Below are 138,806 nucleotides of genomic sequence, written 5' to 3'. Positions count from 1 at the left end.
TGTCAACTCTCTCTCTCCATTCAGGACATGAAATGGAGAGAGAGAGAGAGAGAGAGAGTGAGAAGGAGTGCATAGACTGTGGAGGGACACACAGATCATATTGAGTCCCTCTGACCCGGAGGAGGCTCTATTCTAGTGAAAAGGCTTTGCTCCGTGTATGAACAACTAGGAACATCATCTCACTAACCAAGACTGGCATTCGCTCAATCACCCATGAATAGCATTTTGCGAGGGCATTTTTCGAAAGCAGCTCAAATATAAACTCAAATTCTGAATTTGTGCATGCGTCCTCAAAGGCAACAGATATGGGAGTTGAGGAAAATGATGGAAAATAAGAAGAAAGGAAGAAGAAGAGGAGAAATGACTGGGCGGTGCGCACCACCCGTTTCCCCCTCCATTTTGATGGGCGGGGAGTTTCTAGCATGTCTCAACAGAGAGAGGAGCAGTACAGATGGAGAAAGAGGAGGGGCTAACTCACTGTGTGCATAGACAATGGAAGACCTCGTGTATAACCTCTGGGGTCTCTTCTGTACGGCACACACAGTCCGCCCGTACAGTAGGGCCATTCTAAATCCACCCGGCTCATCTCCAAAAGCACTGGGCCGTCTGCCCTGTTTGTAACGGCCAGGCAGATTCCATGCTGAATGTTCTCTTTAAGGCATAACAGCAGAGTCCTTAGCTTCAGCGCATTAGTGTTAAGAGCACCACAGCCAATTCTCTGATCACTCTTCCAAATAGACCCTCAACGACCCACACACAGTGTTCTCACTGGCCTGTGTGTGTGTGTGTGTGTGTGTGAGAGAATGTGTGTGTGTGAGAGAGAGTGTGTGTGTGTGTGTGTGGACTGTGTGAGGATTAAATCTCTCTTCCTCTCTACCACTCTTTCTCTCTCTCTTTCTTTCCTCACAAATTAAGGCTTCGTGTATATATAACACGGTGAACAGACAAAATGGCCGATACAAATATATATTTTTAATGACGATTTATAACAGGAGTTAGAGCCTGTAAAATGTAATATCTCTTCAACAATATTCCATTGCTTTGTTTGGGTAAACTTTCTCTTGTGTTCTGGGATTTGTTTTGGTCCTTGACCATCGATTTGCCCTTCCACAACACACAGTCCTGACACACAAACACACAAAGGAACACATAATAACTGAGGTATAGCTGAGCTATAACTGAGAAATATCTGAGATATAACTGAGAAATATCTGAGATATAACTGAGATATAACTGAGATATGACTGAGATATAAATTAGCTATAACTGAGAAATATCTGAGCTATAACTGAAATATATCTGAGCTATAACTGAGATATACCAGATATGACTGAGCTATAACTGAGCTATAACTGAGGTGTAACTGAGATATAACTGAGGTGTAACTGAGATATAACTGAGCTATAACTGAGGTGTAACTGAGATATAACTGAGATATAACTGAGGTGTAACTGAGATATAACTGAGATATAACTGAGATATGACTGAGGTGTAACTGAGCTAATATAATAGATATAATATATAATAATATAATATATCCCATGAGATTAACTGAGATATAACTGAGCTTTAACAGATGTCCAATAGCTGAGCTATAACTGAGCTATAACTGAGAGTATAATATGAGATATAACTGAGATATAACTTTATAACTGAGATATAACTGAGATATAACTGAGATATATCAGATACCCACGACGATATAACTGAGCGTGTAACTGAGATCTAACGACTAACTGAGATATAACAGATATAACTGAGGAACCTAGCTATAACTGAGGTGTAACTGAGATATAACAGATATGACTGAGATATAACTGAGCTATAACTGAGGTGTAACTGAGATATAACTGAGATATAACTGAGATATAACATATATGACTGAGCTATAACTGAGATATAACTGAGATATAACTGAGATATAACTGAGATATAACTGAGATATAACTGAGATATAACTGAGATATAACTGAGATATGACTGAGGTATAACTGAGCTATAACTGAGGTGTAACTGAGATATAACTGAGATATAACAGATATGACTGAGATATAACTGAGCTATAACTGAGGTGTAACTGAGATATAACTGAGATATAACTGAGATATAACAGATATAACTGAGCTATAACTGAGATATAACTGAGCTATAACAGATATCACTGAGATATAACTGAGATATAACTGAGATATAACTGAGATATAACTGAGGTGTAACTGAGATATAACTGAGATATAACTGAGCTATAACTGAGGTGTAACTGAGATATGACTGAGCTATAACTGAGCTATAACTGAGGTGTAACTGAGATATAACAGATATGACTGAGCTATGAGCTATAACTGAGGTGTAACTGAGATATAACTGAGCTATAACTGAGGTGTAACTGAGATATAACTGAGATATAACTGAGCTATAACAGATATCACTGAGCTATAACTGAGCTATAACTGAGGTGTAACTGAGATATAACTGAGCTATAACTGAGATATAACTGAGCTATAACAGATATATCTGAGATATAACTGAGATATAACTGAGATATAACTGAGATATAACAGATATAACTGAGCTATAACTGAGATATAACTGAGATATAACAGATATAACTGAGCTATAACTGAGGTGTAACTGAGATATAACTGAGATATAACAGATATAACTGAGCTATAACTGAGATATAACAGATATGACTGAGCTATAACTGAGCTATAACTGAGGTGTAACTGAGATATAACTGAGATATAACTGAGCTATAACAGATATGACTGAGCTATAACTGAGCTATAACTGAGGTGTAACTGAGATATATCTGAGATATAACTGAGATATGACTGAGAAATATCTGAGATATAATTGAGATATAACTGAGATATGACTGAGATATAACTGAGATATACCTGAGATATAACTGAGATATAACTGAGATATAACTGAGATATAACTGAGCTATAACTGAGATATAACTGAGGTGTAACTGAGATATATCTGAACTATAACTGAGATATAACTGAGCGATAACAGATATATCTGAGATATAACTGACAAATATCTGAGATATAACTGAGATATAACTTAGATATAACTGCGATATATCTGAGCGATAACTGAGATATATCTGAGATATAACTGAGAAATATCTGAGCTATAACTGAAATATATCTAAGCTATAACTGAGATATAGCTGAGATATAACTAAGCTATAACTGAGATATAACTGAGATATAACTGAGCTATAACAGATATATCTGAGATATAACTGAGATATAACTGAGCTATAACTGAGATATATCTGAGAAATATCTGAGCTATAACTGAGATGACTGAGATATAACTGAGATATAACTGTGATATATCTGAGCTATAACTGAGATATAACTGAGATATATCTGAGAAATATCTGAGCTATAACTGAGATGACTGAGATATAACTGAGATATGACTGAGATATAACTAAGCTATAACTGAGCTATAACATATATAACTGAGCTATAACATATATAACTGAGCTATAACTGAAATATAACTGAGATATAACTGAGATATAACTGAGATATAACTGAGATATAACTGAGATATAACTGAGAAATAACTAAGCTATAACTGAGATATAACTGAGATATAACTGAGATATAACTGAGCTATAACAGATATATCTGAGATATAACTGAGATATAAATGAGCTATAACTGAGATATATCTGAGAAATATCTGAGCTATAACTGAGATGACTGAGATATAACTGAGATATGACTGAGATATAACTAAGCTATAACTGAGCTATAACAGATATAACTGAAATATAACTGAGATATAATTGAGATATAACTGAGCTATAACTGAGATATAACTGAGATATAACTGAGAAATAACTGAGTTATAACTGAGAAATAACTGAGAAATAACTGAGATATAACTGAGATATAACTGAGAAATAACTGAGATATAACTGAGAAATAACTGAGATATAACTGAGATATAACTGAGAAATAACTGAGAAATAACTGAGATATAACTGAGAAATAACTGAGATATAACTGAGAAATAACTGAGATATAACTGAGAAATAACTGAGTTGCAGCATGTGTATTATCTTCTCCAGTTACACATCTCACTTCCGGTGGCTGGAGTGTTTTGAGTTGAGGTACAGTAGCTATATAATACACTAGTCCAATCTTATGGATGGGGTAAGGTGGTGTGTGTATGCGTGTGTATGTGTATGTGGGTGGTTGTGCATGGGAATGGGTGGGTATGCAAATGTGTGTGCTTGCGTGTGTGCGTTCCAGGCTCATGAGATTTGGTGCAATAGTGTAATGATGATATGCAATGAGACCGGGTTTGGGTGTCTTCGAAGATATACAATAATACGTTATAGGTATGATATATAAGTATAATAATATGTTTGCACTGACAGCATTAACGCAGGTTTTAATAGGGGGAGTGAGAATAAGACAAAATAAAATATGGATTCCAGGGGTTTACAGACACTCGTTTGTATTTTTAACCATTTGTTTAGAACTTTTGATTTGACGTTTAAAGGGTGAAGTTACTGGTGGAAGTGACCGTTCATATTTATTGTTCTTTGATTTTTCTTTTTAGGCTCACTTGCTTTCCCCCAGTGAGAGATGGAAAGTGGTAATGTTTTGGATTGATTATTTATTATTAAGTGCTCTCACTGTTTCAGTTGTATTCACTTGGAAGTCTGTACATTCTAATTTGTATCATTTTTTTTTCTTCACTTAAAGAAATGTCCGTTTTTGGGGGGCGGCCAGAGCTGTTGTAAATACAGAGGTGTGTTGGACGCTGTTGCAATGCATACTGCTAATTGGACATTAGAGAAACCATCAGTCTCAGCACTGGTACCTGAGCCCACAGCCCTGCTACCCCCTCTAATACACAGGAACACATCACTTTGAGTGGGTCTCTCACACACACGCGCACACACACACACACACACACGCACACACATTCTACATGAATGGAATAATAGTATGTTATTCATTTCTTTATTTGAAAAATCAAATGTATTTCTTATTCTCAGTCTCAGACATCCATATCATAGTGTGATACTCCTAAACAAAATATATATACATTTTTACTGAATAGACTGATGATAAGATTACATCGAGGTCAACTGATGCTGAACATGTGTTTGAAATTATTTATCTTGCAAAAGATATTTAACAATGACAATATCAAGCAAACTAATATGTTTCATTTAAGTGAATCGCTTGTTGTAAATTAGCTATAAAGACAAGACAATTAATTAAAATAAGCTTTCTGGAAGAAAAAAATTGTGTCCTGGCACCATTTTGTTTTTGCAGAGACTATTTCATGTTGTGTTTTGGGAACAAGCCAGGAACTAACCATGCAGGTAAGGTTGGTCCTCAGCCTGGGAGGAGGAAAATGACCAGAACATTTTGTCCTTTAGGGGGCACTCGTATACCATTATTGTAGAGTACTTCTCCACAGTCTCCAGTTTCACCTACTGCAATCTTTTATTTTGGCTCTCCTTCCTTTTGTTGTGGTGTGTTTTTGTGTGTTTCTTGTTTTCCCAAAAGTATTGTTTTTTGTTTTTCTCTTTCATTTTTTCTCTGTCTCTCCATGTTCCCCACCCCCACCCCCTTCTCTCTCTCTCTCACTCACTCCTCACTCTGCTGACACCTAGGGGACCACCCTTTTCCCTTTAGGAAATCACACAACAAAGATGCTTCCTCTGTGAGCCTGAGATTTAGAGGTGTGTGTGTATGTGTGTGTGTGTGTGTGTGTGTGTGTGTGTGTGTGTGTGTGTGTGTGTGTGTGTGTGTGTGTGTGTGTGTGTGTGTGTGTGTGTGTGTGTGTGTGTGTGTGTGTGTGTGTGTGTGTGTGTGTTCAGTGAAGACAGAAGGCATGGCACTAAATTGTGTGAGAGGATGAGGTGAGCCCCCCCCCCCCTCCTCCTCTACCCGCTTACAATGTCAAGCACTTTGAGCATTGGAAAATCACTATATAACCAGACCCACTTACAATGTCAAGCACTTTTGGCATTGGAAAATCACTATATAACCAGTCCATTAGGTGTGTGTGTGTGTTGCCTGTGTAGCTGCGGGTGTGACTAATAGGGCATGAGAAGAGAGAATCACACCATATTGTCTCCCCAAGTGTGATTAGGATCAGTCTGAGAGGCCAGTTACCATAGGCATAACTAACACACTACAAATCTGCCCATTTGATATGCAGGGGACACTTCACAAAACCAGTAATAAGTACCTGTTCCTACAGTCTTTTAGTTTCACTCTCTGTGGTGAATTCTAGCTATTCAGCTTCTTCCTTTGTGTGTGTGTGTGTGTGTGTGTGTGTGTGTGTGTGTGTGTGTGTGTGTGTGTGTGTGTGTGTGTGTGTGTGTGTGTGTGTGTGTGTGTGTGTGTGTGTGTGTGTGTGTGTGTGTGTGTGTGTGTGTGTGTGTGCTGCAGGCGTGCGGCCTGGCAGGATCCTTCATTTGCGCTCTGTGCTGATGTTCCACCTTACACTCGTGGTGTGTACAGTCTTTGTGTCATCCACACGTTTCTCACCGTGGCTCAGGACTTTGGGTCACAAGCATTCCATTACCGTTTCACTCATGAGCTCATTATCTCTGGTCAGAACTGGGTCAGCTCTAGGGTTAGCTGTTATCCCAATAAGATTTGAAATCCCAGCACTACAGACATATGTCTCTGTTGAATGGATTACATAAGGTTGTAGAACAACACCATTATCATCATCCTTTAACAGTCATACCTGGGTTGTCTCCCTGTAAGTAACCAGGTGTATGGCTCGGCAGTCACTGAACTAGGGATATAGGCATGAGGTATTGGATTATGGAGCCGATTTGAAAGAGTGCTGGTGTTTGGATATATGGGTTTGGTTTGGGGTGGGCTGTTTTTACGATGTGAGGGGCTAAAGGTAAGGGAGGGGTTGAAGTGGGGGGGGGGGGGGGGCTAAACATGTGACCATGCCCATGAGCCATGAAAGCAGTTCTTTCACAGCTCTCTCTCCCCTCCCTCTCACACACACACACACTCTCCCTCTCGCTTTCCCTCATGCCCATCTCTCATCCTCTCCCTCACTCTCACTTCCTGTGTCTCCTGTGTCCTTATCCTCTCCTCCTCCTCTCTCATCCCCAACTCCCCCCCCCTCCCTGCCCCTCTCTTTTGCATAATGAATTATTTTGTGTCTGCGTTATTATTTAAATCCTGCATTCCACAGCACAACTTAGCACCCTCCCCGCGCCTTTCTACCCTCCGTGGTTACCATGGCAACCCCCTACTTTCATGTTGTTTCCATTTCGATATCCCAATTAAAGATGGGTGACGTGAAGTGATCACGGTGGGAGGAAAGGGGCTGAGGAAGACTGCAGCTGAGCGGCTTTGGGGGTAATTGCGGTGACTGTGCAGTTGTAAATCGGTCATCGGTATTATGGATGGGAAGGCTAAATGTTGTGTTTGCGTATCAGAAGCAGAGAAAAGCCATTGGGTCATTGCTACCTCACACCTGCTCCACTGTCTGGGGGGGATAGAGGATGGAAGGGTTTTGGTCCGAGATGTAACAGTAGCATCAGATGTCCTGTAGCCTGCTCATAGCCCCCCTCCACCCCTCCCCCCCTTTCACACACACTGACGCCGAACCACCGCCGACTTCACACCACTGTGGCACCGTGTGAGTCTCAGCTCTTCACGCGGTGTGTTTCTTTCATTCGTTTTTTTCTTCTTTCTTTCTGGTTCCCACTGTTCTCACCTCCGCCATGTCTCTGTCTCAGCCCAGAGAGGGAAGCCCCGGAAGTATCGCCCAACACCCTCAGAGCTGTTAGCATATGTGTAAAGGAACATGGGGTTTATGGCCCGCTGCGGACGCGTACCGTCTCTGAGAAACTTGCTGATCCAGCCTTGTTCCCACCCACGTCTGGCTTTAATTCACATCGACAGAGTGAAAGACAGTGTTGTAGACTGCTGCTGTAGTATTGTGTAGTGTATGAATGGATCGTGTCCAGGAGTGTGTGTGCCACAGGATAGAGCCTTGGATTAAGCCCAGTTAGACCTGACCCCATTTAACCTTCATCTGACCCAGTTACCCATGGACCAGACTTTTTTGGGGCCACCTTGGGCTCAAAAACCTCTCACTGCAACACACCTACGCCACCTGCACAATGGGTGTACGGGTATGGTTTTGGTATTGGCTGTGTGTCTTCTGTGCATTCTGCTCATATTCTGAATCTGTGACATATAAGTGTCGGTCAAAGGGATCTGTTCGTGCAAATAGCTCAATTCAACACCCTTGATTATAATTCCCTTGTTATTTTAAACGGATTATCACATTCAGCAATGTAGGATACATGAATTTATGTTACAGCAGTTTCTGTGGAGGAGAAGGAGATTTACGTCGCCTAGTATCTCGAGTAGAAATGCTTACCTGATGTTTGTTTTTTTATGTTTTTTTTACCTTTATTTAACTAGGCAAGTCAGTTGGGAACAAATTCTTATTTACAATGACGGCCTAACAAAAGGCAAAAGGCCTCCTGCGGGGACGGGGGCTGGGAGTAAAAATTAAATACAAATATTGGACAAGATGCACATCATGACAAGAGAGACCCCACAACACTACATAAAGAGAGACCTAAGACAACATAGCCTGGCAGCAACACATGAAAACACAGCATGGTGATGTGAGCATAGTATGCGCTAAATGTGGGGTGTGAAAAAGATTTGTAGGCCATTAAGTCACACACACCCTAAAGAAATGAATAAAACATCACTTAGGTCTAACACCAGAAATGTCGGTTTTCTGACTTGCGGACTATACCATAATATAAGTATATCATAGAATATCATTATAAAATGTACTGTATATCGTAATAAGCATTATTTTTAATTCTCAACGCGTTCTTGTTCTCAGCTGAGAGTGACAGACTTTCACTGCTACTAATTGTTTTCCACCGGTTTTCCAGATCATTTACGTAAGAAAAGGACAAACCGCTCCTTCACTTTCACGAAGTCACTGCCGAGGAAATAACAGGCCAATACACAAAGTGGGCCCCTGCGACCCTGAATTGAGAGTGCATTTATTTGCATGGGAATGACATGAAACCAGACACAAGTCTGCTGGTTTCTTCTCCAAATAGATTGTAGTAAGTAGCCTACATATATTGTATGCTTGCAGAGAAGACTGGGATGAAATTTAAGACCATAAAATAGAACAGTGTAATATGATCTCCACATCCCAAAAACCTATAGGCTATTTCAATGTGTGTATCATGAATGAGACACGATAACACTTTGGTATGAGCAATATCACTCCCGTTATTTAGGCTACAGAAACTCTCAACAAGATACAAGATACAAGATCGCAAAAAAATATCACAAAAGTAGGGGTCGAGTGAATACATACATTGATTTGCATATTCCTATTTGACTGACAGCTCAAATTGACCTATGATTGGCCGAAAATATGTGCGTGAAGGCGGGGCGTATGCAGTCAGTGGAGGTTAGTGCTTTTCGACTCTGATTGCGTGTGGTGAAACATCCCCAGTGAGACGACTGCGACTGGACGGCGGATAAGTCCATAACTTTTTGTTTTCTGTTTATTATTACCTGAAAGTGATTTATCGTTAAAAAAATATATTAATATTTAAACTCTCTAATTTGTCAATCATTCCACATCACTGGAAACGTACAGGCAGTGGCAACGAGACACGCAGTTGTTCCCGACCAATCGACTACATTTTTTTAGGAAAAAAAAAATTCATACAATTATTGTTCTGGTCGTTTGGAAAGAAAATAGGCTACCGAAACGTACAAAACGCAGCAGTAACATTATTTTAGTTCATGTTGAGAATTGAGGGGGGATTCAAGTGCTTTAATTGCGGAGTCGAGACATCGAATTGAGAGGACATTTGGGAGAAGTAGAGGGCTGGCGGACAAAGAGTGGACCGAATACATCCCAAGGATACGATAAGTTTCACATACATGCGTCCCCTTTCTGAACATGACAGAGAAGACAAAGGACAACGGTGCTATATAATTGTATAGCCAAGCTATACAATATTCTATAGCACTATAAAGCAAAGTTTTCCCTCATATGAAAGTTGATATTTGATTGACTATGCTCGATTTTTAAAGAAACTGGTGTTTGATTTTTTTTATCGACTTATTCCATGAGATATTGACTTGGGAACCGTCCGTCAAAAAGCAAGGTTTTCCTTGAAATGCTGTGACCACATTTTTGAATTACTCGTTTCCAGTGAAACTGGTGTTTGAACTGTGATCCGTGTCAGATGTGGTCGGTGTTGCGGCCAATGGGTACACGGTCCAGCTGACGGTGCCACGGAATTCCCAGTTACACGTTGTTGTTTTTTTTGACCAACACAACCGAAGGAGTTCGTTTATATTACGGATAATCTGTATGCCATTATGAATTTCATATCCAGGCGCATTGCCCCACTTTGGCTGGTCCTGCTGGAATGTGTGCTTCTGTCGACAGCAGAGGAAGGTAGGTTGGATTACCTCCTGTACAATGTTCTCAAATATAACAAGGCTGTTTCATGTTCTGTCATCATGCTTATTATCGACAAAACAATGCACAGTGGGGTTATTAGGCTACCTAATAATGGGTTATTGAAAATATGATTAAGGCCCATTTTGCCTTCAGACTGTGGTTACATTGTAACAACAGCACCGTTACATTGTAACAGCCGCACATGGCAATGTAACATGCTAGTTGACAATTATCGTGAAGAGGTTAATCAATCCTACACTCCTACGTGAACTATGTTTACTGTACATTATGTTGTCTTTGTATAGAGAATCATCACCCTCCACTATCTAACTATTGCAATGAGACTTTTCCCGTTAATGAAGATTAACTTGACTGGCCTGCACAAGAGCCTATGCAAATGTCTGTACATAGGCACTTTAAAAACAGCCCAAGACAACATAAATACCTGGATTCATTTAAGATATGAAGTTGATAATGAATTAGCTGTGTGTGTGTGTGTGTGTGTGTGGATTTAGTGTGTCTTTATGTATGTGTTCTGGAAAGGTGTGGAACGGCATAGAAATGGTCTTTGTGGAAACATACACTACATGGCTAAAAGTATGTGGACACCAGCTTGTCGAACGTCTCCTTGCAAAATCATGTCTATTAATATGGAGTTGGTCCCCCATTGCTGCTATAACAACCTCCACTCTACTAGATGTTGGAACATTGCTGCGGTGGCTTACTGCGATTCAGCCACGAGCATTAGTGAGGTCGGGCACTGATGTTAAGCAATTAGGCCTGGCTCGAAGCCGGCATTCCAATTCATCCCAAAGGTGTTCGATTGGGGTCGAGGTCAGGGCTCTGTACAGGCCAGTCAAGTTCTTCCACACCGATCTCAACACACCATTTCTGTATGGACCTCGCTTTGTGCACAGGGACATTGTCATGCTGACACAGGAAAGGGCCTTCCCCAAACTGTTGCCACAAAGTTGGAAGCACAGAATCGTCATCGTTAGAATGTCATTGTATGCTGTAGCGTTAAGATTTCCCTTCACTGGAGCTAAGGGGCCTAGCCTAAACCATGAAAAACAGCCTCAGTCCATTATTCTTCCTCCACCAAACTTTACAGTTGGCACTATGCATTCGGGCAGGTAGAGTTCTCCTGGCATCCACCAAACCCAGATTTGTCAGTCGGACTGCCAGATAGTGAAGCATGATTCATCACTCCAGAGAAGGTGTTTTCACTGCACCGGAGTCCAATGGCGACAAGCTTTAAGCCACTCTAGTTGATGCTTGGCATTAAGCATGGTGATCTTAGGCTTGTGTGGGGCTGCTCAGCCATGGAAACCCAGTTAAAGCTCCCAACAAACAGTTATTGTGCCGACATTGCTTCCAGAGGCAGTTTGGAACTCTGTTGTGAGTGTTGCAATCGAGGACAGATGGTTTTTACACGCTTCAGCACTCAGCTTCCCCGTTCTGTGAGCTTGTGTGGCCTACCACTTCGCGGCTGTGCCGTTGTTGCTCCAAGGTGTTTCCACTTCATAATAACAGCTTTCACAGCTGACCACGGCAGAAATTTTACAAACTGACTTTGTTGGAAAGTTGCCACCCTATGACAGTTCCACATTGAAAGTCACGAAGCTCTTCAGCTATCACCATTCTACTGCCAATTGTTTCCTATGGAGGTTGCATGGCTGTGCGCTCGATTTTATTCACCTGTCGACAACGGGTGTGACTGAATTACCCGGGTCCACTCGTTTGAAGTGGCGTCCACATACTTTTGGCCACACGATGTACCAGCCTCTAGACCGCATCCACCCAGACCATTGCTACGGTGTCTCACTACCAATCAACCCTGAACGGCATGGCTCGGATTAGTTCCACATTACATGCTGAAATGGAGACACCTGGTCCCTGCTATCTACAAACAATTAACCTGGCGCTGTTTGACAGGCATGGATAACACCCGAGCACGGCTATGGCGTAACAGGTGACTTGAGGGATTAGTTGGGTATGCCTACTACAACTTCATTGTAATTAGCCGCAGCAACGGCAAAATCAATTCACGATTGTGTTTTAGTTGATTCATTGAAGTTTAAGCACCATTCTTCAAGGTTTTTGCCCTCAGTCGGTGTCTGAACTATTACGATTCACTCTACGTCCTGGCCTGTATGCTACTCTGTAGGCCTGCTTCACTTCCATTGAGAAGGGTTTTTGAGGATCTAGGCCTAGACTGTATCGTTTTCATGTCATGAACCCACCTCCAACATCTGTTCACTAATTCCCCTTTTCAACTCCCAACAGATGGAGCAGAAAGAGAAGCAGCGCTGGGAGTTAGGTTGAATGTGACCTCTCCCTTATCGTTTAAAAACTCCACTTAAACACCTTGTTTACTTTTTCAAATCATATTCGCACGGCATTGGACGGTCTTTGAAGTGTTACCTCCATGTGGTGGCTGCAGGACTGTGAAGGTATTAAAAAGGGCAATGCTGGTGATGATTAATTTGGCCAAGTTAAGCTTGGTGTCCGTGGGGGGTAGATTGGATTCTGTCCACAGGGTAAGATCCTCAAAAGGGCCCCAAACCCTCTGAGATTAGACTGTGTGTGCGTGTGTGTGTGTGTGCGTGTGTGTGTGTGTGTGTGTGTGAGAGAGAGTGTGTGCGTGCGCGTGTGTGGGTGTGTGCGTGTGTGTGTGTATGCGTGGGTGTGTGTGTGTATGCGTGGGTGTGTGCGTGTGTGTGTGTGAATGATTAAACTAAGGCTGATCCCTGTGCATATTGTATATTAGATATTTAGTGGTCTTTGTCGGGAAGAGTTTGAAGAAAAAATTCACTCCCACCCCAGTGAGCCGGTGAGCCTTCACAATCAGCCTCCAAGATGAACTAACCCCCCAAAAGACACCACTCTGAAGGCCCATCCTCTCTCTGTTGCATTCTCATTTCCTCCACCTACGCTTCATTCTCTCTCTCTCTCCCTTACTCTTTCTCATACTTTGAATAGAGTGCCGTGTTGAGTGACATTGTGCTTCACAACCCATAAACCCAATGTCTAAAACCAGCAAACGCTAAAATAATGTTTTTATTCCGAATGCAAGAGGCCCGAGGTGAAAGAGTTAGGGCCTCGCCCCCCTGCACTCTTTTATTTTGTTACTCTTTCCGTTGACTCTCTCTCTCTCTGCTATGTGAGCGAGGCAGTGCAGTCTGGACTTACCACTGTCTGCCCCGCCGCGGAAATGCGGATTTCTTCCCCCGAAATCCTATTAAATGGAACTGATTTTTATAAGAAAGGGATTTGCATTTAAAGCAATCCTGCCCCCTCACTGACACCCTCAGCCCATCATCCTCTGTGGTTTAATCCCACGATTAGCCCCTTGAAGAGTTAAACAGGCATCCGAGTCGTGCAGCTGTAATGTACAGGCTAGTTTCCCTCTACTCTTCAGCAGCTCTTTCGCTCACTCTCTCTCTCTCTCTCTCTCTCTCTCTCTCTCTCTCTCTCTCTCTCTCTCTCTCTCTCGTGGCCTGGTGAAGTTGCCTCCGCTGGCTGGGCTCGGCCTAGACAGATGGGTTACTGAGTGGGTCTGGGTTGGCTTATCAAGAATACTTAAGTCACAAATGAGATGCGATGCATATGGAAATATGACAGGTGGACGGTACTCCGGGTTGATGAGGGGATAGAAAAAGCCCCCCAGTTCACCACCACCAGCCCCCAATCCATGCATCAACGTCAGTGGCACGCTGACAGACAGGCAAGGAGCGGGGCAGGTGACCCACGTCTGCACCTCCACCCACACACCACTCACTGTGAGAGGGGACACAATGGGGACGACTAGAGAGGGGACCGGCAGCAGAGGACAGGGAATGAGGCCACAGCCTTTCAAATAAGACAGGGACAGAGAATGACACTTATGGAGAGAGTAATTTCTGCCAGTGGCTGAGAGGGAGAGACTGCTATCAAGTCGAGTAGAAATGAGAAAGGGCTGACGAGAAAGCGAGAGGGTGTGTGTCTGTGTTGAGTGTGTGTCGTAGGTGATAATCAGAAGCACCTGGCTGGGAGACAGAGGGACTTCCCGTGCCTGTGTGCTCGCTGTGATTCCCCCGAGCCCCAGAATATCTGTCCTATATACAGTAACAACACTGAGGCTCAGCAGGCAGCAGGCTTCCAGTCCCACCACACAGCTCCTCAGACATAGAGAGAGAGAGAGAGTACACAACGTGTTCACACTGGTTTCACCAGTTCAACCATCGTCATACGAGATATCTCTGTCTTATTTCCCTCTTTGGAACCTACAAAATCTGTTCCAAAGCCCCTCCCCTTCAATTCCACCATGTCTTAAGCCTTTAAGAGCAAAGAACAGTGGAAGGAAGATTTTGAGCTGTACCCCCTCAATGTGTCTGGCTTTCCTTGGCTGCTGAAATGGAGAAAGAGGGGGATGAGTCAGAATGAAAGAGGAGACCCATGCAGGGCGAGTATTCTCTTGTATCTGGGCTTGGACGTGCCAATCTTTGGATGGCTGATGTAGCCAAAGTCTGTGCTGCCATTCAGAGTGACTGTCCTCCAGCTTCAAGCTGTTCACCTCCCACCGCGGATTAGTCACTGAGAGCCTGTGTGTGTTTGCGCGTGTGTGGTGTGTCTGCCTGTTTCACGTCACAAGGACCATATCCAGTTGTAACAGTCTGTAATGGTTTTTCCGTCACCAACGGGGGACCCCAAAAGCTCGATATGTTAAAGAATGCAGACGTTGGAGAGAGCCCCCCCCCCCCCCGACACTAAACGTTGGTCATATTCTTTTTCGCAGTCGAATGCGTGTGCTTTTTTTTTGCGTCGGAGCACATTTGAGTGCGTCTGTGGAAGTATGTGTGAGAGAAGTTGACCTTTTGTTTTGGTATTTTTCCCAGTGTTCAGTGGGAGGGAGACTCTCTCAGTGTGACTGACATGGAGATGCATGCAAACACATTTTCTGTCCAGAGATAATTATATGGATGCGACTTGAGTCGTGGGATGGGGGGAGAGTAGTGGGCGGAACGGCAGAAGACTGAACGACAGAATTACAAAGACAGAAAGAACCACGAAAACACAACAGACAGTAAACATGCTGAAAGTGCACGGAGGTTATACAGGATTTGAAAACGGATCTGTACCAGAGCCAAAGTGTGTGCTTCCTTCAACACATGGTGATAGTTTGCGAACTATCTTTATAAACTCTTTGTAAATTCTTATGAACGTAGAGTTATCGCCGTCACACTTGTTACCGTTGAGTCCCTATCAGTTATTAAACAGGTACAATTACAAATGAACACAACTCCTTTTAATTGGAGGTTGACTCTATCCCAAACCCTTTGTTCTAAACACACAGTGACACAGACACGGGTTTAGTTGAGATGCCGATAAAACCCATGCCAACTAACTGCCCCATTGTTACTTGATCTTGTAGCGAGCTGTTCCACAGTGGTTCTCTTTTTCTCTCTAAGGGATGGAGGTGAAGACTCAACAAGTTTTTTTGTTCCTCTCCAGCTCTACTTACTTAGGCTTTTATGGAGTTTAATCTCACCCATAGCTCAGTGTCTTTTGTTAGCCAGGGAGGGAGATGTGGGAAGTCAACCGGACTCTTTCAGATTTCAGATCCCCCCCCCCCCTTTGGTGTGAGATGAGCTGAAGAACTCCAAATCAAACCAGGGAGAGACAAACCCAGAACATTACTACTGCCAAACAATCTCCGCAATTAGCTAGCTGAAGAAACGTGACAGAAATGTTGTGGTAATATTTCCCTACATTCTGGAGACAACTACCGCAGTCTGTTGCGTGGAAATGCTGCTGTCTCTACTTCTATATCTACTGCCGTGGCAAAAGGAATTTCAGCCACCGTATTTTACACCAACAATTCAGAGGATTGAGTCAATTGGAGCCTGCACATTTCGGAGCCAAAATTAATACCAGACTCGGAGGGTAGGTTTAAGACACTTAATCCCCACTGCTATGGTCAGCCATTTTGGTTCCCAACTGTGTTATTTAACTCTGGCTGCATACTCAAACATACCCACACAGAAAAGTGACCCTGTCCAGTTCTAATAGCCAGTAGCCTGCTCCCGACAGTCACTGGATCGGGTTGTGGCCTGGGAGGGAAGGAGAGCACAGGGACACTAGTATCTTCCTGCCTGGACCAGCCTGTTTGGCATGCATCCCTGAAGAGGATTACATCCAACTAGGAGTCTGACATTAACACCCTCATTCTCACTTTCTTTCCTCACTCCGTTCTCTTACGCTCTCTCTCCCTCTCTCCCTCTCCCCCTCTCTCTCCCTCACTCTCTATATATACAGTGCCTTGCGAAAGTATTCGGTCCCCTTGAACTTTGCGACCTTTTGCCATATTTCAGGCTTCAAACATAAAGATATAAAACTGTATTTTTTTGTGAAGAGTCAAAAACAAGTGGGACACAATTATGAAGTGGAACGACATTTATTGGATATTTCAAACTTTTTTAACAAATCAAAAACTGAAAAATTGGGCTTGCAAAATTATTCAGCCCCTTTACTTTCAGTGCAGCAAACTCTCTCCAGAAGTTCAGTGAGGATCTCTGAATGATCCAATGTTGACCTAAATGACTAATGATGATAAATACAATCCACCTGTGTGTAATCAAGTCTCCATATAAATGCACCTGCACTGTGATAGTCTCAGAGGTCCGTTAAAAGCGCAGAGAGCATCATGAAGAACAAGGAACACACCAGGCAGGTCCGAGATACTGTTGTGAAGAAGTTTAAAGCCAGATTTGGATACAAAAAGATTTCCCAAGCTTTAAACATCCCAAGGAGCACTGTGCAAGCGATAATATTGAAATGGAAGGAGTATCAGACCACTGCAAATCTACCAAGACCTGGCCGTCCCTCTAAACTTTCAGCTCATACAAGGAGAAGACTGATCAGAGATGCAGCCAAGAGGCCCATGTTCACTCTGGATGAACTGCAGAGATCTACAGCTGAGGTGGGAGACTCTGTCCATAGGACAACAATCAGTCGTATATTGCACAAATCTGGCATTTATGGAAGAGTGGCAAGAAGAAAGCCATTTCTTAAAGATATCCATAAAAAGTGTCGTTTAAAGTTTGCCACACGCCACCTGGGAGACACACCAAACATGTGGAAGAAGGTGCTCTGGTCAGATGAAACCAAAATTGAACTTTTTGGCAACAGTGCAAAACGTTATGTTTGGCGTAAAAGCAACACAGCTCATTACCCTGAACACACCATCTCCACTGTCAAACATGGTGGTGGCAGCATCATGGTTTGGGCCTGCTTTTCTTCAGCAGGGACAGGGAAGATGGTTAAAATTGATGGGAAGATGGATGGAGCCAAATACAGGACCATTCTGGAAGAATGCAAAAGACCTGAGACTGGGACGGAGATTTGTCTTCCAACAAGACAATGATCCAAAACATAAAGCAAAATCTACAATGGAATGGTTCAAAAATAAACATATCCAGGTGTTAGAATGACCAAGTCAAAGTCCAGACCTGAATCCAATCGAGATTCTGTGGAAAGAACTGAAAACTGCTGTTCACAAATGCTCTCCATCCAACCTCACTGAGCTCGAGCTGTTTTGCAAGGAGGAATGGAAAAAATTTCAGTCTCTCGATGTGCAAAACTGATAGAGACATACCCCAAGCGACTTACAGCTGTAATCGCAGCAAAAGGTGGCGCTACAAAGTATTAACTTAAGGGGGCTGAATAATTTTGCACGCCCAATTTTTCAGTTTTTGATTTGTTAAAAAAGTTTGAAATATCCAATAAATGTCGTTCCACTTCATGATTGTGTCCCACTTGTTGATTCTTCACAAAAAAATACAGTTTTATATCTTTATGTTTGAAGCCTGAAATGTGGCAAAAGGTCGCAAAGTTCAAGGGGGCCGAATACTTTCGCAAGGCACTGTATATATATTTACAGTATATACACTGAGTGTACAAAACATTAGGTACATCGCCCTAACATTGAGCTGAACTCCCCTTTCCCCATCAGATCAGCCTCAATTTGTCAGGGTATGGACTTTACAATGTGTCAAAGCATTCAACAGGGATGCTGGCCCATGTTGACTCCAATGCTTCCCACAGTTGTGTCCTTTGGGTGGTGGACCATTCTTGATAGACACAGGAAACTGTTGAGTGTGAAAAACCCAGCAGCGTTGCAGTTCTTGACACGGTCAAACCGGTGTGCCTGGCACCTACTACCATACCCGGTTAAAGGGACTTAAATCTTTTGTCTTGCCTGTTCACCCTCTGAATGGCACACATACACAATCCATGTCTCAATTGTCTCAAGGCTTAAAAATCCTTCTTTAACTGGTTTCCTCCCCTTCATCTACGCTCATCGAAGAGGTTTAACAGATGACATCAATAAGGGATCATAGCTGTCACCTGGATTCACCTGGTGAGTTTGTCATGGAAAAGGTGTTCCTAATGTTTTGTTCACTCAGTGACATAGATGCACCTCTCTCTCAAACACACACAGGTCCATGCGCTATCATAACGGGGCCCTTATTATAAAGAGCGGAGAGTGAAGAGGGCCTCTCACTCCAGTAGGTCTGCTGAATGCAGTGTGAGGATATCAGTGGCCAGTCCATCACTCCTCAGTTCCCTCCAGACCAGGAGAGAAGCAGGAAACAGGGAGGAGGGGAGTGGGATTAGAAGAGAGGGGGAGACTTAATCTCACAGGCTCAACTCCATGTCAAACACACAAACACACACACTCTAAGAACTGTCGGTCTGCACAAACACACACACTCATGCTCACATGCACATGAATAATGGAAGGCGGTGTCTTAGTGGCAAAATGCCCTGATAAGCTTCCACTAGTCTCTTTTCTTCTCTCCCTTTCTCCCTTCATCTGTTTCTATCTCTCTCTCCCTCCCAGCTGTCCCATAACTGCTTACCCCAGGTCAGCCCTGTCCAACACTCTTCCTCCCACCCTTCTCCCCACCCTTCTTCCCACCCTTCTCCCCACCCTTCTCCCCACCCTTCTCCCCGCCCTTCTCCCAGCTCTTCTCCCCGCCCCTCTCCCCACTCTTCTCCCCGCCCTTCTCCCCGCTCTTCTCCCCGCCCTTCTCCCCACCCCTTTCTCCACTCTTCTCCCCACCCTTCTCCCCGCCCTTCTCCCCACTCTTCTCCCCCCGCCCTTCTCCCCACCCTTCTCCCCGCCCTTCTCCCCACTCTTCTCCCCATCCTTCTCCCCACCCTTCTCCCCACTCTTCTCCCCGCCCCTTCTCCCCCCACTCTTCTCCCCGCCCTTCTCCCCATCCTTCTCCCCGCCCCACCCTTCTCCCCCGCCCCTTCTCCCCGCCCCCTTCTCCCCACTCTTCTCCCCGCCCCCCACCCTCTCCCCACTCTTCTCCCCGCCCTTCTCCCCACTCTTCTCCCCACCCTTCTCCCCACTCTTCTCTCCGCTCGCCCTCTGTTTTTCTTGCTCTTTCCCTCTCTCCCCTCCGCATGTTCTCCCATCCTACCCTAACCTGAGTCTCTGTTCTCTCCCTCTCCTTCTCAGCTACCCTCCCCCTTTTGCTGTTCCTCTTCCCTTCTCTCTTTCCTACTCTATCTCTCCCTCTCTAGGCGTGTAGGGGGTAATTGGCACTCTGAGTTTCCTTAATTAAAGCGGGGGTCTAATTGTAGTCGATGCAGGGCAAAGGCTCACAGGCCTATAATTTCCCTATCACACTCCAGAGCCACTGGAGGGGAAAGAGAGGGAGGAAAACGCAAGCGAGCGGAAGGGCAAGTAGCGGAGAGGTAGAGAAGAAAGTGAAGAAGTCGGTCTGTGATTAGAGAGAGGGTTTGTGTACCAACTCAATGGAGTCATGCTATCATATTCAAGGTCACTTATGTAAAGAGCAGAGGCATTTGGGTTTATTCACCTGCTATGTGGAGTGGATGGGGTCAGAGCCTACGGGGACAGAGCTGGTAGTAGGAATCCTATACTACTGTACCACCAGGCCCTGCTCTCTGGGGTGGTGTAAGGCCAGGATGAAGGATGGCACCAGCTTATATGGAACACTCTTAGGCAGGGGTCTAAGACCTGCTGGTCTTCAAAAAGCAGCAGGCTGCCTGACTGAGTGTGTGTGTGTGTGTGTGTGTGTGTGTGTGTGTGTGTGTGTGTGTGTGTGTGTGTGTGTGTGTGTGTGTGTGTGTGTGTGTGTGTGTGCGTGTGCGTGTATGTGTGTTCAGTCAGCCCCATCTCAATGATAACCTCCATTTACTGTTGGGTGGCCTGTACTCTCTTGGACATGGTTTTTCTAAAAGGGCCTCCCGAGTGGCACAGCTGTCTAAGGCTCTGCATCATAGTGCTTGAGGCGTCATTACAGACCCACGTTTGATCCCAGGCTGTGTCACAGCCTGCTGTAGTCGGGAGACAACATGATACGGTGTACAATTGGCCCAGTTTCGTCTGGGTTAGGGGAGGGTTTGGACAACCGGGATGCCCTTGTCCCATTGCGCTCTAGCCACTCCCTGTGGCTGGCCGGGCACTTGCAAGCTGACTGCAGTCGCCGGTTGTACGGTGTTTCCCCCGACACATTGGTGCGCTGGCTTCTGGGTTAAGCGATTGATTCGGAGGTTCGGAGATTCAGAGGACGCACGGAGGACGCATGGCTCTCAACCTTTGCCTCTCCTGAGTCTATACGGGAGTTGCAGTGATGGGACAAGACTGTAACTACCAATTGGAAATTGCAGAGAAAAATGGGTTCAAATAAAATAAGTACAAAAGGGCTCTTCAACTGTCCCCATAGGGGAACCCTTTTGGGTTCCATTTAGAATCCTCTATAGAAAGGGTTCTACATGGAACCCAAAAGGGTCCTATCTGCAACCAAAACGTGTTCTTCAAAGTAGGGCTGACCCCATTTAGTTGACTGGTCGATAGGCTGTTGGTCGACCAAGATTTTTTTAAGGCAAGCAGTGGCAAATATATATTAAAAATGTATGGCACGTGAGACACCTGTCTGATTCACCCCTGTCTCAGTGGACTAACCCATTGCAGAGGCCACGGGGGTGGCAGACCAGCATCCCCAGTAGTACATTTATCATTAATTCCCATCATTTCTAATCTACAATGTTTGTTCGATTACGGTCATTTCTGTTAATACATTCAATATATTATTATTTCAGTCCTCCTGTTGTCATTGTCAGAGTGGACACATTGTTTGCAGAGCGCACAACCTATGCTACACTTGTGAGAAAATATAAAAAAAAGTTGTGGTTTAGAGGTAGGCCTAGGCTACCTGGCCTCCGTGCAAATGTAGGCTTATTTGCCCATTTGGGGATCTGATAGTATTTCTGATTGTCTTAACTCACCATCACTATGGAGCTTCTCACAGTCATTTTTTTTCTCGCCTCAAACAGCAAGTAAACAAAGTCTGTTTTTACCTCCATTGAGAATGACAATAGTTCCTCAACATAGCCTACTTGACAGTTTTTTCCCAGCTCTCTCCCTTTCCATAACCAGTCAGCATGAAAGGGGGAAAATATGTCATGCTCTGATCCGGGTGAATCGTCGTAAAATAGGCCTACCTGATTCCTTCTTATCCCTTGCGCAAATAGTCTACAGCTGTGTCTGTTTGTCTGGAGCTCGCTGGCGCAGGAAACTGAGGGCCCGGAATATTTATACAATGTTGCAAGTTTGCTAGCATGATTGGGCCTGATCAAGTTAGAAGTTGATACAATGTTTTAAGTTTCTTGCAGACAGGCCATGCATATCCAATGTGATTTATTTGTTTTTTTTTATCAAGATATTTTCTTCCTGCAGGCTGCAATGTTTTTATTTGTTGGTTTATGTTGGCAATGGCAATAGAAGTCGTTTTTAGATTTGTATAATTTTCATTTCGATACAATGTTGATGAACCACATGACATTGATTTTGAGACATGTAGACTTTATTATAAATGAAATGAAACTGTTCCACTAAAATGAGCATATGAAAATCTAAACTGTCACGCCGATCAGTAGAAATGGTACGATAACTTGGCACTCCAAATGGAAAAGGTTGCCGACTGCTGGTGTAGCCTATTCCCGTCAACTTTAGGAGTGTAATGGCAGAATCTGCAAAGGTCAGCAGTAGCAGGCAGCGGGAGGAGGAAGGTCGGAACAGGTTTACTCCTTCTGATTGGGCTATATTGATCTCTGGCTCCCTCTTTAGTCATTTGTGAGTCTTCATTTGTAATCGCAGTGCTTAAAGCATCAGACAAGCTCAGTAGCCTACATGTAGTTGATTATATTCAAACATAGGGTTGTGTCTACAGTACATGAACTCTCGGTCGACTAAGATTTTTGTTTTGTCGGGGACAGCCCTACTTCAAGGGGTTCTCCTATGGGGACAGCCAAAGAACCATTTGAGGTTCTAGATAGCACCTTTTTTTCTAAGAGTGTACTCTGTCATATAGCGCGGTACTACATGTCTGTGCATGCATACACAATGAGTAGACATAACATTAGGAACACCTTCCTAATATTGAGTTGCACCCCCATTTTGCCCTCAGAACAGCCTCAGTTTGTCAGGGCATGGACCACACGGTGTCGAAAGCTTTCCACAGGAATCCTGGCCCATGTTGACTCCAATGCTTCACACATTTGTGTCAAGTTGGCTGGATATCCTTTGGGTGGTGGACCATTCTTGATACATACGGGAAACTGTTGAGCGTGAAAAAAACAGCAACGTTGCAGTTCTTGATACACTCAAACCGGTGCACCTGGCACCACTACCATACCCTGTTCAAAGGCACTTAAATATTTTGTCTTACCCATTCACCCTCTGAATGGCACACATACACAATCCATGTCTCAAAGCTTAAACATCCTTCTTTAACCCATCTCCTCCCCTTCATCTACACTGATTTGAAGTGGATTTAACAAATTACATCAATACTGGATCATAGCTTTCACCTGGATTCACCTGGTCAGTCTATCATGGAAAGAGCAGGTGTTCCTAATGTTTTGTCCACTCAGAGTCGAAAAACACTCAGACAGACACATGCATGCTGTCTCATAAAACATAATGATAGTTCAGTGGTAAACAGTGATTACACACCTCATACTCACCACACACCCTCCTCATACTCACACGGCTGGCGTAACCGGCTGTGCCTGGAGGGGTCTGACAGTTGTGTTTCCGCTGCTCCTTATGATTGATCCTTATAGGACATCAGTAGGAGCAGGTTAGGAATGGCTCAGTGTGTGTGTGTGCGCGTGACTCGCATTTTATAGGGGCACACCGGTTACCACTATGAAGTCGTTGTGTAATTTGGTTTCCTGTGAACTTGAGGCAGAACACACAATGGGGAAACACCGGGTGAGATTGTGTTTTCTTCAACCCTTCAATCTCCATCTCACCACCCTGCCTTCCCATTCCTCCATTTCCACCTCACCACCATGCCTTCCCATTCCTCTATTTCCATCTCACCACCATGCCTTTCCATTTCCATCTCACCACCATGCCTTCCCATTCCTCCATTTCCACCTCACCACCATGCCTTCCCATTCCTCCATTTCCATCTCACCACCATGCCTTCTCATTCCTCCATTTCCACCTCACCACCATGCCTTCCCATTCCTCCATCTCCACCTCACCACCATGCCTTCCCATTCCTCCATTTCCATCTCACCACCATGCCTTCCCATTCCTCCATTTCCACCTCACCACCATGCCTTCCCATTCCTCCATCTCCACCTCACCACCATGCCTTCCCATTCCTCCATTTCCATCTCACCACCATGCCTTCCCATTCCTCCATTTCCACCTCACCACCATGCCTTCCCATTCCTCCATCTCCACCTCACCACCATGCCTTCCCATTCCTCCATCTCCACCTCACCACCCTGCCTTCCCATTCCTCCATCTCCATCTCACCACCATGCCTTCCCATTCCTCCATTTCCATCTCACCACCATGCCTTCCCATTCCTCCATTTCCACCTCACCACCATGCCTTCCCATTCCTCCATTTCCACCTCACCACCATGCCTTCCATTCCTCCATCTCCACCTCACCACCATGCCTTCCCATTCCTCCATTTCCACCTCACCACCATGCCTTCCCATTCCTCCATTTCATTCACCACCATGCCTTCCCATTCCTCTATTTCCATCTCACCACCATGCCTTCCCATTCCTCCATTTCCACCTCACCACCATGCCTTCCCATTCCTCCATCTCCACCTCACCACCATGCCTTCCCATTCCTCCATCTCCACCTCACCACCCTGCCTTCCCATTCCTCCATCTCCACCTCACCACCCTGCCTTCCCATTCCTCCATCTCCACCTCACCACCATGCCTTCCCATTCCTCCATTTCCACCTCACCACCATGCCTTCCCATTCCTCCATCTCCACCTCACCACCATGCCTTCCCATTCCTCCATCTCCACCTCACCACCATGCCTTCCCATTCCTCCATCTCCACCTCCACCACCATGCCTTCCCATTCCTCCATCTCCACCTCACCACCATGCCTTCCCATTCCTCCATCCCACCTCACCACCATGCCTTCCCATTCCTCCATCTCCACCTCACCACCCTGCCTTCCCATTCCTCCATCTCCACCTCACCACCATGCCTTCCCATTCCTCCATCTCCACCTCACCACCCTGCCTTCCCATTCCTCCATCTCCATCTCACCACCATGCCTTCCTCCTCCACCCCATGCCTTCCCATTCCTCCATCTCCACCTCACCACCATGCCCTCCCATTCCTCCATCTCCACCCCACCATGCCTTCCCATTCCTCCATCTCCACCTCACCACCATGCCTTCCCATTCCTCCATCTCCACCTCACCACCCTGCCTTCCCATTCCCATCTCCATTCCCATCCCATCTCCACCTCACCACCCTGCCTTCCCATTCCTCCATCTCCACCTCACCACCCTGCCTTCCCATTCCTCCATCTCCACCTCACCACCCCGCCTTCCCATTCCTCCATCTCCACCTCACCACCCTGCCTTCCCATTCCTCCATCTCCACCTCACCACCCTGCCTTCCCATTCCTCCATCTCCACCTCACCACCCTGCCTTCCCATTCCTCCATCTCCACCTCACCACCCTGCCTTCCCATTCCTCCATCTCCACCTCACCACCCTGCCTTCCCATTCCTCCATCTCCACCTCACCACCCTGCCTTCCCATTCCTCCATCTCCACCTCCACCCTGCCTTCCCATTCCTCCATCTCCACCACCACCCTGCCTTCCCATTCCTCCATCTCCACCTCACCACCCTGCCTTCCCATTCCTCCATCTCCACCTCACCACCCTGCCTTCCCATTCCTCCATCTCCACCTCACCACCCTGCCCCATCCCATTCCTCCATCTCCACCTCACCACCCTGCCTTCCCATTCCTCCATCTCACCACCCTGCCTTCCCATTCCTCCACCTCACCACCCTGCCTTCCCATTCCTCCATCTCCACCTCACCACCCTGCCTTCCCATTCCTCCATCTCCACCTCACCACCCTGCCTTCCCATTCCTCCATCTCCACCTCACCACCCTGCCTTCCCATTCCTCCATCTCCACCTCACCACCCTGCCTTCCCATTCCTCCATCTCCACCTCACCACCTCCATTGGATTTACACTTGTTCCACTCCTGTCTGAAGCTGAGAGCGACCCTGCTCCCCCTTAACCCCTCATCTCCCTCTCTCCTTGCCCCCTGGGTGTCGATTCCTTAATTCCGGCTGTTGGACTGTGCTTATCAGCCCTCTGCAGCCTGCTACTACCTGGGAAGGATGGGAGAGAGAGAGTGGTAAAGATACGGAGGGGAAACAGGAGGGGGAGAGAGAGGGAGATGTCAGGGCTCTCAGGGACTGTCAATGGAGATGGAGAGAGTGAGCGATATGGATAGAGAGAGAGGGAGAAGTGTTTGGCTTGTCAGAGACAGGGGGGGGGGGCTGTTAAAGGGTGCATTGTATCAAATGTGCCTCAGTGTAAATGACAGTCTGTCAAACCTGCAGGTTTCATATCAGCCTATCAGAATTATTGATGGCATGGCGCTGTTCTGTTCTAAACACAGCTGACCCAGAAAACACAAGTGATAGAAAACTTTCATTCTGTCTTTCCAGAAGCAGACTGTGCCAGAGAGTAGGGTGCACTAAGATAGATAGAAATAATTCCCTCACGAGGCAGAGGGAGGGTGGGGTGAGAGAGAGACGGAACGGAAGACAGAAGAGAGAGAAGTTAGTATCTGTGCACACTGAGGACGTGTATTAATAGATCAAAGGAAGCCTGGTAGTGGGGAGATGATGTGGGCACGGCTGGGGATGGTCATGTGACCATCTTACCTGCAGACAGCCTGACCCCTTAGAAGGACCCCTGCAAGGAAACCCCTTAGGGACGGACAGACTCTAGAAACACACCACTGAGATTCTGATGGAAGGAAACCTCGTTCCATCAATAAGTCATGGGCGGACCACAATGCAGCAAAGAGCCAATCTACCGAGGGACGTCTGGGGGGGGGGCATTTTCGCAGGAAAAGAAATCATTTCAGCTCCGCTTGCCTGTGACATTTCTGCATTGTTCCAGTTCCGGGCCCCAGTCCGTATTGAATTACTCAATCATAGCAGAACAGTTATTGGCTGTTAGGGACCTGGCAGTCTGCCTACACTCCAGGAGATTACGCAGAATTAATTCATTTGTAACCACGGCTGGAGGGGTGTTGTTGTGCCGTAGGTGTATGAGCAAGACCAGTGTGTGTGTGTTTGTTGTGTGCGCGTGCATCCATGTGTCTATTGAGTTGCACATGTGCATTTCGAATATCCCCTTGTTCCCACAGCCAGTCCATATGTCCCCACCCTCCTGCCCCTGAGAATAGAGAGGTTTCTCAGCAGGTTGTTTTTTTAGCTAGAAACAAGGGGGGGGGGGGGGGCTTAGGACAGACCTGTATGGCACACTGACCGCAAACATGGAGGACAGGGAGGGAGGGAGGGAGGGAGGGAGGGAGGGAGGGAGGGTGGGCTAAACAGAGCTAAAAGGCGAGGAAGAGAGCAGGGTCTATTTGGCTCAGGACTCAGTTGCTCCCTCTCTCTGTAGTGAATATATTTATCAACCCCCTCTCCCTCCCTCTTTACATTGAAGCGGAGCGTTTAGCGAGAGCCAGTTGAATGACACAGTTCTACTGCCTCAGTCAGTTGATCACGGTGAGCACAGGGAAAGTGTGTCTGTCCGTGTATCTCTGTGACGGCTGTTGAAGTGTGTGTAGTGTCCTCCCCTGTGGTGTGTCCTCACATCTCTCGTGTCCGTCTTCACAGAGGTCCTGATGAACACCAGGACCGAGACTTCAGATCTCAGATGGACCATCTACTCCCGTGACAACCCTCTGGTGCGTATACGGATCCCCAAACGTATTCTCTCTCTCTCTCTCTCTCTCTCTCTCTCTCTCTCTCTCTCTCTCTCTCTCTCTCTCTCTCTCTGTAGAAATAGGTCCATCTGATACTGGATCCTACCTTTGAACTCACTTTATTCCTCATAAGTTTAGGATCTGTATGCCAACTGTATAACAATGTGTCATTGATGGGCTCGTCTCAGTGGGAGGAGGTGAGTGGTCTGGACGAGGAGAACAACAGTGTGAGGACCAATCAGATCTGCCAGACGGACGGCTTGTCCAGCCATTGGCTGCGCAGCGGGCTGATCCAGCGGCGGGGAGCGTCCCAGGTGTACGTGGAGCTGCGCTTCACCATGATCGAGTGTTCGTCCAGTGTCACACACCACCGCAGCTGCAAGGAGACCTTCAACCTTTACTACTACCAGGCCGACTCTGACGAGGCTACACCCACTCACCCATCATGGATGGAGAACCCCTATACTAAGGTACACCTTAGGTACACCCTCACTCTATTCCAGTGTCTGCCTGCCTGCCAGCTGGAAATCTTAGTGTGTGTGTGTGTGTGTGTGTGTGTGTGTGTGTGTGTGTGTGTGTGTGTGTGTGTGTGTGTGTGTGTGTGTGTACCGTAGGTTACCTGCCCCTCCCATCTGAAGCATAGGTTACTGTAGCCTACTGACAACATTACAAGCATGATTCACAAATTGGGGAGAGATGTTGAAAGGAATGGATGAACTTTTTCAAGGCCAGTTAAGGATATTAGAGTTATCATGTTTCACATTGGATTTATGAATTGTGTTTAATTCTAGCGCTGCTCTGAAAACACAAGCTTGTTAGCTCTGGTCCACCGTTAAACCAACTCGGAAGTTCAAAGACACTCAAAGTTCCTGCATAGAAGCCGCTCTCCCGTAGATATAATTCTGTGGGGCCTGATTCAGATCAGGCATGTCATGACAAGATGTCCGCCGCTGCAAGGCAAGCTTCCCCTATCGTCTCTCCTCACCCGCAAAATATGTCAGTTGCATCTCACGCCCTACATTGTGACTGGCAGCACAGTTTGTGTGTTTGCACTTTTGTTATGATTAAATTGTGTTGTTACGGCGGTATACAATTAGCTCTTAGCGACTTTCCTATACAGATGAAATCGCTTACCCGCTCAATAGCCAGTTACTCTGTCTGCGCTTATTGGGGAAGTCATTTAATGTCGAGCTCGATAAAATGAAAAACGATTTCAAAGGTTTAAAAAGGAAAGGGATATTAAACTGTACTTTTGGGTGTCGAACCGATTCAGAACTTTATTTTTCTGGTCGGGAAACAGTGCAAAAACAAAGGCGGTTCTGTTCAGAACGAAACGTTTTGGAAAACAGTTTCGGTTCCACACACAGCTGCTCTACACACACCGACATACCCAGATATACACGCTTGTTATGGACGGAATCCACTGGAATGTGAGTCGGCTGTTGGATACCATGTAGAGATATTACTTCCTGTGTTTGTTTTGACCGCCTGCCTCTCCCTCCTGTCATCCTGTAGGTGGACACAGTGGCAGCAGACTTCCTGTTGAGGAAGGGCGGGGAGCGTAAGTTCAATGTGAAGACCCTGCGGCTGGGGCCTCTGTCTAAGAGGGGCTTCTACCTGGCCTTCCAGGCCCAGGGAGCCTGCATGGCCCTGCTGTCTGTCAGGGTGTTCTTCAAGAAGTGTCCCGCCTTGGTCAGCTCCCTGTCCTCCTTCCCTGAGACCGTGCCCCGTACCCTGGTGCAGGAGGCCCAGGGGGTGTGTGTGGACAACGCCGCCCAGCAGGGGCCCCGGCCACGCCCTCCCAAACTCTTCTGTGGAGAGGACGGCCAGTGGGTGGGCCAGCCCACTACCTCCTGTGGCTGTCTGTCCGGATATGAGCCCGCTGATGGACACAGCCGCTGCTCAGGTGAGGGGGGGGGGGGGGGGGCAAGGGGAGTATGCCGTCTCATCAGTTTAGGTGGAAATCTATTCTGTCTGTCTTTTCACACTCACACAGAGTTGATGCCTAAACAATGATACAATGGAGAAGTGGCCGGGTGGGGGTTGGAGGGCGGGGGACAAGGGAGAAGAGGCTTACTGAAGCAGTATTAACCGGGAGTGTTGTGGTGGGGCAGGTTAAAGCCTGGGGGACTGAGGGAGGTCAGGGGGAGCAGGGAAAAAGGTTAGAGGTGAGGGCGGTGTCACAGGGCTGGGCGGCTGAGGGTGGCGCTTAGGACATGTCAGGACTGGCTGTCAGACAGACCCAGTGAATCAGCCATGAATGGAGGGGAAGAGAGGAGGGAGGGGAAGAGAGGAGGGAGGGAAGAGAGGAGGGAGGGAAGAGAGGAGGGAGGGAAGAGAGAAATGAGGGGAAGAGAGGGGGGAGGGAAAGGGAGGAGGGAGGGGAAGAGAGGAGGGAGGGAAAGAGAGGAGGGAGGGGAAGAGAGGAGGGAGGGAAGAGGAGGGAGGGAATAGAGAAAGGAGGGGAAGAGAGGGGGGGGAGGGAAGAAGAGGGAGGGGACGAGAGGAGGGAGGGAAGAGGAGGAGGGAAGAGAGGCGGGGAGGGAAGGAGAAAGGAGGGGAAGAGAGGAGGGAGGGGAAGAGAGGAGGGAGGGAAGAGGAGGAGGGAAAGAGAGAAAGGGAGGGAAGAGGAGGGAGGGAAGAGGAGGGAGGGAAGAGAGGCGGAGGGAAGAGAGAAAGGAGGGGAAGAGAGGGAGGGAGGAGGGAAGAGAGGAGGGAGGGAAGAGAGGAGGGAGGGAAGAGGAGGGAGGGAAGAGAGGAGGGAGGGGAAGAGAGGAGGGAGGGAAGAGAGGAGGGAGGGGAAGAGAGTAGGGAGGGAAGAGAGAAAGGAGGGGAAGAGAGAAAGGAGGGAGAGAGAGGAGGGAGGGAATAGAGAAAGGAGGGGAAGAGAGGGGGAGGGAAGAAGAGGGAGGGGACGAGAGGGAGGAGGGAAGAGGAGGGAGGGGAAGAGAGGCGGGAGGGAAGAGAGAAAGGAGGGGAAGAGAGGAGGGAGGGGAAGAGAGGAGGGAGGGAAGAGGAGGGAGGGAAAGAGAGGAGGGAGGGAAGAGGAGGGAGGGGACGAGAGGAGGGAGGGAAGAGGAGGGAGGGGAAGAGAGGCGGGAGGGAAGAGAGAAAGGAGGGGAAGAGAGGAGGGAGGGGAAGAGAGGAGGGAGGGGAAGAGAGGAGGGAGGGAAGAGGAGGGAGGGGAAGAGAGGAGGGAGGGAAGAGAGGAGGGGAAGAGAGGGGGGAGGGAAGAGAGGAGGGAGGGAAGAGGAGGGAGGGAAGAGAGAAAGGAGGGGAAGAGAGGAGGGAGGTTGCAGGTAAAGAATCTTCCATTACCGGTACATGGAAGCCAACCTGACAACAGAGAGAAGCAGGGAGTATTCTCTCTGGGGAGGGACAACTCTCCTAATGAGTCAAATTATCCATGTACACACACACACACACACACACACACACACACACACACACACACACACACATTCACAGGTGGAGAGAGACAGATGGACAGAAATGCGGATAGTGTATAATGAAAAGCCAAATGTTTTACTCAAGCCTCTTGTTTGAAGAGAAGAAAAAAGTATGAAAATGTGTGCACTCACTACTGTAAGTCCCTCTGGATAAGAGTGTCTCCTGAATGACTCAACTGTAATGTTCTGATGTTCTATCGTACGTTTCAGTGGTTAGATACAGTCTTTTGCTGCTCTGACAGGGAGTTGCTCATGAGCCAAAACAGCCACACTCAGCAGGTCATTACAGGCACTCCGCATCATTGCAGATGACTGAAAATGTTGGAGAAGAGCTCGTACAGACAGTAATAGAGCTCTGCCAAGCTAACGCCAGCACGCACACTGGTACGCACACACACACAGTGCAGGACACTCCTCTTCCTCATGTCCACACCATCACACAGATACAATGCCACAGGCAGGCGGTGGGTAGCCTCTGTCTAGCTAATTGCTGTGCTCTTATTTCCTTCTTTCAGTGTGTGTGTCAGTATGTGTCTATGTGCCTGTGTGTCTGTGTGTGAAATGGGCCTCCACCCCTGTCTCCCACTCCCCCCTGGAGAAATGTAAAGGGAAGGTCACAATAGGGTCACATTCCACACTCTGTGCTTTAAGAAGAATGGGAACACTCTCTCTTCATCTCTCTCTCTCTCTCTCTCTCTCTCTCTCTCTCTCTCTCTCTCTCTCTCTCTCTCTCACACACACTTTGTCTCTCCCACATGCTACTGGCTCAGTAGCACTTGTCTGCACAATGACATTAGCATACACACACAGCCAAGTATATACAGTGGGGCAAAAAAGTATTTAGTCAGCCACCAATTGTGCAAGTTCTCCCACTTAAAAAGATGAGAGAGGCCTGTAATGAGAAAAATCCAGAAAATCACATTGTAGGATTTTTTATGAATTTACTTGCAAATTATAGTGGAAAATAAGTATTTGGTCAATACCAAAAGTTTATCTCAATACTTTGTTATATACCCTTTGTTGGTAATGACAGAGGTCTTCACAAGGTTTTCACACACTGTTGATGGTATTTTGGCCCATTCCTCCATGCAGATCTCCTCTAGAGTAGTGATGTTTTGGGGCTGTTGCTGGGCAACACAGACTTTCAACTCCCTCCAAAGATTTTCTATGGGGTTGAGATCTGGAGACTGGCTAGGCCACTCCAGGACCTTGAAATGCTTCTTACAAAGCCACTCCTTCGTTGCTCGGGCGGTGTGTTTGGGATCATTGTCATGCTGAAAGACCCAGCCACGTTTCATCTTCAATGCCCTTGCTGATGGAAGGAGGTTTTCACTCAAAGTCCCACGATACATGGCCCCATTCATTCTTTCCTTTACACGGATCAGTCGTCCTGGTCCCTTTGCAGAAAAACAGCCCCAAAGCATGATGTTTCCACCCCCATGCTTCACAGTAGGTATAGTGTTCTTTGGATGCAACTCAGCATTCTTTTTCCTCCAAACACGACGAGTTGAGTTTTTACCAAAAAGTTCTATTTTGGTTTCATCTGACCATATGACATTCTACCAATCTTCTTCTGGATCATCCAAATGCTCTCTAGCAAACTTCAGACGGGCCTGGACACGTCTGGCACTGCAGGATTTGAGTCCCTGGCGGCGTAGTGTGTTACTGATGGTAGACTTTGTTACTTTGGTCCCAGCTCTCTGCAGGTCATTCACTAGGTCCCCCCGTGTGGTTCTGGGATTTTTGCTCACCGTTCTTGTGATCATTTTGACCCCACAGGATGAGATCTTGTGTGGAGCCCCAGATCGAGGGAGATTATCAGTGGTCTTGTATGTCTTCCATTTTCTAATAATTGCTCCCACAGTTGATTTCTTCAAACCAAGCTGCTTACCTATTGCAGATTCAGTCTTCCCAGCCTGGTGCAGGTCTACAATTTTGTTTCTGGTGTCCTTTGACAGCTCTTTAGTCTTGGCCATAGTGGAGTTTGGAGTGTGACTGTTTGAGGTTGTGGACAGGTGTCTTTTATACCGATAACAAGTTCAAACAGGTGCCAATAATACAGGTAACGAGTGGAGGACAGAGGGGCCTCTTAAAGTAGAAGTTACAGGTCTGTGAGAGCCAGAAATCTTGCTTGTTTGTAGGTGACCAAATACTTATTTTCCACCACAATTTGCTAATAAATTCATTAAAAATCCTACAATGTGATTTTCTGGATTTTTTTTGTGTACCTATGATGAAAATTACAGGCCTCTCATCTTTTTAAGTGGGAGAACTTGCACAATTGGTGGCTGACTAAATACTTTTTTGCCCCACTGTAATTTAGCAGACAGTGTTTAACTAACTTCTGTTGCTGTCTTCTCGTTTTAATGTTGAAGGTTGTACTCTTATTTCGCATCCCTCCCCACCAAAGAGGAAAGTGTGTCATTAAAGGCAGTGTGTGTGGGTTGATGTATGGAGAGTGTGCCGTCGGTGGTGGTGGTGGTGGTGGTGGGGGGGTCATAAAGCTCTTTAAGTCGCCCGGTTGGAGCCTATCTGTTAGCTATAAAACCCTCTCATCCTACCAGCAGCCAGCCAGTTAGAGGGTATTTACCAACAGCACTCTGATGCCTTATCTCTGACTCCTGTCTCTCTCTCTTTCTCTGCCTCCTTCTTTCTCTGTCTCCTTCTCTGTCTCCTTCTTTCTCTGTCTCCTTTCTCATTCTCCTTTCTCTGTCTCCTTTCTCTGTCTCCATCTTTCTCTGTCTCCTTTCTCTGTCTCCTTCTCTCTGTCTCCTTTCTCTGTCTCCCTCTTTCTCTGTCTCCCTCTTTCAGCACTCTGATGCCTTATCTCTGACTCCTGTCTCTCTCTCTTTCTCTGCCTCCTTCTTTCTCTGTCTCCTTTCTCTGTCTCCTTCTTTCTCTGTCTCCTTTCTCTTTCTCCTTTCTCTGTCTCCTTTCTCTGTCTCCTTCTTTCTCTGTCTCCTTTCTCTGTCTCCTTTCTTTTTCTTCTTTCTCTGTCTCCTTTCTCTTTCTCCTTTCTCTTTCTCCTTTCTCTGTCTCCTTCTTTCTCTGTCTCCTTTCTCTGTCTCCTCCTTTCTCTGTCTCCTTCTCTCTCTGTCTCCTTTCTCTGTCTCCCTCTTTCTCTGTCTCCCTCTTTCTCTGTCTCTTTCTCTGTCTCTCTCCCTCTTTCTCTTTCAGTCTCTTTCTCTCTCCCTCTTTCTCTGTCTCTCTCCCTCTTTCTGTCTCTTTCTTTCTCTGTCTCTTTCTCTGTCTCTTTCTGTCTCTCTCTTTATCTGCCTTTCCCTGTCTCTCTCTCCCTCTTTCTCTGTCTCTCTCTTTCTCTGTCTCTCTCTTTCTCTGTCTCTCTTTCTCTGCCTCTCTCTGTATCCCTCTTTCTCTGCCTCCGTCTCTCTCTTTCTCTGCCTCTCCTTCTCTCTGCCTCTCTCCCTCTTTCTCTGTCTCTCTGTCTCTCTTTCTCTGCCTCTCTCCGGCTCTCTCTTTCTCTGCCTCTCTCCGTCTCCCTCTTTCTCTGCCTCTCCGTCTCCCTCTTTCTCTGCCTCTCCGTCTCCCTCTTTCTCTGCCTCTCCGTCTCCTCTTTCTCTGCCTTCCGTCTCCTCTTTTCTCTGCCTCTCTCTGTCTCCCTCTTTCTCTGCCTCTCTCTGTCTCCCTCTTTCTCTGCCTCTCCGTCTCCCTCTTTCTCTGCCTCTCTCTGTCTCCCTCTTTCTCTGCCTCTCTCCGTCTCCCTCTTTCTCTGCCTCTCCGTCTCCCTCTTTCTCTGCCTCTCCGTCTCCCTCTTTCTCTGCCTCTCTGTCTCCCTCTTACTCTGCCTCTCTCCGTCTCCCTCTTTCTCTGCCTCTCCGTCTCCCTCTTTCTCTGCCTCTCCGTCTCCCTCTTTCTCTGCCTCTCCGTCTCTCTCTTTCTCTGCCTCTCTGTCTCCCTCTTACTCTGCCTCTCTCTGTCTCCCTCTTTCTCTGCCTCTCTCCGTCTCTCTCTTTCTCTGCCTCTCTCTGTCTCCCTCTTTCTCTGCCTCTCTCTGTCTTTCTCTGTCTTTGTCGGTCTCTGTTTCTCTCGGTCTCTGCCTCTGTGCGGCTTCGATGCTCCCTGGCGTCTCGTCACTGAGGTCGAGTCTGTTAGGGGAACTCTGACCCTCAGAGCAGCTCCACCTTCTGTCAAAAATGCCTTTTACTAAGATGCATTGTAGAGTCTGCTCAGTAACACTGTAAGGATTCTATTGTGATTCTTTGGAGATACTTATGTGTTGTGTCCGGTACCTGTTTGCACATGTTTTTAAGGCATGCGTTTCTATAGTACATGTGCTACTATTCAAAGGCCCTCTTCACACACAATAGAGAGAGAGAGAGGGTGAAAGTTACACCGTGTACACGGATAACAAAGAGAAAGTCTATTTATACTGTCTGGGAAAGGAAGGCCAGGGCCACTTGAATTGTAATGATGTCATCTTACTCAGCGATTAGGTTTGACGCGGGGCTTTTATGTAGCTTCCTGCCTGGCTGAGTTAGCACCTTAACTGTTTAGCCTCTCTATTTGGTTAATGATAACTCGGCTCCAGGGAGTCGGAGACTGTTAGACAACCCGGCTTTGTATTAATCCTGTGAACAGTGTTTCCCCTATAGTCATTTGGCAGCGGCGGGCCGCGGCTGCTCAAACTTTGCCGCCACTCCAAGAAATATGATATATATATGATGAAATATGATATATATATGATGAAATATGATATATATATGATGAAATATGATATATATGATGAAATATGATATATATGATGAAATATGATATATATATGATGAAATATGATATATATGATGGAATATGGTTGTTTAAAAATAGAAATATTTTTGTGGAGGGTAAAACGTTGTCAGTGTAATCTTAAATGACTAAAAACAGGCATAAGTATGTAGAAAATATAAAGGAGGTATATATTTTTTAATAAGATCATCTTTGAGAACGAATAATCACCTATGGATACTCAACAGTCAGAGAGAATCTCACATTTAAAAAATGTCATGGCATTGATTTTGTCATAACGTTTGAGTCACCCAGATAGCATAAGAACACGGCATAAGCTACAAGCAAAATGTTTAGAAATACACAAAATTTGCTTTTAAAACTGCAGATTTTCTCTCAGAAACTCTGAACTACCCATTAAACATAGACACTGTACAAGTGGAACAACAACCCAAAACTAGCTCTACCTAACTGCTGATGACTTGCATAACCGTGTTATTCGATACAATAAAATACAGTACGATAAAACCCAACTTTATTGTTCCTCATGGGGAAATGCAATTAGTCGACAACAACTTAAACTTCAGTCATTTTCCTAAGTAGAGCAACGGCAGTTTGTTAGAAGTCTTTATCCATGGATGATGTGTGTATGTGATGTGATTCGTTGTCATACTGAGGGGGTGTTATGACTAATGTTTTAGGAGTCTGTTATTATTACCCAGTACTTCACAGGGGCTCACATAGCTCAAATTAGACCTTCAATATCTGCAAATGAATACATATGATCCCCAGCTATGTATTTGATTAATTTCTGTAGCCGTTTATTTAAACAGAAAGTGAACAGAGCAGATATTACAATAACACACGCACACGCACACACACACACACACACACACCCACACACTTGCTGTGCCGGATCCCCCTCGCTGAATGAGCCCGGTGTGTCAGGGAGCGAGCCTGATTTATGGGCTGTTTACACTGAAGCCGGGTGTCCCGCCTGAGTCGAAGGATCAGACGAGAGGCGAGCGCATTCACATCCATTTCATTGTGTTTATGTATCTTGGCGGTGATTAATGAGCGTTCCTGTACTGTTTGTCTTTTTTTAACATGCTTTTTGGCTCCCAACCCGACCTGCTATGATGGGACGCTATATGCTGCCTGCGGTGTTGGTTTCTGATGTCACGGTTTGTGGCAACGTTCATGGCCGTACTAACTTTCCTTCTCCCCTCTCGCTCACCCTCGTCCTCTCAGCCTGTCCTGTGGGTCAGTTTAGGTCCGCCTCGGGGGGCCAGTGCCAGGCCTGTCCAGGGTTTAGCCATGCTATGGTGACGGGCTCACCTGTGTGTCAGTGTCGTCCAGGATACCTCCGCGCTGACTCGGACACCCCAGACACCCCCTGCACCAGTAAGTAAACACATTATTACACCAGTGGAGGTGTGATAATAATAATAATGGCTGGAACGGAGCAAATGGATTCAAACACCTGGAAACCACATGTTTGATGTATTGTTTTACCTTTATTTAACTAGGCAAGTCAGTTAAGAACAAATTATTATTTACAATGGCAGCCTTGGAACAGTGGGTAGCTGGGTAGCTGCCTTGTTCAGGAGCAGAACGACAGATGTTTTACCTTGTCAGCTCGAGGAATCGATCTATCAACATTTTGGTTACTGGCCCAACGCTCTAACCACTAGGCTACCCTGCCACCCCATACATACTCTAACCACTAGGCTACCCTGCCGCCCCATACATACTCTAACCACTAGGCTACCCTGCCGCCCCATACATACTCTAACCACTAGGCTACCCTGCCGCCCCATAACATACTCTAACCACCACTAGGCTACCCTGCCGCCCCATACATACTCTAACCACTAGGCTACCCTGCCGCCCCATACATACTCTAACCACTAGGCTACCCTGCCGCCCCATACATACTCTAACCACTAGGCTACCCTGCCACCCCATACATACTCTAACCACTAGGCTACCCTGCCGCCCCATACATACTCTAACCACTAGGCTACCCTGCCGCCCCATACATACTCTAACCACTAGGCTACCCTGCCGCCCCATACTCTAACCACTAGGCTACCCTGCCATACTCTAACCACTAGGCTACCCTGCCGCCCCATACATACTCTAACCACTAGGCTACCCTGCCGCCCCATACATACTCTAACCACTAGGCTACCCTGCCACCCCATACATACTCCACCCTCTATTTACTCTCCCCGGATACTCGGTCTCTGCGCTATTTTCTCTCACTTTCAACTTGTGTTTCTCTTGTTGCCCTCCCTCCTTTGTTGTCCCTCGCCCCTCTCCTATTTCTCTTCTCTGGTGTTGTGCTCAGCCCCTCTCACCTGTTCTGTGGCCTTTTGTCCCAGGGCTGAGAGTATTGAGATGCGGTTCCTTTGTAACGGGTGTAGAGCGGGGCGGAGCCTGGATGTCACTCCCAGGACGGGAAGCGTTGATGGGTCGTGAGGGACACCTCAGTGTGGATTCAGGAATTTCAATTCAGCCACATGTGATGTGTGAATTGTAGGCCTTTTGAATTGGGCACGCTCACTCAGAATGGCCACGAAAGGAGTTCGCAAGGAACAGCAGTCTGAAACTCGTCTGAAGACTGAAACCCGTCCATGACAAACAGAATTCCCCGTAGACTCTGCTAGCCTATGAAATCACAGCTTAAATGACAGCTAAGCGTCAGTATAGAGACAAAGTAGAATCTCAATTCAACGGCTCAGACACAAGAGGTATGTGGCAGGGTCTACAGTCAATCACGGATTACAAAAAGAAATCCAGCCCAGTCACAGACCAGGATGTCTTGCTCCCAGGCAGACTAAATAACTTTTTTGCCCGCTTTGAGGACAATACAGTGCCACTGACACGGCCTGCAACGTAAACATGCGGACTCTCCTTCACTGCAGCCGAGGTGAGTAAAACATTTAAACGTGTTAACCCTTGCAAGGCTGCAGGCCCAGACAGCATCCCCAGCCGCGCCCTCAGAGCATGCGCAGAACAGCTGGCTGGTGTGTTTACGGACATATTCAATCAATCCCTATCCCAGTCTGCTGTTCCCACATGCTTCAAGAGGGCCACCATTGTTCCTGTTCCCAAGAGAGCTAAGGTAACTGAGCTAAACGACTACCGCCCCGTAGCACTCACTTCCGTCATCATGAAGTGCTTTGAGAGACTAGTCAAGGACCATATCACCTCCACCCTACCTGACACCCTAGACCCACTCCAATTTGTTTACTGCCCAAATAGGTCCACAGATGATGCAATCTCAACCACACTGCACACTGCCCTAACCCAACTGGACAAGAGGAATACCTATGTGAGAATGCTGTTCATCGATTACAGCTCGGCATTTAACACCATAGTACCCTCCAAGCTCGTCATCAAGCTCGAGACCCTGGGTCTCGAACCCGCCCTGTGCAACTGGGTACTGGACTTCCTGACGCGCCGCCCCCAGGTGGTGAGGGTAGGCAACAACATCTCCACCCCGCTGATCCTCAACACTGGGGCCCCACAAGGGTGCGTTCTGAGCCCTCTCCTGTACTCCCTGTTCACCCACGACTGCGTGGCCACGCACGCCTCCAACTCAATCATCAAGTTTGCGGACGACACAACAGTGGTAGGCTTGGTTACCAACAACGACGAGACGGCCTACAGGTGAGGTGAGGGCCCTCGGAGTGTGGTGTCAGGAAAATAACCTCACACTCAACGTCAACAAAACTAAGGAGATGATTGTGGACTTCAGGAAACAGCAGAGGGAACACCCCCCTATCCACATCAATGGAACAGTAGTGGAGAGGGTAGTAAGTTTTAAGCTCCTCGGCATACACATCACAGAGAAACTGAATTGGTCCACCCACACAGACAGCATCGTGAAGAAGGCGCAGCAGCGCCTCTTCAACCTCAGGAGGCTGAAGAAATTTGGCTTGTCACCAAAAGCACTCACAAACTTCTACAGATGCACAATCGACAGCATCCTGGCGGGCTGTATCACCGCCTGGTACGGCAACTGCTCCGCCCACAACCGTAAGGCTCTCCAGAGGGTAGTGAGGTCTGCACAACGCATCACCGGGGGCAAGCTACCTGCCCTCCAGGACACCTACACCACCAGATGTTACAGGAAGGCCATAAAGATCATCAAGGACAACAACCACCCGAGCCACTGCCTGTTCACCCCGCTATCATCCAGAAGGCGAGGTCAGTACAGGTGCATCAAAGCTGGGACCGAGAGACTGAAAACAGCTTCTATCTCAAGGCCATCAGGCTGTTAAACAGCCACCACTAACATTGAGTGGCTGCTGCAAACACACTGACTCAACTCCAGCCACTTTAATAATGGGAATTGATGGGAAATGATGTAAAATATATCACTAGCCACTTTAAACAATGCTTCCTAATATAATGTTTACATACCCTACATTATTCATCTCATATGTATACGTATATACTGTGCTCTATATCATCTACTGCATCTTTATGTAATACATGTATCACTAGCCACTTTAACTTTGCCACTTTGTTTACATACTCATCCCATATGTATATACTGTACTCGATACCATCTACTGTATCTTGCCTATGCTGCTTTGTACCATCACTCATTCATATATCTTCATGTACATATTCTTTATTGTGTGTGACATATATGTGAAAAATAAAATTTGATTTGATTTGAGCTCTCCCTAATTAAATCAGACAGTTGATTTATTTGACCACTCCAGATGTTTTGACTAATCACAAGCCGTTTTTTCCCCTCATCCTAGATGTTGACGTAAATTAAGCCTAAATTACAGTAGGCCGTTGTGATGGTACACAAATGCCTCCTACTTGAGGCCACCCAAACCTCCCAGAGAGCATTATGGCGGATTTTACTAAGCACTACTATCACAGAAGCTGTAAATGGCCTAGCCACTGTCTCAATGACAAGGCACAGTCTCCTTAGCAGGAGCAGGAACTAATTCACACTGGCTGAGTGGCATTGCAATTGTGTTTCGCTTGGTTGGCAGCAATCACAATCCCCCTACTACAATCTTCAGCTGCTGATCATTATCATTTAAAATGTGGACGTGTGTAATTGGAGCACCAATTCAATTCTGCATCACAATGTTGTTTCCTGCTGTGCCCCTCAGCCTCTTGTCCCTGGTGGCTCCTCCAAACGCTAGCTGGAAATGTATCTGGAACATGACGAGTAGCATGCAAGCGATTTAATTGATAATGCAAATCTGAAACAGAGGAACTCTAATATGGCACAATGGGCCAGTAAAGTGCCTTCAAATGGAAAATGTATTAGTACTTTTGTCTGATGAAATATTTGTGATATCCTGATGTGGTGGTGTGTGACCCTCTCCTCTCCCCCCTGTCCTCCAGGACCCCCCTCTGCCCCGCGAAGCATCGTCACCCAGATTAACGACACCACGGTGACCCTAGAGTGGAGCGAGCCCCAGGACAGTGGTGGCCGGACTGACCTGAGCTACTCTGTGGAGTGTTCTCTGTGTGGGGCTCCCTGGGGCCCCTGCTCTCCCTGCGGGGACAGTGTCAGCTACCGGCCCTCTCAGCGTGGCCTGCTGGGCCGCAGGGTGGTGGTCTGGGGCCTCATGCCTCACACTACATACACCTTCTCTATCCAGGCCCTCAACGGGGTAACCCCGACCAACGGCAAGGGGGCACCCAGCGACAGTGTCAACATCACAACCAGTCACGACGGTGAGAGAGATAGAGACACAGAGAGGACGAGAGAAGGGTTGGTGGTTGGGGTCGTATAGTTAGAAGAGGAAGATTGAATGTTGTTTTGTCTTTTAATGCCGTTTCTTTGTGTTGGTCTGAGTGCAGTTCCAGTTCTGGTGTCTGTGATCAGGAAGAGTATCTCTACAGAGAGCAGTCTGACTCTCCACTGGTCAGTTCCAGCCCAGCTGCACTACACCATCCTGCAGTACCAGCTACGTTACTGTGAGACGGTGAGGATGACCAGACGCTCTGTCCTCCCACTGTTAAATACTCTAGCTCTGACTCACCTTAGGTCTTAGGGAGTTGACCGTTACATCTGTGTACATCATGCTGACCTCCCTCCCACTGGCCCAACCTGGCGCTCTTATCTGCTTTTGTTCTCCCACCATCCCGCTCTCTCTCCGTCCCTCTCTCTCTCTCTCCGTCCCTCTCTCTCTCTCCGTCCCTCTCTCTCTCTCTCTGTCCCTCTCTCTCCATCCCTCTCTCTCTCCGTCCCTCTCTCTCTCCGTCCCTCTCTCTCTCCGTCCCTCTCACTCTCTCCATCCCGCTCTCTCTCCGTCCCTCTCTCTCTCTCCGTCCTGCAGGAGCGTCGAGGTGAGGAGCAGGAGCAATTGTGTAGCTACAGGGAGAGTGACAGTAACCAGGTGGTGCTGAGTGATCTCCGAAGGGCCACTCAGTATGAGGTGCAGGTCCGGGCTCGCACCATGGCCGGCTACGGCAGCTTCAGCCCAGCAGCCTCCTTCCGCACCATGCCTGACGGTAAGGAAAAGCCCAGGCTTCACTCTTTCAGGGAGGCCTATCCATATCCAGGCTCACAAAGTATTCTGGGGGTTTTCACTATTTTTTGTGTGTTCTTTCCACCTTCTTGTTAATTTGCCAGATCACATTAGTTCATTAGTTACAACATTAGTTCATTAGTTACGACATTAGTTTAGTTACGACATTTGTTCATTAGTTAAGACATTAGTTAATTGGTTATGACATTAGTTCATTAGTTAAGACATTAGTTACGACATTAGTTCATTAGTTACGACATTAGTGTATTGGTTACGACATTAGTTCATTGGTTATTAGTTCACTAGTTACGACATTAGTTAATTAGGTAAGACATTAGTTTTAGTTACAACCTTTTTTTTCTTTGCGTCTCAGACATAAGTATATTAGTTATGACATTCGTTCATTAGTTAAGACATTAGTTCATTAGTTAAGACATTAGTTCATTAGTTATGACATTAGTTCATTAGTTATGACATTAGTTCATTAGTTACGTCATTAGTTCATTAGTTACGACATTCGGGAAATGAGTTACGACATTCGTTACGACATTCATTAGTTATGACATTCGTTCATTAGTTACAACATTCGTTCATTAGTTACAACATTAGTTCATTAGTTACGACATTAAGTCATTAGTTAAGACATTAGTTAATTGGTTATGACATTAGTTCATTAGTTATGACATTAGTTACGACATTAGTTCATTAGTTATGACATTAGTTACGACATTAGTTCATTAGTTACGACATTCGTTCATGAGGTAAGACATTAGTTTTAGTTACAACCTTTTTTTCTTTGCGTCTCAGGGCATGACTCTCCTTCCCAGCTTCTGGTGACCGGTGTCCTTATCGCCATGGGGATGCTGCTGCTTGTCACTGTCATCACTGTGGCTGTCTTCTGCATACGGTGAGAACCAGGGAGAGAGGGAGGATGGGGGGGCGGGGAGAGAGAGCGGATACTGTCATGTGAATTGTACATAAAGGGAAAAGCTCAAATAGAAATATGGGTCTTAACATTTGCCATGCTTTTGTCTTTTTGCAACCGGTACCAATCTTATCACGCTTAGATTATGACTGTTACCTTCATACACTATGTCACATTTGAGCGAAACTCTCAAAGAGCCAAATCATTTCTCTTTGTGACTTTGTGCTTACGGGGCTAGAAGTTATTCCGCTCATTAAAACACTTTCCCTTGGCTTCATTGTTTCAGCAAATAGCTCCACATGCCCTCTGAAGAAAGGTTCTGGGAACATAGGGAACTAGAGAGTGAGAAAGAGAAAGGGAGAGTGGGAAAGGTAGAGAGAGAGGGGGGGGTGGGGTGGAGAGAAGGGGTGAGAGAGAGTGGGAAAGGTAGGAGAGAGGGGGGGGTGGGGTGGAGAGAAGGGGTGAGAGAGAGTGGGAAAGGTAGAGAGAGAGGGGGGGGTGGGGTGGAGAGAAGGGGTGAGAGAGAGCGGGAAAGGTGAAGAGAGAGGGCTAGAGGGGGAGAAAGAAAGAGAGGGGTGGAAGGAAGGGGTGAGAGAGCAGGAAAGGTAAAGGGAGAGAGGGGTAGAGAGAGGTAGAGAGAGGGGTGGAGAGTTGGGGGTAGACAGGATGCAGCAGTCCCAACCCTGTCTCCACAGGACAGGAGAACAATAGCTCTGACCTTGGGGCACACACTACACACACTACACACACTACACACACTACACACACATGCAGAGTTGTGCACACACATCCACACACATTGTTCATTTGCACATACACTAAGAAGTACACAGTGTGCACACCCTCATTCACACACACACACTCACAGTTGTCGGCCTGGTTCCACCGCCAGATGAGGGTGGAACAGTATTGCTATTTTGGGCCTGAGAGAGAGAGAGAGAGAGAGAGAGGGAGGGAGGGAGAGAGAGAGAGGGAGAGAGAGAGAGGGAGAGAGAGAGGGAGAGAGAGAGGGAGGGAGAGAGAGAGAGGGAGAGAGAGAGGGAGAGAGAGAGACAGAGAGAGAGAGAGAGAGAGAGAGAGGGGCATGGGTCCAGTAGCTACAGGGCTGTACAGTCCTACTGGGATGGGCCTGGGCCAAAGGAAGTCTCACTAATGGAGCCCTCCATCACAGCAGTCCCAGACACAGAGCAGAGTGGCTCCTGAATGCGCAGAACAGTAGAGGGCCCAGGGTCAAGGCATTACTTCATCTACCAGTCATGTATTGTTTCTGAGACCGAGAGAGAGACTCAATGAGCTTGTTTGTGACACTAAGAAACCCTCACAGAGAGACCAGAGGTGTTACGTCACTGGACTAGCTCTCTCTCTCTCTCTCTCTCTCTCTCTCTCTGACCCCTTGCCCCTTTTCCCTCGTCCCCCCTCTCCCTCCTTCCTCTCCCACACACTGTTCTTCTCGGTAGTAGACACAGCAGAATGAAGGACCCAGAGCTGAGTGACAAAAACGGCCAGTACCTCCTGGGCCAAGGTGAGTACACATACACATACACACACACACACACACATACATACATACACATACACACACATACACACACACGTAGATAGAAATACTGCATACAGCTATTTTCAAAGTCATGTTTTTCATGTTTTAGTCTGTCTGCTACTTTGGCTGTTCCGTCGTTTAACCTACCCTCCCTCTACTCCTCTCCTCACCTCAGGAGTCAAGGTCTATATTGACCCCTTCACTTACGAGGACCCTAACGAGGCCATACGGGAGTTTGCCAAGGAGATCGATGTTTCCTTTGTCAAGATCGAGGAGGTCATTGGTGCCGGTTGGACTCTCTTATCTCTTTGTTTTTCATGATGTATCGCTGCCTGTAAACAGACTGGTTGGTATGGTGCTACAGTATCATGTTTGTACTAACGGGTATTTCCCTGGCTCGTCTCTAGGGGAGTTTGGGGAGGTGTGTCGGGGAAGACTGAAGGTTCCAGGGAAGAAGGAGAACTATGTGGCCATCAAGACACTGAAGGGCGGCTACACAGACAAGCAGAGGCGGGACTTCCTGTCGGAGGCTAGCATCATGGGCCAGTTCCAGCACCCCAACATCATCCACCTGGAGGGCATCATCACGGCTTCCTGTCCCGTCATGATCCTCACTGAGTTCATGGAGAACGGAGCGCTCGACTCCTTCCTTAGGGTCAGTCTATCTATTGTCCTGTCACTTCGTCTCTCCGAGAGTCCTTCACACACACACACCCACGCACACACACACACACGCACACACGCACGCACGCACGCACGCGCGCACGCACACACACACACACACACACACACAACTTGACCGTGACCCCACTCTCCGCGGGTGTCTCAGGGGGAGTTGGGACATGAATGTACATTTTAGTCATTTAGCAGACACTCTTATCTAGAGCCACTTACAGTTAGTGCATTCATCTGAAGATAGCTAGTTGGGACAACCACATATCACAGTCATGGTCATTTCATATGTCCTCAATAAAGTAGATGTCAGCAAACTCAGAGCTAGTAAGGGGGGAAAACTCCAGTGGGAGTGTTACTTCGCAATACATTTTTTTTTTGGGGGGGGTAAAAATACACACAGGACAAGTATAATCCCCCCCCCCACCAAATTATTATTATTATTACACACAAACACACACAAATGCAAATGCACAAACCTCTTCTCCTACAATTCAAACATTCCCATCTCTCTCTCTCTCTGTAGTTGAACGATGGTCAGTTCACTCCCATCCAGCTGGTGGGCATGCTGCGTGGCATCGCGTCGGGCATGAAGTACCTGTCTGAGATGAGCTACGTCCACAGAGACCTGGCCGCCCGCAACATCCTGGTCAACAGCAACCTGGTGTGTAAGGTGTCTGACTTCGGCCTGTCCCGTTTCCTCCAGGAGAACTCCTCAGACCCCACCTACACCAGCTCTCTGGTGAGACTTCCTGTTCTTCCTCCACACCAATCCCATAGTGCATCTGGTTATTGTGTGTGGTTGTTGACCCCCCCCCCCCCCCCGTCCTCTCTCCAATCAGGGTGGTAAGATCCCCATCCGCTGGACCGCCCCAGAAGCCATCGCCTTCAGGAAGTTCACCTCAGCCTCCGACGCCTGGAGCTACGGCATCGTCATGTGGGAGGTCATGTCGTTCGGAGAGCGGCCCTACTGGGACATGAGCAACCAGGACGTGATCAATGCCATAGAGCAGGACTACCGCCTACCGCCGCCCCCTGACTGCCCCGCCCACCTCCACCAGCTGATGCTGGACTGCTGGCAGAAGGAGCGCTCGGCCCGCCCCCGTTTCGCCGCCATCGTCAGCGCCCTGGACAAGCTGATCCGCAACCCCGCCTCGCTGAAGATTGTGGCCCAGGAGGGTGCAGGGTGAGTGGGCACAGATCTCTAGGCAAAAGGCTGGGTGTGGAGGGTGTGTGGAGAGTCCGAGAAGGCCAGTGTGGGTTTGAACACAGCCTGTGGTAAAGACAAGGAGGTGACTGTCTCACCAGATGGAGAGTATATATTGTCTCTTAAAAGAGCCCAGTCTTTATTCCATTGCTTCATTCCTAGAATACAGTCCTGTCTGTCAGAGTCAGTCTGCATTAACCTCCTACTGTCCCTCCTCCTCTGTCCTGCTGTGACCTGTCACACTCTAACTGTGCCCATTCTCTCCGCCTATCCAACCCCGAATACTAACCTGTCGCTCACAGCTTGGGCCACACCCCCTTCCCCTCCAACAGCCATTGTTGTTCCCTGCCACTCATGCAGCCTTAGATCCCGCCCCCATTCTGTGGAAATGCATGTCCCTCAAGGCTACATGCCTGTGAGGCCCCTGGTATGCTAGTGACAGAGAGAGTGTGTGTCCCCTGTCCACAGGCCGTCCCACCCCCTGCTGGACCAGCGGGCCCCCCCAGCCCCCTCAGCGTGTGGCTCCGTAGGGGAGTGGCTGAGGGCCATCAAGATGGAGCGCTACGAGGACAGCTTCCTCCAGGCAGGATTCACCTCTGTAGAGCTACTGGCCCAGATCACTGCTGAGTAAGTTCACAGTTCACACCTGCAACAATGTGTCTCTCTTTGACTTTCAAACCTCTTGAAGTTGAGTCACACTCTACGACCATAGCTCTATGTCTCGGTCCGCCTATCTGTCAGTCACTCAGTATGTCTGTCTGTCGGGCTGCCTGTCTGTCAGGCCTTCTGTCTGTCTGTTTATCTAACAGTATGTCCTTCTCCTCAGAGACCTGCTGCGTCTGGGGGTGACCCTGGCTGGACACCAGAGGAAGATCCTGTCCAGCATCCAGACTCTGACCATGACCAAGAGCCCTGGCACCATACGCTTCTAACCCCGGCACAATTGACCTTGACCCCCGACCTCTGACCCAACACAGACACCAGCACGCACACAGCACATCGCACACCCATGGATCCAGCCAGCACCCTGCTACAACCACACAGTCCCTGACCCTGGCACCATTCTTAGACGTGAAGTCCATCAGTGACTGGGCGTAGTGACAGCACCTCAAGTTGAACTAATTCTAGATGACCTTCCCTACAACCTGACCAACCTGTCCTTGCTGATCAGTCAAGTGATCAGTCAGGCCTGGTGCTGAGGACTGGTAAGGAGGCAGCTGTGCTCTCTATCCTTGATGCAGTGAAAATAATAGAAGAGGTAAAAGCTTTAGGCAAAACATCTTTGTGAGGACCCATTACACTTCTTTGCTTATCTGAAGTTACGGGTTTTACGCGCCCAACCAAACTTCTGGGAGAGGGTGATCGTCCCCTTTTGATAGGCTTGCTGGAGCCTCTCAAACTGCCTCTCTGGCCAGTTCACCCTCACTCCGCCTCCACTGCGTCACTGCTTGAATGTTTACCTGTGGTCCTAAACAAACTGGTGATACCATTGGAGGAACAGGTCAGTGCCGACGCCAAACCCAAGGACTAAAGTTGATTTATTGGTGTGTTTCGCCAGTGGCAGACTAGGTTACTGCAACATGGACTAATATGACATTATATGATATTATACGATATTATACGACGGTGTGGAGGGATGCCACCTGTTTCAGCGGACCCAGAAAACGTGTGTTTGGACTCTTTTTCGAATCGGCCTCACTTTTTCCCCTGGTTTCAAAATGGCCTTGGCTTTCCTCGGGTGTTATGGGTAATGTAGGCGTTTGGACCAGAACAGACTGTAGTCATACAAGCCTTCGTTTCCTTATCTTCTTCAGTGACAATGTGTGACCCTCCTGGGTCAGTCGTGTGGGAGGAGGACTGAGACATATCAGCACTTTTATATATTGAACAGACAGAAGTTGGGTTTTTAGTCAGTTCTCTGTCTCTCCAACTCCTAGCTCCTGTCAGCAGCTACATTACTTCCTGTGTTTCTCTTGGAGTATGGCTGGCTGGCATTTCCACTTCCTGTTGCTGCTGGACTGGGCAGATCACTTCCACACACTCAGACTGAAGGAGGTCCCTGACCATTTTAACTTGGGACTTTGACCAGGAAAAATACCAGTCTGGCCTCTCATTATTTGGTTGATATTATAGGTGGTCAGTTTTTCGTCTTGCTTGAGTGCCATTGGATCTTCTATGTGGACTGATGTCAAAATGCCTGTTCTATAAAGCAGAAAGCCCTTCCTGGGTTATGTAGTTCGATCTGCCATACAGAAGTCTCTTCAGACGCCACCATTTTCACATGTTTGGGGAGATTGTGTGGTTCCTTGTTAACTAAAGCATTGTGGGAAATGTGGTCTTCACATTGAGGATCTGTTATGAAAACGGGAACCCCTTTTTTATAAAGTTTCCATTGAAAATCATGTATAGATATGTGTGATTTGATTCGCCCCATCCTTTCTGTGTGTAACCTGTACTCCGTCACAATAAAGACACACACCGGTGTTTATCATCGAGACTCCTCATTTAGCGGCGAACTGAGCTTGTAATAACGACACATTGCTCACGCTCCCTCGAGAGGTCTGAAAACGCACACACGTGAATGCAAACACACGCACGCGTACAGGAGGAAAAACACATGTAAGTGCGTGCACACTCATGCATTCTAAGTGAAGCATCCCAAAAACAGAGTGCATCCACCACCTACAGTATAATATCCATATACTCCTGTAATTGTTTTAAGGTGATCCGTTTCCTTGGCAGCTTTTTTTTCAAACATTCCTCCCCGCAGATACTGTGACCTTCTCCACGGTGAAGGAGTGAAGGGGGGGGGGGGTTGTGGTTCGGGAATTGAGCTTACACCCCTCCTCACCCTCACCACTTTCAGCTTAGCTCCCTCGTGGACATTCCTCTCTCCTTTTTTTTTTTGAAAGGGGACAGCCCAAACCACTGAGAGCTCTCAGCCTGTCCTTGACTCTGTTCTCTGACACTTAGATGGGTGTTCTCCCCTCTGTTCCTCAGCTTTCAGTCCACTGGAGTAGTGCTCTCACCCTGCCCCTGCTACTACAGCCCCAGAGCCACAGCCTCAAAGCAGTCAGAACAGCCCGGAGAAAGCTCACCACAGGCTGTCTCAACTCTTACTCTGGGTGTCTGTTTTTTCAATGCTTTCAAGCTAATGTATGTGTTTTGATTATCTGTGTTATTGATGAGTCATTGCCAGGTCCCATGACCCTAATGTGCCCTACGCTCGGCTGTTTCAGAGGAAGTCTGTCACAGAGATAAACAATGAGAGGATGACCCCTCCGAACTCTGACCCTTCCTTCGATGTAAAACAATAAATGCCCTCTCCAACCACACCAGCACACTTAATATAGGGTCTTTCTGCTGAAATCTGCCATTAAGTCCTGCTCTTAATTCTCCACAATAATACAATAAGTGCAGTGTCCCAGTTTGTAATGGTTTAATAATTTGATGTTTTCAACACAGGCAGTCCTGGGCTGTGTGTGTGCATATGGGTGAGTGTGTCTGTGTGAGTGGGTGGGTGTGAGAGATGGGTATTGAGCTAGCTCTGATTTCTAGTGTTGACAGTGTCTTTGTGACCTTTAACCCCTATCTGAATGCCCATCCATTAGGGCCTTTGTTGAGGAGATAAGAGACTGGGCCAATCAGGTTTCAGCACTAAAGTAATTGTGTCGTTCCCCTTGCATTCCTGTGTGCACTCAAGTGTGGAGCCAGGGTGGTGGAGGCCCGAGCAGAAAGACAGGTGTGTAAGTTTGAGTGTGAGAAAGAGAATCTGTGTATGTGGTGGGGTTGTTGAGAACTGTGTCTGCTTACTTTCGTTCCATATAGACTCCTTCTTACTGCCAGGTGCAGGTCATGGAGAGTGTTTCTTGGGATTGAGGACTAAAGTTACAATATTTTGCTTATTTATCAATTTAATTATCAGTGTGTCCATCCATCTCTCTGTCAACCAGTCTGTCTGCTTTTTTGTGTCCACAACGCCACTGGCCAGCCTCTCCATCTGTGTCTGTCTTTACTCAAGCTTCAATGTGTGTTTGTATAGTCATCACTCACATACCTCTCATCCCCTTATCTGTCAATCTGTCTGAACTTCCTCTATCTATCGTTCCATCTGTCCACACATCCACACCATCCATCTCATCCCCTGTCCCTTTCTCTCTCCCTTATTGGATGATCTCCCCTAACCATGTAATGAGGAATTGAGGAGGCTGGGGTGTACCCCCCCCCGTGCTGAAACTCAAGCCCCAGGCTTCTAGGTCTCTCGGGCCACCTCTGGGTAAGGATACCAACAGGCTCAGAGGCAGTTTCTATCTACAAGCCATCAGACTGCTGAACACTTAAACTGGACTGACCACCTGCACTGAATCTCTGCACCTTAGCATTTATGTACTCACACACACACACCAACACCAACACTAACACTAACACACGCATATACACTGATGCTACACACACATCACAACTCCTGTTATTATTGCTAAATACTGCACAATTTAGCACCACAATCCCCTCTTCCCCAAAACATGTATAAATATTGGACTATAACTTGTGCCCTCCTGTATTATACTTATGCTAAAATGTTTATTCTACCGAGCCATTTACTTTACGTTCGTATTCTTATCTTGTATTATTTCTTATTGTTGTTGCGTTGTCGAGAAGGAACCTGCAAGTAAGCCTTTGGTTGGACGATGTATACCAGTGGTTCCCAACCAGGGGTACTAGGAGCTATCCTCAGGGGGTACATGAGAAGACTCATGAGACCATAGTCCTACTGCTAAAATGCACATGCGGGGGTAAATCAGGGGTATTCTAGGCAGAGAGCAGAACAGGGGTGGAAAAAGTACCCAATTGTCATACATGAGTACAAGTAAAGCTACTTTAATAGAAAAGTGAAAGTCACCCAGTAAAAAAGTCTAAAAGTATCTGGTTTTACATATCAAAAGTAGAAATGTATATCATTTCAAATTATTAATTTACGGATAGCCAGGGGCACACTCTCACACTCAGACATCATGTGCAAACAAAGCATTTGTGTTTAGTGAGTCCACCAGATCAGAGGCAGTAGGGATGAGCAGGGATGTTCTCTTGATAAGTGTGTGAATTAGACCCTTTTCCTGTCCTGCTAAGCATTCAAAATGTAAGGAGTCGTTTTAGGTGTCAGGGGAAATGAATGGAGTAAAAAAGTAAATTATTTGCTTAAGGAATGTAGTCAAGTAAAAGTAAAAGTTGTCCAAAATATACATAGTAAAGCAAAGTACAGATACCCCAAAAACCTACTTGAGTAGTACCCTAAAGTATTTAGTACTTTACACCACCGCCACTGGTGTGTACTATGTGTATCTTGTATATAAAACTTGAAACTTGAAGAGCGAGTGGAAGAACACTAGAGTTATTCCAAGAAGCCACTAAAAAGAGAAAGAATGACTTTAAGGTGAGAGGAGTGATGTGTTGTATTTTATGTCTGTGTGTCTGTAGTGGGGGGGGGGGGATGTTGAAATGTGCTCATTATCTTTAGCTGAGTGCTGACCTCTCATAGCTTTCTTATCGAGGTGAGTTCTGTTTTAAGGATTAGCTTGGCCAGGGCCCCACTACTGCTCTTAATTCTCACCAAATTGTCAGGCAAGGGGATTTCTTCACTCTAATTTAAAATCCCTTCTCCGCCATTTAATTCCACTGTATGACTGACAACTCCAACTGAACTGCCTGATCCCAGGACAGCATTTCACACGGCTCTGCACAGCCATCTTATACAACTCCAACTGAACTGCCTGATCCCAGGACAGCATTTCACACGGCTCTGCACAGCCATCTTATACAACTCCAGCAACTGTCTGATCCCAGGACAGCATTATACACAGCCATCTTATACAACTCCAGCTGAACTGCCTGATCCCAGGACAGCATTTCACACGGCTCTGCACAGCCATCTTATACAACTCCAACTGAACTGCCTGATCCCAGGACAGCATTTCACACGGCTCTGCACAGCCATCTTATACAACTCCAACTGAACTGTCTGATCCCAGGACATCATTTCACACCTCCTTCGGAGAGAACGTCTGACCTCCAAATGATCTTAGCTCCTATATTTGACCTTCTTCAAAGGCGGATGTTGGGAGGGACAGAAGTTGGTCACATCCTTGCACTATACCACTACCAACATGAGGAGATTCTGAAGGCGTTGCAGCAAGGCACTATTGTCCTTAGGTTTCTGACCAGGACGCATGCGAGATTGGGAGATTGCATACTTTGCAGGGGAGTTAAATGTACGTTACGTTTTCAAAATGTTTACCTAAGCTTGGGTTTGAATGCTTTGAACCCGGCTCCAACCAGAGCGGTGTCCCAGTCAGCCTTGCACTTAACCTCTTGCTGAGGCCCCAGCTTAATCTCCCGTCTTAAACCCAACCCCGCCTCACCTCTGACCCCCCCACAAGCATAAATCCTTTTCGCCAATCTCCCTTGGTTTCTCTGCTTTTTCTTCTGCTGTTCTCTCCTCCAGTAAGCTCGGTTCTTTACGTGGTCTGAATGTCCTTCACCCCAACAGGATCTTGATCTGGTCCTTGTCCTATCCTGGTTAACTCTATCCTATCTGGGTTTGGGATCTTTATTACTGTGGTCTGGTCTCTAGACCACTTCATCCATAAATAACTGTTATTTGTCCTCAAGCAGGTCTGGGTGTCTGGTTCTTCGGAGAATTGCCCAATCGATGACCGATTCGACCAGACGATTGTGTCAGAATTAGTAGAACGATGAGACCCATCAGCATTCAGTCTAGTTTCTGCTGTCATGCGACATGATTGTGTTCTGTCCAAGTCATCATTTCTAGGTCTTTCCCCTGTTTCAGACAGTTGACTGACCTGGAGAACACCGAAATTAGTCCAAATAAGCCAACTGAAAAGAGCTATTGTGAGTGATTTATACAGCTGATATGACCCATTTACAGTGAGTTTGTAGCTGAATGGGATCTTCCCACCTGGGCTTAGATTCCCGCCCCAACTCCCCTCCCCCCTCCAATACCTCTCGCCTGAGCCCCCCTCACCTCCTTTTCCCTTCAGGCCCGTGTGGATGATTTACAGCCCCTCGTAATCACTCATTAGATGGAAAACACATGCTCACTCATGCTCAATACTGACCTGTTCTACAAACCGCCAGCATGCTTTAAGGAAACTCCCATTGTGACGGTCTGCAGGGCACTCAAGAGTTTGTGTGTGTGTGTGTTTTCTTTCTTTGAGTCTCTGTATCATTGTTTACAATGTACATACTTAGAACCTTGAGGACAGAGCATATGGTTTTGATTTATCCGGCATCTGGTGGCAATATGCATGTTTTGTTGTGTATGTCTGTGCTTGTGTGCGCTTGCGTACGTGTGTGTGTTGTTGGCTAGGTTACCCATGAATTCCTCCTGGAGATCAGTGGACAAAGTAAAAGAAACCTGTCTGGGGTAGGCTACTGGAGTAGTTCAGTCTGCAACGAAACGCAGCCAAACATACTCAATATAAGTAGTGTGTCCTCTCAAATTACAACGTAGTCATTTCAATACATTTCAGTAACTACCGGTTCATAAGATTCGTTATGACATTCTGAAAAGTTGATTTGTTATGTTTGGGGAGCTTTTGAGGATAATGGACGGTGCTGTTACACAAAATGGCTGCAGCAAATCATCCAGTGGAGGCCTCGGTAAAATGGAGGGCAACTACCTCCTCCTTTCTCTGTTTATTTCCCCATTACAGACAGAATATGCATTCACATTGTAGTGTATAATGAGAACCTCACCAGACCGCTGTGCGTGTGTGTGTGCGTGCGTGTGTGTGTGTGCGTGCGTGTGATCAGACAGAAATGTGTATGTAACAGAGAACAGAGCCTACCCTCTCCTTGAACCCCTGGTCCTGCTCTCTGCTGGTAATGAAAGGCAGGTTTCTCCGCTCACCTCTGTAACTAGCACCCGACCCCTCCCCCAAGGCCCTTCTCTACTAGTGGTAAACATGCAGAGGGTATGATGAGGGTAGTTAGCAGGTCACGTGCGCCTGAGAGGGTGATACAGGGGGACTGTTTCGGTCCATTTGGGCTCATTTTGAGGAACCCCTATCTGTGCTAGGGACTAGGTGCTAGGGGCTAGGTGCTAGGGGCCTGGTTGCACTGACATGTAGGCAAGAATTGAAGTTAGCTTAGTTGTTTTTTTATGAAGTGACATTAAGTCCCTGCTCTGACGGAGGTACCTGGAGCACTGTGGTCTCTGCTGACAAGAGTTTCTCCCGTTCTCCATCACTCATTTCCCTTGAGCTTTGGGAAATTAGAGGCTCATTCATCAAACACGCTGTCACAATATTATTCTACCAATTATCCTTGGCTTTTTCCTCACTTCTTCTACATTCCCAGACCTCTGCCTTCTCCCAACATTACCCCAAAACACAATTTGAATGACTACCATAACTGACAGTAATAACTGTGTGTTCATTTCTCTAATTGAGCCTCTTATTCCATTAAGGACCTCAACTCCCCAAGGATGCAGTGTGTGTGTGTGTGTGTGTGTGTGTGTGTGTGTGTGTGTGTGTGTGTGTGTGTGTGTGTGTGTGTGTGTGTGTGTGTGTGTGTGTGTGTGTGTGTGTGTGTGTGTGTGTTTGCGTGCGTGTTTCTCTTTTCCTCTTTTTGCCTCTGTTTCACACTGCAAACCTCACCCAACATTCACAAATGACACAGGCCCAGGTCTGTTCTCTGTCATGTTATGTTTCTCACTGGTTTGGATACAACCACGTACAGGCCCACGTCTGTTCATCTGTTCTCTGTCATGTTATGTTTCTCACTGGTTTGGATACAACCACGTACAGGCCCACGTCTGTTCATCTGTTCTCTGTCATGTTATGTTTCTCACTGGTTTGGATACAACCACGTACAGGCCCACGTCTGTTCTCTGTCATGTTATGTTTCTCACTGGTTTGGATACAACCACGTACAGGCCCACGTCTGTTCTCTGTCATGTTATGTTTCTCACTGGTTTGGATACAACCACGTACAGGCCCACGTCTGTTCTCTGTCATGTTATGTTTCTCACTGGTTTGGATACAACCACGTACAGGCCCACGTCTGTTCTCTGTCATGTTATGTTTCTCACTGGTTTGGATACAACCACGTACAGGCCCACGTCTGTTCTCTGTCATGTTATGTTTCTCACTGCTTTGGATACAACCACGTACAGGCCCACGTCTGTTCTCTGTCATGTTATGTTTCTCACTGGTTTGGATACAACCACGTACAGGCCCACGTCTGTTCTCTGTCATGTTATGTTTCTCACTGGTTTGGATACAACCACGTACAGGCCCACGTCTGTTCTCTGTCATGTTATGTTTCTCACTGGTTTGGATACAACCACGTACAGGCCCACGTCTGTTCTCTGTCATGTTATGTTTCTCACTGGTTTGGATACAACCACGTACAGGCCCACGTCTGTTCTCTGTCATGTTATGTTTCTCACTGGTTTGGATACAACCACGTACAGGCCCACGTCTGTTCTCTGTCATGTTATGTTTCTCACTGGTTTGGATACAACCACGTGGCCCACGTTGTTCTCTGTCATGTTATGTTTCTCACTGGTTTGGATACAACCACGTACAGGCCCACGTCTGTTCTCTGTCATGTTATGTTTCTCACTGGTTTGGATACAACACTGGTTTCTCTGTCATGTTATGTTTCTCACTGGTTTGGATACAACACGTACAGGCCCACGTCTGTTCTCTGTCATGTTATGTTTCTCACTGGTTTGGATACAACCACGTACAGGCCCACGTCTGTTCTCTGTCATGTTATGTTTCTCACTGGTTTGGATACAACCACGTTTCTGTTCTCTGTCATGTTATGTTTCTCACTGGTTTGGATACAACCACGTACAGGCCCACGTCTGTTCTCTGTCATGTTATGTTTGTCACTGGTTTGGATACAACCACGTACAGGCCCACGTCTGTTCTCTGTCATGTTATGTTTCTCACTGGTTTGGATACAACCATGTACAGGCCCACGTCTGTTCTCTGTCATGTTTTGTTTCTCACTGGTTTGGATACAACCACGTACAGGCCCACGTCTGTTCTCTGTCATGTTTGGTTTCTCACTGGTTTGGATACAACCACGTACAGGCCCACGTCTGTTCTCTGTCATGTTATGTTTCTCACTGGGTTGGATACAACCACGTACAGGCCCACGTCTGTTCTCTGTCATGTTATGTTTGTCACTGGTTTGGATACAACCACGTACAGGCCCACGTCTGTTCTCTGTCATGTTATGTTTCTCACTGGGTTGGATACAACCACGTACAGGCCCACGTCTGTTCTCTGTCATGTTATGTTTGTCACTGGTTTGGATACAACCACGTACAGGCGCTACACAGCCGACCCGGACCGAGCGACGGACCATCATATACGGCCCATTTCCAAACTTGAGCCGCGCAAAAGCACGCCGAACTACGTAGAAAACGACGCTCTGTTTGGGTAAAAGCGTGTAGCGACCTTTACACTGTTGGCCATTCAGTGGCGTGGAGGGTGTTCAGCTTCATCCCTACCACCTCATTCTTTTACCATACACACGCCACCTCACACCACTACACCCCCGCAAATCCCCCTCTCACTCACTCACAACTGACATATTTTCTAAGCTGTCTACTCCACAGCCAACACAGACTATAATTATTCTTATATTGAAAACAAATATTACTCTAATTGTGTCATGCAAGTCTTTATGTTTCGGTCTTGCAACAATATTTCCCCCTGTCATTCACTAACTGAAATCCCCTTTAGAGTTCAAGCTTTTTCAAGCCCCCCCCCCGGCTACCTGTAGCAGGTATTAAGATGGATTATAGACCCCCTGCCAGTCACACACTCGCCTCACCCCTGCAGGGTGAGGAACTGCTTTATAATGACAGGGGTTTCTCTGTATAATTCTACACAGATATTTATTCACCTCTGTCTGTGTGTCTGTAGACAGATAAGACATTCCAAGTAGCCCTTTGAAGTAATTGTTGTCTTTAAGCATGAGATTGATTGTACACACAACTGACCAAAAAACAGAGCTCCTTCTGAAAAATATGGACTTTCATAAGTCTTTGTTTGTTGAAGGTGTAGAAAAGAACTAAGACTTGTCTTTTCTGCCTGTCGATTCTCCGCCGGATTGAACCCAGTGAATTAGCTAGAGCTGCAGAGAGCCCTTTTCTCCAGGTCTTTAGCAAACAAAGGTCACATGCACAACTGGACACACTGCAGCATCTGCCCCGCGGTTAAAAATAGATGTGCGTTTCTGAACCTGGTCACTTGGAAGATGACAAGGAAATGTACAGGGAAGCGTTTTAAGCGGCCGGGTGGTTTGAGAGGCCCAAGGTTCCATAATGATGCATGGCCTTGCTTCTTGACCATCTGACCACTGGTCCAGAAGAGCCTTCTCAGATAAATGAAGACTGATAAAGACTGTCTGTCTCCACGTTGAAACCAATCTATAACAATCTACACCGCTGTGGTGGATGATGAGCAGCAAGAGCCAAGAAGCATGACGGAGCCAGGAATTAGTATCTGGGGGTGGTGGTAATACAGGGGACTAATTGTGTGGAACCAGAGTGGTGGAACCACCGTACTCATCTCCCCCTGACAGAACATAAGAGTCCTCTTCACACAACCTGTCTTCCTAAATGGCCCGAGGGACCAAATACACCCACTGACTGGAGTGTTGCTCATCTGTGGGGCCTCTCACACCCAGGCTGAGGTGGACGGGTACAATCACACGACATAGAGAACCTTTTGTTTTATACGGACTCAAATGCTTTGCTTCAACTAATGTGTGCTATGTGACGGGGCTGTATTCCAGTAGACAAGGGTAGAGTTGAGCTCATTGTCCTGAATTGTTTGATCTCAATTTTAGAGCGCTGACCGCACCACAACCTCTCGTTAACGGACATCTGACCACCAGTTTTTCAACCTTGTTTGAGTATTAAATGTTTCAATGTGTTTCCTGCTCTCTGAGTTTTGATGTCAGGTTGGAAAATGTAGTGAGTGATTGTGTCGATCACAGTTTCCAGACCCATTGCCCATGACTGGTTTTGGCAAAGCAGTATGTAATCACAAACTCATTCTAATGTCCCAACTCTTAACCATTAGGGAAACCGATTGTTTGGAATACGAAGCCATTGCAATGTACATGAGCAATTCTGAGCTTGAATTTTGCTCAATGTTTGGTCTCTGGGTCTGTATACGAGTGTCTATTTGTGGTAGTGCTTTCATCCTTAGATTTAGCCAGTCTCATTTCTAAGTTTAGCTTTTGTTCCTGTTTCAAATGTAGACTCGGGTAATTGCTGATTTGCTCATTTGCATGTATAATTAGCATCTTCTCAACAAAGGACCAGCTCCCTAATTAGCGCTGATCAATTATGAATGAAATCTCCATCACAACCAATCCCCCACTGGCTATCTGGGATTCTGTGTCTACAGTTTTTCTCCCAGGATGTGATGTGAATCTTTATTGGGGATCTTACCAGCATGCAGTTTACAGAAATAAACACACTCCCTGAAGTACTGGAGCTTAGACTCCCAGCATGTTGAAATCCATCAATTATTGCTGCTTCTGAGTTATTAGGATTTAGGGAGAGACTCAGATTTTGCGATATCAGAAAGGATACGAGTGTGGAGGGGAATATAGAAAAGATAAGAGTCCTGGGTGGGAATACTGAAACCAAACAATCAGGCAATAGTTTGTAATGGCGGCGCATTTAATGTGACGAAATAGAAGCACCACAACTCAGATGAAGAGTAGGAAATGAGACGGAGACTGATAGATAGACGCTTAAGTCTGTTTGAGTGTAAACAGGGTTGTGGTCTGTGGTCAGAGAGTCTTTGTGTTCCTCTCCTTGAACCGCATCCTGAGTAGAGCGAAAGGGACAAACAACAACACAACTGCTGCGCCTGTGGTTACGGTGATGAATCAACAAATCTGCACTGACCATAACAACACCTTCTCTTACAGCTAAACATTTCCTAATTTCAGCCTAATTTCTTTCTTTCTCTCTCTACCTCTCTCTCTCTTGCTCTCTCTCGCTCTCTCTGACAGAAGAGAGAGCCTCCTCCCTGTTCTCTCAGGTTTACTCTGTATTCCTGCCCTCCTGCCTTAAAGCAACAATAAGCCCAAGGCAGCGGGGAGCCTGAGAATTGGTTCAATAAAAAAAAACAAGCAGAAGCAGAGGAAGAGAGCATTATGGGTTTGATGTGGCTCGGTCACAAAAATACAGTTGTAGAAGCCACGCTTTCATACATTCATGCATTCATGCTTTGCAAATACACAATTAGATACAAATCCAATATAAAGAGCACAACAGATCTCATTGGTTTCCTTTCCCATCATCTCTGTGGACTTCACTTTGCTTCATGAACATAGTAGAAACATTCCTCAGCGGAAATCTGACTTACAGCTGTAAAGACTAGCAAAGAACCTGGGAGGCAAGATATGGTATGACCTTCCTGACCCAAGTTTACAGTGCCCTCTGGAGTTTTCTTTAGACCTACAGACAGCCGGACATGAACCCATATTATGCTATAGCTATTGGTTGCAGTCTCAGAGAGGTTTTTCAGTGCTACTGTGTGTGTGTGTGTGTGTGTGTGTGTGTGTGTGTGTGTTTGCGTGTTTGTGTGTGTGTGTTTGCGTGTGTGTGTGTGTGTTTGCGTGTGTGTGTGTTTGCGTGTGTGCGTGTGTGTTTGTGTTTGCGTGTGTGTGTGTTTGCGTGTGTGTTTGCGTGTGTGTGTGTGTGTTTGCGTGTGGCTTGTGGTTAGGGACTCTTCACCCTGTTTCATTGTATTAATTTCTGCTATGTTGCAGGGTATAAATAATACCTGTATGTTCATCCTGGCAGTGTAAATGGTAGGAAAGGGTGATAACTAGTCAGTTGTACAACTGAATGCCTTCAACTGAAATGTTCTGCATTTAACCCAACCCCTCTGAATCAGAGCGGTGCAGGGGGCTGCCATTAAAAAAACATACACGTCTTAGGTGCCCGGGGAACAGTGGGTTAACTGCCTTTCTCAGGGGCAGAACGAAAGATGTTTACCTTGTCAGCTCAGGGATTCGATCCAGCAACCTTTCGGTTACTGAAGGAGTGGGGTCAGAGGAATCCATCTACAGATACAGTTGAAGTCGGAAGTTTACATACACTTAGGTTGGAGTCATTAAAACTAGTTTTTCAACCACTCCACAAATGTCTTGTTAACAAACTATAGTTTGGCAAGTCGGTTAGGACATCTACTTTGTGCATGACACAAAGTCAATTGTTTACAGACAGATTATTTCACTTATAATTCACTGTATCACAATTCCAGTGTGTGAGAAGTTAACCTACACTAAGGTTACTGTGCCTTTAAACAGCTTGGAAAATTCCAGAAAATGATGTCATGGCTTTAGAAGCTTCTGATAGGCTAATTGACATAATTTGAGTTAATTGGAGGTTTATCTGTGGATGTATTTCAAGGCCTACCTTCAAACTCAGTGCCTCTTTGCTTGACATGATGGGAAAATCAAAAGAAATCAGCCAAGACCTCAAAAAAATAATTGTAGACCTCCACAAGTTTGGTTCATCCTTGGGAGCAATTTCCAAACTCTTGAGGGTACCACGTTCATCTGTACAAACAATAGTGCGCAAGCATAAACACCATGGGATGACACAGCCGTCATACCACTCAGGAAGGAGACACGTTCTGTCTCCTAAAGATGAGCGTACATTGGTGCTGTTGCGCAGCAACTCACTGCCTTCCTGAAGACAAACAATGTATACGAAATGCTTCAGTCTGGTTTTAGACCCCATCATAGCACTGAGACGGCACTTGTGAAGGTGGTAAATTACCTTTTAATGGCATCAGACCGAGGCTCTGCATCTGTCCTCGTGCTCCTACACCTTAGTGCTGCTTTTGATACCATTGATCTTCTGTTGAATCTGACAATTGATCTTGATGGTTGTACAGTCGTCTCAAATGAAACTGTGAAAGACCTGATCTTCTGGAAACTGTTACTCTGGACCCTGATCTCTCTTTTGACGAACATATCAAGATTGTTTCAAGGGCAGCTTTTTTCCATCTGTGTAACATTGCAAAGATCAGACATTTTCTGTCCAAAATTGATGCAGAAAGATTTATCCATGTTTTTGTTACTTCTAGGTTCGACTACTGCAATGCTCTACTTTCTGGCTACCCGGATAAGGCACTAAATAAACTTCAGTTAGTGCAAAATACGGCTGCTAGAATCCTGACTTGAACCATAGAATTTGATCATATCACTCCAGTTCTAGCCTCCCTACACTGGCTTCCTGTTAAGGCAAGGGCTGATTTCAAGGTTTTACTGCTAAACTACAAAGCATTACATGGGCCTGCTCCTACCTATCTTTCCGATTTGGTCCTGCCGTACATACCTACACGTACGCTACGGTCACAAGACGCAGGCCTCCTAATTGTCCCTAGAATTTCTAATCAAATAGCTGGAGGCAGGGCTTTCTCCTATAGAGCTCCATTTTTATGGAATGGTCTGCCTACCCATGTCAGAGACGCAGACTCGGTCTCAACCTTTAAGTCTTTATTGAAGACTCATGTCTTCGGCAGGTCCTATGATTGAGTGTAGTCTGGCCTAGGAGTGTGAAGGTGAACGGAAAGGCACTGGATCAATGAAATGCCCTTGCTGTCTCTGCCTAGCTGGTTCCCCTCTCTCCACTGGGATTCCCTGCCTCTAATCCTATTACAGGGGCCCGAGTTACTGGCTTACTGGTGCTTTTCTATACCGTCCCTAGGAGGGGTGCGTCACTTGAGTGGGTTGAGTCACTGACGTGGTCTTCCTGTCTGGGTTGGCGCCCCCCCCTTGGGTTGTGCCGTGGCGGAGATCTTTGTGGGCTATACTCGGCCTTGTCTCAGGATGGTAAGTTGGTGGTTGAAGATATCCTTCTACTGGTGTGGGGCTGTGCTTTGGAAAAGTGGGTGGGGTTATATCCTGCCCATTTGGCCCTGTCCGGGGGTATCATCGGATGGGGCCACAGTGTCTCCTGACCCCTCCTGTCTCAGCCTCCCGTATTTATGCTGCAGTAGTTTATGCGTCGGGGGGCTAGGGTCAGTCTGTTATATCTGGAGTATTTCTCCAGTGTCCTGTGTGAATTTAAGTATGCTCTCTCTAATTATCTCTTTCTTTCTATCTCTCTGGGGACCTGAGCCCTAGGACCATGCCTCAGGACGACCTGGCATGATGACTCCTTGCTGTCCCCAGTCCACCTGGCCGTGCTGCTGTTCCAGTTTCAACTGTACTGCCTCGTGAAGCACGGGGGTGGCAGCATCATGTTGTGGGGGTGCTTTGCTGCAGGAGGGACTGGTCCACTTCACAAAAGAGATGGCATCATGAGGTAGGAAAATTATGTGGATACTGTATATTGAAGCAACATCTCAAGACATCAGTCAGGAAGTTGAAGCTTGGTCGCAAATGGGTCTTCCAAATGAACAATGACCCCAAGCATACTTCCAAAGTTGTGGTAAAATGGTAAGATTGGTGGGCAGAACTGAAAAAGCGTGTGCGAGCAAGGAGGCCTACAAACCTGACTCAGTTACACCAGCTCTGTCAGGGGGAATGGGCCAAAATTCACCCAACTTATTGTGGGAAGCTTGTGGAAGGCTACCCAACACGTTTGACCCAAGTTAAACAATTAAAAAGCAATGCCAATTAAATACTAATTGAGTGTATGTGAACTTCTGACCCACTGGGAATGTGATGAAAGAAATAAAAGCTGAAATAATATAATATTATTCTGACATTTCACATTCTTAAAAATAAAGTGGGGATCCTAACTGACCTTAGACAGGGCATTTTTACTAGGATTAAATGTCAGGAATTGTGAAAAACGGAGTTTAAATGTATTTGGCTACGGTAAACTTCCAACTTCAACTGTATCTACCTTTGAACACTATCTAGGTCAGGGTGATTGCTCTGCCTGGAAACCATGGAAATACAAGACCAACACATTTTTGTCAGTGGGACCATCTCTCATTCACTCCATTCAATGCTCACCTTTCTAATCTATATCTCTACCACCTCTGCTACCCATTTCCTCCCCCTACTGTACTTTTCCTGTAAGCAACTGGTTGCCTCTTGTAAACCCTAACTTGGCAGGGCATCCTATTGGATCCATTTGGAAAGTCATTAGTGTTGCCTTAAGTCATTAGTGTTGCCTTAATTCAAAAGATTCTAAGCCATTGGGGGGGGGGGGGGTCTAAGCTGACATATGGAATTGTTTTAAGATTATATATAAAATAAAAAACATTTGATCAAATTTCACATTTACTACTATAGCCCATAGAAATGCATTGAATAACATATTCATAAATGGCAAAAAGACAGTGAGAAAATCATAAGGAATAATGTTTTGAAGTGTCTGTCATATATCTAGGTTACATAAGAAAGCACAAGAAATATAAATGTTGTACACATATTTAACTCCTTTATTTGGGTAGGCACAAAACTACCTCCATACTTCCATTCACGTTTTTACTGGGTACCGGTTACCCTCAGACAGGTTCCGTGGTTCTTGTGGGGGTTGTAGAGCACAACCGAGAACACCATCTTGTTCTTGAGAATCTCCCCTTTCTACAGTGGGGTCAGCTTAGTTTGTAGCCCGAACGCTACAAACGGAAGCTGGCACATCGACCGTACGGTTCACACAGGACAGATGTTTTTCGTGAGAAGAACGATTTTCACTAGATATCTCTAGCTTAAACTGAATGATTATGACGGGGATTTTTGTATTATTTTAATCAGGTCTGTTTATGGAAACTTGACGAGAGAGGGCGTGGTGCTGCTTCATCCTGGAGTGGATTGTTATTAAGTGTCCAAGCTGACCCTACCACACAATAAAGGTCACAGCGCTCTGATACGGCCAGGAGAGAGGAAGAGGAGACTTTCCATTTTCACTGGCTGATTCTTTTGGCCACACTTCCTCACCTACATGAAGTGACTAAACAGTGTATTAGTCAGACACATTACAGACATTATTACAGGCATCGTGACCGTAAACAACAACAGGATGCCCAACAGTAATGACGCTATGCTACTCCGACAGTCGATACCATTCCCTGTGCTAGGGGCTATCAACAGTGTGGTCTGTGGTATACCACTGAAATACAGATTACATGGGCCAGGTTTCTGTCTTTCTGGAACTTTGGTTTTCCGAACCATCAAATGTGTTGTACGCTATTTATTAACAGACCTTGATGGACTGACTACATGTACTTCTCATTTCAAAAATGAGATATCCCTTTTTCTGAATATTCCATCATACATGATAGTCTGAGCTGTGTTAATAGCCTACTACAACACAGTTGCCTGAACCAAATGAATTATTTGTGTGTATAATAGCCTAGCTCATTGATTCCTAACCCTAAATTATGTGTGTATAATAGCCTAGCTCATTAATTCCTAACCCTAATCCTAAACCTAACCCTAAATTATGTGTATGTATAATAGCCTAGCTCATTGATTCCTAACCCTAAATTATGTGTGTATAATAGCCTAGCTAATTAATTCCTAACCCTAATCCTAAATTATGTGTGTATAATAACCTAGCTCATTAATTCCTAACCCTAATCCTAACCCTAAATTATGTGTGTGTATAATAGCCTAGCACATTAATTCCTAACACTAACCCTAAATGATGTGTGTATAATAACCTAGCTCATTAATTCCTAACCCTAACCCTAAATTATGTGTGTATAATAACCTAGCTCATTAATTCCTAACCCTAATCCTAACCCTAAATTATGTGTGTGTATAATAGCCTAGCTCATTAATTCCTACTGGATAGCCTTAAAACAAAACTATTGTATAACTATTGAACAATAACATGAGAAAGTCATCAAAATGAAAAGCCCTCATGCATATTTAGAAGACTTTTGCCAATGAGTTTTGCAGTCCAAAAGCAATTTACAGACTAATGTGACATGTTTAACCTACTCAACTAATGTCTCCTGCCCAGTGGTGGAAAAAGTACCCAATTGTCATGCTTGAGTAAAAGTAAAGAAACCTTAATAGAAAATGACTCAAGTAAAAGTGAAAGTCACCCAGTAAAATACTATTAAAAGTCTAAAAGTATTTGATTTAAAATATACTTAAGTATCAAAAGTAAAAGTGTAAATAATGTCAAATTACTTATATTAAGCAAACCAGGCGAGATGGCACAATGCTTTCTTTTTTTATAGCCTGGGGGACACTCCAACACTCAGACATCATTCACAAACCAAGCATTTGTGTTTAGTGAGTCCGCCAGGTCAGTAGGGTTGACCAGGTTTTGTTTTCTTGATAAGTGCAGTGGATTGGACCATTTTCCTAACCTGCTAAGCATTCAAAATACTTTTGGTTGCCAGGGAAAATGTATGGAGTAAAAAGTACATTATTTTCTTTAGGGATGTAGTGAAGTAAAAGTAGTCAAAAAAATATAAATAGGAAAGTAAAGTACAGATACCACCAAAAAACACTACTTAAGTAGTACTTTAAAGCATTTTTACATAAGTACTTTACACCACTGCTCCTGCCCCCACGCCTTCTACGCCTGGTCCCAGGCGGGTCGGGCTGAGGAGCTGCGTTTTCTGGGCATTTTGATGATCGGTAGTTCACGCTATGTCGATTAAGTGGTAAGTAGGTGATAGGTTAGGTTAGGTTAGGTTAGGTTAGGTTAGGTTAGGTTAGGTTAGGTTAGGTTAGGGTAGGGTAGGGTAGGGTAGGGTAGGTAGGTAGGAAGGAAGGAAGGAAGGAAGGAAGGAAGGAAGGAAGGAAGGAAGGAAGGAAGGAAGGAAGGACGGACGGACGGACTGGAGCCTGATTGGATATCTCAGAGCTTCTGCTCTTTTCTATCCATGCATGTCATCTCATGGCATGAGAGGAGGAGGCAATGCAGATAGGGGGAAGGAGGAGGGAGTGGTTAACTCCAGGCTTGTGATTGCGTGGCTGGCGCAGTTTTTATAGTTTCGCGCGAGTGACGTCATGAATCATTTACATGACGAAATCATCTGTGCTTGACTTGGGCAGGAGCTCACCGGAGCTGAGTACCGGCACCTCAAATGTTCCAGAACCATTGACCACAATGTACCAGAGTCACTAATGAATTAACCACAAGAGGTCCCTGTTGGCTCATATACCAGTCTTCCAAGGGTTACAAACTGAGAAAGTCGAATTTAACAGAGGGAAATGTACAACGATTATGTACACTGTAGTACTGTATAACATTTAGTTTGATTATTTAATATCTATATATTTTCAATCATGGAATTCAAACATCACATCAGTGCACCTTTCAGTATTGAAGTAGGCTTCTGGTCAATTTTGTGATATTTGGTAACATTTCTGTACCTGGGATACTACCACATGAACGCTGAGAGGAAAATACTGTCTGCTTAATACTTGCAGACATTTTACATTGATACGAGTTCATAAAATACGAGGTAACACAAACCAGCATGCTGGGTAATAGATACTGAGGGTATGGATTGTAGGGTTCTGGAGGGAAATGGTTTTGTGTTAGATCATCACTCAGTGCCAAGGAAAGTGGTGTGAGGCTTGAGGACGAGTCCAGCAGATTTCCTGGGAATGCAGAGTTCCAGAGTGGATTCTGGCTCCAGGTAATGGACACCTGTGGGAGAAACACCAGGAACATCGGCACTGGTTATAGTAGTGCAGTAATTGTGTTCCATATTATAAGTCCTTCATTTGAATGTCGTTTGCAACACACACTGGTTGGGGTGGGGGAGACTCACCGGCTGTGTAGCAGGTGTTTTGGGCCACAGTGATGTTGCTGGGCATGCTCTGTAGGCACGTCATCAAGCTGGTCTCGATATCATGTAGACGCTTCTTGATCACATGACCCATAGTTCATGCGGTGTCTATACAGCACCTGAACACAAACAAAGTGATGGTATAGAGGGGATCTTGATATTCTCTCAGGAGATGACAATATGTCTATGTTTCAATAGGCTACCTGACTGTAGATGAACTAAGTCCCTTCAGTTACCACGGTGACCATTTCTCAAAAGACCTGCCGACCCTCACCTAGAATCGGTCCTAAAGCCTATTCCACCAGAGACCTGCAGCCCCTCCCCTAGACTCTGTCCTAAATCCCATTTCACCAGAGATCTGCAGCCCCTCTCCTAGACTCTGTCCTAAAGCCCATTTCACCAGAGATCTGCAGCCCCTCTCCTAGACTCTGTCCTAAAGCCCAATTCACCAGAGACCTGCAGCCCCTCCCCTAGACTCTGTCCTAAAGCCCATTCCACCAGAGACATGCAGCCCCTCCCCTAGATTCGGTCCTAAAGCCCAATTCACCAGAGACCTGCAGCCCCTCCCCCAGACTCTGTCCTAAAGCCCATTCCACCGGAGACATGCAGCCCCTCCCCTAGATTCGGTCCTAAAGCCCAATTCACCAGAGATCTACAGCCCCTCCCCTAGACTCTGTCCTAAAGCCCATTTCACCAGAGACCTGCAGCCCCTCCCCCAGACTCTGTCCTAAAGCCCAATTCACCAGAGACCTGCAGCCCCTCCCCTAGACTCTGCCCTAAAGCCCAATTCACCAGAGACCTGCAGCCCCTCCCCTAGACTCTGTCCTAAAGCCCAATTCACCAGAGACCTGCAGCCCCTCCCCTAGACTCTGTCCTAAAGCCCAATTCACCAGAGACCTGCAGCCCCTCCCCTAGACTCTGTCCTAAAGCCCAATTCACCAGAGACCTGCAGCCCCTCCCCTAGACTCTGTCCTAAAGCCCATTTCACCAGAGTGTAATCATCTTCATCTGAGATAACAAACACAAACATGAAGTGTACGTGTGTGTTAGAGACAATAGAATGTCGGAAAGTATTGTAGTCAGTGCCAACATACTGAGTGTGTGTGTGTGTGTGTGTGTGTGTGTGTGTGTGTGTGTGTGTGTGTGTGTGTGTGTGTGTGTGTGTGTGTGTGTGTGTGTGTGTGTGTGTGTGTGTGTGTGTGTGTGTTACAAGAGTCTGACCAGTGCACCGCTCCCTCCTTCCTCTAATTCCATCCCATTTGGTAGGTCTGTGAGAGTCAGATATCTGTACCAAATGCCAGATGTGATGTCAGATGTGAACCTCAGAGGAATCCGATGGTTCAGATATGTGGTGAACAATCAACTAGCCTAATTGTCATCCTTTTTTCCCCAGACATCAACTCCATTGAAAAGAGTGGTGGATAATGGGCCTTGTTTTTTTAAGCATTAGGCTAATAATAAGCATGTTGAATGATTTCTTAGTTCAAAATCAGAAATAGCCTAGTGAGTATAGCCTAAGAGTATTTATTGACTTCTCAAAAACCCACTTTACAAATCAAGCAGAGTTTTACAGTTGTGTTTTCTTTTTCCCATAGCCGATAACCTATGGAGGAGGCCTAAATGTGTGCACTCACCTACCCCGCAGCGTGAGATATCATCCGCAGATCATTTCTCTAGGCCCCCGCACACCAAACTGGTCCACTGACGCAGCTCCCGCAGTTCGATCTGCATCTCCCTGATGCGGTTGGACTGCAGGACCATCATGCAGCCAAGAACCCCGACACCGTGTACAGGAGATATGTGCCATGAACATTTACTGTACAACTGTTTGTCTTTACATCACACGGGCGATCGCAACTGCTGCAGGGATGAGGGGTTGGCGTCCCTTGTCAATGAAGGCTTTGTAAGGGCTGTAATGGTCCTGTTATATGTTAGGCTACCTTCATTTTCTGAATGTCATCATGACAGAATGGGCTCGAGGAATTATTGATCCCGTCATTTGGGAAACAATGACTCATGGATTCTATAATTACAAAATAACTTATATCAAGACTTGGAGGACGTGTGAAAAAAAAGTGATAGACTACAGTGGGCCTATAAAATGCCCTTCGGACAATGCTACATTGAAGTCTAAAGCAAAGTTTCATGCCCATTTTTAAATGAAATGTGCATAATACAATTTGTTTTGAGAAAGACAGTGACCAAGACAGGCAAGTTGCTGATAAAAACAACTGATTTTAATAACTGAACACAGTTCAGTGGGTTTGCAGCTCTATACATTATAATAAATGGATTTATATGCTTGGCTTTCGAGGGAAATGGCTTACCGCACAGCATATTCCCCTTGAAAGCCGAACATAAATAAAGAAATAAATGTCTAGTCAGGTTGTCTGGGTTTGACAGAACAAGGTCAAAGTCCTTTAAGAGATGGACTCAGTCGAAGGCTGAGGCCGCTAGTCTCCCACTTCACTACCTCAAAAACTGCCTCGCCAGCCTTTCGAGAACTGAAAGCCTTCTCAAACAAGAGGAATGGTCTCGCTGTCAAAACAGCAGTGAAGTGAGCAGCCAAGGCAAATCATTTCGTGTTTGTTTTCTCTAATATATTTCCTCATATAAAGCTCCCCAGTTCAAGACCATACTAGTCACACAAGGAATGTAAATGAAAATGTTAAGTTTTCTGTATTTATTTCCTCATTGCCTGGCTACCCGGTATAAAATTAACTGTCCAAGTGTTGTAATTTGTTTTTAAGCTGTAAAATCTGAACAAATGTAATGTAACAACACAAAACATTTCCCTCAAACTCTTAATCTGATCAATACAAACTATTTCCCCTTTATACAATGTGAACTGCTTTGGATAAATATATTAAAAATACAATTACTACTCTGCAGTGTGCCCATTGCCCCAGAATTCATTATGGGACAGACAAGGGCCATGCCATCCCCCCTTGGCTTGTCGATCAGCAGTTGCCAGGACAAAATGACATCATCGTACTCCCGCCAGGAGCAAGTTGGGATGCTTGTTCAAGTCCTCCAAAGAGACTCTGCAAAGACATCACAGTAGAATAAGGGATATTCACACTTGCTGATCAATAGAGCTCTGTCTCCTGCAGAGGTCTCCAATGTGCTGCATCGCTGCTGCCACTCTGGCTTGCACCACCTGGCTGCCCTTTTGCTGCTCCCCTGTCCTCCCCTTCTTCTTCCGGCCCATCAGTTCAGCTGGAGGGTAGTTTCCCAAGACCCAGCCTTCCTCCTTATGTTACCTCCCTATCCTGCTGGAGGTGCTTCTGCCATGACCACGCCAACCTTCTGTGCACGCAATGAACAACAAACAAACGCTTTACCTCAATCATAGGAGGTTGTACCAATTAAACATAAGGCAGCCCCAGTGAAACGCATGTCTCGGCTACTAAGTCATAGGCTTATCGTCTGTGGTTTACTCACTAGGCCTTCAGGTTTGTTTTAGTACCTCAGGCATCTGAAAAGGGCTGTCGGATGTGGCGGGCTCAGGAGACACTTCTTCATTAATGAAACAACAGATACAGACCTCTGTCAGTAAGAGTGCATTTGACTGGAGCATTTACAAACATTGATTGCATACTGTATGTGTTTATAATAGAGTGAGGTTGTTGGTGGTGAGTCATCTTGGCTGACATAGAATTCTGTGGCAGAAATCTTCTCTGCTCTGTGACAGGGAGCTAAACTGTGGGGGAGGAGGTCTGGGCTCAGTCTCAATCTCGGAACTCTGAAGTGGAACAACCTTGGACCTCCGGAGGGTGTGGAAAACACTTGAACATTGTCGAGCAACAACACAATGTAAGCTTCTTATTATCTGAAATAATGGCTTATCTTTTGAAATTATACATCCTGAGTTCTTGCAACTTAAGCAACTCACTTGGCAAAGGAGAGGAATCAAAGTGCCCTCTTCAAAGATGAAAGTTACAGACCGCACAAACATCATACCCCCCCAAAATGCTAACCTCCCCTGTTATTGTAATGGTGAGAGGTTAGCTTGTCTTGGGGGTAGGATATTTGTGCGTCTGTAACTTTCTCACTCATCATTATTCACGATTCATTCAAGACTGTCCGTAATCATGGTAGAAGTGTTTAGAAACATATTCTATTCTTATTTACAAAAAGTGCTGTAATATTTAAACGGTTCATCTGATATGGATGAAAATTCCCTCAAATTAAAGCTGACAGTCTGCACTCTTAGTCATTGTATCATTTCAAATCCAAAGTGCTGGAGTAAAGAGCCAAAACAACAACAAAATGTGTCACTGTCCCAATACCCCTGTATATGCCATTTAATTAGCAGGCGCTTTTATCCAAAGTGCCAACAGAGAGTTCATGCATTTTCCTATGTGACCCCAGTGGGAATCGAACCCACAACTCTGGTGTTGCTTGGGCCATGCTCTTACTAACTGAGCCACACAAGACCACTACACAAATAAGTACAATACAATACTGTAAAATAAAATACAAGATTACAATACAGGTAGAAAGTGTATGATTGCCATGCCTAGAAACATGCCATCCTCCTCCAGGCCATGGATAAGGTATGCAATGACATGACATCAGTCCAGACTTACAGTGGGGCAAAAAAGTATTTAGTCAGCCACCAATTGTGCAAGTTCTCCCACTTAAAAATATGAGAGAGGTCTGTAATTTATCATAGGTACACTTCAACTATGACAGACAAAATGAGGGGAAAAAATCCAGAAAATCACATTGTAGAATTTTTAATGAATTTATTTGCAAATTATGGTGGAAAATAAGTATTTGGTCACCTACAAACAAGCAAGATTTCTGGCTCTCACAGACTTGTAACTTCTTCTTTAAGAGGCTCCTCTGTCCTCCACTCGTTACCTGTATTAATGGCACCTGTTTGAACTTGTTATCAGTATAAAAGACACCTGTCCACAACCTCAAACAGTCACACTCCAAACTCCACTATGGCCAAGACCAAAGAGCTGTCAAAGGACACCAGAAACAAAATTGTAGACCTGCACCAGGCTGGGAAGACTGAATCTGCAATAGGTAAGCAGCTTGGTTCGAAGAAATCAACTGTGGGAACAATTATTAGGAAATGGAAGACATACAAGACCACTGATAATCTCCCTCGATCTGGTGCTTCATGTAAGATCACACCCCGTGGGGTCAAAATGATCACAAGAACGGTGAGCAAAAATCCCAGAACCACACGGGGGGACCTAGTGAATGACCTGCAGAGAGCTGGGACCAAATTAACAAAGCCTACCATCAGTAACACACTAAGCCGCCAGGGACTCAAATCCTGCAGTGCCAGACATGTCCCCCTGCTTAAGCCAGTACATGTCCAGGCCCGTCTGAAGTTTGCTAGAGAGCATTTGGATGATCCAGAAGAAGATTGGGAGAATGTCATATGGTCAGATGAAACCAAAATAGAACTTTTTGGTAAAAACTCAACTCGTCGTGTTTGGAGGAACAAGAATTCTGAGTTGCATCCAAAGAACACCATACCTACTGTGAAGCATGGGGTGGAAACATCATGCTTTGGGGCTGTTTTTCCGCAAAGGGACCAGGATGACTGATCCGTGTAAAGGAAAGAATGAATGGGGCCATGTATCATGAGATTTTGAGTGAAAACCTCCTTCCATCAGCAAGGGGATTGAAGATGAAACATGGCTGGGTCTTTCAGCATGAAAATAATCCCAAACACACCACCCGGGCAACGAAGGAGTGGCTTCGTAAGAAGCATTTCAAGGTCCTGGAGTGGCCAAGCCAGTCTCCAGATCTCAACCCCATAGAAAGTCTTTGGAGGGAGTTGAAAGTCTGTGTTGCCCAGCAACAGCCCCAAAACATCACTGCTCTAGGGGAGATCTGCATGGAGGAATGGGCAAAAATACCAGAAACAGTGTGTGAAAACCTTGTGAAGACTTACAGAAAACGTTTGACTTCTGTCATTGCCAACAAAGGGTATATAACAAAGTATTGAGATTTTCATTATTGACCAAATACTTAATTTTCCACCATAATTTGCAAATAACTTAATTAAAAATCCTACAATGTGATTTTCTGGAGAAAAAAAATCTAATTTTGTCTGTCATAGTTGAAGTGTACCTATGATGAAAATTACAGGCCTCTCTCATATTTTTAAGTGGGAGAACTTGCACAATTGGTGGCTGACTAAATACTTTTTTGCCCCACTGTATGTCAGGCTTGGATTCAAAATGCCAAAAGATTTTTCCCCAGGCGCATGAACAAAGAGGACATTTGTCAATGAGAACCTATGGCCAAAAGCTCAAGGCAGACTTGATGCAAACTAGTGCCTGCTAAACGTTGTTTGCTTCATTCATTTAATTTGTTTCATTTGATTTCCTTACACCTATGTTGTAATTATATCTGATCAATATGTGTTTTTTAAATCAATAACCACGTTTCCATCCACAGTTTGTATGCTTGTAAAGTCATACCGTATATATAAAAATAGCCGTGATGGAAACAGGTAGTTTCGGTACAATTTAATAAAATGCCGATGATTAGTTTGTTCGACGTGGTGGGATATTTTTGTGTCGGTAACATTTATGCTATAAATGGTGGTGGAAAAGCCTTTATTCTCAAATATTGATATAATAACCATCATATCGAAGTAAACTTGGGAGTCACGCTATGATATGTGTGTTTCTCCCACTATAAATGATGATTCACGTGGTGGTGAAAGTGAAAGGATATTGACGCTCCTTTCCAATAAATAAAGATAATCTTATTCTGGTGACATGATCGATGCTTGACAATATAATTATGTAGACTCGCCTACCTCACTATCTGTGAGCTATTGGTTAGAGCGCAAGAGCCAAGACAAGAATAAGCACATTTGCTATTTAATGCATCAATTTGTGGCAAAACTATCCGTAGAGTTGAAAATGCGATTTTTATTCAGTACATGAAAATTGAAGCAGAAAAATACATTTTGCACTACATAGGCTACGTCACGCACTGACTTTTATCCGCAAAAGTACGTTAAGGAAACACCACTGACGGGCAAATTAGCATATTTTCTTTACATGTGTTTTTTAATATTCGCATGAAAATCTGTCACCAATTGGATGAAAACCTAGCTATGGACTATGAAAGATGTCTTCAATGGTCACACATGGAAATGTGCTATTTTTTTGTGTGCAAGTGTATGCCTAATGTGAACACAATGTAACCTTTCAGACACAGCTACCTTTCCTTTTATGTTTGTCTGATCTGCAATGTTCTTCTGACAAATTTTAGGTTAAATGGCAAAACATGCCATATTTGGACTGAATAAACTAGTTCCATTCCAGATGAATGCCCTTGTAGTCTGCTGGGGCGCTTTCTCTCAAGTCTCTCTTTTTTTTTACTCTAACATGTACACACACACTTGCCTCCAGTATATTACAGTCCTTACTCATTTACTGACTCACTCTTTCTCAAACATGCTCCAAGGTCAATTCTCAGTCTACTGATCCACTATCACCAAGAGAGTTCTCTGCCCAACTGTACTGTGTTAATCTGTACAGTCAAGAGTTTTATCCCATATAAGAAATATTTTTCCTGTTATCCTTCATAGAATATCGTGTGAAGTTCCACTTAATTTCCAGGAAATAATATCCGACAGGGAACAGACATGAGAACACAAATGTATTCATGTTTCAGTATTTTTTTATTACAACCAGATTTTACTTTATAAAAACGACACCGGACTAGGTTTAAAGCTTATGGGGGGGTCTGCACAGCAACTTCCCTCTGCTCCTTGTCTAGGTGTTGGAGAATTTGGGCAGCTGGTGTCCCAAAACAACCCGTCTCTCCAGGCCCTCCTCTGTGATGGCTGCCAGACGGGCCACTCCTCCACTAGAACCATCCCGCTCCATGGCAAGCGCCAGGGCTGTACGGAGAGGGATGTTAACAACACAGCCTGTGTCCCAACACACCACATGTTCAACTATGAAGTGTTTTTCCAATTCAGTGGTCATGATTCATGAGTGAAAAGAGATTAGAAAAGCAGTAGCTGAAGGGATTTGAAACAACCAAATGACATTGTGAAGAGAAGAGGTGGGTTACAGGGGCTGCTGTGTGTGCAGGCATTTGTTCAAGCACAACTGACTCAAATGAATCAACTCGTCGTGTAAATCAGGGTGTTCGATTTAAAACACCACTAGTAGGCATATTTCAATCAGCTTTGTTACTGCAGGGCTTGAACAAAAGCCTGCACACACTGCGGCTCTCCAGGACCAGAATTAGCCCCCACTATTGATCATTTTTAGCAGCTCCTCTTATCCAGAGACTTACAGTAGTGAGTCATTTAGCAGCTCCTCTTATCCAGACTTACAGTAGTGAGTCATTTAGCAGCGCCACTTATCCAGAGCGACTTGCAGTAGTGAGTCATTTAGCAGCGCCACTTATCCAGAGACTTGCAGTAGTGAGTCATTTAGCAGCACCACTTATCCAGAGCGACTTGCAGTAGTGAGTCATTTAGCAGCGCCACTTATCCAGAGCGACTTGCAGTAGTGAGTGCATACTTTAATATTTTTGTTGTACTGGTTCCTCGCGGGAATCGAACCCACAACCCTGGCGCTGCATGCTCTACCAACTGAACTACACGGGACTGTCAAACACTGGCCTTACTCACCCTGGGTACAGAAGTGAAGGCACTCTTCCTTGGTCATTCCAGGCTTGTAGTTAGAATCCATGAAGCCATAGATGTAGGAGCTACCAGAACCCCCTACTGACACTGGTTGCCTCACTAGCATCCCTCCCATTGGGACTGTGTACACCTGGGGAAGAGGGAAGGGTCACACAACAATTCTTTGAAACAGTAGGGGAAAGTGGTTAGGGTATATGATCCAAATACAGATGCTGGGAACTCACCTGTCCACCCCTTCTTTTGTCCCAGCCAGCCACAATGATGCCAGCCATCAGCTCCTCTCTGTATCTGTAGCACATCTGCTGGAAGAGGTTGGCTGCCGTTTGCACAAGTGGAGGCTCATCCAGCTCAATACTGCAGCAGGTCCAGAGAAGTTATATTTAATGGTGAATAAATGTAGAATCAGACACGCTTGAGACAATATTTTTGAGTGGTATCGAGAGACACACTATTGCTGTGTGCTGAGGAGTTATTTTAGTGTAGAGGTATTTGTCAATGTTGAAGTAACCAATTATTTTAAAAAATGAAAACATTTTTTTTTAAGTCATACAACCTAGGCCCTACGGTGTTACCTGTGAAAGCCCAGCTGGTAGGTGACTGCATCAGCAACAGCCTGTGTGTCAGCTGCAGACCCAGAGCGGCAGCAGAAGATGTGGTCGTGAATGGGAGTCAACTTGTCAGTAACTCGATTGGCAATGTAAGCGCTACAAACAGATGCAAAAGAGAAGGATTGTGACTTTTAGGCTGTATTTTTTTTTTTTTACCTTTATTTTACTAGGCAAGTCAGTTAAGAACAAATTCTTATTTTCAATGACAGCCTAGGAACAGTGGGTTAACTGCCTGTTCAGGGGCAGAACAACAGATTTGTACCTTGTCAGCTCGGGGATTCGAACTTGCAACCTTTCAGTTACTAGTCCAACGCTCTAACCACTAGGCTACCCTGCCGCCCCCTGTAAAGGCACATTACGATTTTTTTTGTGGAAAAGAGGCCAACTTATTAATCAGTTAGCTAGTATTGATATTACCTAGATCAGGAAGCCAGCAAGAGACCAACATTTAGCTGCTTGATATAAAGTAACTCACCCTGTTGTTGTTCGGGAGTCAGCACCAACCACAACCCCTCCATCAAACTCCACTGCCATTATGGTTGTCTGCAAATAGACACGAAGAATCAGCACTCTATCGCTTTATTTAGGGGGAAATAATCTCAGTGACATTAGCTATGTAGAAGAGAACAATGTCTAACTGGCTAGCAACTTCATGATCTAGCATTGCCTGGAAACCAGACGTTGAATTGACATGTAATTCCTCTTTCCTGTGGATGCATTGTCTCACATTCCTACCACACCGACAACCGGCAAAGTACGTTAACATGCCATTGTATTCAACCTTCTGGCTTGTTGAGGTCGTGAGCTCAAACTTCCCGGATTCAAACGCTAATTTCTTCCCGACAATGCAATTCAACGTCGGGTTTCCAGGCAAGATCTGTAAAATGCTGTGACTAGCTAACTAACTTTACATAGACGAGCGCTTCTGCGGTCTCATTGTTATCTAAGCTAGCTAGCTAGCCACGTAAACGGCCTGGTGTTCAGCTTGGGCAACTCACTTAAACATAAGTAAGATGAACGGTGCTATATTCAATTTCCTCACCCCAGTGCTAACTTCTTCTTGTGCCCATTCTGGTACAAAATCATGTGTACTAAAAGCATTTTCTGAACGGCCCGCTGACATGTACGCAGCCATCTTGAACAGCTAAATAAATGCTCTTCTTTGCTGGTGGACAGGTTTAGTTTAACATATTCTGTTGTGCTAAATATCGCCACCTTCTGAATTGCATGAGTAACGTTACGTAAACTCCAGGGGTGGGGGTTCTAGGTGATAGACACTGATAGATAATGATTGGACTATCTATGACAAGGTCAAATGCCAGACTTACTAGAAGTATTATTTAAGTCTTTAATAACATGATAAGAAGGGAATTGTCAAAACAATATTCTCAGTAAGAATATTTCAAACATTGAAGCACTCTTTGGTATTGGATCTGCTTTAAGTTATTCCTTAGGGGGAGGTTGAATTTTGCTCCAGTACCTTTGCTATTGATTGGGTTGGTGGTTAAAAACATGTAGTGGGATTAATGTGGGACCAGGGAAAAGCTTTGCAACAAATCAAATCAAATGTTATTGTCCACGTCCACAGATTTGCAGATGTTATCGCATATATATATTCCAGACTCAGACATTGCTCATTCTGATATTTCTTTCTTTTTACCTTTCCAATTATCTGCGTATTGTTTTGTATTGCTAGGTATTACTGCACTGTTGGCACTAGAAACACAAGCATTTCGCTGTATATACAGTACCAATCAAAAGTTTGGACACACCCTTTCTTTATTTTTACTATTTATACATTGCAGAAAAGTAGTGAAGACATCAAAACTATGAAATAACACACATGGAATAATGTTGTAGACAAAAAAGTGTTAAACAAATCGAAATATATTTTAGATTTGAAATTCTTCAAAGTAGCCACCCTTTGCCTTGATGACAGCTTTGCACACTCTTGGCATTCTCTCAACCAGCTTCACCTGGAATGATTTTCCAACAGTCTTGAAGGAGTTCCCACATATTCTGAGCACTTGTTGGCTGCCTTTCCTTCTCTCTGCGGTCATCCCAAACCATCTCAATTGGGTTGAGGTCGGTTGATTGTGGAGGCCAGGTCCTCTTATGGCAGGACTCCATTACTCTCCTTCTTGGTCAAATAGCCCTTACACAGCCTGGAGATGTGTTGGGTCATTGTCCTTTTGAAAAACAAATGATAGTCCCACTAAGCGCAACCAGATGGGATGGCATATCACTGCAGAATGCTGGTTAAGTGTGCCTTGAATTCTAAATTAATTACTGACAGTGTCACCAGCAAAGCACCCCCACACCATCACATTTCCTCATCCATGCTTCATGGTGGTAACCACATATTCGGAGATCATCCGTTCACCTACTCCATTCACCGTCTCACAAAGACACGGCTGATGAGAAAAGAATAAGGCAAAAGGTGGCTATTTGAAGAATCTAAAATCTAAAATATATTTTGATTTGTTTAACACTTTTTTGTCGACAACATCATTCCATATGTGTTATTTCATAGTTTTGATGTCTTCACTATTGTTCTACAATGTAGAAAATAGTAAAAAATTAAGAATAACCATTGAATGAGTAGATGTGTCCAAACTTTTGACTGGTACTATATATATATATATATATATATATATATATATATATATAATGGTGAGTATAGACAGTATATTAATAGAAAAGGTGTGTACAGCAGTAGTTATAAAGGATGAGCCAATAATAGAAAACAGTATATGCATATAAAAGAGGGCAAAACAGTATGTAAACATTTTTAAAGTGATCAGTGTTCAATGACTGTAGATAGGGAAAAGCAGTCTCGATAAGGTGCAGGGTCGAGTACCGGGTGGTAGCCAGCTAGTATCGGTGACTAAGGTTCAGGGCAGGGTACTGGGCGGAGGTCGGCTAGTGGTAACTGTTTTACAGTCTGATGGCCTGGAGATAGAAGCTCAGTCTCTCTGTCCCAGCTGTGATGCACCTCTACTGTCTCCTCCTAGATGGTAGCGGGGTGAACAGGCCTTGGCTCGGATGGCTGAGGTCCTTGATGATCTTCTTGGCCTTCCTGTGACACAGAGGTCTGTTGATGTCCTGGAGGGCAGGCAGTGTGCCCCTGATGATGCGTTGGGCTGACCACACCACCCTCTGTAGAGCCCTGCGGTTGTGGGCGGTGCAATTGCCATACCAGGTGGTGATGCAGCCCGTCAGGATGCTCTCAAGGGTGCACCTGTAGAAGTTTGTGAGGGTCTTAGAGGCCAAGCTGAATTTCTTCATCATCCTGAGGTTGTGTCTGTGTGAAGGGACCATTTCAGGTCGTCAGTGATGTGCACACGGAGGAACTTGAAGCTTTTCACCCTCTCTACTGTGACCCCGTCGATGTGGATGGGGGCTGCTTTCCCCGCTGTCTCCTGTAGTCCACGATCAGCTCCTACGTTTTGTTGAGTGAGCTTCAGTAGGGATAGTGTGTAGATGGGGAATACTATAATAGAAAATCTGACTGCAGAAGATAAAGTGACCAATAGTGTTCTGACTATTTATTCTGACCATTCATTTTTTAATATATTTTTTTGAATACATTACTTTTACTTTTATCAGAAAAATAATAGTTGTGTTTGCAAAACGAAAATGTGTCAGTTGTCCACACCGACTGACCTCTTCCTCTGTGTAAATGCCTTGAGGCATAGGTCAAGACAGGAAGACAGGCCCTGAATAAAATTATGTTTTAGGTCAAACTCATATGAAACATCACCTGAAATGTACTGAACTGCACTCCTGGAGGTACTGGAGGAGAATAAAGGCCACCCATGTAATGCGTACACCCTGACTCTCCCGCACTCTTGGTAACCATGGTTTCCCAAACTATAAGGTGCCTAGCTATTGGAGAATCTTGGGGTCTGTCATTTTCAATCTCTTTCAAAGAGAGAGATTGGCCTTAGCCAGCTGCCAGTGGGATTTTAGAGAAGTGCTTAGAGAAGATTAATCTCAGATAATCGCCACTCCTAGAAGACACTGCAGCATAAACCAGGAGTAACACAGCATAAACCAGGAGTAACACAGCATAGACCAGGAGTAACACAGCATAGACCAGGAGTAACACAGCATAGACCAGGAGTAACACAGCATAAACCAGGAGTAACACAGCATAGACCAGGAGTAACACAGCATAAACCAGGAGTAACACAGCATAGACCAGGAGTAACACAGCATAAACCAGGAGTAACACAGCATAGACCAGGAGTAACACAGCATAGAAATAGTCCCTACTGCCGCCTCCACAAGAAAAACTGATGAAAGTAGACCTACTGATAAATTCACTACAACGACTGAATGGGTTCTTGGAGAGTCAATGAGCTTTCAGGGAATCCATGAGTTTATCTACACCGATGTCCGCTCATTCATTCACGCATCCAAAAGCTGTCAACAGTCAGACCTCCCGTTGTATTCAATCAGAGTTCCAGATTCCTTATGACCATGACTACTTCAAGATTCAACTTTGACAATCAATTGCTGTGTCACCATATAGGTGGAGAATGGATTTTTCAAACCGCATGCACATTAGGAGTAAACACGTTTTCTTTAGTTTAGAATAGCAGTTAGCTGTGGAAATTTGTTCTGTAAAACTTGAGCGTTCTGCGAGAGCTCCGGACTAGGGATCCACAAATGTCTCTTAGGACAGTGGGCGGGGGGGTTGTAGCCTTGACAGGCTGATTGAGATGAGTCAAATTTGGTTAAGGCCCCATTCTTCGAGACCTAGCGGTCCTACTTTGTGTTGCTCTGAATATTCATGAGTTGCACGCCTTTTTCTCTTTCTACTTCTTTACATTTGTCTCTTACTTTTATCCTCTTCCTCTTTTCTCTCACTCAATCCCAAATAGTCTCTGGGAGATGGACAGACAGAGGAGCCCACTTCATTACATAGCAGATGCGCCCAGATGTTCCTGTCCTATACTGTCCTACTTAAGCAGTGAGAGATGGAGTGGTAGCCCATAAGAAGCTTTTCTCCAATGAGGAGAGGAGATGTTCTCTCATAGAGCTCTCCTAAAGGGATCGTGTGAAAAACCAGAGCGGGCTGGGGATCAGCCAGCACACTAGTCCAGCAGCTGCCAATAACACTCACCGCTGGTCAGACGCCTGTGCCAGCTACTGGCTGGAAGCCACCCTTTCGCTCTAGAAGCCAATGGAAGCCGGAGAGCATGAACCTCGGTTGTTATAACACATCTGCTATTCACGAGGTGGATAATATCTGAAATGATTTTGGAATCAATTGACTGTTTTTTTACACTAGTGAAAGAGTCTGAGGTTGTCAATGCCCCAGGAAAAGGTCAGAGAACAGATCTCTAGACTCCTTGGCTGAGCTGCTATTGACATGGCTGTAATCTCCAGAGCTGGGGAGATAAAGATTTGACCTCAAAATGGGACTACAGCTGATTGATGTGTAAGTAGAGGGGTTTGGTCTCCCTGTCTCCTGGTCCTCTCTTATTTTGCTTCATCTGGGTCTCCTGCTAATCTGGGCAACTATAAACTGGTGGGTCTTCAACATAAATCCCTCTCTGTCCCTCATCTGAGAGGGAGATAAAGATTCAGATGTCTGTTCCTGTCCATCTTCAGCAAAATAAGCAATGCTCATCAGTCCATCTCTCTTGGATCTGTTTTCCCAGTGTTTGGATGTTGTTGTCACTTTAGGATTTATTTAGCTGGATTCTGGATTGTTACGTACGCCTCTTGGAGGAGGGAATGCAACACCCTGCTACATCTCAACTCCCCGTGGAGCGAAAGACATCAAAAAAGAGAAGTCAAGACTTGTTGACGTTTCACAGGTGTTTTGAATAAGCGGGACCAGTGAATCCTTTTTTTTGATTGATTCTGTCTTCAATCATATCCTACTTGTCTAAACCTTGCATGTGAAGGATCAGATCTGTAACAGTGACACTGGTTTACGTACAAACGTTTTGTTGTTATTCTTTGCATTAATAGCACATCTGTATCATCAAGGATTCAGTCTCCAGTCTACTTTTTGGTCACATAAATGCAAAAGAAAGAGGACTTGCAAGGCAACAAGTAAGAAAGTCAGATTTGCTAAGTCAATTTCACCTCAGTCAAAATACTTTTATCAGTCATGCTTGCTGGAGGCAGAGGTGGCGGTGGCAAGGGTGGGAAGTTTTCAGTGGAGGACCTGTATGGCATCAGCAAGAAGCCCAAATCTTCGTCATCCGCTGGGGGCACAACAGCCAAGAGAGGGTCCAGGAGAGCCCAGCAGAGGAGTGAGTCAGAGATGGCCACCCAGATCCTGGAGGCCGCCCACAGGCTGGTGGAGAAACGCAGACTGGAACTGTACCTCAGAGAATGTGCAATCTCCCTGACTGACTGTGAGGCTGAACGCAGTGCCATGATATACAGGTGAGTGAGAGGGAGGGAGGGAGGGAGAGAGAGAGAGAGAGAGAGAGAGAGAGAGAGAGAGTTAAAGAAAGAAAGAAAGAAAGAAAGAAAGAAAGAAAGAAAGAAAGAAAGAAAGAAAGAAAGAAAGAAAGAAAGAAAGAAAGAAAGAAAGAAAGAAAGAAAGAAAGAAAGAAAGAAAGAAAGAGTGTAGCCCCACTCCCACTGCATTGAGTGATACATAGTCAAATGTTTAATGGTACAAAACATAGTCATATCCTTTTAACACCTTGTATGTCCTGTCCTGATTTAGGAGTGCACTTTCTCAGATTCAATCACTCCGTTAACTATGAGAATAGATTTCTTTAGAAATGTGTTTTAAATCTGATGTCCTAGTGTAGTGGAAGCTTTCTGATTTCACACACACATAATCAAATGAATTCTGAGAAAGATGGGATGGGATTGTGTTCTTATAAGAGAGAGGAGGGCATAGGGTGTAGGTTGAGACAAATCAAAACATTAGGCTTTGGGAGAGAGACAGAGAGGGGCACAGTCTGACCTCATTACTCCTGCCATCTGTGTTTAATCCACTGGCTGTTTTAAAATGACATTTTGGGCATGGAGTTGTCACTTTGAATGGCCTATTGTTGGTGTGTGTGTTGTTTTTCTATTCCAGAACCCAGGTGTTTATCATCACTAGGAGATTATTTGTATGACCTAAAAGATGGTGATAGATGAGCTGCTTTTGAAAAATGGTCACCTTGCAGTTACACATTTTCCCCACTAGAGACCAACAGAATGCCGGCGTGTCCTGCACAACAGGATTTTACACACAGATGGTGTAAAATATGGTAGTATGCAGAATATTTCTGGCTGTAAAATTGTATGTTTGTGCATGACAGTCTAATCATGTTAGTAGGATGAGAGCCGCCTGTCACATTTTCTGTCATCCTCTTTTTAGCCAACAACTACCAATTTCTAGCCTATTATACCCTCAACTTGACAGGGTCCATTGAAAACTGCGGGCAAGTGAGCCTTACTGGTTAGTCGTGATTTAACAGCCATTCAAATGTATTGTAATGAAACAGGCAGGGAGCAGGTCTCGAACCCTTACATTACTCCCTCCTTTCAAAAAGCGCGTCCTCGCGCTATCTTGCGAGTCTACGTTTTACAGGAGCGCGCTCACCGGACAAGCACACGCACTGTCGTGTATGCAAGGTCCGATCACTTCTGACACCCATGTAATGAAACAGGCAGAGAGCAGGTCTCGAACCCTCGACATTCTAGGCCGAGGTCCGGCGCGCTATCGATACACAAATTTCAGTTTTAGTAGTAGGCCTACAGTCACCGGAAAAGTTTGGGAACACTGATTGGGTTGGAGAAAATACCCAATTGTCATACTTTAGTAAAAGTACAAATACCTTAAGAGAAAATGAATTAAATAATAGTGAAAGTCACCCAGTAAATAACTACTTTAGTAAATGTCTAAAATTATATATTTTAAATATTCTTAAGTATCAAAAGTAAATTTAATTACTTAAATATACTTAAGTGTTAGAAGTAAAATTCTAAACCATTTTACATTCCTTATATTAAACAAACCAGATGTCATAATTTTCTTGTTTTTTAAATTGGATAGCCAGGGGCACACTCCAACTCTCACACATAATTTAAAAACGAAGCATGTGTTTATTTAGTGAGTCCGACAGATCAGAGGCAGTAGGGATGACCAGGGATGTTCTCTTGATACGTGTGTGAATTAGACCCTTTTCATGTCCTGCTAAGCATTCAAAATGTAACGAGTACTTCTGGGTGTCATGGAAAATGTTGGGAGTAAAAAGTACATACATGTAAAAAATATAAATAGTCAAGTAAAGTACAGATACCCCCAAAAAACTATTAAAGTATAATTTTCAAGTAGTTTTACTTAAGTACTTTACACAACTGAATACACTTTGCTACTCATTCAAAAAAAGTGTTGACAGTGCTGACAAGAACTCACTCATAAAAACAGCAGCTTTTTGTTGTTTTCTCTCTCTATTCGTAGTTTTAGACGTTTTGAAATAACAGTATCAATTTAGGCTACTTTTCTGTGCGCTCTGGTTTTCACTAGTTACCACGAACACAAAGTCAAAATTGTCTATAAAAATTAATAAATACGAAAATTATCTTGTTGGTCTTAATTTAATTTTACGGTTAGGCATGAGGTTAGCAGTGTGGTTAAGTTTAGGTTTAAAATAATTTGAAGAGAAATTGTAGAAATTTGGCCATGCGGGCTTTATGGCTGTGGTAACTTGTGACGACCGGTAGGTTGCCAGGGCAGTCCTGATTTAGATTGAACTGCATTTCCCCCTAGCGGTCGCAGAACCATATCTGAATTGTGAATTCACTTCATTTTATGTTTTTTATGTTTTTATTTTAAAAAAAAGATTTAACGTTTTTTTAAATATAAAAAAAACAAACATTTGTTACATCCCTAATACGAAAGGGATCTGGCCATGGTGTTGAAACGAGTACAGTTATGCTCTCCCAGTGTAAACCCTCACATAATCACTGGTCCTGAAAAACCAATAGGCGACATCAAACACTCTGCAGCACACCAAAAAAAGATATTGGAAAAAAGCAGACATTTACTTATTCCTTTACCTTTACGAACTCTCCAATGCATATTTCTTCTTTATTTTGTTATTGTTATTGTTATTATTTGTAATTATTCGCCTACCTCCTCGTGCCTTTTGCACACAATGTATATAGACTCTTTCTTTTTTCTTCTCTTCTGTGTTATTGACTTGTTTATTGTTTACTCCATGTGTAACTCTGTGTTGTTGTCTGTTCACACTGCTATGCTTTATCTTGGCCAGGTCGCAGTTGTAAATGAGAACTTGTTCTCAACTAGCCTACCTGGTTAAATAAAGGTGCAATAAACAAAGAAAAAAGAAGAAAAGAAAAAGTTTCATTCTATAGTGACACATCATCATCTCAACTCCTCTCCTGCTTAAAGATTCCACAATATGATGTAAAATGTCATTGTGCAGCTATGAAAGGCTGTGCGATTCAGTATCTTGGCGCTGAGATAGCTCTCTAGTATATTAGCAGGTTACATTCATGCATCTGGTTACTTTGGACTTCAACCTCATCTCTGAGCAATGAACAGATTATCTCCTCTCACTGTAACATATGCAATGCTCATTGATTGGCTCGCTGAACCGAGCTATCCCTGTGTGAATGGTTGGCGCTGGTCAGTGGGCACCCCTAGACAGTCGTCTGGTGTTATCAATAGAACACGGGTTCATCCCTGTAGTTTGGGGACACTTGCTCATTTGCAAGCAATGCCAGAAGGCCACCGTCATGCACTCCCATGCACAACAGATTTACAATTATGTTATTATACACAATTCTGCAAACACAATTGAGCAGTGAAGAAGAAGCATGTATTTCACACAACTGTATATTAAATGTTGTTTCTTATGGGATATTGTGATGGCGCATTTTATTTCATGGACTATATGTGAGTAAATCTCACAGGTAAATGCAAGAGAGATCAATGCTTTAGGTTTTCTTGTCACGCCCTGATCTGTTATACCTGTCCTTATGCTTGTCTCCACCCCCCTCCAGGTGTCGCTCATCTTCCCCATTATCCCCTGTGTATTTATACCTGCGCTCTCTGTTTTTCTGCTGCCAATTTGTTTTGTTTGACAAGTCAACCAGCATTTTGTCTCAGCTCCTGCTTTTCCTCAGTCTCTCTTTTTCTCGTCCTCCTGGTTTTGACTCTTGCCTGTCCTGACTCTGAGCCCACCTGCCTGACCTGATCCTGAGCCTGCCTGCCTGCCTGCCATCCTGTATCCTTGCCCCACTACTCTGGATTATCGACCTCTGCCTGTCTTGACCTGTCGTTTGCCTGCCCCTGTTGCTGTAATAAACATTGTTACTTCAACACCGTCTGCATTTGAGTCTTACCTGAAATGTGATATTGCTTTTAGAATCATTGATTTGTTTTGATCTCCCAGAGCACGCCAGCCAGCCATCTCGCCCATATACCCGGTGACTTATGTCATGATTCCTTCAAAAGCCAATTAGGCAGAATGAGACCTGTCACCACCATTCACTTATTGCACTGTATATCCTCATCCCCACATTCACTCATATCTGCCAAAAGTATTAGGCTACATTAATATACAGTACCACTTCCTCATAAACTGTGAAAGTAATTAAGAGATCCTTCGACTGCATGCCTGTGTTTCAGTATGGAGAAGGGACAAGCAGGAGATAGGGTGACAGACAGAGATACCATGACGAATGGGGGGAGGGGGGATCCTCAGTCAATATGCTTGAGTGTAAGTAGAGTTTATATAATAAACGGGGTGGCTTAACAGACCTGCATGTGCGTGTTTCTTGAGTATCGAATTTAAGGCTGCCATGCAGTTCAGGTTTATCGATGTGTATGCGTATGCACCAGTGAAAGGGATTTTAGATGTTTTTCATGCGCCCCCCCCCCCCCCCCTGAATTGTGCGATAGATTCATGCAGAATAATGTATGTTATATGCATGTGTTAGAAAGCACCCATTCTGTTTAATGCGTAAACTATACACACAGAGAGAGAGAGAGAGAGAGAGAGAGAGAGAGAGAGATAGAGAGAGAGAGGGGCGCCTCTCCCAATAATCGATGTTACGTGTCGTGATTAACACTTTGGGAGCCTCTGCAATGAGAACCAGGGATTGGAATTATAATCCTGAAGAGAATTAGCCATCATCATCATCATCAACAGCTCAAATGAGACAGCTGGACACAATAACATAGTAGCATCGCTTTATGCATTTGATTAGATACGTCTCAATGCTGCCCACCAATTATGCTGTGAAATGGTAACCTAATGCCACGGGGATCCTGTTTTGATGAGGAAAATGAATAGCCTGACGGATATCCGACAGAGATTATAGCAGTTATGAAATTGACAATATTCAAAGTGAATGAAATTAGCACGCCATTTGGCGGTGCTGATGTTGCCTTTTCTGCACCAGTTCGATGTCGTTGCGTGAGGCTGGGCACTATGTTAGATATAGGAAAGACATTGGATGTGTGCATGCGAAGACCATGGTGTTTTAGCGCGTGTTGAATTCTGTGAGCCTGTGGGATGTAGCACATCCCCGGTTTTTATTCGTTGTATTTGCGTCGAAACATGCAATGCGACCCGAGGTGTGAGAAAAATGCCTGTAGCTCATGTCGTTGTTGCGCCGCACCCCGGGTCTCTAGCTGGGCTCGACAACGATAGACTAACCTCAGTTTGTAGCTGAAGAGGAGACAAGCAAGTTGAAGAATGCTTTACCACCCTACCTTTTTAATTTGTAGCAAAAACATATAGCAAGCATCTTCCTCGCCTCCATGATCTTTCCGGATGTCTCTGCAAGACTAGGCAAATCAGCCGGTTTGTTTTAAGTGAGGAATCTGTTGCGCTCCTGTGCCGTGGAGAGCGCGGTTGGAGAGGTAGCCTACCCCAGCCCGTGGAACTGCTTGATCAGCCTCCGACTACTAGCGGAGGACCACACTGTATACCAGCTCCTGATGATGGGAGGAATGTTCTGACTAGAAACCTCTTGAGACTGAGCAACACCAGACAGGAGAGGAGAGACGGAGACAGACCAGACGCTGACTCTGCGTGCCAGGTTAGGGCCTGGATTCTTGCCGGCGCCTGTGGATCTGGCTCAAAAATACTAAACTTCCCTGTTTGGGCATTTGTCTGGACAGGGACATCCTCACTGTACAAGCAGCTTGACTTTGTAGCAGCAATTTTGCAAACATTAGTATTTTGCGGTCAGACCCTAAGCAGCATCCCAAAGAGCCTCTCCAGGGGCCAATTTAGTGAACCAGAGACTAGGCAGTGGTCACTATGCAGGTTTCTTTCGCCTGCACTGAGCATAACCTGAAGAGCCGCAGTGAGGACCGACTATGTGGCCTTCGCACCGCACCACCCCCTGGGGGAGGTGGTGGAGGGAGCAACCAAGGGGGTAATGGCAACTACAACACCCATGGCTCAGCCAAGCCCAGGGAGCAGTTGGGGTCCCGCCCGGTTCCCCAGGGCCATGCCCACATGAAAGAAGCCATAGGGCGCCACAGCAGTATGAAATACAGGTGAGCATGGGGGAGGGAGGGGTACGGAGAGGGTTGCTGAATATTTGGGGTGGAGAGTGAAAGGGCATGTCAACAGAGGTGGCACAGACAGATTGGGAGGGTATCTGATTCAATGAGTGAATGAGAGTTTTCATGTTGTGTCTGAAGAGCGATGAAGTCTCATTGACCTCCACTTAAATGATGGATCATTATGATGAAGGACTCAGACACAGACCTCTCTCTGGAACATGACGGCAAATCAGGTTACCCCACTTTCACTTACCACGAAGGGCCTCTCAGACAGCCGGCTATTGCATTTCAATTAACACCTGAGTTGTAGTGGACGGTGAACAAATATGTTAAGATTACATCATTTACGTGGCTGGGAGTTTTTGTTCTTAGTGTTTCTCATGTCTATTTGTACATATATGTGTAAGCTACTGTGTGAAATCACAACAGCCTCACCATATATAAGCATAGAATTCATCCAGCTGTGAGCGTCCTAGTGGACATTCAGTCATGTTTATGCATTTGATAGGATTAGCGTCACCAGATAAGAACAACAATGGGACTGTTTCAATGTCACATATTGTGATATTGAAATTACAACAGACAGATCTGTATTCCTTTTAAGCCTGTTCCAGAATAAGATGGAGCGTGATAGAAGTGAGTAGTCATTAAACAGATTGACAGCTGCCTACGTCAGAGGAAAGACTCATTCCCGATCCACAGTCCCACCGTGTTATTCTGGATAGGCAATGAAAATGCCCCTTAGCTCAATCGTGACACCATTCTCTTCACTCAATTAGGTTTTCATTTAAGAGGCCATTTAAATAGGGAATGAGGCAGAAGAGGAAATGGGATGCCAGGACGTGGTGTTTTATGTCATTTGTGCATACTGCATATTGATATAATTGGATAGGGAATAACAACCTGATTAGTGGGTTTCTGTCATTGGGTTGGTTTTGAAATGAGCACGAAGCCCATAAGGCCATGGCATTGTGACTAGTGCCTAGTGCCCACAGTGTGCATCTGTGTTATTTTCAAAGCTGCAGACATCCCTGGTCCTTCCCAGACTCCCTCTGCCGGAGAACTCATCCCCAAATTCACCCTGCTGCCACCACCATCGCCTCCAGGGAACAGTGCCACTAAGCCCCACGTGCAACGATTACTTATCAGAGAGAACTTTTTTCTTTTTTTTAACGTTTTCTTTATTACTCGTCTGAAACATTAATTTGACACACAACACGCTAAAATGTTATGCACGAGAGTCAGTTTGAAAATGAACTTAGAATAGGAAGTCCCTTTCCCTCGCTAACTACAATGGACAGCGAAGACTATGCCAGTCTGGCCCAAAACAAGCTTAATCAGCATCAGTGCCACTGTCCCACCATCATAACATGACATTACCGCACACAAATATCTGCTCGGCTCATTTCAGTTCTCGTAGGGAAAACAGCAGACAGTGATGATAGTGATTGGAGTGAGCTCCCCTGTGTTGACTGTGTGAGCCTTTCTCGTTCCGCATGTCGTCATCCACTCTGAGGGAAACAGCTGAGAAAGGAGAGTGGAAGTGGAGGTTGGAGAACTCACGTCCTCCCTCCTCCCGCCGTCTCCCTTTTCTCTGCATGTTCCCTAATTGCATATACTAACTCATTAGCCAGATCATTCATCGGAGCTGAGAGGGACTCCTCTTTGGCAGGTTGCAAAATAACACTGACCACCACTCCCATTAACTCTGTCGGTCGGTCTGTCTGTCTTTCTCTTTCCCTCTATAATGTTGTCTCTCACTCTCTCTCTCACTCTTACTCTCACTCCTGTCTTCCTGTCTCCTCTCTAATTCTCTCGTCCTCTCGCTCCACCATTCTACCCCTCCCGTGATCTGTCTCCCCTCTCTCTTTTTCCTCTCGTACACTCCCTTCAGCTTCTCTTCTTAGTCAACACTTGCGGTGCATTGCAGCATTCTCTGCACAGGAGCTGGGAGAAGCTGTTATGTGTAGCCTAGCGGTTAAGAGCATTGGGCCAGTAACCGAAAGGTCCCTGGTTCAAATCCCAAGCCGACTAGGTGAAAAATCAGTCAATATTCCCTGGAAGCAAGGCCCTTAACCCTAGTTGCTCCTGTAAGTTGCTCTGGATAAAAGCGTCTGCTAAATGACTCATAAGAGCATCTGCTAAATGACTCAAATGTATGTGTGTGTATGTTTAATGTTGGCTTTCAAATATAATGTCAGTTGTAAAAGACTAAGCATGCCTTAGTATGTATGGGCATGTTTCTTTGGTATTGTGTGATGCGTTAAAGCATTCCTTTGGGTGCTGCTTAAGTGATACGGTATGTACAAATATAACATGTATGTCGTTCCAGTTTGAGATGAAACTCCTCTGTCCAGTTGTATGTTCCAGTTGTGAGTGTGCTGATCTGAGTTGGAGCAGATCCATCACTGATTGTTCATCAAAACAGCCATCTCATATATAAGAGATTCCAGGATTAGAAAAGCCACTGATGGAAGAGTGACAGGGGAACAGGGTTATTGATGACGTTAAGGTTGTCAGTAGAAGTTGGTGGGAGTAGAGTAGAGGGTGTATTTGTGGTAGGAGGGCAGAGGGCGTGTGCCTGTGAGCATGCATGCTAGTGCCTGTGTGTGTGTGTGTGTTATTGTCATCGTTGGTGTGTATGTGCGTGTGGGTGATGTGCCCCAGTGAACTGCACGCTCAGTGTGTGTCTGTATTGTGACAGTTTGTTACAGCTGTATTTGGAAGAAGCCATCGCCCTGAGGAGCTGTGCACTTGCACCGAATCCACATTAAAAATATATACTACAGTTTACTATAGAATACTACAGTCCTTACTATAAATTCTGCAAACTGTAGTATACTGTAGAATACTATACTACATACTGTAGTATCCCTCGATCATGTGTAGGACTTACTATAGAATGTTGTAGTATACTGTAGAATACTATAGTAAATACCACAGTATTATCATAAAAAAAGGCACTAGTACAGTTTACATACACTTAGGTTGGAGTCATTAAAAACTTCTTCGACCACTTCACAAATTTCTTGTTAACAAACTATAGTTTTGGCAAGTCGGTTGGGACAAAAAAAAAGAACGCAAGTATGAACACCATGGGACCACGCAGACATCATACTGCTCAGGAAGGAGGCACGTTCTGTCTCCTAAAGATGAACGTACTTTGGTGTGAAAGGTGCAAGTTAATCCCAGAACAACAGCAAAGGACCTTGTGAAGATGCTGGAGGAAACAGGTACAAAAGTATCTATATCCACAGTAAAACAAGTCCTATATTGACATAACCTGAAAGGCCGCTCAGCAAGGAAGAAGCCATTGCTCCAAAACCGCCATAAAAAAGCCAGACTACGGTTTGCGACTGCATGTGGGGACAAAGATCATACTTTTTGGAGAAATGTCCTCTGGTCTGATGAAACAAAAATAGAACTGTTAGGCCATATTAACCATCGATATTTTTGGAGGAAAATGGGGGAGGCTTGTAAGCCAAAGAACACCATCCCAACCGTGAAGCACGGGGGTGGCAGCATCATGTTGTGCGGGTGCTTTGCTGCAGGAGGGACTGGTGCACTTCACAAAATTGATGTGCTTTGCTGCAGGAGGGGTCTATTTCTTGCTTTAGAAAACACCATTAGTTTAGTTTTGTCAGTATTGAGGATAAGCTTCAATTGACACAAGGTATGTTGAACAGTATAAAAAGCATTTAGCAAGTTCTGGATTGCTTTTGTAAGAGACAAGGCACAACAGTAAATAACAGTATCATCAGCATAAAAATGAATGCGCATTTTGGATATTTTTGTCTAAATTATTTATATACATAAGAGAGGACCAAGTACAGAGAGGACCAAGTACAGAGTCTTGGGGCACACCATTACAGACAGACAATTTAACAGACATGAGCCCATCAAATTGAGTGCACTGAGTTCTATCAGACAGATAGTTTGCGAACCATGCAATTGCATGCTCCGAAAGACCTACACCCAACAATCTCTGCCTTAGTATAGCATGATCAACTGTATCAAATGCCTTAAAGAGATCAATAAAAAGTGAGACACAATGCTGTTTTTTGGCAAGGGCTTCAGTGATATCATTTAGACCATAGTACTATAGTATTTATACCATAGTACCATAATATTTTTTCATGTGGGAACCATCTGTACTGTATATGTCTCTCTTCTGCTTGTCTCAGGTGAAACCTAATTGTAGGCGTCAGCAAAGACTATAATGCTGTAACAGATCAACCTGTGTGCTTCCGGTGTGCTTGTGTAATGATGTAAAGAATGTCCAGACCCCTAAAATCATAGAGCATGGCTCTGTGAGTTATGGCAGGAGAGAAAATGGATGAGAACTTAGTGTAGGAACAGAAAGCATCTGTGCCTCTGCGTGTGTTCACTCTGTATGAGTGCAGGCGTACATGACTGTTCAGTATGTAGATTTGTGTGCATCTGCTCATCAAGTGTGAATATTCATATGAGCACACAGACCAGCAACCAGCCAGCTCATATGTAAGTAGGCTATGTGAGTTTATGTTTGTGTACTGTGTTTCTTTTATATGTCTTCATATAGTCCCCCACAGACTGACAGACAGCAGCTCTGCAGATGGCAGCACTGCGGAGGGGGGAGGGGGGGCAGTTGTCAAACATACTGACAGTGACAGTGACACTCTATCATAATCACCCAGAACCCAAAAGCAGTGTATGTTGCATATCTACCAGCAGCAGCTGTAATTCGTACATTCCCCCCTGTTTGTGTGTTTGTCTCTCTGATTGTCACAGGGCCAGATCCTAACTTGATTTCAACTATTGAAGTGACATCGATGCATGATTTATGCTAAAGGCTTAGCCTCCGTTTGTGTTCTCCAAATATATTAGAGGATATAATTAGGCAAGCATATTGAGCTATAAGACTTAAGCTACTACGCCCACATGAAAAAATACTATAGCATACTACAGTATTTACTATAGAACTCTGTAGTAAACTGTAGTGTAGTACTACACACCAGTATCCCTCAATCACATGTAGTACTTCCTATAGCATTTTGTAGTAAACTATAGAATACTATACCATACGCTGTGTACTACTTACTACTTTTGTAGTAAACTGGAGAGGTCCACGGAGGTACTGCAGGAGGTCCGCGAATATACAGTGCCTTGCGAAAGTATTCGTCCCCCTTGAACTTTGCAACCTTTTGCCACATTTCAGGCTTCAAACATAAAGATATAAAACTGTATTTTTTTGTGAAGAATCAACAACAAGTGGGACACAATCATGAAGTGGAACGACATTTATTGGATATTTCAAACTTTTTTAACAAATCAAAAACTGAAAAATTGGGCGTGCAAAATTATTCAGCCCCTTTACTTTCAGTGCAGCAAACTCTCTCCAGAAGTTCAGTGAGGATCTCTGAATGATCCAATGTTGACCTAAATGACTAATGATGATAAATACAATCCACCTGTGTGTAATCAAGTCTCCGTATAAATTCACCTGCACTGTGATAGTCTCAGAGGTCCGTTAAAAGCGCAGAGAGCATCATGAAGAACAAGGAACACACCAGGCAGGTCCGAGATACTGTTGTGAAGAAGTTTAAAGCCGGATTTGGATACAAAAAGATTTCTCAAGCTTTAAACATCCCAAGGAGCACTGTGCAAGCGATAATATTGAAATGGAAGGAGTATCAGACCACTGCAAATCTACCAAGACCTGGCCGTCCCTCTAAACTTTCAGCTCATACAAGGAGAAGACTGATCAGAGATGCAGCCAAGAGGCCCATGATCACTCTGGATGAACTGCAGAGATCTACAGCTGAGGTGGGAGACTCTGTCCATAGGACAACAATCAGTCGTATATTGCACAAATCTGGCCTTTATGGAAGAGTGGCAAGAAGAAAGCCATTTCTTAAAGATATCCATAAAAAGTGTTGTTTAAAGTTTGCCACAAGCCACCTGGGAGACACACCAAACATGTGGAAGAAGGTGCTCTGGTCAGATGAAACCAAAATTGAACTTTTTGGCAACAATGCAAAACGTTATGTTTGGCGTAAAAGCAACACAGCTCATCACCCTGAATACACCATACCCACTGTCAAACATGGTGGTGGCAGCATCATGGTTTGGGCCTGCTTTTCTTCAGCAGGGACAGGGAAGATGGTTAAAATTGATGGGATGATGGATGGAGCCAAATACAGGACCATTCTGGAAGAAAACCTGATGGAGTCTGCAAAAGACCTGAGACTGGGACGGAGATTTGTCTTCCAACAAGACAATGATTCAAAACATAAAGCAAAATCTACAATGGAATGGTTCAAAAATAAACATATCCAGGTGTTAGAATGGCCAAGTCAAAGTTCAGACCTGAATCCAATCGAGAATCTGTGGAAAGAACTGAAAACTGCTGTTCACAAATGCTCTCCATCCAACCTCACTGAGCTCGAGCTGTTTTGCAAGGAGGAATGGGAAAAAATTCTCTCGATGTGCAAAACTGATAGAGACATACCCCAAGCGACTTACAGCTGTAATCGCAGCAAAAGGTGGCGCTACAAAGTATTAACTTAAGGGGGCTGAATAATTTTGCACGCCCATTTTTTCAGTTTTTGATTTGTTAAAAAAGTTTGAAATATGGAATAAATGTCGTTCCACTTCATGATTGTGTCCCACTTGTTGTTGATTCTTCACACAAAAATACAGTTTTATATCTTTATGTTTGAAGCCTGAAATGTGGCAAAAGGTCACAAAGTTCAAGGGGGCCGAATACTTTCGCAAGGCACTGGATATATACACAGTTGAGGTCGGAGGTTTACATACACTTAAAACTCATTTTTCAACCACTCCACAAATGTCTTGTTAACAAACTATATTTTTGGCAAGTCAGTTAGGACATGTACTTTGTGCATGACAAGTCATTTTTCCAACGATTGTTTACAGACAGATTATTTCATTTATTATTCACTGTATCACAATTCCAGTGGGTCAGAAGTTTACATACACTAAGTTGACTGTGCCTTGAAACAGCTTGGAAAATTCTAGAAAATTATGTCATGGCTTTAGAAGCTTCTGATAGGCTAATTGACATAATTTGAATCAATTGGAGGTGTACCTGTGGATGTATTTCAAGACCTACCTTCGAACTCTTTTCCTCTTTGCTTGACATCATGGGAAAATCAAAAGAAATCTTCCAAGACTTGAGAAAAAAATTGTAGACCTCCACAAGTCTGGTTCATCCCTGGGAGATATTTCCAAATGCCTGAAGGTACCACGTTCATCTGTACAAACAATAGTACGCAAGTATAAACACCATGGGACAACGCGGCCGTCATACTGCTCAGGAAGGAGACACGTTCTGTCTCCTAGAGATGAACGTACTTTGGTGCGAAAGTGCAAATCAATCCCAGAACAACAGCAAAGGACCCTGTGAAGATGCTGGAGGAAACAGGTACCAAAGTATCTGTATCCACAGTAAAACGAGTCCTATATCGACATAACCCAATAGGCCGCTCATCAAGGAAGAAGCCACTGCTCCAAAACCGCCATAAAAAAAGCCAGACTACGGTTTCACAACTGCACATGGGAAAAGAGATCGTACTTTTTGGAGAAATGTCCTCTGGTCTGATAAAACAAAAATATAACTGTTTGGCCATAATGACCATAGTTATGTTTGGAGAAAAAAGGGGGAGGCTTGCAAGCCGAAGAACACCATCCCAACCGTGAAGCACAGGGGTGGCAGCATCATGTTATGGGGGTGCTTTTCTGACTGGTCCACTTCACAAAATAGATGGCATCATGAGGAAGGAAAATTTTGTGGATATGTTGAAGCAACATCTCAAGACATCAGTCAAGAAGTTAAAGCTTGGTCGCAAATGGGTCTTCCAAATGGACAATGACCCCAAGCATACTTTCAAAGTTGTGGCAAAATGGCTTAAGGACAACAAAGTCAATGTATTGGAGTGGCCATCACAAAGCCCTGACCTCAATTCCATAAAATTTGTGGGCAGAGCTGAAAAAGTGTGTGCAAGCAAGGAGACCTACAAACCTGACTCAGTTACACCAGCTCTGTCAGGAGAAATGGGCCAAAATTCACCCAACTTATTGTGGGAAGCTTGAGGAAGGCTACCCAAAACATTTGACCCAAGTTAAACAATTTAAAGGCCATGCTACCAAATACTAATTGTCACACTCTGACCATTATTTGCGTTGTTTGTTTCTATGTTTTGTTTGGTCAGGTTGTGATATGAGTGGGCATTCTATGTTGCATGTCTGTTTCTATGTGTTTTGGCCTGATATGGTTCTCAATCAGTGGCAGGTGTTTGTCGTTGTCTCTGATTGGGAACCATATTTAAGTAGCCTGTATTGTATTGTGGTTTGTGGGTTATTGTCTATGTGATGTGTCTATGTGTCTATGTTGCATGTTAGCACAGTGTTTCATTAGCAGTCACGTTCGTCTTATTATTTTGTATAGTTTGTTCAGTGTACTTCGTGTTTTTCGTCTATCATTAAATCATGCATTCACGCTGCGCTTTGGTCTCCCCTTTACGACGATCGTGACAGAATAACCCACCAACAATGGACCAAGCAGTGTGGCAACGGCCAGCAGCAGTGGCAAAGAACGCAGGACTCGTGGACTTGGGAGGAGATTCTGGACGGCGAAGGACCCTGGGCACAGCCTGGGGAATATCGCCACCCAAAGCAGAGCTGGAGGCAGCGAAAGCAGAGAGGCGCCGGTATGAGGAGGCAGCACGGCAGCGTGGCTGGAAGCCCGAGAGGCAGCCCCAAAAATGTATTGGGGGGGCACACAGGGAGTGTGGCGAAGCCAGGTAGGAGACCTGTACCAACTTCCTGTGCTTACCGGAGAGAGGAACTGGGCAGGCACCGTGTTATGCGGTGGAGCGCACTGTGTTCCCGGTGTGTGTGCATAGCCCGGTTCGGTACATTCCAGCTCCTCGTATCGGCCGGGCTAGAGTGGGCATCGAGCCAGGTGCCATGAAGTCGGCTCTACGCATCTGGTCTCCAGTGCGTCTCCTCGGGCCGGCATACATGGCACCAGCCTTACGCATGGTGTCCCCGGTTCGCCAGCACAGCTCAGTGCGGGCTATTCCACCTCGTCGCACTGGCCTGGCTATGGGGAGCATTCAACCAGATAAGGTTTGGCAGGCTCGGTGCTCCAGTGCGCCTTCACAGTCCGGTCTATCCGATTCCACCTCCATGAACCAGCCCTCCGGTGGCAGCCCCCCGCACCAGGCTGTCTCTCCGTCTCATCCCTACGGGTGCTCCCGCCTGTCCAGCACTGCCAGAGCCTTCCTCCTGCCCAACGCTGCCAGAGTCTCCCGGCTGTCCTGAGCTGCTAGAGTCTCTTGTCTGTCCTGAGCTGCTGGAGTCTCCTGTCTGTCCTGAGCTGCTAGAGTCTCCCGTCTGTCCTGAGCTGCTAGAGTCTCCCATCTGTCCTGAGCTGTCAGAGCCACCAGTCTGTCCTGAGCCGTCAGAGCCGCCAGTCTGTCCTGAGCCGTCAGTCAGCCACCAGTCTGTCTTGAGCCGTCAGAGCCGCCAGGACCTGCTAGAGCCGTCAGTCAGCCAGGACCTGCCAGTAGCCGTCAGCCAGTCAGGAGCTTCCAGTCGGCCAGGAGCTGCCAGAGCCGTCAGCCAGCCAGGATCCGCCAGAGCCGTCAGCCAGCTAGGAGCTGCCAGAGCCGCCAAGCAGTCCGGAGCTGCCCGTCTATAATTAAATCATGCATTCACAGCACGCTGCGCTTTGGTCTCCCCTTTACGACGATCGTGACACTAATTGAGTGTATGTAAACTTCTGACCCACTGGGAATGTGATGAAAGAAATAAAAGCTGAAATAAATAATTCTCTCTACTATTATTCTGACATTTCACATTCTTAGAATAAAGTGGTGATCCTAACTGACCTAAGACAGGGAATTACTAGGATTAAATATCAGGAATTGTGAAAACTGGTACCATTCAAAAGTTTGGACACACCTACTCTTTCAAGGGGTTTTATTTATTTGTTACTATTTTCGACATTGTAGAATACAATTGAAAACGTCAAAACTACGAAGTAGCACATATGGCATCATGTAGTAACCAAAAAAGTGTTAAAAAAATCCAAATATATTTTATATTTGAAATTCTTCAAAGTAGACACCCTTTGCCTTGATGACTTGGCTTTGCACACTCTTAGCATTCTCTCAACCAGCTTCATGAGGGAGGCTTTTCCAACAGTCTTGAAGGAGTTCCCACATATGCTGAGCAATTTTTGTCTGCTTTTCCTTCACTCTGTGGTCAAAGTCATCACAAACCATCTCAATTGGGTTAAGGTCAGGTGATTGTGGAGGCCAGGTCATCTAATGCAAAGACATAGCGATTGGAACCAAAAGTCGCAAATTTGGACTCATCAGACCAAAGGACAGATTCCCACCGGTTTAAAGTACATTGCTTGTGTTTCTTGGCCTAAGCAGGTCTTTTCTTATTATTGGTGTCCTTTAGGACAACAAAGGAGAACAAAGTCAAGTGTGTTTCATTGCAGCAATTCGACCGTGAATGCCTGATTCACATAGTCTTCTCTGAACAGATTTTGAGGTGTGTGTTACTTGAATTGGGAAGCATTTCTTTGGGCTGCAATCTGAGGTGCAGTTAATTAACTTATTCTCTGCAGCAGAGGTAACTCTGGGTCTTCCTTTCCTGTGGTGTCCTTGTGAGTGCCAGTTTCATCATAGCGCTTGATGGTTTTTGCGACTGCACTTGAAGAAACTTTCAACGTTTTTGAAATATTCTGGATAGACTGACCTTCATGTCTTAAAGTAATGATTGACTGTCATTTTTCTTTGCTTATTTGAGCTGTTCTTGCCATAATACGGACTCAGTCTTTTACCAAATAGGGCTATGTTCTGTATACCACCCCTACCTTGTCAAAATACAACTGATTGGCTCAAACGCATTAAGAAGGAAATAAATTCCACAAATTAGCTTTTAACAAGGCACGCCTGTTAATTGAAATGCATTCCAGGCGACTACCTCATGAAGCTGGTTGAGAGAATGCCAAGAGTGTGCAAAGATGTCAAGGCAAAGGGTGGCTACTTTGAAGAGTCTCAAATATAAAATATATTTTGATTTGTTTAACACATTTTTGGTTATTACATGATCTCATATGTGTTATTTCATAGTTTTGATGTCTTCACTATTATTCTACAATGTATAAAATAGTACAAATAAAGAAATGCTGTTGTGAATGAGTAGGTGTGTCCAAACTTTTGACTCTTACTGTATATATTGAAAGTTGAATTTTTAAACTCTGAATATTGAGCAAATTACACTCATTGTAGCCAATTACACTCACTGGAGTTTCTGACGTAGGCTTTGAAAAAGCATCCATGAATAGGCTACCAGTGGGGCAATTGCGTCTGACTGCTAGTAAAAGCTTTCTTGACATGGACTTAATTTTTTGTCAACACATGGCTGACCTTTGTTTAACCAGCAAAACAGCTGCTCACCGAGAAAATGTGTTTGGAGTTACCTGTTAAGAGTTCACACTTCCTCTTCCAATTATAATATCAGGAGGTCAAAATAATGAAAAACACTATCTACCAAATCTTTAAAATGTTGATTACTTCTCTTCGTCATTATCATTCACCTGGTGATAAGACAAGACGTGGGGAAAATAATGTTTCGTTTGAGTATGATGGGTGTCCCTGGGTCGCCAGTTTACCTGGTAAGGAGTCCCTGGGCAACAAAAGGTTGAAGACCCCTGCTGTAGAATACTATACTACACACTGTAGTATCCCTTGATCATGTGTAGTACTTACTATAGAATTATGTAGTAAGCTGAAGTAAACAGCAGTATACTGTAGAATACAGGTTATTGAAAATGTGCTCCTTTATCATTTTATCATTTTTCCAGTAGGTTTCATCAAGAAAGTCCACACTTCTATGTCAAAGATAATAAAACAAAAACACTACAGTAAATACTACAGTATACTACAGGCCGCAAAAACACCACAGTACATACTACAGTATAGTTTTTAAAATAATATCTGCAAAAAACACTACAGTAAATGTTACAGTATACTACAGTAATATCCGCAAAAAAGAAAAACAACTATAGTAAATACTACAGCAATGTCCGCTAAAACACTACACTACAAAAACACTATAGTAATACACGGTATTCTATAGTAAACTATAGTATTTTTTTATGTGGGTGGGAGTGGTGAAAACATGGGCGTTTAGGAAAGGCTTGTCATATTTTTGTAGTAGTTATCAGCTAAAGTGTCATATTTGTGTTGATATGGTCAGTATGCTATGATTTGAGTCCCTGTCAGTATTGAAAGTGAGAGCTAGTGTGTTTTGCCCAGAGGCTAGTTTGTGGGGGATAAAGAATGACTCATGCAATTTATTATCAAGTGCTCCATCCTCCCTCTCCCTTCACATACAGGATCATGCACAATTCTTTGAGTACATGCGACTGACACAGAAACACACAAAACACGTATGTATGTGTTGTATTCACGCACACAATGGCACACAAATGCACACATATGCATACGTCTAAAAATAGCTGCCAGGGCAAATAATAAAAGAGCAGGGAAAATAAAGCAGTGCCCGTCTGCCCGGATCTAAACGCTCTGGCAGTCTGTCTCTTTCCATCAGGCTATTTGTGGCGAACGCAGGCAGGCAGACAGGCAGAGGGGCGAGGCGCTGGAGATAAAAAGATGGCGAGAAGCAATGAGTTCCACTGCAGTTCTGCTGCCTTTCCAGCCGGCTTATTAGAGTGGAGGAGAGCATGCGTGGAAGAGAGGAGGAGGGCGAGGACGAAACCCACAGAATTTCCAGTGGCACACACTTGCATGACCAGAACTCAATGCAGCTCTCTGATCCCACTTCTATCCTGCCCTTCAAACACTCAGCTGTCTGGATAATCAGATGTGGCAGGCCCAACACTGGGCTCTAGAACCATATAAACCATTTCAATCAGCCCCATGTTATTACTTATATACTGAGTATATACAGCTTCATCTGGAGTAGGGTTGAACCCACCCATTGCCCTCCCATTGTTAAAGCCTATACACTATATTACACTGAACTGTTGATGTGAGAAGGGTAAAGGTCAACTGGTCAACATTGACCGTCTGGGCACTCAGGCAATGGCGATAATTTTATCACAGCCAGAAATACACTCACTTATCCAGATTTCCAAGCAGATACAAAATAAATGTATTGGCCTTACCCAAAGTTATTTAGAATTTGTATCTGCGGATTGTGTTGAAAAATCTAGTGGAGAGGTGTAGGCATTGACCCTTGTAATTGAGGAAACTGAACTACATTCTGTGAATGTACCTACTGTGCTGGAAGTACTAGAAGTGCTAAGCTTTTGAGGTGACGGTACACGGTACATCTTTTCCATGTCCCTAACAAATGTTCATACCTCTTATTTTCTCTTCCCAACCCATGTCTTTCTTTGTCTCAGGAACCTGGGGAAGTCTGGTCTGCGTGTGTCCTGCTTGGGGCTGGGTTAGTACAAAACAAATGGACCAGAACAATATGCATTATAGACTCCCTGAGGAATGTAACAGAACTGATTCTCTCTGTCTCTCTCCATATGTCTGTCTCTGTCTGTGTGACGGTAGGCACCTGGGTGACATTTGGATCGCAGATCTCTGACGAGGTGAGTTTTGTATTATGTAACAATTATTTGGGACACCATGTTTAACCCAGTCTGAGGATGCTGAGACTCTCTCTCTCTCTCTCTCTCTCTCTCTATCAATTTAATTCAAAGGGCTTTATTGACATGGGAAACATATGTTTATATTGCCAAAGCAAGTGAAATAGACAGGAAATTAACAAGGTAAATAAACAATCAAAAACGAACGGTAAATATTACACTCACCATTTAAAAAAAAAAGAATATAGACATTTCAAATGTTATATTATTGGCTATGTACGAAAGTGAAAATAAATACACGGATAGATATAGTGTGATAACGTGCGCCTCGGTGAGAGGTGTAGGAGTCAGGCGCAGGAGAGCAGGGATGTCTGAGAAGAGTGTTTAATCATATAGTCCACTAATACAAAAATGGCACAGACGAAAATCCCCAAACTACGCTCTCGATACTCAGAAACTTGTGACACTTTACATACACGTGCGTGATCGTGAAAACAACCAACATCAAATATAATCGAGCACAATACACACAAATCTAATCCCGCACGAACTAAGGCAGGCAACAGGTACCCTATATACACACAGAAATAAACGGCAATGAAGCCAGGTGTGAAAAGAATCACAGACAAAACAAACAGAAAAGGAAAAAGGGATCGGTGAAAGCTAGTAAACTGGCGACGCAGAGCGCCGCCCGAACAGGGAGAGGAGTTACCTTCGGTAGAAGTCGTGACATATAGGTTGTATTTACAATGGTGTTTGTGCTCCACTGTTTGCTTTTGTAATGACAGATCGCGCATCTTGCTGCTGTGGTGGCAATGTGGGAGTTTATCAACTTCTTTGTAATCTGAGGGAAATATGTGTCTCTGATATGGTCATACAGTTGGCAGGGGGTTAGGAAGTGCAGCTTGGTTTCCACCTGTCTTCTCTTGAGAGCCACGTCTGCCAATGGCGGCCTCTCTCAATAGCAAGGCGATGCTCACTGAGTCTGTACATAGTCATGGATTTTCTTAATTTTGGGTCAGTCACAGTGGTCCCTCTGCTACTGTGTACTCTCTGTTTAGGGCCAAATAACATTCCTGTTTGCTCAGTTTTTTTGTTGGTTCTCTCCAACGTGTCAAGGAATTATCTTTTTGTTTTGCCATGATTTGGTTGGGTCTAATTGTGTTGCTATCCTGGGGCTCTGTTTATGTTTGTGGGCAGAGTCCTCGTACTAGCTGGCAGAGGGGACTCTTCTCCAGGTTCACCTCTCTGTAGGTGAGGGCTTTGTTATGGAAGCTTTGAGAATCACTTATTTTTAGGTGGTTGTAGAATTGAATACATTTTTTCTGGATTTTGATCATTTGCGGGAAAGGTCCTAATTCTGCTCTGTATGCATTGTTTGGTGTTTTTCGTTCTACACTGAGGATATTTTTGCATGTAGAGTCTCAATTTGGTGTTTGTCCCATTTTGTGAATTGTTGGTTAGTGAATGGGACCCCAGACCTCACAGCCATAAAGGGCAATGGGTTCTATATCAGATTCAAATATTTTAAGTCAGATACTAATTGGGATGTCAAATTTTATGTTCTTTTTGATGGTGTAGAAGGCCCTTCTTGCCTTGTCTCTCAGATCATTCACAGCTTTGTGGACGTTACCTGTGGTGCTGATGTTTAGGCAGAGGTAGGTATAGTTTTTTGTGTGCTCTAGGGCAACAGTGTCTAGGTGGAATTTGTATTTGTGATCTTACTGAAATTAACTGTCAGGGCCCAAGTTTGACAGAATCTGTGCAGAAGATATAGGTGCTGCTGTATGCCCTCCTTGGTTGGGGACAGAAGCACCAGATCTTTTGCAAACAGTAAACATTGACTTCAGAGTCTAGTAGGGTGAGGCCGGGTACTGTCGACTGTTCTAGTGTGCTCACCAATTCATTGATATATATGTTGAAGAGGGTGGGGCTCAAGCTGCATCCCTGTCTCACCCTGAGGAAAGAAATCAATGTGTGTTTTTTTGCCAATTTTAACCGCACACTGTTGTTTGTGTACATGGATTTCATAATGTTGTATGTTTTCCCCCCAACACCGCTTTTCTTCATTTATACAACAAATCAACAAAGCACGAGAAGACTTTGCTTTTGTTTTGGTTTGTTTGTTTGTCAATTAGGATGTACAGGGTGAATACGTGGTCTGTCATGGTAATTTGGTAAAAAGCCAATTTGACATTTGGTCAGGATATTGTTTTCATTGAGGAAATGTAGGAGTCTGCTGTTAATGATGATGCAGAATATTTTCCAAAGGTTGCTGTCGATGAATATACCAATGGTAGTTATTGGGGTTGAATCTGTCTCCACTTTCGTGGATTGGGGTGATCAGTCCTTGGTTCCAAGTATTGGGTAAGATGCCAGAGCTGAGGAGTATGTTAGAGAGTTTAAGTATAGCCAATTTAAATTTATGTTCTGTATATTTTATCATTTCATGTAGGATACCATGTATATGTTTTTGCTGTTTGTTATTTGTTATAGAGCCAAAAAGATTGGAGAAGAGGTTTATCCACACATCTCCATTTTGGGTAGACAGCTCTTCATGTTGTTGTTTGTTTAGTGTGTTCCAATTTTCCCAGAAGTGGTTAGATTCTATAGATTCTTCAATTAAATTGAGCTGATTTCTGACGTGCTGTTCTTGTTTTTATGTACTGCTTCACCATGGTGAAACCGTAGGCTCAGGGTTTCTGGGCCTCTGGGTTTTTGGTTGGATAGGTTCCTCAATTCCTTTCTTAGGTTTTTGCGTCCTTCATCAAACCATTTGTCATTGTTGTTCATTTCCTTAGATTGTCTGATTGAAATGTTTAGATTTGATAGGAAAGCTGAAGCTGTTGGCTAATTGTTTTCTGGTAGGTTTCCACACAACTTTCCTTCCATCTATAGCGTGTCTTAATTCTATTCAGTTGGTTTGGCTTTCATGTCTCATGATTGAGTATTGCTCTGTTAAAGTAGACTGTGACTTTGCTGCGATCTGAGAGACTGGGTTGAGGTCGGTAGTAGTCTACAGTACTGTAACCAAGACATGAGCTGTAGGTGTACTTACTGTAGGAGTCCCACAGAAAGCCTAACATTGTCTATGTACAGACCCAGCGTGCGACAGAGCTGCAGGAGTTGGGACCTGTTTTGTTGTTGGTTGTTTTGTCACAGCGGTGTATAGCAGGGCATATTGGGTAGGAAATGTTGTCACCTCCAGGTAGGTGTTTGTCCCCCTATGTGCTGAGGGTGTCAGGTTCTTGTCCAGTTCTGGCGTTTAGGTCGTCAAGGACTAGTACATGTCCCTGGGTCTGGAACAGTGGCGTTCGGTGCTGTTTAAGAATAGGGAAGACGATTTTTACTTTTCATGAGCATAGCCTTATTTCTATTACAGTATATTGGATGACTCTCATTCATATTCCATTCACCCAGTTCACTGTAACAGCGATAGGTTTAGGCTACAACTTGATTCAAACATTTTTTATATAGCCATCATGAGGTTGCTACAACCTAGCCTTTGAATGAAAGATTACCACGTAGGAGCACACAGGTCGAGAGAAAATGTTGAGGTGACAGAGAGTGATACACTCAGAGTGTAATCATTAGTTCAACAGTTGCAAATGAGAGTTTCTATTGGACAAATGAATGTATGTTTATCCCCGTTTCTTTCAGTTTGCTTACGTTTAAGAAATGTTGTTCTACAGAATCGGCGGAATGAATACACCCCTGATCATGCGTAAACACGATGCACTTTCATAGCAGCCACATTGTATTCCTTCTCGCATCTATGCGCTCTCCTCCTCTCACCTTTTCCCTTCGCTTGTGGACTTCAATGCACAACACATCAGCTGTATGTGACCAGGCAAAAAAACTTTACAAGCCAAACCATATCATAACCACTACACACAGCTTACATCATTGTCACCATATTAGCTAAAGTAACGTCACAGTCAACATAGCTAATAGAACTAATGAGTTAGTAAACCCGTTACAATCATGCAGTAACGTGACAGTGTACAGTCAGCAAGTAATGTAGTACTTACACCGGCGTGCCCCCGTTCAAACAAAAGCTTGCCTTGACTTGGAAGAGTTTCAGTGTTGTGTTGGATAGTCATAGCCAGCTCGCTAACATATACTTTTTATGAAACTCACTGAGTAGGATGGTCCTCCCCTTCCTCTTCTGAGGAGCCTCCCCTGGTCTGGAAATGATTGATCTGCCCCTTTATGATGGAGAAGCTGTCTTCATTAAAGTATAGAGATTCTAGTTGGGGGATATAGGTAGCACACAGGAGAACATTTAGTTTCTGTGGAGATCATTTTCTTATACATTTCTAGTCAGATGTCAAATGTTCCTGTTTTTATGAATTCAATAGGGTAGGTTAGGCCTGCTCTATAAGAAATTAGCATACCCCCTGAAACACGTCCTTGTTTCAGACCTGGTAGTTTGGTGGCTGGGACTACCAGATCTCTGTAATCTAGAGGGCAACCAGTGGGTCCGTCTCCTCTACACCATGTTTCTTGTATGATGACAATGTCTGTTTTTCACAATTTCTTTGGTGAAGTTTGGTAAAGTGTCCCCCCCCCTCTCTCTCTCTCTCTCTCTCATTCTCAGTCCCAGTCTCTATCTCTCAGTCTCTATCTCTCGGTCTGTCCCTAATGTTCTCTGTCTCAGTCTCTCTCTCTCTCTCTCTTTGTCCCCTCAGATGGCTGAGAACCTGATGACCATTGCCTATGAGGCCGGGGTGAACCTCTTTGACACAGCAGAGGTGTATGCCTCCGGCAGGTCAGCTTTGTACACCATCCTCCACTGCTCTCTTCTGTTCTTTCTCTTTGTCTCTATACACTCTGCCTGCCTCTATCCATCACTCCCTCTATTTCTGTCCATCGTTCAGTCTCCCCACTGTTTATTGCCGTTTGTTCATATTGTCATTTCAGCATGTCTTCTCCTCTCCACAGGGCTGAAATCACCCTGGGGAACATCATCAAGAAGAAAGGATGGAGGTGATATTAACCGTATTTCTAATGTGACTCATCTGCATATGAGTAGCTGCATGTCTAATTATATTACATCGTAACTATTTTTCTGTGAACTTTGCTTTTCAAATTTCATAAGAACAGACAGACATTGTTGTTTTTTTTAACATAGATCGTTTAAAAAAAATAGAAGCTTAATCACCGGCAGATTTCTTTTCAAATGCTTTTGGCTTCTCCGTGGTTGACGTCGTGTCACTGTGTCGGGAAAGGATACATTCTATTTCATTCTTGTGCTCTCTAACCTCTCCTCCCATTTCACTGGCAGGCGGTCTAGTTATGTCGTGACAACCAAGATCTACTGGGGAGGGCAGTAAGTATCCTCGGGGGGGGGGGATGCCAGATATAACAGTCATTATTTCTCCATTGCTCTGGCAAAGTGACTCTGTATTGTTGCTATTCATCCCCTGACTATACTGGAACTCCATCACTCTACAGGGCGGAGACGGAAAGGGGACTCTCCAGAAAGCACATCATTGAAGGTACAGTCAAATGAAGGATACACAGTGGCGATGATGATGACGATGACGACGGTGGTGAGAATGACAATAAGGGCGATGATGACGATGATGCCCATTACGTTGCAGGTTTGAGAGGATCCTTGTCCAGACTCCAGTTGGATTATGTGGACATGGTCTTTGCCAACCGTAATGATGTCAACAGCCCTATGGAAGGTCAGTCACAGTCACACCAGTCCCTCTACTCCAATGTCATGTGTTCATTGCTCTGCCCGACAACCCTTTATGGTGTCTAATATGCACTCGGAAAAGTGTCTTGAGGTTTGCATTCTAAGCATGTAATATCTGTGTTGTTACAGTATGCTTATTACCAGCGTGTAACAAGTTGGTTCATGTCATTTGCAGAGATAGTCCGGGCCATGACCTTTGTAATAAATCAGGGCATGGCAATGTACTGGGGCACCTCTCGCTGGAGTCCCATGGAGATCATGGTGAGTCCCCTGTTATCTCTCCCTGTTATCTAATACCTTCCAGTCAACACCTGCTCCTGTTCGTCAATGGCTCTGTGGTGATGGTGTTACTCTGTTTCCCTGCCACCAGGAGGCGTACTCAGTGGCGCGTCAGTTTAACCTGATCCCACCAGTATGTGAGCAGGCTGAGTATCACTACTTCAAGAGGGACAAGGTGGAGGTGCAGCTCCCTGAGCTCTACCACAAGATAGGTCAGTCGTCCACAGTCCAGCGAACAGCACCAGACGTCCTCACAATGCTGCTTGCAGAGAACTCTTAAAACATTGTCATTAATCTCTCGCGCTCTCTCTCTCTCGTTCCCTCTCTCTCTCTTTCTCTCTTTCTCTCTTTCTCTCTCGCTCTCTTTCTCTCTATTTCTTTCTCCCTCTCTCTTCTCTCTCTCTCCCTCTCTTGTCTAGGTGTAGGGGCAATGACCTGGTCTCCCCTTGCATGTGGGCTGATCACAGGGAAGTACAATGAGGGTGTACCTGACATCTCCAGGGCTAACATAAAAGTGAGTTCTCCAGACAAAATACAATTCATTCAATAGTGGATATTCTCCTGTGTTTTCTACTTGATTGGATTTATTTAGTACCTCCTATACCACTTTTTGCCCATTGGGCCTATAACTGTGGATGACACAATTAAATATTTCTTTGTTTGTTCTGTCTAATATTGGTGCAGGGTTACCAGTGGCTGAAGGAGCGGGTCAACAGCGAGGAGGGACGCAAGCAGCTGGCCAAGATCAAAGAGCTCCGCCTAATGGCTGACAGACTAGGCTGCACCTCCGCACAGCTGGCCATCGGTATGGACGACGTGTGTGTGTGTGTGTGTGTCTGTACATGCGTCTCTGTTTTTTTGTCCATCTCTGTTATCTAATGTCTCTGTCTGACACTCTAACATACTGTTTTGAATTGAAACGCAGACTTAAATAGAAAGCGTCAATCTGCCACATCAACTCAGCCTCCATCTCAGATCCCTCTCGGTGTTCTCTCCTTGTTCTCTGTCCTCCTGTAGCCTGGTGTCTGCGCAGTGAGGGAGTGAGCTCAGTGCTGCTCGGTGTCTCCAATACTGACCAGCTGATGGAAAACCTGGGTGCCCTTAGGGTAACCACCCTCCCCTCAACGTCACACCACTCTGATTTTACACTTTTCACTGAACACTCAATCAGAGCTCGTCAAACGAATGTCATTGTCATAAGTATGAAATGTAACAAATAATTATATAATACAAAAAAAGATCTGTATTTTTTTAGGCATCCTTAATGTCACTTAAGATTCCATTTTAGATTAAGCAAACAAGCAAGCAAGCAATCACCAAATGATTTTGGGCTAGTCCTAAACTGACGTTCCATGTTATGCCCGCAGCTTATTTCACAGATGACTCCTCAGACCGTGGCTGAGATTGACTCACTCTTGGGAAACAAGCCCCACTCCAAGAAAGAGCCACGAGCATGAAGAGGAACCGATGGAGTAAAGGACAGAGTCAGAGAAAGATGACGAAAAAGTGATGGCGTCGAGGAACATCGCTCTTTCACCCTCCAGTATAATCAACAACCTGCATGTCCTCAACAACATTGTGCTTCCAGTATTTGCGCATATCCATTCGGCGCATTGCATTGTATCATGTATGAGAAAAAAAAATCTATATTTTAATGTGCAAAAACAATGATTAGATCAGATATATTACAGATCCCTCACTGACTGATAATGTCCACAAACAGAAGGTGAGGCAGGTAGCCTAGCGTTTAAGAGTGTTGGGCCAGTAACCGAAAGGTCGCTGGTTTGAAACCCTGAACCGACTAGGTGAAAATCTGTTCGATATGCCCTTGAGCAAGGCACTTAACCCCGTAAGTCACTCTGCATAAAAGTCTCTGCTAAATGTGAGGCCAAATCATGGAGTGTTTGGTTTCTTCCAGAAAGACCAATGAGGGTAAAGTTGGAGATATGAGGTAGTTAAATGGGGGCCCTCAGTATCGTCAAGAAAACTGCACTCTACTTTATCAACAATGAGATGAGAACTTTTTGATGCCATGAAGCAACTTGAGACACAGCTCTGCACTCTCCCACTGACTTTGTGACCAGTGCTGTCATAAGACACTCTTTCTCCACAGTTAGTGAGTCGCTATTGACGTTTAGTACCCAGCAGAGAGCCAAAGGTTAGCAGCACATCGGTGTCTGGCTTGTCATCTCCTTATGTGACTGGCCCGTCACTGTGTCCTTTAACAGCAGTGTCTTCCTAGGTGTCTTCTCTGTGTATAAACTGTGTGCATGTCCCTTTAAGAGAGACCAGCCCAAGCAGGGTGTAAATGTGGCATGGCTTTTGTGGTTTGTGTAGATTTGCAGTGCCCCTCTATAAGCAGTCTTTTTGCACTAGCAGGTGGGACGGGCTGATACAGGCTCTGCACTGTGGGCACATCGTGGAGCTTTACTTTAATTACTCTCTGCAAGCCCGCTGACAGGGTCTGTGTCTGTGTGACGTGTGTATTGTCCTCCACGTCAAAACTATTTCTGCGTCAATAACAATGACAACTATTGCTTTTCCTGCTTGTTTTGGAAGAGCCTATTTACTCATCCACTAAAGACTGTGGAGAGTGGACCCCCTAATGAAAGGTACTGTAGGTCATTCTTCCTCAGCAGCCTTAGACAGCGGGTACAACCTACTGTGGTAAACTAGCAGTCGTTCAATGTGTTTCTGTTGCTTTGTTTTAACATTTTGAATGAGCCCACATAACATGCAAATCATGACCTTTACATGAAGAATTCTTCAAAGTGCAACGTTCGCCCCGTAATGTTCTGTGTGTTCTATCTCACTGGGAATGAGTCAGACCGAGAGAGGTAGCCGAGTGAACTCAAGTGTGTCTGAATTGAGAAATGATTGGCACCCTTGATAAAGATGAGCATAGAAGACTGTATGAAATAGTAAGACAAATACTGAGCTGTATTGTACGCAAAATAAATGGGGACATTATATCATTTCATACAAATACAATTTCTCATAAAATAGATTTTGTTTAAAACAAGTAATCATTTTGTAAAAAATATGGGGGTCAACATTATTGTAATCTGTTTTCAATACTCCTGCAACCTCCCCTTCCAAGGATAACAGCATTGAGCCTTTTTCTAAAATGTTTTATGAGATTGGAGAAAACATTGGGAGGGATCTTAGACCATTTCTCCGTACAGAATCTTTCCGGATCCTGATATCCTTAGTCGGTGTTTATGGACTGCCCTCTTCAATTCAAACCACACGTTTTCAATGGGGTTCGACTCCAGAGACAGAGATGGCTAGAAACTGTCTGGACTTGAACCTCATTTGCATTGCAAAATGTTGATTTTGTGGTCAATTAACCATTTCTTTGCTTATTTTTATGTGTGCTTGGGGTTATTGTCTTGCTGGAAGATCCCCTTGTGGTCAAGTTTCAACCTCCTGGCAAAGGCAACCAGGTTTTGGCTACAATATCCTGGTACTAATTAAAGTTCATGATGCCATTGACCTTGTCAATGGCCCCAGGACCAGTGGAAGCAAAATAGCCCCATAACATCAAAGATACACCACCATATTGTACAGTAGGTATGAGGTACTTTTCACATATGCATCTTTCTTTCAACACCAAACCCACCACTGGTGTGTGTGGCCGAAGAGCTCAATTTTCATGTAATCTGACCATAGCACCGGTTACAATCCAATTGTCAATGTTGTTTAGCAAACTCCAGGCGTTTACATTTGTTGGATGATGTGAAAATAGAGGTATTTGGCCACGAGAGTATTGATAGGTATGCCCCTATCTTTTTCATGTTTGTTTTTTTACTTGATAGACAATCTCCTTCTCTAGCCAATTGTATTAGTATAAAATAACGATTTTTGAGTATACAATATACATGTAGTTCTGTAGTTTTAAAGTATTTTTTTGCTCATCTTAATCAAGGATGCCAATAATTCTGGGGGTGACTGTAGTAAATAATCATTTGGACTTTGATTAAATGCAATGTGCTTTTTTGCACTTCTCTGGGGATGAGATTTAGACAGTGTTGTGTTGGAAGCAGATTATGTTGGGTGTTTCATTGGGCAGCCTGAACCCAGCTGCTTGGCCTATTTCTGTAGTTCATTGTAGTTTTTCCTTACCAAATGTTATAATTCTTTCCCAATTGTATTAAAACTTTCAGTCAATGTTTGTCTCTATTTAACTTCTGTTAATTACATGTAGATATTACTCCTAGTAGCAGGACGTACTCCTGCTATGTGAACCTTTCATGTTTGTGAACCTTGGTTTGTGGTCAGGTTCAGGAAACACTCCAGGGCACTAGTGAATTTGGAATGAGAGAGATTTGTCCCACACTTGTTATCCCCCTGTCATTACTCATGAGTGTTCTCTGTGCTTTTTGATACTGGTTTGTTTGTGTTCTAATCACTGGTGTATGTAAATACTAGAATATGGAATATTGGAATGTGACAAAATGTTGGATTCTGAAGTGAGCAAACGTCAAATCTAACCAGATTGACATGTTGTTTTGTTCTGTGTTTATGTATTTTATTAGCAGGCTCTAAGTTGAACTGAAAAGCATCCACCTAATGTACATAAATGCCTAGATCGCTCCTTAAGACTAGCTTTGCCTGCATAAATTATATTTTACTGTCTTGAAACAAAAACCTGAAAAAAGAGAAAGAAGCCTTGAATGTATTTCTGTATGCTTGCCCTTAAAATATCAGAAGAAAACTATACCTCATATGTCATTTGGTGGTCATGCAACCAGATCTACCGGCAGCTTGGCAGGGCCACACACACACATACACACACACACACACACACACACACACACACACACACACACACACACGCAGTAGTTATCATGGTCTGCCTGCCTTTTGGCAAAGCTAAAAAATCAAGTAAAGATTTTGCATTGATTTAAAATCATATCAAGCTTCTGTATATCCATGTTCCCCCAAGAACCATTAAATGGCTAAAAAAGTGTTTGGTAATATTGCGCAGTATTTCATTGGCATGCTACGAGCAGGTTCGAGAAAATCTTCCAGTGGTTTTCTATTGAATGCATCTCTTATATGCATTATTTGATGTTAATTACTTGCTCATCTCACACAGTAACTCATTAAGGGTTCTGCTCATCCTTTTTTTGTGTAGGCAGAGAAAAAAATACAAGATTGTTTGCATTTTGCTGACAACCTTGGGTGAAGGGAACCTCAAGAGAATCATTACCATGGCAGCGACGGACAGGTATATTTTGGAGATGACCAGACATTGATCATTGCCAGTGTGATTTAGATGGACTGGTCACCACCTGCTCACCACCAACACTCATCACCACCTCCATGCCCCTGGACATTGGCAAGACCACAGTACATTATCCAGGTGCCTGTCACCCCCTTGTTCTATGCCTTCCTTCTTTTTCTATCTCTCTTCCCTCTTTGCAAGTCTCAGTTAATTCAGCCTGTGGTTTCTGTTGGAACCACAGCACCAATTCTCTTAATGAATTTCTGCCCACTGCAGTTTGAAATGTATTGGGATGAATCTTGTCCTGGAGGCAAAAGCTGAGCGGTTTCCACTAGATGAGCCAGCCACAAAGTCAAAATCATCTACATCGTTGAAAAAGATCATGAAAACAAAAAATGTGCTTTACGGTCTTATTTCAATGTTAGGGTTAAGCCTCCCAACCCACATATTTAAAGAGTAGTCGTTTTTTTTGTTGTTAAAATGTAAAAAGCCACACCTTCATGGACCCACACCCTTTCCCAATGCATTTACAGGCTCTTCTCGACCTTTATGGAATTGATTGTTTTCCACAGGACGCAAGACACAATGTGAGTGACTAACGGCCAGCAATAGTAAAGATGTGGCCTGGTGAATCTGCCTGCTCTCTCACTGCACGTCACATCACCTCTATGCGCTCTGTCTATTTCCCCATCTTCCCCTTTCAGTCTGTTCTCTGTCACCAGTCTGTCAACCCTACTCCTCTCTGCTGTCTCTCCTTCTGCTCAGTTCCTCTGTGTTGAAGTAAACACTCTGAGACAACTGGATGTCTGACCTTTACAGAGTAAAAGTGAGAAGTGGGGAGGGAGAGACATCAAGGTAACAGACCAGTAGGCTCTGTTGTGTTTCAGATGATGACAGCTTTTTGTGTTAGGACTCTGAAAAACATGCACTGCACAGACTGGAAAACCAGAATTTCTGTCTGATTCCATCGTCCAAACACCTTCAAGTTCCACCAGGTCTTTTTTTTTAGACAGAACAGACTGATCTAAACTGACAGATCAGATCTGTGTCTGACTCCCAGACAAGGGGCTTGTCCAACTCTTCACCTCCTGCTCCTTCCATTTGCTTGACAGAGAAAACACATCGACTGATACAATGTCAACAAAGTTCAATAAAGCATCCGTATACACACTGCATGGTATACTAGACTTCTGGCCTCCACAACTGTTTACAGATTTCCTCTTTTCATACGTAGTTTAACCTGTACTGTAGGACATCATCCTCCCTTCAACTGATCAATCGCTTAGTTTATTTATTCATGAAAAGTAAAGGGATAGTAATGCTTTCAAATTTAATTCACATTTTAATATTTATTTCATGAAAAAAAACATGTTCTCATTGATAACATGAACATGAATATTGCCATTTATTGTCTGTTTTTGTGTGTGTAGATTGACCATCAGATAACAGCAAAAAGGCACAGTAAATAAACTCAAGAAACAAAACCAAAAAGATGATTCAACATATATTATTTCAGTACATTCACTACCAACAATGTGTCCAGACATAGAAGGCTATAGTAAATAGCCTGTTATGTTGATTATTCTAAGAAAGAATTGGCTAGCTCTTTGATAATCTTTCAGTATCTTTTTTTGTTTTCTTGTTGTGTTATTTCTTACATTATTTGCTTAGAACGTTTCTTGTATTATTACCTACAGCCGGACACATCATTATATGTATATATACTGTATTTACATTCAGGTCTCTGACATTGCTGGTTCTAATATTTCTTCATTTCTATTTATTTGCTGGATTATGTGTGTATAGTTTATTTTATTTTTGCTATGTATTAGCTACAGCACTGTTGGAGCTAGAAACACAAACATTTCGCTGCACCTGCGAAAGCATCTTCAAATCTGTATACAATGACCAATAAAAATAGATTTTATTTCAATATTCTTTCTGTTGATATGCGCATGCGTATTACCCCCCACAAATGTTTTCAAACAATGTGCTTCTGGTAGTGATCATCCAGTCCAAGATGGCGGACCTCTTAGGCTTAATCTTAAAATCAATGGAAAACCCTCCAACAGTGGGCGACAAAGAGAGCTGATGAAGGGACCGGGGTATCAGCAATAACAATCTATAGTCATTTTTCCTCAATTCGTTTGTAACTAGTTGATTGTAATGAAAAGTTACAGGATCCCTTACGTGGTATTCCCAACCTCTTTATAATCTGTACAGAAAGGTATCCAGTCACATACGAGTATTTGCACTTGTGGTGAATTGCATCCTTGTTCAATAAAATGTCTCTGATTGGTAAAAAAAAAATTAAAATCTGTTATTGTATTGCACTCATTGGCTAAAATTATCCTTCATTCAAGTGCTGCGTGGGAAGCTGTTTGTTCATGCAAAGCAGCTCCGCCTCTTTTACAGTCTGCGTTAGTTGATAATAATAAATATTATATGATACAGTTCATATGTAAATCACATGCAGGCTATGCTAGTCGTCCCTAATCGGGAAATGATATTGTGAATTACACCTAAACAACTATAGCATATGATCCTTTTATTTCGATACAATCCTGTTTCGGAGCTCTACGGACAATTCCTTTGACCTCATGGCTTGGTTTTTGCTCTGACATGCACTGTCAACTGTGGGACCTTATATAGATACAGTGGGGGGGGGGAGTATTTGATACAGTGCTGATTTTGCAGGTTTTTCTACTTACAAAGCATGTAGAGGTCTATAATTTTTATCATAGGTACACTTCAACTGTGAGAGACAAAATCTAAAACAAAAATCCAGAAAATCACATTGTATATGTACATAAGTACTTGATACATCAGAAAAGCAGAACTAAATGTTTGGTACAGAAACCTTTGTTTGAAATTACAGAGATCATACGTTTGCTGTAGTTCTTGACCAGGTTTGCACACACTGCAGCAGGGATTTTGGCCCACTCCTCCATACAGACCTCCTCCAGATCCTTCAGGTTTCGGTGCTGTTGCTGGGCAATACGGACTTTCAGCTTCCTCCAAAGTTTTTCTATTGGGTTCAGATCTGGACACTGGCTAGGCCACTCCAGGACCTTGAGATGCTTCTTACGGAGCCACTCCTTAGTTGCCCTGGCTGTGTGTTTTGGGTCATTGTCATGCTGGAAGACCCAGCCACGACCCATCTTCAATGCTCTTACTGAGGGAATGAGGTTGTTTGCCAAGATCTTGCGATACATGGCCCCATCCATCCTCCCCTCAATACGGTGCAGTCGTCCTGTCCCCTTTGCAGAAAAGCATCCCCAAAGAATGATGTTTCCACCTCCATGCTTCACGGTTGGGATGGTGTTCTTGGGGTTGTACTCATCCTTCTTCTTTCTCCAAACTCGGCAAGTGGAGTTTAGACTCAAAAGCTCTACTTTTGTCTCATCAGATCACATCAGACTCCCAATCCTCCTCTGGATCATCCAGATGGTCATTGGCAAACTTCACACGGGCCTGGCATGCGCTGGCTTGAGCAGGGGGACCTTGTGTGTGCTACAGGATTTTAATCCATGACGGCGTAATGTGTTACTAATGGTTTTCTTTGAGACTGTGGATCCAGCTCTCTTCAAGTCATTGACCAGGTCCTGATCCCTCACATTCCTCATGATCATTGATGCCCCACGAGGTGAGATCTTGCATGGAGCCCCAGACCGAGGGTGATTGACCGTCATCTTGAACTTCTTCCATTTTCTAATAATTGCGCCAACAGTTGTTGCCTTCTCACCAAGCTGCATGCCTATTGTTCTGTAGCCCATCCCAGCCTTTTGCATGTCTACAATTTTATCCCTGATGTCCTCACACAGCTCTCTGGTCTTGGCCATTGTGGAGAGGTTGGAGTATGTTGGATTGAGTGTGTGGACAGGTGTCTTTTATACAGGTAACAAGTTCAAGCAGGTGCAGTTAATACAGGTAATGAGTGGAGAACAGGAGGGCTTCTTAAAGAAAAACAAGTCTGTGAGAGCCGGAATTCTTACTGGTTGGTAGGTGATCAAATACTTATGTCATGCAATAAAATGCAAATGAATTACTTAAAAATCATACAATGTGATTTTCTGGATTTTTGTTTTAGATTCCGTCTCTCACAGTTGAAGTGTACCTATGATATAAATGTTAGACCTCTACATGCTTTGTAAGTAGGAAAACCTGCAAAATTGGCAGTGTATCAAATACTTGTTCTCCCCACTGTAGGTGTGCATCGGTGATGTTGTACCCACAGCGTCTATTAAAACATTCCCCAACCAGAAACTGTGGATTGATGGCAGCATTCACGCAAAACGAAAGCGCAAACCATTGCTTTTAATCAGGGCAAGGTGACCAGAAACATGACTGAATACAAACAGCCTAACTATTCCCTCCGCAAGGCAATCAAACAAGCTAAGCGTCAGTATAGAGACAAAGTAGAGTCGCAATTCAACGGCTCAGACACGAGAGGTATGTGGCAGGATCTACAGTCAATCACGGACTACAAAAAGAAAACCAGCCCCGTCGCGGACCACGATGTCTTGCTCCCAGACAAACTAAACAACTTCTTTGCTCTCTTTGAGGACTTCACAGTGCCACTGACACGGCCCGCTACCAAAACCTGCGGGCTCTCCTTCACTGCAGCCAACGTGAGTAAAACATTTAAGCATGTCAACCCTCGCAAGGCTGCCGGCCCAGACGGCATCCCCAGCCGTGTCCTCAGAGCGCAGACCAGCTGTCCGGTGTGTTTACGGACATATTCAATCAATCCTTATCCCAGTCTGCTGTTCCCACATGGTTCAAGAGGGCCACCATTGTTCCTGTTCCCAAGAGAGCGAAGGTAACTGAGCTAAATAACTATCGCCCAGTAGCACTCACTTCCATCATCATGAAGTGCTTTGAGAGACTAGTCAAGGACCATATCACCTCCACCCTACCTGACACCCTAGACCCACTCCAATTTTCTTACCGCCCCAATAGGTCCACAGACGACGCAATCGCAATCACACTGCACACTGCCCTAACCCATCTGGACAATAGGAATACCTATGTAAGAATGCTGTTCATCGACTACAGCTCAGCATTTAACACCATAGTACCCTCCAAACTCATCATTAAGCTCGAGACCCTGGGTCTCGACCCTGCCCTGTGCAACTGGGTCCTGGACTTAATGACGTATCTACCCCGCTGATCCTCAACATTGGGGCCCCACAAGGGTTCGTTCTCAGCCCTCTCCTGTACTCCCTGTTCACCCATGACTGCGTGGCCATGCACGCCTCCAACTCAATCATCAAGTTTGCAGACGACACTACAGTGGTAGGTTTGATTACCAACATCATGATGGATTATTGTGTGTAGATGTATGACGAATGTAACTTAACAAAAATGTGGAAAAAGTCAAGGCGTCTAAATCATTTACGAATGCCCCGTACATGCCCTTCCCTTCAGTTGTGCTGTGCATTTTATTGTTCTACCAGAAGCATAACTGAGTAGATGTATTCAAAATGAAAATAAACTGAATTTATCCTATGTATCTGGCAGGAGTTTGCTCCATCAGACGATGAGCTGGAGGCTTACCAGAATGGACTGGAGTGGGACCCCCCAGAAAGCTGTTTACAGGCGCAGACTTAAAGTAAGACTGGAGACAAACACAGTCGCTCACATTCACTGGGGAACAAAACTGAAGAGCAGCACAGGACACTCTGCTTCCCACAATTGAGTCTTGCTCCACCTTAGATATACTCACTCTAACAGTACTCATTTGAGGTTGGGTTCAGAGCTGTTGCTTTAAGAAGGTTTTTGATTGTGGAACCTGTCCACTGCACTTCAGGAACCAGCTGTGTTGACTGTAAACTAGTCATCTCTGTAAACCCGTCGCAAGACCCACTGGTTGATGCTTATTTATAAAAACCCTCTTAGGCCTCACTACCCCTATCTGAGATATATAGTGCAGCCATCATCCTCCACATACAACACCCGTTCTGCCAGTCACATTCTGTTAAAGGTCCCCAAAGCACACAAATCCCTGGGTCGCTCTTGTTTTCAGATCGCTGCAGCTAGCAACTGGAACGAGCAGCAACAAACACTCAAAGTGGACAGTTTTATCTCAATCTCTTCATTAAAAGACTAAATCATGGACACTCTTACTGACAGTTGTGGCTGCTTTGTGTGATGTAATATTGTCTCTACCTTCTTGCCTTTTGTGCTGTTGTCGGTGTCCAATAATGTTTGTGCCATGTTTTGTGCTGCTACCATGTTGTGTTGCTACCTTGTTGTTGTCATGTTGTGTTGCTACCATGCTATGTTGTTGTCTTAGGTCTCTCTTTATGTAGTGTTGTCTCTCTTGTTGTGATGTGTGTTTTGTTCTATATTATTTATTTATTTAAAATCCCAGCCCCCGTCCGTCCCCGCAGCAGGCCTTTTGCCTTTTAGTAGGACGTCATTGTAAATAAGAATTTGGTCTTAACTGACTGGCCTAGTTAAATAAAGGTTCAACAAAAAAATACAAAAATAGATAAACATACTCCAGAGGCCGACCAGGCATGGTTGAGTGTGAAGAGGCTCAGTATTGATTTGTATTCCTTAGTGCATCACATCTCCTCATGATCTGTGCTCTGTTCTTTGCATAACAACATGTATTTGTCTCTCTTCCCTCAGTACCAGTGGCCAACAAAAGGAATGGCCATGAATGAGATCCGGGCCAAGAAACGTCAGAAGACAGGCGCGGAAGACACGGGGGCAGGCAGCAGTACCACCTCCTGAGAGGGTGTGTGTGTGTGTGTGTGTGTGTGTGTGTGTGTGTGTGTGTGTGTGTGTGTGTGTGCGTGCGTGCGTGCGTGTGTATGTGTGTGTGTGTGTGCGTGAGTAAGTGACTGAGTGTAAAAGAGAATTTAGAGAAAATGTGTGAGGAGCACAGAGGGAATACCTCAAATCTGTTCTTATACAGTATTAACCTACAGTTGGCCTACTGCTGTATATTGAAAGACCCTACGTGTTTTCCAGGACATATATAATAGGTGAAACTCGTGGGTATGGATGGAAGGTTCTTGAATTATGAATGTCCTCTGTCCTAGACTGGTTGACATTTTCATATTCCATGTTCCAACCAAATTGGTAACTTGTAAGTCTGAGAATTTAGAGAATTGTCTCTATTGGCATCCTTTCTGTCTACACCAGTGTCCTGTCATTTCTCCCACACAAATGAGTCCCTTTCCCAGTGAAAGTATAGAGGATCGGAGCACAGCCATGAGGGCCAACAGTTGGTTGCTGAGAGTTTAGCCTTTGTCTGTTTTTGCTCTTTACAAGGAAAATAATTTGTTTTGCAACATCTAGTAGCAGTAAGGAATTACTGCATATTTTGTTATTGGAACGTTTTTGTGTTGTTTTTTTAGTGTTGTTTTTTTAATGTATGTAACCTTTATTTAACGGGGCAAGTTAAGAACAAATTCTTATTTACAATGACGGCCTACCGGGGAACAGTGGGTTAACTGCCTTGTTCAGGGGCAGAACGACAGATTTTTTACCTTGTCAGCTCAGGGATTCGATCCAGCTACATCATGTCTTTGTTATAATTTCATTGTTGGTGTCATATTCATGCCGAAGTGTCTCATTTAAAGACGCAAAACACTGTTTGGCATCGGACTACCTATAAACCACTGTTGTGTAATCTCGTCTGGTCAAACTGAATCAGTGAGTCACACTTAAATGAGGATTGGAATCAGTTTCCTATGCTATGTGGACATTGCTGTGCTGTCGTTGTTTTATTCTGTGTTTTCCCCCATGCCTAGTCTGTAAAGATTTCAGCATGAAGGCTGTTTGAAAGTAATCGTTTTAATCCATGTGTGTTTCCTGAATGTTTAAATAAATGCTGGAGTAATGTTGAATAATAGTCTTTCCTCTCGTGTCCCATAACATTGCAGTGTGTTGGTAGCCCTACTAGGTGCGTTTGCCTTTTAGGAGGGAGGGTAGATGTCTTGAGACAAAAATACATTAAGGCCTAAAAGTATCTTTACATATGTTTTACTGCTTTGAAACCTAAAAAATACACACTGTCATTTCTAATTGGGCAATTCTCCAACACGATTTACTGTGCATCGGCCCTTCAGTCTTCATCTCACATCTGCAAATTATCTTGACAGCGGAAGTGAGCTTAATCTTTTTCACTGCCATTTCAATTCCTCAACCATTGGACCCAGTTGACAGTTGCCGTGGCCTCTCTGGCTGAGCCTCAGACTTTGTGTCCCTCCACCGCCGCACTAGCGCACAGGTTCCATTGTGATCCAGTAAGAGCTTCAGTTCTCCCTATCGAAAGATCTTATCTGCCTTTGAATCTTTAACAAATAAGCAGCGGCTTTTGACCTCAAGGTCATGTCATTTCCATTATGACATCATAGGCTCCCATTTTTATTATGACATCACAGGCACCCATCCCGTTTTCATTAGGACATCATCGAAATGTCTAGTTAGGGCTACTGTGCATTTTAGAGACAAAGTAAGTCTGCTTTATTTCTCCAATTAATTATTTGACAACGTAGGGTTTATTCCTACTGTAGGCCTACTTGACAACCAACACCCATAAGATAATTTAATATACTTGTATTAATTCTCATCCTCTATCTGTGAAAGCATATGATTTCAACGTCCTGACGACCTGAACTTTGACAGCATCACGTCATTCATTTCACCCCAGTTTATAAATTGGCGTATTCTTCCTGTAGGAGGCGCCTTCGTGAAAACCAATGATAAATTCATGATTTTATGGGGAGTTTCACACGGTCCTGGGGTTTGCTGTCGCAGTTGCTGCTATTTCATTTCATATTGACAAGCAACATGAAGCATATTTTCTTATTAATTTGCATACGTATGTTCGTTGGTTGTGGCGGTGATGTTATAAGAACAAGGAAAGGTAGGACGGACGGCCTGCAAATCTAAAGTTAAATCGTTACCTGCAACTGATGCAATGCGTATATGATGTAGTTAAAAACAACATTTAACATTCTGAGTTTTACTATATGAATACACAACAACCGCTACTTGCGATGATCTACGCTTGTGTCGTTTTTAATCTTCTGACTTTCATCATTGCAACTTTTTTTTCTATATTTGGCAAGTGTACACAGTGCGTGTATTTCTGTCCTATCTATAAGGTTCGTGTAGTATTCACACAGTAACTTGTTTCAGAACTTTGTTTAACTATCTTTATTCCCGAAGGCGTTATATTTTGATGATCAGTCTCTTTTATTTTCTGTTTATGAGAACTCCTGCTTTGCTTCATATGGTAAACGCTTCAGCTGCTCAAATTACTTCTTACCTTCCCTCCTTCCCTTTTTTATTGCACCCAGTGTCTTCAGTTTTCTGTACTTTCAAAGAGAAAACGTACAGTCCAGGAGACAGCTGGCATCCTTATCTGGAACCCTTTGGATTCATGTTTTGTATGCGCTGTTCCTGCACTAAGGTACATATAGTTAGAATACGCCATTAGTCCGTTTAGTCTCATCTGTGGGTTAGCTTAATACAGTATGAAACCACAACACTGTCATATAGACTACTGTATCAAACTGTCTGAATCTGAGTGATATTGGATCATAGGCTACTGCATGCAGAGGATTTAGGCTACACGCTATCTATAATACTGGCAGTCGCTTGAAAGGATTTTGGTGGGTGGGATTTCAAGGTATGCCTGTAAAACATGTACCGTTTCCCTCTCTTAGACAGGCCATGTGAAATGTAACACAATTAAGTGTCCTACTCTGCAGTGTGAGAACCCAGTGACTGACTCTGAGCAGTGCTGCCCTCGCTGTACAGGTAGGATCAGACATTACCATACAATAGAGCAAGAACAACATCCTGCTTTGGCACTCGTGTACATTTTTTTGTGCTTGCCGTTATCTCCTCAGATGAGCCGAGGATTCCAGCTGGCCTGAGAGCCCCGGTGAAGTCCTGCAAGTATAATGGAACTGTCTACCAACCGGGGGACACCTTTGCCAACCACGACCTCTTCCCATCTCGCCAAACCAGCCAGTGTGTTATGTGTACATGTTCTGTAAGGCACACTCTCTCTCTTCCTGTAGTTTACGGTGTTGATCTTTTACAATGGAGGCTTTGACGTTACGGCTCGTTATTCTGAGAATGTAACTGGGAGTTTTTCCTCGTGTGTCAATATCGGACGACTTAGATATGACCTAGCCATAATACTGGAGCTGATGATGTAGCTACAATGCCCTGTGGTAACCAATGCCACCCTATTCTGCAACATCTGACATCCCTTCTGTCTCTCCTTCAACTTTTTGTCCACTGTTGTTTTTAGAATGGAAATATCTTCTGTGCTCTGAAAACTTGCCAGCCACTGACCTGCTCCTCGCCATTCTCAGTCCCAGATACCTGCTGTCTAGTGTGCAAAGGTGCTAACATTTTATTTCTTGCAACATCAGATTTGCATCATACTTTCTGTTAAAGTAAATATCAAAGTCAATAAGTATGTCTCCTGTTAATTTCTCTGTGTTTAGATGGCGGCATTAATGGGTACTCATCAGTGGAGCATAGAGGCCAACAGCTGAACCGAGGCGTTGTATGTATTTTTCTGTTAATTCATTAATGACTCTAGTCTTCTAGATTTGTAAAACCGTCATATCAACAAACCAAAAAATGACAACTAATGTTTCATCTTCATTTGTGAGACATGCAAATCAACTTTGATGAAACCGTGTGCGCAGGGGATTTTGATTTGAGGGGAGGTATCTGTACTGTCCATATGTCCATGTTCATATCTACCTGTGTTACTGTATTTTATAAGGAGGGGGGGGTTCAACTCATTGGCATTGGAACTGCACGTGAATCGAAAATAATCTATTTGTGTCCGTGAATATACAAGAGGCATTCATTGGACCAGTGTGCTGGAGAGCAGCTCCAAGGGCGCTCTGTCCGTTCTACTCCATCCACAGTCCGGGGTACTCCCAGAGGCCTGAGCCTGCCCAAACTCCACTTCAAAGGTGCTGCAGAGACCACTGTGAATTTCCTGCTGCAGAAAAGCCACCAGAAGGGTGAGAATTTAATGACAGCCCTACATTGATAATAGACTTATTGATAATTCTCCTATTGTCAATGCCTACAATAGGCGACCGGTTCTCTGGTCATTGAGCAGTTCCATGTAATACAGTTTTCCACAAGTGTTTCCACACGCTTGCCGAATCTTTGGACCATGTTCCCAAAACTCTCGACACAAAGCACCAAACCACAAACACAAAATGCTCAACTCTACAAATCTCTAGCAAAAGCAAACACTGTTTTATCTCTTTCCAAAATAGTTTTTTTTGCATTAAAATCATACACACACATGTCATGAATAGATCTGTCTAGCAACCAACAACAGACGGATGTGCTCAACACAAAACACTACTATGAATATCCCATCAGTAGGTTTATGCCTTTTGCATTTTCAGTGTTACACTGTAGCTGGTTGTAAAAGGTTGTTACAGTAATGTATACCTACTCAAATATACAATATTAAACACACACACACGCAATACCGTAACAAAAACATTGTCATTTATTTCCAACAATTGTGTTTTATATATAACTTTCCATACCCAAAAGGAGAAAACCAGGGGGAAAAATCAGTAAGATAAAGGGTTTTCTGTGCAAAAATAAATAAAGGAAAGTGGCTCTTTCTAAAAGACAAAAATGTGCAAAATGTAAGAATAAGACATTAGGCTGCATCCTGCCTCCTATTTAGGTCTGGTCACAGCACCTCATCTATAGTAGTGGCCAAATGTTTTGAGAATGACACAAATATTAATATTCACAAAGTCTGCTGCCTCAGTTTGTATGATGGCAATTTGCATGTACTCCAGAATGTTATGAAGAGTGATCAGATGAATTGCAATTACAGTTTTTTTCCAACTGCTTACACGTTTTTCAAAACTGTCTCCTTTTTTTCAAAACTCTACACACAATTCCCAAAACTGCACACACAAAATGCAAAATGCCTCACATCTCCTTCAAAATGTAACACTGCATTCAAAATGCCATAAACACATGTCAGAATGAAGCATTTGCATCAAATGGCAAAAACTGCTTTCATAATACTACATTTTTGGATATACCATGTAAACACTGTTGTTCTAAATCTAAAGCTCTTTGGTCTTTCATAGGCTTATATCTACATTTCAATACAATGTTCTACAGTGAAAGTAATCTGCTGAGGGGTAACAAGTACACTGTAAACACCAATGCAATGTAGAAACAGAAAATATTTATTAGGCCAAACATTACTGTTGTATACAGTAGCATACAACAAAACCATAAACATAAGTAAACCAAAAGTATATTCTTTAGAATACAGTAAAGAACACAATTGTGTGTGTGTGTGTGTGTGGCGTCCCAAGGGGGCAGTACAGGAATTGGTAGGGGGGTGGCAGTCACCAGTGCTAAGCTACGCTTCATCTATTCTCCGGCCTGAGTCTGGCCACGATACTTCGTCCACATCACAAGATAGGTTTTCTCTTGCCAAACATCGAGGGAAGAATCTCCTAGCATGGCGTATCCAACCTTGGACAGAGGCAACCTCTGTCCCCACACAGACCATATTCATAATTGCAGTCTCTTGTACATCTGTAAACAAGCGTGCTCGTCCTCCATGATGTCTTTGCCTTTCCACTCTGTACAGAATTCAAACACAGTATGTGTTCAGCATAGGAACTGTAAACAATGTACAACAAAATGTAGTACAGCATGATAACCAACCTTATTCATTCAATGCAGTGCAGTAAATGGATGGCTTAGAGTTACAAATGTTTATGCAGTACTATGAAGTCATACGTATTTTACAGTGCATTACTGTAATGCTAAAATAGTCATTAGATAGTTGCATACCTGTTCTCATTTCTGAAGGTTCGAATTATGGACGCCACTGTAAATCGACTCAAATTGGGCTGGACTCTCAGTCCAGCCTCTCTCATGGTCAAACCGTGGTTGATCACATGATCAACAAATTTTGCCCTAATCTCATTAGAGATGCCTCCATCCTTCTCTTCTTTGCCCTCGTCCTCTTCCTCTCCCTCCTACTCCTCTTGCTCTCTGTCCATATTTGGCATCTATTGTTCAAAACAGGTAATCTGACCTTTGACCTATTTATAGGCCTATACTACAGTAAAGCAGTGATTTGGTTAGTGATCAGTTAAGCTATTAGTGTTTGCACATGTGAGGAGTGTGTGTGACCTGGTGAATAAGTGTAGCATTTTGATTGGTTGTGTTTGGAAAAGGAAAGCAAGTTCCTGTTAGATTTTTGTGTTTTAGGTTGAGAATTGTGTGTAGTATTTTGAAAAAAGTGTTTTATGCAATTGACAACTGAGTCAAAGGCTGAGAAATAGCTTATGGTTTTTCACATTTGGTGTGTAGTTTTGCACTTTGAGTGAGAGGTTTCAAAAATCGTGTGACATGAAAAGATTTTGTGTGTAAGCAGTTGGAAACAAACTGTAATTGCAAAGTCTCTCTTTGCCATGCAAATGAACTGAATCCCCCAAAAACATTTCCACTGCATTTCAGCCCTGCCACAACAGGACCAGCTGACATCATGTCAGTGATTCTCTTGTTAACACAGGTGTGATTGTTTAAAGATGACGAGGCTGGAGATCACTCTGTCATGCTGATTGAGTTCGAATAACAGACTGAAAGCTTCAAAAGGAGGGTGGTGCTTGGAATCATTGTTCTTCCTCTGTCAACCATGGTTACCTGCAAGAAAACACGTGCCGTCATCATTTCTTTGCACAAAAAGGCTTCACAGGCAAGGATATTGCTGCCAAGTAAGATTGCACCTAAATCATCCATTTATCGGCTCACCAAGAACTTTAAGGAGAGCAGTTCAATTGTTGTGAAGAAGGCTTCAGGGCACCCAAGAAAGTCCAGCAAGTGCCAGGACCATCTCCTAAAGTTGATTCAGCTGCGGGATCGGGGCACCACCAGTACAGAGCTTGCTCAGGAATGGCAGCAGGCAGGTGTGAGTGCATCTGCACGCACAGTGAGGCGAAGACTTTTGGAGGATGGCCTGGTGTCAAGAAGGGCATCAAAGAAGCCACATATTCAGGAAAAATGTCAGGGACAGACTGGTATTCTGCAAAAGGTACAGGGATTTGACTGCTGAGGGCTGGGGTAAAGTCATTTTCTCTGACTCCCCTTTCTGATTGTTTGGGGCATCCGGAAAAAAGCTTGTCCAGAGATGACAAGGTGAGCGCTACCATCAGTCCTGTGTCATGCCAACAGTAAAGCATCCTGAGACCATTCATGTGTGGGGTTGCTTCTCAGCAAAGGGAGTGGGCTCACTCACAATTTTGCCTAAGAACACAGAAATGAATAAAGAATGGTACCAACACATCCTCTGAGAGCAACATCTCCCAACCATACAGGAACAGTTTGGTGACAAACAATGCCTTTTCCAGCATGATGGAGCACCTTGCCATAAGGCAAAAGTGATAACTAAGTGGCTCGGGGAACAAAACATCGATATTTTGGGTCCATGGCCAGGAAACTCCTCAGACCTCAATCCCATTGAGAATTTGTGGTCAATCCTCAAGAGGCGGGTGGACAAACAAAACCCCACAAATTCTGATAAACTCCAAGCATTGATTATGCAAGAATGGGCTGCCATCAGTCAGGATGTGGCCCAGAAGTTAATTGGCAGCATGCCAGGGCGGATTGCAGAAGTCTTGAAAAAGAAGGGTCAACACTGCAAATATTGACTCTTTGCATTAACTTCATGTAATTGTCAATAACTTCCTTTGACACTTATGAAATGCTTGTAATTATACTTCAGTATTCCATAGTAACATCTGACAAAAATATCTAAAGACACTGAAGCAGCAAACTTTGTGGAAATTAATATTTGTGTAACTCAACTTTTGGCCACGACTGTACATCACAAGCCATGTTCTCCCTGGCTAAATAGCAGGGAGAGAATCTTCTGGAGTGACAGATCCAGCTGCCGAAAGGCCCCACATCAACTTCACCACATGCATCCTCCATTGCCTGGAAAAGAGGCATGCGTGTGAGGGGATGGCGTTCATACACCTTCCATCGCCAAAAAAACTCTTCAATTGGATTTAGGAATGGGGAATATGGTGGGAGGTATAGAACAAATTGTGGGTGGTCGATGAACCAGTTGCGGACTAGAGCAGCCCGGTGGAAACTCACGTTGTCCCAAGAGACAACATAACTGGACTGCTCTGGTCCACCCCTCTGCTCGGCTGGAATGAGGATGCCATGTAGTGTGTCCAGGAATGTGATGAGAAGGGCGGTGTTGTAGGGACCAAGGTTGGCATGGTGATGGCTGATGCCTTGCTGGCTAACGGCTGCGCACATGGTGATATTCCCTCCACCCTGTCCAGGGACATTCACAATGGCACAGTGGCCAATAATGTTCCGTCCCATTTTGGCTAGGTTGAAGCCAGCCTCAACAATGTAAATATAAACGTGCAGAATTGCAGCGGCATCCAGCTCCAAGACTCTCTGAAACAGACAACGAGACAATATGTGACATAGACCTAGAGTGGTCAGTGTGGTGAGGCACAATACACTGGATTACAGTACTGTAACGTGTCTATACAGTGCTGATATGATAATAAAATCACAGTGTATATAGTACTTGCACATATTCATAGCGATGTTCTTTAACCCTCTCTGAGTTTCGCTCAAATGGCCCCCTGTAGACCCGTTTCATCCGGATCTGGTTGCATTGAAATACACTGTCCAATGTTGACAAGCCCACCTGGTGAATGTTATTGTGTTGTCTGCAATTATGTGGTTCTGGATTTCTCCTAGTCTAATGGTGTTGTTTGCCACCACCATGTTCACAATAGCCAGTCTCCTGTTCTGGTGTGAACAGCCGTTGTCTTCCACCATGGCCTGGCCGTCTCTCAGTTCACAAATATGATATGATTGGTTACAGTAAGTTAAAATAATCTATTTTCTTTCAATATGAAATGACATTATTGTAACATTGGCCAACAATCACTGAGTAACAAAGGCCTTACTGATATGTCGGACAGCAGTATACTACAGTATACATGCATAAAGAGCATAGTGTAGATGGTAGGTAACTTACCGGTTCTCATTTCTGAATGTACGCATGATGTGTGCAACCGTGTAGCAGCTCAGATTGGGCTGAACTCTATGCCCAGCCTCCCTCATACTCAATCCATGGTTGAGCACATGGTCAACCAATGTCGCCCTGATCTCATCTGAGACAACTGTCCTTCCTCGTCCTCGTCCTCCTCTTACTCTCACTCCTTCACCTCTAGCTCTTGCTTCACCATTGACTTCCATTTTCCTCCAAAACAGGAGAGCTCATCTGTGGCCTTTTAAATCAAATCAAATTTATTTATATAGCCCTTCGTACATCAGCTGATATCTCAAAGTGCTGTACAGAAACCCAGCCTAAAACCCCAAACAGCAAGCAATGCAGGTGTAGAAGCACGGTGGTTAGGAAAAACTTCCTAGAAAGGCCAAAACCTAGGAAGAAACCAAGAGAGGAACCAGGCTGTGGGGTGGCCAGTCCTCTTCTGGCTGTGCCGGGTAGAGATTATAACAGAACATGGCCAAGATATTCAAATGTTCATAAATGACCAGCATGGTCGAATAATGATAAGGTAGAACAGTTGAAACTGGAGCAGCAGCACGGCCAGGTGGACTGGGGACAGCAAGGAGTCATCATGTCAGGTAGTCCTGGGGCATGGTCCTAGGGCTCAGGTCCTCCGAGAGAGAGAAGGAGAGAATTAGGGAACGCACACTTAGATTCACACAGGACACCGAATAGGACAGGAGAAGTACTCCAGATATAACAAACTGACCCTAGCCCCCCGACACATAAACTACTGCAGCATAAATACTGGAGGCTGAGACAGGAGGGGTCAGGAGACACTGTGGCCCCATCCGAGGACACCCCCGGACAGGGCCAAACAGGAAGGATATAACCCCACCCACTTTGCCAAAGCACAGCCCCCACACCACTAGAGGGATATCTTCAACCACCAACTTACCATCCTGAGACAAAGCTGAGTATATAGTGCTATAGCTCTGATTTCTAAGTGAACAATTCAGCAACTAGTGTTTACACCTGTGAGGAGTGGGTGTTGCCAATTGGTGTATAGAGCCTGGCATTGTGATTGGTGTTGCTTTCCAAAGGGACTAAAGAGATTTTCATTTTGAATGTTGTGCCTAATGTTGAGAACTGTGTAATGTTTTGCAAAAAGTGTAATATAGAATTGAAAACTGAGTGTACAGCAGGAATTGTGCTTGCAATTCTGCAGACTTGGTTATTAAGGGATTTGGTACATGAGTTTCAGGTTTCTGTGTTTTGTGTTTTCAAGTTCCAGTTGTAGTGTGTAAACAATTGGGGAAAAAACTATATAACCCTTACAGCTTTGGGATTTTGTAACAATATTTAATACAAGAATATATGTTTTTTCATTTCTCTCAGCATGCCAATACAGCGGCAAGACCTACTCTCATGGTGATGTGTGGCACCCAGTCCTGGGGAAGGTCCTGGAGTGCATCCTGTGTACCTGTAAGGATGGCATGCAGGATTGTAAACGCCTCACATGTCCCAGCCAGTATCCATGCCAACATCCCATGAAAACCGAGGGGAAGTGCTGCAAGATTTGTCCAGGTAGTAGTGAACAATTGTTTTTTTTCACCATATGTTTTTGACAAGACAAGTAATCTCTCTGTTTCTTGCCCCTAGAACTTAAAGCTGAGAGCAACGGGACTGACTGTTACATGAACACGAATCTTGGACATGACCATAACAAACTCTCGGTGTACAAAGTTAAGCCGCCGTCAAAGGATCAGACCGAGGACACCGTTAGGATAATTGCTATTGAAAGTCAAGGGACGGCTGAAGTTGAAGTGTAAGTATGGAAGACTGTTGGAGGTAATAGGAGTGGGGGGGGGGATGTTAGAGGGCACTAGCATGGCAGTGTTAATAACAAAGTTACAGCAGTGGATTATTTTACTATTTGGAATATCACCCATTTTGTATTTTAATTTTTCCCAGGAGTTTTACAATGAATGGAAACGGGAGAAGTTCTGAAGAAAGATCTTCTAGATAATCCAGATAACTACACCTTACTGGCAACATTAGATGAAGGTGAGTTGATGTGATGTTTTCCCGGAATTAAAAGTAGAATAGTCCTCTAGTTATACATCTTGCAATCCTTTTAGTTTCTTTTAAGGAGAGCTTTTCCTTGCCAATGTGAATAGTTGGGCAATACAGCTCAAACCATTTCTAGACATAAGGTCATAGACTAGACATATTGTAGACCAAAGGAAATTTAATTTCACCAGATTAAAAAAAACAACTGTTTTTCTCTTTGTCAGTGACCATCTTGTTTCCTGCTGGGGAGTTGCTTTTTGTCTGCTGTTGGATAGCCACATGTCTTTGTTCTTTTTACACAGAGACTTGGAAAAGATTCAAGGAGGAAGAAGACAATCCCAGGACCTGTGAGGATGGGATCAGGGAGGTAGTGAAGTTCTTGTATCCAGACCAGCTGTGCTCATCTTAACTTTCATTCTCTGACTTTGAAGTTGCATATTTACTACAGGGGACATCGGTGGAAAATGCGCAGCATTCATATCTATTTCATTAAACATGAAGCAAAGCATTGCTTATTGGTTAGAGAATAACAAGCTTTTGTTTCTTTTTAAATGTCAACATAACTCATAACAATGTGATGTCCCATATTCTCAGTAACAACATTGTTGGTAGCATTTTGGTAGTAGAAGACACAAAAATAGGGGAGAAAATGCTTTAAATTCATCGCAGTTATCTCATTTTTGTTTTATGGCATGCTGGAATACAGTAAATCTGGTATTATCTAAAAAATACAGGTGTACATGTATATATTAGAAAAATACTGCCAACTGGCCATAGCATGTTTTTATAGAGTAGACTATTTTAACAATCACTTTACTCTTCTGCTAAATACTGCTGTTTGAAACCATATGCCTTTTCAGAATGTACCAAGAAATATTAATCAACATATTTATTGTAAATACAAATATGTTAACATATGTAATTTTGGCAGAGTGTATAATATTGGTTTGTTTGATATGTTTGTTTGTACATTATGTATACATTTGAGTGTGTACTGGATGGTCCCTGTCTTGCTTTATTTAGCTCATTGGGCTATACACTAGTGATTTCTGCAGAAAATGTGGGTTTGTTGTCTATGCATTGGTATTGCCTTGAAAAAGTGTTTGAATGTGTTCTTTCATGAGAGTGGTTACTTTGGTTTGGGGAAACCACTTTCCATTATGTTCTCTGATATATTTGTCATTATGCTATAGGTCAGTTTTCTACAGGCAAATTTGCCATATGATTCTGTGCGATTTCAGTGCTTCATGTACGTCTTTCCCTTTTGCACAGTTGCGAGGCGTTCTTGCACGTAACGACGAGGCTAAAAGTTGTGATATTGTTGAGCTCGACCTGAGGCGAGAATTCCAGCGCAAGACGGGCTGTGGTTTTCTCCTTCGACTATCCTCCAGTGAACACAGTCGACCAGGAGGATTTCAGCTTTATAAATTGTGCCTATAATTTGGATTTGTTCTCCAGTGTTATAGTTTGTTTTCTCAAGGGTTATAAGGGCCTAACGGAGATGAGCACAACAATAGAGCACTGTTCATTTGATTTGATATATATATGTGTAAGTCAGGAGTTGGAAGGACACCAACATTTTCCAATAAAGATAACTGAAGAAGAGATGTCTCCGGGAGGAATTATATTGAAAAATAAGAATAATATTGCTTGAGGCCCCAGTCTTTTGGGAAAAAAAAGGTGTAGAGCACAACTGGAACAGGATTGTCAAATAGTTCAACATAATTAGATTATTTGCAGGATGTATAATCTACCAAAACCAAGAAAAATAAACCCTTGGTCTTTAAAAATGGAGGATATTATTGCTGTTTTTCTTAGCACATCAAATAACTATTATGACAAGTTACTGAGAAAGTATGTCATTACTGTTCTACACACATTGAGATGGCTGGCTTATGACCACATCATCTGAGGTCCATGTTTGCCTTTGAGTTGAGTTGACCTGTGAACAGCTTGTCAACAGGCTTGTTTAGGTCAACAGGTGTAAAAAAAAAAAAATAATAATTAAAAGGCCCCATTGTCCCTGTGCCATATTCTTTGCAGTGAACTAGCCGTACACAGAGTCCTGTCGATATGGGAGCAGTGCACCGACTTGTGACTAATATGCCTCCTCTGTGAATTTCAACAGTCCACTCTCTCCCGTCACAGCCACAATGACTCATTGTGTTGGCCTCACACATTGCGCCAGACAGCGCTGCACATCTCTCACTAAAGGCCTGACAAAATATTTTGAAACAGAAGACCCTCAGTTGTAGACCTTAATAGTTTCACAATGAAGCTGTGATTTATTTCTGCTGGCTGTTGGACTTGACAGTTCCTGGCAATATATTTTTTGGGAGAGGTTCAAGGTGGTCCTCCTCAATGAAGAAGGTAGATGTGTCCTTTTCAGCTTCTCCATTATAAACCCTTCTCCATTATAAAACTTTCTCCGTTATAAAACCTTCTCCATTATAAACCCTTCTCCGTTATAAACCTTCTCCATTATAAATCCTTCTCCGTTATAAACCTTCTCCATTAAAAACCTTCTCCATTATAAACCTTCTCCATTATAAAACCTTCTCCCTTATAAACCTCCATTATACACCCTTCTCCATTATACACCCTTCTCCATTATAAACCCTTCTCCGTTATAAACCTTCTCCATTATAAATCCTTCTCCGTTATAAACCTTCTCCGTTAAAAACCTTCTCCATTATAAACCTTCTCCATTATAAAACCTTCTCCCTTATAAACCTCCATTATACACCCTTCTCCATTATACGCCCTTCTCCATTATAAACCCTTCTCCATCACAGCTTATTTCTCTTCCAACTTGATATGTTATTAGTATTTACTATATATGCCAGATTGTAATGTTATATTTTGAGAAAGTAACTTAATCCTGGAGAATAACGCAAAGTCCAGCATCTCTCATTGTGGCAGTTATTAGACAGGGTGGTGGAGCTGACCGTTTGAGCACATTTTCACCTAAAGATTATATATAATATTGCTGGTGGAAAATCTTGAAACTGTTAGCATTTATGTGGTCTGTTCATTTTTTGAGTGGGCGTTTCAAATTCTCTCTAAGTAGCATTTGGCCAATTCAGCTATGCATGATTAGTTTTGGCTCAGGCAATAGTAACAGCTGGGGGCAGTTAGTGGGTATAAATCAGCTAGTGGGGTCAGCTCTCTGTAGGAGCATGTCTAGTCAACGCTTCTGCTGCCCATCGTTAAAGAATATGTCAGACCAGAAAATTCTCCCAGACCTGAAGAAAACCTCACTAGATGTCAAGTAAATCAAAGGTTACAATCGGAAGTCAGAATAGTTACTGTGCTCACCACAATACCGCTATTACATCTGCATTTTTAAATATTCCCTTCTCTGGTGTTTTATTGAAAAGTGTCTCAACATGTGGTGTGGCAACAATACATTATTGTACTCCAGGTAGCTACAGTATATGGGCCTACTGTACATGCCCACGTCTTACTATCCTAAATGTAGCCATTTCCTGTGGATAACGGTGCTACAGTGAGCTGTTCGTTGCAGTCGATGGAGGCGGGTGAGGTGAGCAAACAAAATAAATATCAGCAATATCTGCCCCTAGGCTGCTCCATCAGATGGTGCCTCACAGATACCGTGTTTGTGAGGAACTGAAGCAGGCAGTCTTTTGATTCAAAGCGAGCCAACTTGTGTTCAGTTAATTCATTCTGATAGGTGTGTTTGCTTTCATAGCTGGTTAAGGTGTTCAAGAGAACCCCTGAGTTTATGCTTCATCAAAATACTTCCGAAATCTATTGAGGGCACTGTTTTTTACACCCTTCCCCTCTCCTTAATTAAGTTGGCCTCGATCACTTCAGCTGGTGATCAGGGCCGTGCCAAGAAAATATGGACAACACTGCGATTCATGTCATAAACACTTCCGTCATTACAGCCTTCTTCCTGAATCCCACTGTTAGAGGTTCACGTTTTTCAAACACATGCTTGTAATGGACGCATGACTGACAGACCAAGGCCACACTTCAGAAGAACGGCTCTTGTTCAAGGGTTTAGGAACAATGGAGCACAACTTTACAGTTATGGAGGCATCTATTTAAAACATGGTCAGACCACTCAATCACTCTCCCCATGATTACGTACTAAGTGTACTACAGTTTCCAAGTACTGTATACTTGTGCATCAAAAAGACTATGATGAATGGGGGCAATCTTGAATGAACTCATTTGGCACATTGATTAATGAGTGTTAGTGAGGCAGCCTCAGAGCCAAATGTATTGTTTCAGCCTCCCCACACAGTAGTATTCTCCAACAACTCTTAGGTCTCAATGTAAGAGCCCCCCCCCCCTCTCAAACAGTTGTATCCAAACATCTCTCAGGCTTGATTACAGCGAATATGCCAGATGTGGAGATACTGGCACACACAGATACACTGAAATGGACCCGAGGATATAAATTCCGGAATATTCTCATAATCCTCAATGCCTTCATCGACAATGTGTCTTTTGGATAGAGAGCAGAGAGGTTCTCTCTTGCCAGATTCTATTAAATCGCCAAGTCCTAAGAGAACACACTGAAAAAAACCTGGTTTCAATTAATTATTTACTGTTGAAGAGTTTTTCTAAAGAGAAAGAATGGGATTATGAAAGTAAATGACCGGTGAATGTTTATTTGCATTAAACGTTGTTAGTTGACTTTGACTTGAACAAGAACTTAAAATAGAAATAAAAACAACAAAATATGTTTTCTCAAGTGCTTGGTTGTAAGCAATTCACAGCTTCATGTTTCTCTAAGATCTGGAATCAGAGAGAGAAATCTGTTAAGTAAATAATTTGTTCCTGGCAATACGTGCCTTTGCAATTGAATCACTAGTATCAAGAAGTTGAGCAGTGACTATGCTAGTCGTCAAATGTGTGCTGTATTTGTATAGTGTAGTATATCCTCATAATGTAGACATACTTGTATATTACAGCATGCTTTACCTTGGGATAACTTCATACTTATGGTTTTCTGCCAGGCCTTAAAATAAACATAAATATAATATGGAACAGTCTTTTATACACAAAAACAAACAGGAGGGCAATTAACTGTCTAATAACCTCCAGATGTCCTCTGTAAATCATAGGATTTCATATATTTAAACATACAGGACCACAACATACATGAAGCTGCCAAAATAAAGGAAACACCAACATACAGTGTCTTAATAGGGCGTTTGGCCACCACGAGCCAGAACAGCTTCAATGCACCTTGGTATAGATTCTACAAGTGTCTGAAACTCTATTGGATGCCACTCTTCCACTAGAAATGCCATAATCTGGTGTTTTTTGTTGATAGAGGTGGAAAACGCTGTCTCAGGTGCCGCTCCAGAATCTCCCATAGGTGTTCAATTGGGTTGAGATCTGGTGACTGAGACGGCCATGGCATATGGTTTACATTGTTTTCATGCTCATCAAACCATTCAGTGACCACGTGTGCCCTGTGGATGGGGGCATTGTCATTCTATGGGGTATAGCCATGATAGCCAAAATAATTGCCCGTCCAGCATTTTTATACAGGACCCTAAGCATGATGGGATGTTCATTGCTTAATTAACTCAGGAACCACACCTGTGTGGAAGCACCTGCTTTCAATATACTTTGTATCCCTCATTTACTCAAGTGTTTCCATTATTTTGGCAATTACCTGTATTTTTTCTTCGTATGCAGGGCATATATCATAGATGTATTTCTACAGGCAAGTGATTTTAAGAATGAAGTCCACACTTTTAACACTTTTTTTACTCCAACATTTCCAGGTAAATTACCATGACATATTTTCTTCGGATTTCGTCATGCATTTCTGCTTGTTAGAGTATTAATGTATGTTCGGTTTTTGTATGTGAGCATTGACAGAGATACTTGTAATGAAGACTGGAGAACAACAGACATCATATTTAATTTATTCAGAGACTAGCACGAAATCAAGTGCCCAAAGCCTGTTTGAATATAATAATGTGGAATCACTTGATATATTTTTTTTACATTTTAAATTCCTATTGATTTATTCCACCTGGGCTTAAAAGTGCATTCCACATCTGCCTAGCTGGAGTATAATTGAAATCGTACGGTGGGCAAGACCATGAAATCAAGGAGAGGGAAAGAGCAAGGGATGGACAGAGAAACCAAATTGTGGGAAAAACGGAATAGTTTGGGGTTTGAAATGACATTGATCAATTTGGGTGCACATTCAGTAGGGGAGACCGGCGATGGCTGTAACACTTTTCACCTTTTCATCCGTTTCTCAGAGATCGTTTGTGGTAGTGTGTTCACAACTTGATACAAACAACCCACACCTGTCCTTTATCAAATTCTATCAAATCGCATTTTACTGGTCACATACACATGGTTG

The 138,806-nt window shown here is 44.3% G+C and overlaps 5 protein-coding genes and 1 pseudogene across 12 annotated transcripts in view; 4 read left to right on the top strand and 2 right to left on the bottom strand.

The window, feature by feature from the left end:
* LOC135550375 (disks large homolog 4-like) overlaps nucleotides 1–1,450 on the top strand; it is a 93,341-nt gene extending 91,891 nt beyond the window's left edge. For all 4 annotated transcript variants that reach the window (XM_064981103.1, XM_064981102.1, XM_064981101.1 and 1 more), the window contains one exon: nucleotides 1–1,450. This exon is cut by the window's left edge and continues 583 nt beyond it. The gene's annotated coding sequence lies outside the window, so the exon portion shown is untranslated.
* Nucleotides 1,451–9,507: 8,057 nt separating this feature from the next.
* Nucleotides 9,508–49,361, top strand: LOC135550374 (ephrin type-B receptor 4a-like). 2 transcript variants are annotated; one of them, XM_064981100.1, is made up of 16 exons: nucleotides 9,508–10,500; nucleotides 27,745–27,815; nucleotides 28,022–28,303; nucleotides 29,349–29,739; nucleotides 37,259–37,411; nucleotides 41,396–41,731; nucleotides 41,858–41,982; nucleotides 42,337–42,511; nucleotides 43,336–43,435; nucleotides 44,914–44,975; nucleotides 45,169–45,282; nucleotides 45,401–45,648; nucleotides 46,192–46,407; nucleotides 46,508–46,851; nucleotides 47,341–47,499; nucleotides 47,699–49,361. In XM_064981100.1, the coding sequence occupies exons 1-16, from the start codon at nucleotides 10,422–10,424 to the stop codon at nucleotides 47,802–47,804; spliced, it is 2,961 nt and encodes a 986-aa protein (XP_064837172.1). In that variant the 5' UTR covers nucleotides 9,508–10,421; the 3' UTR covers nucleotides 47,805–49,361. The 2 variants fall into 2 exon arrangements, with proteins under 2 accessions (XP_064837172.1, XP_064837171.1); XM_064981099.1 differs by having other exon boundaries at nucleotides 44,911–44,975.
* Nucleotides 49,362–67,424: 18,063 nt separating this feature from the next.
* LOC135549355 (tumor necrosis factor ligand superfamily member 13-like) lies at nucleotides 67,425–70,881 on the bottom strand (annotated as a pseudogene).
* Nucleotides 70,882–75,323: 4,442 nt separating this feature from the next.
* On the bottom strand, nucleotides 75,324–88,898 carry LOC135550373 (proteasome subunit beta type-6-like). 2 transcript variants are annotated; one of them, XM_064981098.1, is made up of 6 exons: nucleotides 88,651–88,898; nucleotides 77,407–77,474; nucleotides 76,896–77,027; nucleotides 76,548–76,677; nucleotides 76,309–76,453; nucleotides 75,324–75,564 (listed from the first exon to the last, which is right to left on the bottom strand). In XM_064981098.1, the coding sequence occupies exons 1-6, from the start codon at nucleotides 88,672–88,674 to the stop codon at nucleotides 75,437–75,439; spliced, it is 627 nt and encodes a 208-aa protein (XP_064837170.1). In that variant the 5' UTR covers nucleotides 88,675–88,898; the 3' UTR covers nucleotides 75,324–75,436. The 2 variants fall into 2 exon arrangements, with proteins under 2 accessions (XP_064837170.1, XP_064837169.1); XM_064981097.1 differs by lacking the exon at nucleotides 88,651–88,898 and adding an exon at nucleotides 77,974–78,104.
* Nucleotides 82,089–110,965, top strand: LOC135550372 (voltage-gated potassium channel subunit beta-3-like). 2 transcript variants are annotated; one of them, XM_064981096.1, is made up of 14 exons: nucleotides 82,089–83,342; nucleotides 102,908–102,951; nucleotides 103,068–103,105; nucleotides 107,794–107,873; nucleotides 108,047–108,091; nucleotides 108,390–108,434; nucleotides 108,560–108,603; nucleotides 108,709–108,795; nucleotides 108,985–109,070; nucleotides 109,180–109,300; nucleotides 109,508–109,602; nucleotides 109,773–109,893; nucleotides 110,106–110,194; nucleotides 110,456–110,965. In XM_064981096.1, the coding sequence occupies exons 1-14, from the start codon at nucleotides 83,062–83,064 to the stop codon at nucleotides 110,543–110,545; spliced, it is 1,266 nt and encodes a 421-aa protein (XP_064837168.1). In that variant the 5' UTR covers nucleotides 82,089–83,061; the 3' UTR covers nucleotides 110,546–110,965. The 2 variants fall into 2 exon arrangements, with proteins under 2 accessions (XP_064837168.1, XP_064837166.1); XM_064981094.1 differs by lacking the exon at nucleotides 82,089–83,342 and adding an exon at nucleotides 87,997–89,445.
* Nucleotides 110,966–123,029: 12,064 nt separating this feature from the next.
* Nucleotides 123,030–132,780, top strand: LOC135550371 (chordin-like protein 2). 2 transcript variants are annotated; one of them, XM_064981093.1, is made up of 11 exons: nucleotides 123,030–123,205; nucleotides 123,642–123,754; nucleotides 124,056–124,104; nucleotides 124,197–124,342; nucleotides 124,607–124,700; nucleotides 124,806–124,867; nucleotides 125,171–125,339; nucleotides 131,768–131,956; nucleotides 132,032–132,197; nucleotides 132,344–132,436; nucleotides 132,745–132,780. In XM_064981093.1, the coding sequence occupies exons 1-10, from the start codon at nucleotides 123,058–123,060 to the stop codon at nucleotides 132,396–132,398; spliced, it is 1,191 nt and encodes a 396-aa protein (XP_064837165.1). In that variant the 5' UTR covers nucleotides 123,030–123,057; the 3' UTR covers nucleotides 132,399–132,436; nucleotides 132,745–132,780. The 2 variants fall into 2 exon arrangements, with proteins under 2 accessions (XP_064837165.1, XP_064837164.1); XM_064981092.1 differs by having other exon boundaries at nucleotides 124,011–124,104.
* Nucleotides 132,781–138,806: the final 6,026 nt, after the last annotated feature.

This window comes from Oncorhynchus masou, chromosome 12, assembly GCF_036934945.1.
Source record: "Oncorhynchus masou masou isolate Uvic2021 chromosome 12, UVic_Omas_1.1, whole genome shotgun sequence".
NCBI classification, from domain to species: Eukaryota; Metazoa; Chordata; class Actinopteri; order Salmoniformes; family Salmonidae; genus Oncorhynchus; species Oncorhynchus masou.
Note: the sequence above shows the minus strand (reverse complement) of the source record. Positions and strands in the feature narration are given on the sequence as shown.

What these genes read in the sequence shown, in the direction of transcription:
- LOC135550373 (XM_064981097.1), bottom strand. Translation starts at nt 78,066, where the DNA reads ATGGCTGCGTACATGTCAGCGGGCCGTTCAGAAAATGCTTTTAGTACA. An exon ending in AAGAAGAAGTTAGCACTGGG is followed by an intron (nt 77,475 to 77,973) that starts GTGAGGAAATTG and finishes GTCTATTTGCAG; the next exon opens with ACAACCATAATGGCAGTGGA. An exon ending in TACCAGCTGGGCTTTCACAG is followed by an intron (nt 76,678 to 76,895) that starts GTAACACCGTAG and finishes GACCTGCTGCAG; the next exon opens with TATTGAGCTGGATGAGCCTC.
- LOC135550372 (XM_064981096.1), top strand. Translation starts at nt 83,062, where the DNA reads ATGCTTGCTGGAGGCAGAGGTGGCGGTGGCAAGGGTGGGAAGTTTTCA. An exon ending in GGAGTCCCATGGAGATCATG is followed by an intron (nt 109,071 to 109,179) that starts GTGAGTCCCCTG and finishes CCCTGCCACCAG; the next exon opens with GAGGCGTACTCAGTGGCGCG. An exon ending in TCTCCAGGGCTAACATAAAA is followed by an intron (nt 109,603 to 109,772) that starts GTGAGTTCTCCA and finishes ATATTGGTGCAG; the next exon opens with GGTTACCAGTGGCTGAAGGA.
- LOC135550371 (XM_064981092.1), top strand. Translation starts at nt 123,058, where the DNA reads ATGGGGAGTTTCACACGGTCCTGGGGTTTGCTGTCGCAGTTGCTGCTA. An exon ending in AACAGCTGAACCGAGGCGTT is followed by an intron (nt 124,868 to 125,170) that starts GTATGTATTTTT and finishes TGAATATACAAG; the next exon opens with AGGCATTCATTGGACCAGTG. An exon ending in GGGACGGCTGAAGTTGAAGT is followed by an intron (nt 132,198 to 132,343) that starts GTAAGTATGGAA and finishes AATTTTTCCCAG; the next exon opens with GAGTTTTACAATGAATGGAA.
- LOC135550374 (XM_064981099.1), top strand. Translation starts at nt 10,422, where the DNA reads ATGAATTTCATATCCAGGCGCATTGCCCCACTTTGGCTGGTCCTGCTG. An exon ending in GTGGCTGTCTTCTGCATACG is followed by an intron (nt 43,436 to 44,910) that starts GTGAGAACCAGG and finishes TCTTCTCGGTAG; the next exon opens with TAGACACAGCAGAATGAAGG. An exon ending in CCAGTACCTCCTGGGCCAAG is followed by an intron (nt 44,976 to 45,168) that starts GTGAGTACACAT and finishes TCCTCACCTCAG; the next exon opens with GAGTCAAGGTCTATATTGAC.